Source organism: Equus przewalskii, chromosome 15 (genome assembly GCF_037783145.1).
Source record: "Equus przewalskii isolate Varuska chromosome 15, EquPr2, whole genome shotgun sequence".
Classification (NCBI taxonomy): Eukaryota; Metazoa; Chordata; class Mammalia; order Perissodactyla; family Equidae; genus Equus; species Equus przewalskii.
The window spans coordinates 46602394-46745483 of NC_091845.1; the positions used below are offsets into that span (position 1 = coordinate 46602394).

The 143090-nt window shown below is 42.8% G+C and overlaps 5 protein-coding genes, 2 long non-coding RNA genes and 1 pseudogene across 28 annotated transcripts; 2 read left to right on the forward strand and 6 right to left on the reverse strand.

The window, feature by feature from the left end:
• Positions 1–1750: 1750 nt before the first annotated feature.
• LOC103541683 (transmembrane protein 134-like) lies at positions 1751–2690 on the reverse strand (annotated as a pseudogene).
• A 13747-nt stretch (positions 2691–16437) lies between these two features.
• On the reverse strand, positions 16438–33519 carry ZNF621 (zinc finger protein 621). 4 transcript variants are annotated; one of them, XM_008522808.2, is made up of 5 exons: positions 33358–33519; positions 32588–32669; positions 26679–26805; positions 25992–26096; positions 16438–24715 (listed from the first exon to the last, which is right to left on the reverse strand). In XM_008522808.2, exons 2-5 carry the CDS (start codon positions 32609–32611, stop codon positions 23658–23660), a joined length of 1314 nt encoding a protein of 437 aa, XP_008521030.1. In that variant the 5' UTR covers positions 32612–32669; positions 33358–33519; the 3' UTR covers positions 16438–23657. The 4 variants fall into 4 exon arrangements, with proteins under 4 accessions (XP_008521030.1, XP_070431907.1, XP_008521028.1 ...); XM_070575806.1 differs by having other exon boundaries at positions 33126–33463; XM_008522806.2 differs by having other exon boundaries at positions 21691–24715; positions 26679–26832.
• Positions 33520–38905: 5386 nt separating this feature from the next.
• ZNF620 (zinc finger protein 620) lies at positions 38906–54174 on the reverse strand. Of its 12 annotated transcripts, none has more exons than XM_070575809.1 (7): positions 53308–53824; positions 52400–52585; positions 47702–47795; positions 46541–46614; positions 44560–44686; positions 43951–44064; positions 38906–41673 (listed from the first exon to the last, which is right to left on the reverse strand). In XM_070575809.1, exons 4-7 carry the CDS (start codon positions 46562–46564, stop codon positions 40667–40669), a joined length of 1272 nt encoding a protein of 423 aa, XP_070431910.1. In that variant the 5' UTR covers positions 46565–46614; positions 47702–47795; positions 52400–52585; positions 53308–53824; the 3' UTR covers positions 38906–40666. The 12 variants fall into 12 exon arrangements, with proteins under 12 accessions (XP_070431910.1, XP_070431913.1, XP_070431909.1 ...); XM_070575812.1 differs by having other exon boundaries at positions 53567–53821; XM_070575808.1 differs by lacking the exon at positions 52400–52585 and having other exon boundaries at positions 47702–51254; positions 53308–53906.
• LOC139075968 (uncharacterized) lies at positions 53965–56895 on the forward strand. Its single transcript, XR_011527062.1, has 2 exons — positions 53965–54273; positions 54721–56895. It is a non-coding gene; the product is annotated as an uncharacterized lncRNA (long non-coding RNA).
• On the reverse strand, positions 56825–68164 carry ZNF619 (zinc finger protein 619). 4 transcript variants are annotated; one of them, XM_008522818.2, is made up of 5 exons: positions 67925–68158; positions 67296–67380; positions 63584–63710; positions 62626–62739; positions 56825–59519 (listed from the first exon to the last, which is right to left on the reverse strand). In XM_008522818.2, exons 2-5 carry the CDS (start codon positions 67338–67340, stop codon positions 58084–58086), a joined length of 1722 nt encoding a protein of 573 aa, XP_008521040.1. In that variant the 5' UTR covers positions 67341–67380; positions 67925–68158; the 3' UTR covers positions 56825–58083. The 4 variants fall into 4 exon arrangements, with proteins under 4 accessions (XP_008521040.1, XP_008521039.1, XP_008521041.1 ...); XM_008522817.2 differs by having other exon boundaries at positions 62626–62742; XM_008522819.2 differs by lacking the exon at positions 67296–67380 and having other exon boundaries at positions 62626–62742; positions 67925–68164.
• Positions 68165–71852: 3688 nt separating this feature from the next.
• On the reverse strand, positions 71853–77657 carry RPL14 (ribosomal protein L14). The gene is made up of 6 exons (XM_008522804.2): positions 74725–77657; positions 74080–74181; positions 73796–73890; positions 72615–72714; positions 72457–72510; positions 71853–72193 (listed from the first exon to the last, which is right to left on the reverse strand). Exons 1-6 carry the CDS (start codon positions 74878–74880, stop codon positions 71900–71902), a joined length of 801 nt encoding a protein of 266 aa, XP_008521026.2. The 5' UTR covers positions 74881–77657; the 3' UTR covers positions 71853–71899.
• Positions 77658–77712: 55 nt separating this feature from the next.
• On the forward strand, positions 77713–78567 carry LOC139076173 (uncharacterized). Its single transcript, XR_011527492.1, has 2 exons — positions 77713–77835; positions 78489–78567. It is a non-coding gene; the product is annotated as an uncharacterized lncRNA (long non-coding RNA).
• Positions 78568–107605: 29038 nt separating this feature from the next.
• On the reverse strand, positions 107606–143044 carry ENTPD3 (ectonucleoside triphosphate diphosphohydrolase 3). 5 transcript variants are annotated; one of them, XM_070577174.1, is made up of 11 exons: positions 142594–143044; positions 141806–141857; positions 137747–137874; positions 130555–130672; positions 122881–123031; positions 120586–120745; positions 119382–119615; positions 112050–112322; positions 111795–111905; positions 111231–111368; positions 107606–108964 (listed from the first exon to the last, which is right to left on the reverse strand). In XM_070577174.1, the coding sequence occupies exons 2-11, from the start codon at positions 141843–141845 to the stop codon at positions 108728–108730; spliced, it is 1590 nt and encodes a 529-aa protein (XP_070433275.1). In that variant the 5' UTR covers positions 141846–141857; positions 142594–143044; the 3' UTR covers positions 107606–108727. The 5 variants fall into 5 exon arrangements, with proteins under 5 accessions (XP_070433275.1, XP_070433277.1, XP_070433278.1 ...); XM_070577176.1 differs by having other exon boundaries at positions 142647–142961; XM_070577177.1 differs by having other exon boundaries at positions 141806–141898; positions 142594–142961.
• Between the last annotated feature and the right edge of the window lie 46 nt (positions 143045–143090).

Sequence of the window (143090 nt, forward strand, 5' to 3'; positions counted from 1 at the left end):
AAAGTTATAAACAATGCCTAATTTTGACCCCTTCCCCACTAATAAGGAAAAACTAAACTTGCTGTTTCTCACTTTGTTCACTTCCCTTTTGCTAATGACAAACATTTATCTACCAATATATATTTGCTTAATGTTTTAAGATCAATTTTGCTTCATGTCCTTAAGGTAATCCTATACTTATGAGAATAGTTTCTTCAATTTATAAATAAACTAGGATCTTTAGATATTGTTTGTCTATATTTTAACATGTAGTAAGGCCTCTTTTACAATTTATAGCTCATGAATCTCTATATATTTACTGCTTAGCCTTCCAGTGACATCAAGCTATAGCTTGAATTATGATGAAGGCAATAACTATTTATACAAAGATGCTTTAGTAATTTATTTATTCAAAAAGCACTTATTGAAAGCCTTCTACATGTCAGATACTCTGTCAGTTATTTGGAAATCAAATAGCTGTATGAATTAGACATGTCAGTCAGTCATAGATTATTTATTCTTTTCTTATACTAAAAAAAAACCCATGATGGCTACAAGTTCAAATGAGAACCAAGAACTGACGCCTCTTGATCACCATCTTTTAGCACCAAGATCACAGAGTTCTATCTTGTCATTCAGTTTGGGTTTCCACATGAAGAGAGAGTTAGAAAGCCAGATAAAAGTCCAACAGCCCCACACCCATGAACTAGAATAAATGTATCAAATCCTAGCCTTGGACAATCCATGTTCAAGACAACACGAGACATCTAGTTCCCAGCTCTTGGTTTCTAAATATCATTCCCCACCCCAAGGCTCCTTGGAGAAATTATTGATTCCTGGGCTGAGGCTGGGAACTATCAGCTAAGCATGGATGTCACATGGTGCCAGAAAACACAAAAATGCTCAAAGACTAATGGGGACATGGCCAAAGGACACAGAAGCCATATTGAAAGGGCTCTCAATAGCCCAAATTGGGACAATTTAAGAATGATAAGAATAATGACTGAAATTGATTATAACACATCGAATAATAATTTTTTTAAAAAAAACATGAGTCCACAATGACACTCAAAGTGGAAGGGGATAAAATGATCGTATTTGCAGAAGAATACTAGCTAATAAATGTAGAAGAAATGATAGAATTGGAAGTGCGCTCTCTTGCAATCTCCAATGATCAATTAAGGCAAAAATCATTAGGCGATGCTAAAACTATTAAACAAAAGGTTGCTGGGGAATCAGAAATGAGCATGATGCTACACCATACCACACCATAAACTACACAGCAATTTCAAGGAGAAAAATGTAACTTACAGTGGAAAGACCTAGCAGTCACCACCTTAACCAAGTGATAACTTGGCATCATCAATAGCAGGACACCCTGGCATTAAGTGCCTCTGAAATGCAGCAGGAAAGATACAACATCATGAAGTGTTATTGCCAGAAACATTTACCAGAATCTAATCAAACCTCTAGACAAACTTCCAGGATACGGGAAATACAGAGAAAAGAGGAACAAGTTAAACTACACCCAGAGGACGTAACCAAACAAATCAGGATTGAGGGACATTTTACAAGACAACTCTTTTCTTTTTCTTTTTGGAATTAACTGTCTTTTTACTAGTACAAAACACCACAGCCCAGCAGCCCAAGAATAAGTTAAAGCACAGAGCCAGTGAGGGGTGACTTTCCCAGCCCCACATAGTGGGCCTGGGGCCTGCACATCCCAAACCTCCTAAGCAAACTCCTGAGGAGGCTGGGGGTTCGAGGGTCCTGGAGGGGTTTTTCCTTTGGGATGAGGGAAATGGAGAGGGGCATGGGTCCAAGGAGTGCTCCTTTTGGATGTATGGAGGCTGCACAGGGCCTCTCAGAGCCAACACTGGATCCTGGCCGGTGCCCACACCCAGACTTCTGACCAATGGCTCATTTCACAAAGTAGGGCAGGTAGAAGAACTAGAAGCCCCAGTGGTCCTTGGTGGCACAGTAGATGATGATTACATGGTACACTCCTGGGACCAACAACAGGAAGCCTAGCCTGAAGAAGATGGTCCTGGAGACACCTTGAGAGGGGCCACTTCCAGTCCCACCCTGATCAGGATCAGCACTCTCATTTGCTGTGTGACCTGTGTAAGGCAGGTAAAATAAACCTGCCCTGCACCTGGATCAAAGCAGACTCAGAGTAAATGCTAGCTGTTACTCTTCTGTTCCCCAGCTGCAGCAGCAGGAGCAGGAAGGAGGCCAGCACTGGCAGTTCTTCTGCATCAAAGGGTGTTGAATCCAGCTGCAGCAGGCATTGTAGGAGCACTGGGTACTCTTGCTGATAGTGCCAAATAACTATTGACAGATGCAGATGCATGTTGGGCTGGAATGTTGGGTTGAATGGCCCCATCTGATTCCAGAGAGGCCTGGGATCTACTCTCATCATTCTCCAGGTTCTCGTAACACAGCCAGGACTGCTTGTCCTCATCGGCCATCTCAAATTAGGCCTGCGCTAGAAGTGCAGTGGCCAGAAGAGGGCAACCCCATTGAACCCAGGGCCCACATTCTCCAGGGACAGCTCAAAAGCGTCATCAGTGCTGAACTGGGGCCAGGTGGAGTTTATGGTCCTGACCCACTCAGGTGCCCTATGCATCACCATCTGCACCTACCTGCTTCGAGTCACTGTGGCCACACTCCACACTAAGACAACTTTTTACAAAGTCAATATAAGCAAGACTTTCAGAATGATTGAGTGAGTACATAAAACATAAAAACAATGAAAAAAGTGACAAAATTATCAAAATCAATTTTTTCAGAATTCTGGAAAATAACCAAAGGCTTATGACAACCAGAAGAGCATTTATTCAAAAAACCCCACTGAAACTCAGTAACAACAGTGGTATTTGTGGTGTTTTAGCTTGGCCTACTCCCATCCCCTTCTCCCCAGCTTCATTGTAGCTTTCAAAACCAGCAGCCTTGCAGCCATTGGAGGGGACAGACCAGGTCCGGAGCTCTTCAAAAGGTCCCATCCCCAGAACATTGTCACTATTTTACCTGTCTCACAGCGCCCTGGAAAAGCTCCATTCACAAGCTATTGTCATTATTTGATCTGACTCAGAACTTACTCCACAGGAAAAGCCCACAGGGCATTTGGCAAGAACATTCAGTGGCAATTTTTAACATCACAGTTACCTAAGGCTGCAATACCAGTTGGGGAAAACAAGAATGCAACCAAAAATTTAACAGGAAGATCTGAGAAACGAGATGCCCACAGGGGCTTTAAGAAGTTCTAATATATTTCTAGAGACCTGTAAGGCTGTGAACACATGCCACACTGGGTGCATGCCTAGGAAAGATCTGAGAGGGCTACAACGACTCACCTCTGACTGACCTTGAGGCCCTGTGCAAGCAAGAAGAACAGGCTAAGGCAGACTTGTAAACTGCCTGAGCAATGGAGGCATGATCCAACACACACAGAGCACCCTCAGCGAAGGATGGAATACTTGCTAGCTCAGGCATTTAAGGAAATCTTTGGCCAATCATCTGTTGACCACTAGCTTACTGACCAGAGACTTTAGTGACGGCATACTACAGAGACTACAGACTTTATAGAATTAGCCCAGGAAAGTCACTAAACAAACAGTCAGCAAAAACAATAAACCATTGGGTGGAGGGAATCTAATTTCTAGAGTTGACTAACTACATTATCTAAAATGTCCAATTTTCAACAACAAAAAAATGAGACATGCTAAGAAACAGGAAAGAATGACCCATACACAGAGGGAAAAGCAGTCAATACAATCAACCCCTGATTGGTCCCAGATGTTGGACTTACTAGACAAAGATTTTACATTGGCTATCATAAATAGGTTTAAAAAGCTGAGCAAAATGTGTCTAAAGAATTAAGGGAAAGTATGACAATAATATCAAACCAAATGGAGAATACCAATAAAGAGAGAAATAATAAAGAATAATCAAATAAAAATTCTGGAGTTGAAAATTGCAATAACTGAAATGAAAATTTCAGTAGAGGCTCCACAACATATTTGAGCTGAGAGATGACAGAATCAGTGAATTTGGACTGAGATTATACAGTCTGAGGAAGAGAAAGACCAAAAAATGAAGAAAAATGAACAGAGCCTCAGAGAGCTGTAGGATACCATCAAGCATCTCAACATATGTAAAAATGGGAGCCGCAGAAGGAGAGAATAGAGAGAAAAGGAGAGGTGAAAATATGAAGAAATAACAGCCGAAAACTTCCAAAATTTGATAGAAAGCCTTAATCTACACATCTAAAAAAGCTCAATGAACTCCACAAAAGACAAACCCAAAGATATCCACCTCTAGCCATATCACAGTCAAACTTGAAAAGTCAAAGACTTTTCAAAGTCAAACTTCAAAAGTCGAGAGAATCTTGAAAGAAGAGGAAAAACAACTCATCATGTACAAGAGATCCTCAATAAGATTAACAGTTGACTTCTCACTAGAAACCATGGAGGCTAGAAGGAAGGATGACATATTAAAGTACTATTGTCTAACAAGAATTCTATATCCAGCAAACAATCCATCAAAAAAGGAGAAATGAAGACACTCCTAGATATATAAGAGCAGAAATCATTTGTTGCTAGCAGATATGTCCTACAGGAAATACCAAAGAAGTCTTTCAGGTTGAAAAGAATGGACACGAGAAGACAACTCAAAGCCCCAACAGGAAATTAAGGGTACTGTTAAGGTAAATACATGGGTAAATAAAAAAGACAGCATAAAAGCATTTTTGCAACTCTTTTCTTCTCCTATATGATTTAAAAGACAATTGCATAAAATAATAAGTATAAAACTCTGTTAATAGGATTATCATGTCTAATTAAAATGTAATTTGCATGATAATAGCACAAAGGATGGGAGAGGGAATGGAGCAACATCAGAGCAAATTTTATTTATACTATTGAAATTAATCTAAACTTAATCTGAAGTAGACTAGTATAGGGAAGCACCACTTTATCCTAGAATAGGTCTGTCTCTAACAAACAGTTATCATTTTACATTCATGTCTGCTGATGTTTCCTGGAGGTCTCTGCCAGCCTGTTTCTATCTCCATAATGGACCTAGGTTTGGGGGTAGGTAAAAAACCAAACAGAATGAGTATGCAGCCATTTAGGTAGGAAATATGTTGTAAAGGGCATGATAAATCAGTAAAGGACAAAGCAGAAAACATCAAAGCAAAGGCTCATTGGACAGGTTTTAGCAGAGCTTACTGCAGCATCTGGTGTATCGTAGACGTGGCAGGGTGATTAAGAAAGTCGTCTGTGATTTGTTTTCCTGGTTTTGCTGCTGTCAATCATCAAGAAGTGAACATTATTTTTTTTAACCTCTCCCAGGAGAGTAGCCAAATATCTTAGACACTAAAATCTGGAATTTTCTCTCCCTTTGGGGGCAGTTAATAAGTGTTTGTGCTTCTTAAAAAAAGAAGAAGAAGAAGAAGAAACTGCAAATTGGAGCCTACTGACATGAAAACAATCCCTAAAAACCGGCATTTTCTGTTAAAAGTATAAGTTTGTTGAGGGAATTAACTAGACGGGAGAGAAGATGCATTGCAGGCTTTGTGCTTTTCTGGTTGGGGAGGGGAATCTAGAACAAGATACTTGTTCCTCCAGGATTGGGAAGAAAAGCAAGAGGGATGGGGACACAAGTCACGCATATTCAGAGAGTCTGAGGTGGCAGGATTCCAGACGAGTTTTCCACTAGTACTTAGGAAGACACAGCTGTAATCCCTACAGTGTGACAATCTCTGGGGGGATGGCACCTAGTAATCTGTTTGCGAAGTCCTCCAGATAATTCTTAAGCACTAGTCTATAATATGATCCCATTTGGGTTTTAAAAAACTGTATGTGTGTGAATGTGTATACACATACATACGTACATATATAAAAAATAATATATACATACACACATACATATAAACATAAGCAAAAAACCAGAATAATGTACACTCTATTCACAGCAAAGTGTGGATGAAGGATTCGGAAGGCTAAGAGTACAATTTTTTTTTTCTCTTTTTACTTACATTATTTTATGTTGATTTTATCTTTTAAAGATATTTCCAAAAGAAAATATAAGGTGTAATGTGATCAGACCTCAACTTCTCTGCATCTTTCTGGGCTCTGCCCTCTGCCATCTTATCTGGCTCCCTCAGGTTCACAAGATGGCTGCAGGAGCTCTGAATACCACATCCAGACATGACAATGCCTTTGGTAAGAGTGAAAAATTTATTCCTTGAAGCCCTCCTTTGTGTGTCATTGGCCACAATTGCAGCACATTGCCATGCCCTAGCTTGTAAGAAAGGGCTATGAGTCTAGCATGATTGACTTGGACCAAGTAGTGTTTACCCCTGGGAGATGCCCTCTGCTATACATGGCCAATGGAGGGAGAGAATGCTGAACAAAACCTAGGTAGAAGGAAGAAAGACATTGGATGTTTTGTAGGCAACCAACTGTAGCTGCCACATATGCTTATACTGCTTTTCATAGAGTTATTAATTTTAGATAGAATCTGTTGAGTTCTGGTTGTAATTGTTGAGGATATAGCTTTTTTACATCTCACTGCACTCCATCATTCTCCTGATATAATATCACAAGTTTTGGTTATAAAAATGAAGTGTTTACATTATCATGACTATAAATATTCTTACTTGATAAGCCAACTTATGTTTTGTAATTATGTTCCCTTTCTTATTCAACTTTTTGCTTTTCCTGTACTTTGTAGTTGCCTGATTTTTTTTTAATTTCCTTTGTTTTTTATGACCCCTTACTAATTTCTTCCAAATATTCTCCCACAGATCTGTGAAACAATTAATAATACTTCTCCCAAACACTCAACTATTTCAAGTAATCTATCAGGGGTTTTTTTCCCCAAGAGATCTCTCTCCCACAACCCTTTATCCTTCTCTCCAATCTGGACTGGTTGCTCTCTTACCCCAGAATGCTGTTGCCTTCTTGGCACTTCCTTTCTTTTTCTCCTCTGTGGGTTCCCAATTTCCTGGATCTTCCGTATTTTTTTTCTGGGTTACTTCCTCACTTTTCCAAGGCACACATATTCTTATAAAATGATGGTTAAATTGTTTAGTCCTCGAATGTTTGAAAATATTTTTATATTACTTTTGTATATTTTATGTGGAAATAATTTAAAATTTATAGAAGAGTTGTAAGAATAAGAATAGTACAGGAGGGCTGGCCCGGTGGCACATTGGTTAAGTTCACACATTCCACTTCAGCAGCCCGGGGTTTGCTGGTTCAGATCCCAGGTGCGGACGTGGCACCGCTTGGCAAGCCATGCTGCGGCAGGCGTCCCACATACAAAGTCGAGGAAGATAGGCACAGATGTTAGCTCAGGGCCAGTCTTCCTCAGCAAAAAGAGGAGGATTGGAGCAGATGTTAGCTCAGGGCTAATCTTCCTCAAACAAAAAGAAGTCAAAAACTTACCAAAAAAAAAAGAAAAAGAATAGTACAAGAAACCCTCATTACCTTTTACCCAGATTCATCTTTTATTAACATTTTCTTAGCACTTGGTTTTTCTTCCTTTCTCTCTCTCAGGTGGATGGATGGATGGATGATGGATAATCATTTTTTTCTGAAATATTTAAGAGTAAATTATATAAATCATGGCCCTTTATCCACAAATACTTCAGTATATATATTTCCTTAGAATAAAATATTCTCTTACTTAGTAACAATACTGTTATCAACTTTAGTAAATTTAATATTGAGCCAATAATTTAATAAATTGTCTGGATTTTAATATTGTAAATTGGCCCAATAATATCCCTTATAGCAGTTTATTTTTTCTCTATTAGAGGATCCAGTCAGATAAAGTATTATACATAGTCGTCATGTCTCTTTAGTCACCCTTAATCTGGAATATTTTCTCAGTCTTTTTTTATTACGACATTTATATTTTTACTTATTTTTTAATTTTTATTGAGTTAATGATAGGTTAAAATCTTGTGAAATTTCATTTGTACATTACTGTTTATCAGTCGTGTTGTAAGTGCACCCCTTCACCCTTTGTGCCCACCCCTCACCCCAGCTTTCCCCTGGTAGCCACTAATCTGTTCTCTATGTCTACATTTTTAAATTCCTCATATGAGTGGAGTCATACAGAGATTGTCCTTCTCTATCTGGCTTATTTCACTTAACATAATTCCCTCAAGGTCCATCCATGTTGTTGCAAATGGGACGATTTTGTTCTTTTTTACGGCTGAGTAGTATTCCATTGTGTATATATACCACATCTTCTTTATCCAATCATCAGTTGATGGACACTTAGGTTGCTTCCACATCTTGGCTATTGTAAATAATGCTGCAATGAACATTGGGGTGCATGGGACTTTTGGAATTGCTGATTTCAAGCTCTTTGGATAGATACCCAATAGTGGGATAGCTGGATCGTATGGTAGTTCTATTTTTAATGTTTTGAGGAATCTCCATACTGTTTTCCACAGTGGCTGCACCAGTTTGCACTCCCACCAACAGTGTATGAGGGTTCCTTTTTCTCCACAACCTCTCCAACACTTGTTACTATTAGTTTTAGATATTTTTGTCACTCTAATGGGTGTAAGGTGATATCTTAGTGTAGTTTTGATTTGCATTTCCCTGGTGATCAGCGATGATGAGCATCTTTTCATGTGCCTATTGGCCATCCGTATAGCTTCTTTGGAGAAATGTCTGTTCATGTCTCCAGCCCATTTTTTGATTGGTTTGTTTGATTTTTTGTTGTTGAGTTGTATGAGTTCTTTATATATTATGTATATTAAACCTTTGTTGGATGTATGACTTGCAAATATTTTTTTCCAGTTAGTGGGTTTTTTTGTTTCAATCCTATCTTCCTTTGCCTTGAAGAAGCTCTTTAGTCTGATGAAGTCCCATTTGTTTACTGTTTCTATTGTTTCCCTTGTCTGAGAAGACGTAGTGTCTGAAAAGGTCCTTTTAATACTGATGTCAAAGAGTCTACTGCCTATATTTTCTTCTAGAAGCCTTATGGTTTCAGGTCTTACCTTTAGGTCTTTGATCCATTTTGAGTTTATTTTGGTGAATGGTGAAAAAGAATGGTCAATTTTCATTCTTTTACATGTGGCTTTCCAGTTTTCCCAGCACCATTTGTTGAAAAGACTTTCTTTTCTCCATTGTATGCCCTCAGCTCCTTTGTCGAAGATTAGCTGTCCATAGAAGTGTGGTTTTATTTCTGGGCTTTCAATTCTGTTCCACTGACCTGTGCACCTGTTTTTGTACCAGTACCATGCTGTTTTGATTACTGTAGCTTTGTAGTATGTTTTGAAGTCAGGGATTGTGATGCCTCCAGCTTTGTTCTTTGTTCTCAGGATTGCTTTAGCAATTCAGGGTCTTTTGTTGCCCCATGTGAATTTTAGGATTCTTTGTTCTATTTCTGTAAAGAATGTCGTTGGGATTCTGATTGGGATTGCATTGAATCTGTAGATTGCTTTAGGTAGAATGGACATTTTAACTATGTTTATTCTTCCAATGCAAGTACATGGAATGTCTTTCCATTTCTCTATGTCATCATCTATTTCTTTTAGAAAAGCCTTGTAGTTTTCCCCATATAGGTCTTTCACTTCCTTAGTTAAATTCACCCCGAGGTATTTTATTCTTTTTGTTGCGATTGTGAATGATATTATGTTCTTCAGTTCTTTTTCTGTTAGTTCGTTATTAGAATATAGAAATGCTACTGATTTATGTAAATTGATCTTATACCCTGCAACTTTGCTGTAGTTGTTGATTATTTCTAAAAGTTTTCCAATGGATTCTTTGGGGTTTTCAAATATAGGATCATGTTGTCTGCAAAAAGCGAGAGTTTCACTTCTTCCCTCCCTATTTGGATTCCTTTTATTCCTTTCTCTTGCCTATTTGCTCTGGCCAACACCTCCAGTACTATGTTAAATAAGACTGGTGATATAGGGCATCCTTGTCTCATTCCTGTTTTCAGGGGCATGGCGCTCAGTTTTTGCCCATTGAGTATGATGTTGGCTGTGGGTTTGTCATATATGGCCTTTATTATATTGAGGTAATTCCCTTCTATCCCCATTTTTTTCAGAGTTTTTATCATAAATGGCTGTTGGATCTTGTCAAATGCTTTCTCTGCATCGATTGAGATGATCATGTGGTTTTTATTCCTCAATTTGTTGATGTGGTGTATCACATTGACTGATTTGCGGATGTTGAACCATCCCTGTGTCCCTGGTATGAATCCCACTTGATCATGATGTATGATCCTTTTGATGAATTGCTGAATTCGGGTTGCCAAAATTTTTTTGAGAATTTCTGCATCTATGTTCATCAGTGATATTGGACTGTAGTTCTCCTTTTTCATGCTGTCCTTGTCAGGCTTTCGTATCAGCATGATGTTGGCCTCGTAGAATGTGTTAGGAAGTGTTCCATCCTCCCTAATTTTTTGGAATAGCTTGAAAAGGATAGGTATTAAATCCTCTCTGAAAGTTTGGTAGAATTCCCCAGGAAAGCCATCTGGTCCTGGGGTTTTATTCCTTGGGATGTTTTTGATTGCTGTTTCAATCTCTTTCCTTGTGATTGGTCTGTTCAAATTGTCTGCTTCTTCTTGACTAAGCTTTGGGAGATTGTAGGAATCCAAGAATTTATCCATTTCCTCTAGGTTATCCATTTTGCTTTGTTATCCATCCAGTTTTTTGTAGTAGTCTCTTATAATCCATTGTATTTCTGCAGAGTCTGTTGTTATTTCTCCTCTTTCATTTCTGATTTTGTTTATTTGAGCTTTCTCTCTTTTTTTCTTTGTAAATCTGGATAAGGGTTCATCAATTTTATTTATCTTCTCAAAGAACCAGCTCTTTGTTTCATTGATCCTTTCTACTACCTTTCTTGTTTCAATAGCATTTATTTCTGCTCGGATTTTTATTATTTCCCTCCTTCTGTTGACTTTGCGCTTTGTTTGTTCTTCTTTCTCTGATTCAGTTAGGTGTAGTTTAAGATTGCTGATTTGGGATTTTTCTTGTTTGTTAAGATGTGCCTGTATTGTGATGAATTTCCCTCTTAATACAGCTTTTGCTGTATCCCATATGAGTTGGTATGGCATGTTATCATTTTCATTTGTTTCCAAGTATTTTTTTATTTCTTCTTTAATTTCTTCAATGATCCATTGCTTGTTCAATAGCATATTGTTTAGTCTCCACATCTTTGTGCCTTTCTCAGCTTTTTTCTTGTAGTTAATTTCTAGCTTTATAGCATTATGATCAGAGAAGATGCTTGTTATTATTTCAATTTCTTTTAATTTTTAGAGGCTTGCCTTACTTCCCAACATATCATCTATCCTTGAGAATGTCCCAAGTGTGCTCGAGAAGAATGTGTATTCTGCTGTTTTGGGGTGAAGTGTTCTATATACGTCTATTAAATCCAACTGTTTTAGCTTTTCATTTAGCTCCACTGTTTCCTTGTTGATTTTCTGTCTGGATGATCTGTCCATTGATATGAGTGGGGTGTTGAGGCCCTGACTATTACTGTGTTATTTTTGATATGTTCTTTTAGGTTTGTTAATAGTTGCTTTATGAACTTTGGTGCTCCTGTGTTGGGTGCATAGATATTTATAAGCGTTATTTCTTCTTGATGAAGTGTCCCTTTGATCATTATGTATTGGCCTTCTACGTCTCTTTTTTTTTCTCTTAAAGATTGGCACCTGAGCTAACAACTGTGGCCAATCTTTTTTTTTTTTTTTCCTGCTTTATCTCCCCAAATCCCCCCTGGTACATAGTTGTATATCTTAGTTGCAGGTCTTTCTAGTTGTGGCATATGGGATGCCACCTCAACGTGGCCTGACGAGCGGTGCCATGTCCGCACCCAGGATCCGAACCCTGGGCCGCCATGGCGGAGCACACAAACTTAACCACTCGGCCACGGGGCCGGCCCCTCTATGTCTCTCTTTACCTGCCTTATCTTGAAATCTGTTTTGTCTGATATAAGTATTGTGACACCTGCTTTTTTTTGTTTGCTATTAGCTTGGAGTATTGTCTTCCACCCCTTCACTCTGAGCCTGTGTTTGTCCTTGGAGCTGAGGTGTGTTTCCTGGAGGCAACAAATTGTTGGATCTTATTCTTTAATCCATCTTGCCACTCTGTGTCTTTTTATTGGAGAGTTCAATCCGTTTACATGGAGGGTAATTATTGATGCATGAGGGTTTAATGCTATCATTCTGTTGTTCATTTTCCAGTTTTCCTGTGTTTCCTTTGTTTCTTGTCCTATGTGTTTTAGCCTACCCATCGACTTCTGCAATTTCTTATGCTGGGTTTTTTAGCTTTTTCCTTATTTATGTTTTGTGTCCCTGTTCTGTTTTTTAGTTTAGTGGCTATCCTGCAGTTTGTATTGAGAACCTCATGCATAACATATTCCATTTTCTGGTGGCCTCTGACTTCCTTAACCTAAACTGATTCAATCCCTTTCCTCCTCCCCTCCTAAATTATTATTTTCATCTCTTATTCCAACTTGTGTTGTGAGTTTGTGGTAAGAGCAATAAGATTTTCTTCACTTTGGTGATTTCCTTCCATTTATCCTAATGCTATGGTTGAATATTTGCTATCCTATTCTGGTTCTATTTGTCTCCTTACTCTGTGTTTTGTGACCCCTTTCTCCCTTTTTTTCTTTTTTCAGGTCTGAGGGACTTCTTGAGGATTTCTTGTAGTGGAGGTCTTGTAGCTACAAAATCCCTTAGCTTTTGCTTGTCTGGAAAGGATTTAATTTCTCCCTCATATCTGAAGGATATTTTTGCTGGATAGAGTATTCTTGGCTGAAGATTTTTATCCTTTAAAGTTTTGAATATGTCATTCCAATCTCTCCTAGCTTGTAAGGTTTCTGTAGAGAAATCTGTTGAAAGTCTGATAGTGGTTCCTTTGTAGGTTATTTTCTTCTGCCTTGCTGCCCTGAGTATTATTTCTTTGTCATCCATTTTTGCCATTTTTACTACTATATGCCTTGGAGTAGGTCTTTTTACATTGACAAATCTAGGAGATCTGAAAGCTTCCTCCACACACACTTCTCGCTCAATCCCTAGATTAGGGAAGTTCTCTGCTATTATGTCATTGAGCACACTTTCTGCTCCATTTTCCTTTTCCATGCCCTCAGGAATTCCGATGATTCTTAAGTTGCATTTTCTCATTGAGTCAGCTATTTCTCTGAGATTTTCTTCAGTTTTTTTAATTCTTAGTTCTCTTTGTTCCTCTGTCTGGAGCCATTCAACCTGTCTATCTTCGATTATGTTAATTTGCTCCTCTATAGTGTCTACACAGGCATTCAGGGAGTCCGTATTCTGTTTTATCTGATCCATTGTATTTTTCATCTCTAGTATTTCTGATTGATTCTCCTTTATAGTTTCAATCTCTTTTGTGAAGTAACTCCAGAACTCATTGACATGTTTCTCTATATTTCCCTTTACCTCATTGAGTATTTTGATGATAGCTATTCTGAACTCATTTTCACTTAGTTTACCTATTTCCAAGTCCTCAGGACATAATCCTGGGTTTTTATTGTTTTCCTTTTGGACTGGCGATTTTATAAATTGCTGAATGGTAGAGGAGCGGCTTTTGCACATAATGCTGTTATTCGGTTGCAGTTACAGCCTATCACCACTAGATGGGGGTCGAGAGCCACCTGTTCTGAACCCTCTGCCTTCAGCTGCAACGGTAGCACACAGTGCAGGTTGGGGGAGGAGGGGCACTTTCTCTGGCACGCAGACCTGGATTCCAAACAGCTCTCGCTCTCTGGTTTCCTGGGGCCTTGGCTTGATGGGGTCCCACCCACGTGAAAGCTTTCCCCTGTTAGAGGGTTTCCACTGCACGGGCAGTGGGAGTCCTGGACGATCACACGGACGTGCGGCCCTTCCCCCGCTCCTTCCCTCACCTGCCGCAGCGATCCCAGTCTCTAGGGGAAGGAGCAAAGTTCTCTCTCACCCCATTCCAGTTCCTCCAGGGGCGGCTCCAGCCTCTCCACCCTCCGTCATTTGGCTGCTGTGGGTCTCTGACGATCTCTCTGTTATTAGGATTCTTTTGGTTGGAATTCAGTTGCTCCTTTTGGTTGTAATTTGGAGGGGAGAGAGTACCAGGCAAGCTCACTCCACCATGTCACTGACATCACTCTGACATTTATACTTTTTAGAATATAGAAACTCCTTTTTGAGTAGAATGTACTCCATTTGCGGTTTGTCTGGTGCTTCCTTGTGGTTAGATTCAGAATATTCATCCCTCACAAGAATACCTATTAGTGATGTGCCTTTCTGAGGTCATCACATATGGAGGACACAATTTCCATCTGCCCATCATTGGTGGTGCTAATTTTGATCATCCAGTCAAGGTCTTGTACAATTTGCAGATAGTTACTGTGCTTTCTCTTGCAACAAATAAGCTTTCTATGGATAGACATTTTAAGATTATACAAATATTCTGATCCTTGTTAAATTTCCTCATATATTGAGTATCCACTGGTGATTCTTACCTGAGCTGATCTTTATTATAATGATTGCAAAATGATTATCCAATTCAGCACTCCCAGTACATTTACCAGTTAGCACTTGCCATTCTACTGGCATTAATTTACTTTATTTTTTTTTCAGGAGGATTAGCCCTGAGCTAACATCCACCACCAATCCTCCTCTTTTTGCTGAGGAAGACTGGCCCTGAGCTAACATCCATGCCCATCTTTCTCTACTTTATATGTGGGACGCCTGCCACAGCATGGCTTGATAAGCAGTGCATAGGTCCGCTCCTGGGACCCGAACCAGTGAACCCCAGGCTGCCCAAGCAGAGCAGGCGAACTTAACCACTAGGCCACTGGGCTGGCCCCTGGCATTAATTTACTTTTGATGAATAGTTTGGCTAGGAATGGAATTCTAGATTGAAAATAATTTTCTTCAGAATTTTGAAGGCATTGCTCCACTATCTTGGAGCATCCCATGTTGCTATTGAGAAGTCTGGCATCATTCTGATTCCAGTTCCTTGATGTATGACCTGTTTCACACTCTCACTCACTCAGGAAGCTCTTAGGATCTTTCCTTTGTTCCTAGTATTGTGACATTTTATAATGATGTACCTAAAATTAGGATATATTGTCTTTTTTTTCTTGGAGACTTAACTCCCACTGTTTTCCATCATCCTACTCCAATTCAAACTGGTTGTTGCCTAGGACAGGTGTACAACTGTCTTCTCATCCCTTCACTATTCTGTGAAGAATTAGATCCCCCATTTCCTGGACTCCCAATCTTTCTCTTTTTTGGTTTACTCCCTCATTTTGCTGAATCAAATCCTCTGGTAATAGCTCTCAATTATAGCATTAAAGAAAAAAAACAATTATCAAGACAAAGATAACAAGCATTGGCAAGGATGTGGAGAAAAGGTAACCTTATGCACTGTTGGTGAGAATGTAAATTAGTACAATGACTATGGAGAACAGTATGGAAGTTCCTCAAAAAATTAAAAATAGAACTGCTATATGATCCAGCAATTCCACTTCTGGGTATTACCTGGAGAAAACAAAAACACTAACTTGGAAAGATATATGCACCCCTATGTTTACTGCAGCATTGTTTACAATAGCCAAGATAGGGAAACAACCTAAGTGTCGATCAATGGGTGAATGGATAAAGAAAACGTGGTACACATATACAATGGAATATTTTTCAGCCATAAAGAATGAGCCAAAAAGAATGAGATCTTGCCATTTGTGGCGAAGTGGATGGATGTTGAGGGCATTACGCTAAGCGAAATAAGTCAAATAGAGAAAGCCAAATACCACATGATCTCATTTATATATGGAATCTAAACAACAACAACAACAACAACAACAAAACCAAGCTCATAGATACAGAGAACAGATTGGCAGTTGCCAGAGGTGGGAGATGGGAAGTGGGCAAAATGGATGAAGGGAGTCAAAAGGTACAAAATTCCAGTTATAAAATAAATAAGTCCTGAGGAATATAATATACAGAATGACAACTATAGTTAATAATACTGTATTGCATATTTGAAAGTTGCTAAGAGAATGAAAAGAGTTCTCATTGCTAGAAAAAAGATTCTGTAACTACGTATGGTAACAGATTGTTAACTAGATTTATTGTGGTGATCATTTCTCAATATATACAAATATAAAAACATTATGTTGTACACTTGAAAGTAATATAATGTTGTATGTCAATTATACCACAATAAAAAATTAATTACATAAAACTTTTCTTTTAAAAAAAAAGAAAGTTGCTAAATAACAAGAGACTGACCAATAACTCACAGAGACTAACAGAGAATCACCATACTTGGTTGCACTCGGCATAACCATCTCCAGCATCCCTGGGACAATAGCACCTATGTCGACTTTTCTAAATGTGTAAAACGATATCATTTATTATTTATGGATTAACTCTGGAAAAATTTTGAAAGAGGGAAATAAGAAGAACAAAAGGGACCCCTGCTTTATCAGAAATAGTCTTTTATTTTCAAAAAAATCTATAGAAATAAACTTAAAAAAATAAGAAATCATGACCATCTCTATCATATATATACCAGGTGTTCATCAAAGTATTTCAGAGAGATTCAAAATGGAAATACCCTACATGTTTGATAACAGACTAGTAATGTAAAGAATATAAATCCATGCAATGTAATATTATGCAGCTATTAAACATGATATTATACATTACTTGTTGACTAGGACATGTGCATGATATTCTGCTAACTGAAAAAAGGAGTCTGTGATAGAATATGCATATTATGCTTTGTGTGTGCATGCATGTGTGTAAGGATGTGTGTGATTGTGAGTATGTTTGTGAGTACACCAAAGTATTAAAAGTGGTGAAATTCAGCCCTAGACACTTTTCTAGGTAAAGTTTTTGCTCTACACATGTATTTCTTTTATAATTAGAAAAACAAATTTTAAATTTAATTTAAAAGCCACTTTCTATAGCCAAAAGGTTAAAAGTGGACAATCTATGCAAATTATGTAGACAGCGCAATTATTCATAAAACAATTAAGCATCTTGTTTATGGTAAATGAGAGACCTGAGATTACAAGAAAATTGCCCTGTTACCAGCACACAGTGGCTGTAAAGAGAACCTCCCTTCTCAGGAACAGGTACAATTTACCTTCAGATTTCTGCCGCCTATACATTTGAGACATTATTCATACTTTTACAATCAAATGGACATCACTCCTTCCATAATTCATGAACTTGCTAGCTGTCAATAAAGAACAAAGTACAACTAAACTGCTAAGATTGCCTGCAAAACAACCATAAGAAAAAGAACTACCCATGTAAGTAGTCACTTGATACATTGAAAATGCCTGCTATAGTTGACACCGTTTTTCTTAGAAAGTTACCCGCAGAGCTGAAAGTGGACGTCAAAATACTTCAGTTCTGTCTCCAATCACTGTGACCTTGAGCAAGGTCATTTACCATCTCTGGAGTTTTATTTCTTTTTATACAAACCTGAGATAGAAAATCTAACTTGCAATGCCTTGTGCTTAAATATTAAATGGTAAATAGTACCAGGAAAGTATATATTTTTATTATTATTAAAATCCAAGGTGTCCTTGTGGAGGTAGCAAAGAGGAGTACATCGAAACTGTTTGACCAATTGAAATTTCCTGTAACACCACAAATCCATTGTAACTAGTAACTGGATGGGTAGAAATGAAATGATAACACTGATTACTGATTCACTTAAGAGAAAGATTTGAGCTAGCCTTACAATTTGGCTTCATGTAATAAAAGTTAACATTTTCTTTAAGCAAGATATTTAATCATCTGGCTTTTAAAACATATGGTTTTTAGATTAAAGCAAGTTACATAACTTCTTCCTGAACAGCCATGAAATAAGATATTACTTATAGGGGTGTTAAGAGACCATATTTTGTCAAGTACTTTGAGAATCATTAATTCAAGATATTTGAGAAACAAAGCATCTGACTACTATTGTTTGTTTTCAGAGCAGAAATAGGTGGCAAAGGTGGAGGGTGTTGGATAATTGGTGGGCAGCATTTGTGATTGGGTTCCTGGCATTTGGAAAAGAAAGCGAGAAGTAATAAGAGAAGAAAGGAGGTAGGAGAGGGAGAAAAATATCATTTATATTTTCTCAGCCCATGCCACTGATGCATGAACGCCCCATAGTTCATTTCTCTATAATTTTGTATTTTATATGCATATAATTTTGTATAAAATGTATATATTTCTAAATAGTATATTTAGATTTTTTTTAACTTATACAAATCATTTTACAGTGGACCTATTTTTTTATAACTTAGGTTTTTTGGTTTTTACTTCGTTTTGTTCTGTTTTTGATCATCATTATATTTACTATCTGGTAGCACAAAATCTCCCACCTTGTTCTTCAAAATTGTCTGAGCTACTCTGTTTTTCTATACAAATTTTAGAATCAGTTGTTCAGGTCAAACACACACAAACCCCTTTGGAATTTTGACTGGAATTGCTTTTAATTTATAAATTCATTTGGCAAAAATTGAAATCTTGAGGATATTGATCTTTCCTCCCCATGAATATAGTGCACCCTTCAGTCATTTAGGTCATCTTTCATGCCTATAATGGATAACTGATATTTTACAGCTGCCCAAAATATTTTGAAAATCCTTTCCCCATTTCAGGACTTCTCCACATTATAAATCTCACTTTCTCAGGTAGAATCCAATTTCCCGAAAGTTCTTGCTACTTAGAGGTACACATAAAACCTACTTCCACCTTGCAGAAGACAGAAGTAAAGATCATGAGACCCTACAGTCTTCTACCAAAATGGTTGTGGGGGTATTTGCTTTTTCTCCAGAATATGTAGCAAACCTCCTACTGGTCCAGTCCCTCTCCTCAGTGGGGGCAGCAGTCCATTAGCAGGCACCAGCAGCTGCTGGGTTTCCACTGGAATGACTTGGTATTGTCATTGGTCATTTTTCTTGGCTTCTGCCTACATGGCACCCCAACTTATGGAAATTTTGTAAGCTAACAGTATGTAGCAAATCCCTTTCTGCTTAAACTAGTTAAAGTGCGTTCTGCTGTCTGCAACTGAACACTGGCTGACACAGAATTAGGAAGCAGAAGTGTGTTACTAAGTGTGACAGAATCTTAAGAAGGTAGAACTGACTTAGTTGAAGTGATTGAGAATATGGTGGTGGAAGATCTGATATTGCAAGCTGAAAAGTAGATGGGCAAGACGAGGCGGCACAGCAATTCTGGGCCCAACACAGCTCCTTATGTCTTCTCCTTCCGGCACCGGAGCTGAAAGCACAGCTGCTCTTAAGAGCTTACTGTTCTGCCAGCAGGGGACAGAAACAACCATCAGCAAAGCATAAGTACTGAGGTGGTGCTATTAGAAGCTCAAGAAGAGTTTCAAGAAGGTATAGAGTAGTAGTCTAGGAAAGTGGGGAGAGTGAAGTGGACCCCAGAGATGTAGTAGCACTGTCAGGAACCATTAAGGGCCTACCTGAAGTCACTGGTCATGAATTTAGTCAGACGATTCAGCATGGCAGTGTTTTACCCTGATCACTTGCAGTAGCACAGGTGCAGGCACAGAGAAGGCAAAGAATTGCATTTAGTCAGAGTTGGGGGTTTGCCATGTGAGTATGACAAAGCCAAGAGAAGGGCAAGGAAGCTAAGGGAGACTGTAACGGAATTGTTATAACTGACCATGGAGTTTAAGCTGGGTAAATAAGAAAGGACAGGCATGGAGGTAAAGGACAGGGAAGCGAAGGACAGTGAAAAAGGAGGAAGAAAGAAAATTGAAGGATTGTTAGCATCAGGATTCTAAAGGGAATAAATTGGAAAGATAAGAAATATAGCAAGATATTTAAAGTGCTGAGATTACAGAGGGGGTGAAGTTTTTGGTAATAACAAGGTCTAGGATATGATCAAAGGAGTGATTGACATAAAATAGAGGACAAGAAAGGAAATAAGAGGGTGAGATATTGGAAGGATTATCTATTGAAATTACCAAGAATTAAGAAAAATGTTGATGAGAATGACAGTAGGGTAGGAGCTGAAATCTTCAAGGATTGGGGGCGTGTGACCCAGAGGTCCAGTAGTATACTGCCTGGTGACATGAAATTCAAAGGCGGAGGTTTTTAGGAAAGGGGTGGGGTGAAGAATGATCTGGAACTGGCAGGGAAACAAAGAGGATTCAGGACATCTGATACTGGGAACGTGAAAGAAAAATAGCCACCACTTTGGACGGTGCTGAGGAAGCAGTATCCTCAAAGGATTAGCAGGTTTTGATTAGAGCAAGAAGGTAAGGTAATGGTCAAAGATGTTCAGCACACAGGGAACTTCGCTACCAACGGATTGTTAGCTTCAGAGGGCAGAAGGAAGTTTTCGGAGTTGGAGAGAGCTAACGGATGAAGACAATGCAATGTGCAGAGATGTAAAGGACTAAACTTGCAGGAGGTGAGGGTTATCCTGGGAGTTCAGGGCTCCTCATGGTGACTGAAATAAGCATAAAGCGCACACTGAGAATGCTCTGATAGTCTCAGGACTGCTAACGGTAGGAAGGCTGAGACTGGAGGATGGCAGGAAGGGGTTCGGGTCTGGAGTCCCTCTCTTCTTTCCTGCCAGTAGAGGTGTGGAGGGCTGAGGGCGGGGCATGCTTGGGGCTTCCTCAACACGCGCTGATGAAGGCGTGGAGCCCTAGGCTTCAAGTCTGGGAAATCTCCCTGAACTATTTAGGATTTCTTTCTCTCCAATTTCTCTGTTCCTCTCTCTCTAATGCCTATTTAACTGTTAGGTCACCTATACGAGACCTCTTTTTGCTACTCTCACCTCTTTTTTGTCAAACTTTCTGGGTGATTCCCTTGACTTTATCTTCCAGTGCTTACACTGAGCATCTCATTTCCAACTTTTAGTTTTCAAGAGTTTTTTCTTTTTCTCTGAATTTTCCTTTCTTATATCAATCTATTGTTTCACGGATGCAAACATCTTCCCTAACCTTAGGATAAGTTTTCTTTTCCCTGCATAGTCTGCTTCAACTAGGCTTCCCTGTTTCCTTGCTTCAGCCTTTTTCATATCCTCGGCTATTTGGTTATATTTAAGAGTGGAGCATTAAAAAGCTGGCTCGGAGCTCTGTGTACAGAGTTGGAAGTTCTCTGTGGAGCCATTTCATTGAGGAATCTGAGATGCCAGTATCACTGGTCTTCTCTCTTGAATTGATCAGAGTTTCCAAAGAAAGTTCTTCTGATTTCCAGCCTAGAAGGTACCCAAGTTTAGTTAGCAGCATTGTGGATCAAAGTAGGGGTAGAAGACTAGAGTGAGAGGGAGAAGGACCTCACATTCAGGGTGGTACACTGACCTCCAAAATCCCGGTTTTACTGCTCCAGGACAGAGGGGATAGGGGAGGTGACCTGAGAATCTAAGTGCTTCTTACAGACTTTTAGCCTGTTCTCTTGTTCTTAGCCCCACCAGCATCCCTGATACCTGGAGTTTCACTTCCTAAGCCCTTTTGGGAACTCTGCCATATAGGATGGCTGGTTGCTCAGCTTCCCCCAATATGGTTTAGGATTCACCTTTCTCGGGTCTGCTAAAAGTTACAGCTCTTTCACCTGTTTTCAAACTCTCAAAATGTTATCATCATCTTATTTTCATTGTCCTCATGAGTTTATGCCTTTTAATTTTTAATCTCTTTCACTGTTTCAGTGGGGTTTCAGGAGGGCATGAATTAACATTTCAAACACCACCTTTACCAAAAACTCTGTTGAACATTTTATTTCTGCTAAATTCATTTGAGGGTTTTTTGGTCTGTTCACTTGTTTTGGCTTTAATTTTTTTTGTTTCCCTCGACCAAACACCATCCCCAGCTTTCTGAATTGCAAGCCTTCAAACTCATTTTCTAAAGAATGCATCCAAGACTGTAAATATTGCTCTGAGTACCACCTTTTGCCACATCCCACAGACCCTGTTGTGTCTTGTTCTGTTGTTCAGCTCTAAATTATCTGTAGCATCATTTTGTGTTCTCTTTAACTCAAGAGCTATTTTGAAGTGTATTAACTTTAAAATAAGAAAAAAAAATTTCCTCGTTACTTCAGCCAAAAAGCAAATAAATAGCAAAAGGTAGGCAACGTCAACCCCCCAAACCTTCTGGGAGTGGAGACTTCAAGAACTCTTCATAGGCAACATCAGATCTCTTTGCCTCTTTCTTTTTTTCCCTACAGGCCATATTTCACTTGCTTTGCTCTCTTCTAAACTGACACCACCTGAACCACTCTTAGAGGTCTCTCTCCTGAAGATCCACTGTGAAATAAAGCAGTCTCACCCAAACCCTTTATCAACGTATGCCTCCAAACAGTCCACGGGCATTTTCTGTTAAAAGCATCTCTCTCAAAGTATGGTCCACACTAAAGGTCTGCGCACCACCACAGATCTCCAAAATCAGAATTTCTGGGAGTTAGGACAGAAAACTACTCTTTTTACACCAGGTTATTCAGACACATGGTAAAATTTAAGAGCCACTAGTTTAAAGGTTTTCTGTTAATTGCTTTAGAGAAACATCTAGATAGCAAAGACAACTTAAAAGAAAAATACATATAGCCCCTTCCATCAGTGTTTAAGGATTTACTTTACATTAATGCTGATAACGCATAACTTGAGTTCTTTTTCCAGGAATTACTTGACACAGCACTTTGCATAGTTGTAAAAGATCCTCATCAAGGTCAAAAGCAGGAATGACCCAAAATTCCACTTCGTTCACCTACCACATACGTTTAGCCACTGACCCATTACACAGCCCCCTTTACGCCTAAAAAACAATTTTTAAGGCTTATTCAGATTTCCCCCAAGTTGGCTTTACACTATTGTTCACATTTCTCTATTAATTCACCAAATTCATATTTACAACTCAAGCTATCTGGAGAAAATAAAATGTAGAAGCCAGTGCTTGCAAACAGAAAACCAGAATGCCCACAAAGAAAAATTTAGACAATAGATGGGACAGCGATGAACGCCTTGGTGTATATTTACTTAGGAAACCAAAGTTAAAAAGAAACATCTAGATATCAAAAGCAAAACTAAAGGAAAAAAAAAACTTCCTTTTTAAAGACGATTCAATCAATTGTGTAAATAATTGCTATCACTGTATACATACCATTTTTTACTGGATATTTCACATGATCTTTTGCACAGACATATGAGATCCTCAATGATCCATGGCCAAGGGCAATGCAACTTCAATGGCATCAATACACACCTTAGCCTGCTAAATAATCTGCATTAATTTCTAAAGTCCATTATTGGAAGCTTATTCCAATTCTCAACTTCCACAGTTCTTGCACGCCTCCTCCGTTTCTCTCAGGCTGCTTCTTGCTAATCACAATGGCCTAATACAGGGATGGCCTCTCTCCTGAACTTCTCTAACACACCAAACTGTCCTGCCAGCACTCCTAACACCAGCACCCCACAATGCAGACACAGCCATTGTTGTTCAAGCCTGAAAAGGACCAATGCAAAGGTCAAGTATTTCCATTTTCTACCCAGAAAATAAGAGAATATATTATACAAACATAGTCTTTAAATATATATATAGGTTATAATGGAGTTTATACGGAAACAGTTGTAACATATGTAAGGGAAGAAAAAACATAAATGAAACTCAAATTATGTTGGAGATTTGCTAGGCTAGATTTGCTAGCCATAGGCATGGCAGATAAAGCTCATGAGGGGTGAGAAGGAGTCACAATAACTGGGGAAGGCTTCACAGTGGGAGTAAGGCCCTGGAAGACTCGTATTATTTGGACAGGTGAAGAAGGTATTACAGATGTGGGCAGCAGCATGAACAAAGGCCCAGAGGTAGGAATGAGCACAGCATGTGGAAAGGTCAGTGAAGGCACGGCCACAGCTGGAGCAGAGCATGGACTCTGGAGAGGAACTGGAGATAAGGTTGAAGAGGGGCAGTGGGGACTCATCAGGGATGGCCCAAGAGCCTTGACAGGCTTCTTCTCCACCGGGTGCAGTTTCTGATGCTGAACGAAACTGCCGTACCATTTGAAGGCCTTGCCACACACCTTACATTCATAAGGCTTCTCTCCAGTGTGAACTCGTTGATGCTGAATGGAGGCTATCTTCTGAGTGAAGGCCTTGCCACACTCCTTACATTGGTAGGGTTTCTCCCCAGTATGAATTCTCTGATGGACAATAAAAAGTGACCTACAACCAAAAGCTTTCCAACATTCCTTACATTTATAGAGTTTCTCCCCAGTGTGTAGTCTCTGATGCTGAAGATATGCTGCACTCCTACGGAAAGCCTTTCCACACTCCTTACATTCGTAGGGTTTCTCTCCAGTGTGGATCCTTTGATGTTGAGTCAAGGCTGTATTGGAACTCAAACCTTTGCCACACTCCTTACATTCATAAGGCCCTTCTCCAATGTGATTTTTCTCGTGGACAATACAGTCATAGCTGGACTTGAAAGCTTTGCCGCATTCCTTACACTTGAAGGGCTTTTCTCCGGTATGACTCATCTGATGCCGAATAAGCTTTGAGTTATATCTGAAGATTTTCCCGCATTCTTTACATTCATAGAACTTCATTCCACCTCGAAGTATCAGATTCGGATTCAGACTGAAAGTCTGCCATGCTGCCTTGCTTTTAAAATCAAAGTGCTGAGAAACGTTTCTGAGGAGTCCTCCTACCGGCGATCTGTGTAGCTCTGCTTCTTCAGAGGCCTCCTGCTTTACAGCCGGCTCTTCATTCTTGATCCAGGATGCAACACCTGACCAAAGAAACCACATGTGTTCCTAGTTACTGAAATGGAAGGAAAACAGGATCCAATGGTCCTAATTTTCTCTTGTAGGCTGTGATTTTTAAAAATATACCCATGAAATGGCTACAAGCACCCATAAAGGAGGATGAGAGAGAAAAGGAAAAATAACAACATGCAAGTGGAGAAGTGATGACCTGGAAAAAGACCAGGAAGTGCCTCCTATAAGAAAGGCTGGGAAATGAACTAATAAGGCAGGTGATATGGTCAGAGTGAGAACTCCATGAATGGGGAGGAAAGAAGGCATGAGGGGAAAAAAAAAGAATGGAAGAGATAAGAGAGATCAGCAAGAAATGGTAAAATGTTTTAAAGGGAGAGAGACCCAGAAGAGGAAAAAGACATCCACGAGACTAGGGAGTGCAGATGACAGCTCCAGCACTATGAGGGGTCCAGCAGGGAGAGACTGAGAAACAACGAACCCCAGTGTCCCCAGGAACCCACTCAGAATTCTGAATTCTAAACAATGGCCTAGTAATTCTATTTTTAAATATTCCAAATAATGTTCTGGGATAAAGACGATCTCCTATAGAAAGCCAGGTAGAAAACAAGTTGATTGAAGAGCTGTAGGCCACTGTGGTATTAATGCTAAAGGAACCACTATTTACAAAATCACAGTATGTGTGAGAAGTGAGGCCTGGAAACTTTCTTCCAAAGGAAAGAAAACTCAAGTAATCAAAAGCTCCCAGGACTGGCAAGCAGTCTCAGGGGAATTTTAGGGTGAGTGTGTGGGTGTTGGGTGCAGGTGGTGTGGTGGGACAGTCCTTGCCCTTTCCTCTACAGCCCCACATAAGACAAACACAATGCAGACCTAAAGGTTATGGCATATGGAATTTTTAGGTGATTTAAATACTAAAAAGGCAAATTAAAAGCATCTTTTTCATTGCTAAAGGCCTAAAAATAAAATTCATAGCTGTGGCACAAAACAATCAGTCGGGCATAAAACTAAATATTTCCACTGGTAAGTGAGAAAAGAAGCGGTGTAGGAGCTAGTGGGTCACAGCTTTTCTGTGGGAGGACAGCCACACGAACATGCAGACAGCATGCAGCCAGCATGCAGCCACGTATTCCTGGGGACTGGTTTTTCCAGGCTCGGGGCTGGAACTCGGCAGAGGTCGAGAGTGCACTGAGTACGCTATAAACAACAGGGAGCTTTGTTCTTTGCTGCAGAAGAAACACTTCTAGTAAAATGGAAAGGCAAAATCAGAAACTGCTAAGTTCTCCTACTCACCTGGACGGACACCTCTCAAAACCTCTGCTTCCCAGGGATCTGGGCCCCATGGTGCTTCCCCTCTCTCCAGCTGGGAGATCAGAACAGGTTTGGGGAATGGAAATGCTACTCCACCAAGAAAAAAAGACAGACAAGTTGAAGGGAGACATCCAGAGCTGTTCCTGAGATCCCTCTCGGCCCATCCCATAACAGGCTAGTTGGGAAGAGAAATGGAACACCCAGGAGACCAAATGAGCTACCCAGGAGTTCTGAAGAAGGGCTCCAAACCGTGCTCCAGGGTAAGGCCAGGGAGACAGCGATTCTCCTCAGGAAGAAACTGCAACCTTGCCCTGACTCAGAAGAAGGGAAATCCCCTCGGGAAGAATGTATGTACTGACATCCTGGGAGACTCCTCCACAAAGGGAGGGCCCACATCCCCAGAAAACTAGAAAGATGGAGGAACAAAGGGCTCACTCAGGGCACCAGGAAGAGTCCTTGCCCTCAGGGCCCAGAACCACGCATCCCTGGGATACAAGGGAGTCCAATTTCAAAACCAAAGGGAACCAAGGATTTCCCCACAAGCATCTCTAGAGGCTGGTGACTACAGAAGTGCCTTCTGGAGTTATGAAACCTAAGGGCTACTAGAATCCCCCGGACATCTGAGGAAGACATCAGACTATCACAAAAGACCACTGAGAGAGGCCTTACCCAGAGAAGCCATGTTTGCATAATTCTCCAGCATCACCTCCCCATACAGGGCCCTCTGCGCAGGGTCCAGGCTGGCCCACTGATTCTGGGTGAAATACACAGCCACGTCCTCAAAGGTCACTGACTCCTGAAACAACAGGGTCCTGTTCAAGCCCTGAGTGAGAGGCGGAAAGGGGCAGCCTGAGCTGCAGGTAGGAGGTAGACCTGCCACGTTCTGCAATTCTGAGCCCTGTGGAAGGTCTGCTCTAGCGAGAAGAGCACCCAGCACCCCAGCCAGCAGCAGCCCTCAGCCAGTGTTCCCACTTCTACTCAGAACCCCAACACTCTCCCATCTGCTTAGCTCTGAGGTCCCAAACTATCATCCCAACCTCACAGCCCGGCATCTGGGGCTCTCTGCTTGGTAAGTGCATCAACCTCTATGGTCCTGGCTCTTCAGGTCTGTCTCTGGCATCTCCTACCTTCATGTACTCCATGATCCTGTTGCTTTAGTTTCTTTACACCAGCCACTGCAGGCACTGCCACTCACCCTGTCTCCACCCACCTGAAGTACACCCAAACAGCCCCATTTGTTCCCTGCACTTAGCTCCCCCTTAGTCTTCCCCAACATCTTCAAACTACATGCAGAGCCACTCCTCAGGAGAAGTCTCAGCATATTTTGTTTTCCTGAGGAAGATCAGCCCTGAGCTAACATCTGTGACAATCTTCCTCCACTTTATACATGGGTCCCTGCCACAGCATGGCTGACAAATGGTGTAGGTCCACATCCGGGATCCAAACCTGTGAACCTGGGCCACCAGAGCAGAGCACACAGAACTTAACCAGTATGCCATGGGGCCGGCCCTGAAGCCTCAGCATTTTACAAATTTCTTTTCATACCTTCTTACTTTATCAGAAAGCTGGCTCTCTTGAAGAAAACCTGCAGCCTGCCTGTTCTGGCCTCTTCTCGGAACCATGTGTCTTCAAAGAAGGCTGGCAGTGTCCTGTCTCTGAGTACATCTCCAACTCCCAGTCTTGAGCTCCATTCTACCTGCCAAGGTGTGCCCCTCTCTGCCTCCCCCTGGGGCCACCTCCATCTTCCCAAAAGTGCAGGGAACTAATACTTGTTGATTAGCCCCTGGGCATCAGGCTTTTAGGTGGGTACTTTTAAATCCTGTATTTCACATATTTGCAGAAACTATTACTCTCATTTTTCAAATAAGGACACTAAGGATCAGAAAGATTAATTGCTTTGCCCAAGATCACACAACCAGGCAGTGGCAGAGCTGGGACTTCAACCCAGACCTGTCAAACAGCAAACCTGGGCTCTTCCCACACACAAAGCTGCTCCCGCACTGGGTTCACAAACTTCTCCAAAACGTGGCGAACCCCTGAACCTCATCATAACCTGGTGTTGCCCATCTTTGGAGAATAGCTTCTCAAACTCCCAATCCCCAACACCACCTGTCAATCCCTCTTTACCATGCTCCTTCCAGGCACATGGGGTTCCTCCCCCAATCCAGACTGAGGGATCAGCTATTTCAAAACTACCCTGGGAGCCAGAGCCTCTGAATCTTGCATGAGGCCCAAGAACAGACCCGAATGGTGTCTAGTGGCTGCCTTCTCTGCTTCTATAGTCAGCATGGCGCAGACCACAGACACTAGGCTCTCACCTTGGAGGAGGTTTCATGACTTCTGGGCCTTCTCGCCTCGATGAACCCACAGATAATTCCATCTCCTAGGAGATCTCACTATCCTATGCAGTAAGCCTTGTTCTTTTCAGCCATTGAAAATGAAAACACCTACCAACAGGGTTTCAGCTAAGCCCCGAACTCTCGAGTGTCACATTCTCTTCCAGCAGCCCCTAAAGCAGCCTGTGCCCTGGAGTCAGCACAGGGGACAGGGAGAAGGGAATGAAACAGCAACTGCTCCTGGAGGAAGCAGGGAAGAAACACACCCCAAACTGCTCCCAGCAGCTCTAGTGACTCGACACTCAGGTCCTTATGAGGGGGTCCTTTCAAAACAAGAACTATCAGGGAACTCAGTTCAAAAGGAAACACTGAAAGAAAAAGAACAAATTTGGACAAGGGAGCTCTCTCAAAGGGAGAGCTGGCCTTTAAACTGGACAATGACGAGGTCCAAAGGGCCCCCCACAATAGTCTGAGCCACAAATCCAAACACCAGACAGAACCATGATGTCCTGTAACTCACAGCTCCAACAACAAGGTTCTAAGGCCTTCTGAGGACAGGCGCACAGGACAACCAAGGTTCACTGCCACTTAGAGCAAGTCAAACCCCACTCCTGAACTTCTCCCGAGCCGCTTTCACAACCTTCTCCTCCCAGCCTGCCACCATCAATCTCTTCCTCCCTAAACTGTTCTTCCCACCTGCTGTCAAATATCCCCGGGTTTCAGAATTAAAAAAAAATGCCTACTATTAAAGAGAAACTTACTGTTTTAAAGTAGTTGGGTTGTGGATATACTTTTTTGCCTCCTGTGGATGGTCCCTATGTACCTCATTTTATTTATCTCCACAGTATTTTTCATCATCTGACAATTTATATTGTTTATTGTCTATCTCCCCCCACCAGTATGTAAATCTATGAGGCAAAGATTCTTTTTTGTTTGTAACTCGTTTACTAGCCCACAGTGCAGTACCTGGAAGATACCAGATGCTTAATATAAATCTGCTGAAAGAAGTAATTTCAAAAATGGTTCAAACACAAATGAAATTTTTTAAACTTATTAAGAGGATCAGAAAACAACAGCAAACCCCCCATTAAGAGTGAAATGCCAGGGCATATCCACTGAAGTGGATGGCTGATATATTACTATGAGCTGAAGTTCTACTCTCTGTGAAAGACTGGAAAAGGAAAAGGAGTATAAATATAGAAGGAATAAACATAAATATCTTTGCTTGCAGATAGAATAGCTATCTGCCTAAAAGTATCCAAGAGTCAAAAGAATAAATGGAAAACATTTACAACTGACAAAATAATTCATTAAGTTGGTTAGATATAGGATAAGTAAACCAAAATCATTAGCTTTCCTAAATACCATCATAAACAATTAGAAGATAAAATGGGAGAAAATAACATATCATTCATATGAAAATAGCTAAGAATGTATCTAACAAAATGTGTAAAACCAAGATGAAGAAAACTAAGTGTTTATTAAAATAAATAAAAGAACCGAATAAACTGGAACATGCAGTGTTTCTGAGTGGGAATAATCAAATTTGTAAACAAGTCAATTATCTTCAGTTTTGCCTATGAATCCAATAAAATCCACTCGTCCACCAAAAAAATCAATGAGATTTGTGCAGGGGTAGGGGGACATTTAAAGTCATCTGACAAAGTAAGTGTGAAAGACCAGACGAAAATGTTTTGTTTTGTTTTGTTTTGTTTAAAAGATTTTATTTTTTTTCCTTTTCTTTTTTCTCCCCAAAGCCCCCAGGTACATAGTTGTATATTCTTAGCTGTGGGTCCTTCCAGTTGTGGTATGTGGGACGCCACCTCAGTGTGGCTCGATGAGCGGTGCCATGTCCGCACCCAGGATCCAAACCGATGAAATCCTGGGCCATCTGCAGCAGAGCGAGCGAACTTAACCACTCAGCCACGTGGCTGGGCCCGAAAATGTTTTAAAGGAAAAAATTCTTTGAAAGAAAAGATGAGGGGGAATTAAACCCTACCTTAAAAGGACAACAGTGAGAGAAAATGAGAAGACAAGCCACAGATAAAGGGATCTTATAAAGGACCGTTATCCAAAGTATACACAGAACTCTTAAAATTCAACAATAAGAAAACGAACAACCCAATTAAAAATTGGCAAAAGACCTCACCAAAGAAGATATATACACGGCAAATTGGTATATAAAAAGATGCTCCACATTACATGTCATCAGGGAAATGCAAATTAAAATGATGAGATACCACTACACCCCTATCAGAATGGCCAAAATCCAGAACACTGACAACACCAAACACTGGTGAGGATGTGGAGCAACAGGAACTCTCATTCATCGCTGGTAGGAATGCAAAATGGTACAGCCACTGTGGAAGACAGTTTGGCGGTTTCTTACAACACTAAACATACTCTTACCATCAATCCAGCAATCATGCTCCTTGGTATCTTCCCAAATGAGCTGAAAACTCACTTTCACACAAAAACCTGCACACAGATGTTTATAGCAACTTTATTCATAATGCCAAAACTTAGAAGCAACCAAGATGCCCCTCAGTAGGTGAATAGATACACAAACTTTGGTACCTCCAGACAACAGAATATTATTCAGTGCTAAAAGGAAATAAGCTACCAAGCCACGAAAAATCAGAGAGGAATCTTAAATGCTCATTACTAAGTGAAAGGAGCCAATCTGAAAAGGCTACACACTATATGATTCCAAATATATGACATTCTGGAAAAGGCAAAACTATGGAGACAGTAAAAAAGATTAATGGTTGTCAGGGCAAGAGGGATGAACAGATGAAGCACAGAGGATTTTTAGGGCTGTGAAAATACTCTGTACTATACTACAAGAATACTCTGTGATACTATAACAACGGATACATGTCATTATACATTTGTAACCCACACAACGTACAACACCAAGGGTGAACTCTAATGCAAACTATTAACTCTGGGTTACAGTAATGTGTCAGTATAGGTTCATCAATTGTAACTACTGTACCCCTCTGGTGGGGGAAGCTGATAATGGAGGAGGCTATGCACGTGTGGCAGCAGGAAGCATATGGGAACTCTCTGTGCTTTCTGCTCAATTTTGCTATGAATCTAAAATTTCCCTAAAAAATAGAGTCGATTTAAAAAAAAAAAAAAGACAATACTTAATCTCTTACCTGGACTGCAATATGTTCCTAACTGACTCACATCCTTCTACAACCAACTCACCCCTAAAGGCTGGAAAACCTTTTTAATATATAAATCCAACCATGTCACCTCCCCTGCTTAAAATCCTTTAATGCCTTTCCACTTAACCCAGAACAGAAAGCAACGTCTTTACAGTGACCTAAAAAATGTGCCTATTTCTCTCACCTCACATTTAACTACTTTCTCCAACCTCTCCCTGTTTCTGGAGAACACACAGCTTTCTCCCCTACCTCAAGGGCTTTGCATTTGCTGTCCCGTCTGGAAAGCTCTTCTTTAGCTCTCTCTTCAGTAGTTCCCAAAACTGTTTCTATCTCATCCTTGAGGTCTCAACCTCATGTTATCACCTCCATGAAGGCTTCCCTGACCATTACCTTCAAAGGTAGCTTCGCTAGGGCTTCTCCAATTTGAGAAGCTGCATAAGAATCACCTGGAGAGCTTGTTAAAACAAGCCTCCTCCCCAGTCTGATTCTGGGTCTAGGGTGGGGTCCAAGAATTTGCAATTCTAATGACTCCCAGGTGATGCTGATGCTGCCTACCTGTGCAAGACGCTTCTGAGAAGCGCTGTACCTTAGCAACATGTAATCATGATTATTAACTTACTTATTTGTTTACAGACTATTTTGCTAAAAGTACCTTCTGTGAGAAAAGGGAACTTGTCCGCATTATTCAGTACTATGCACCTAGCATTGGAAAGAACAACGCTGGTCTCTCTGGAATACATCTACAATTTATGGGGCAATCTCTTGAATGAAAAATTTCTCTGATCCCAGCAGGCAATTTTTATTTGTAGAACATGACCTGAATTACCACATTCAGGGAGAATTTCTTGCCTTGGGTCCCCCTTTTTCCACTTAAACTTACACATCCAAACTCATCACTCTCTATACACAACACTCTTATTTCCTTCACCATGTATTTATGGCCATAGCCCTGGGGATAGACTTAAGGGGGGAACCACGGCCTGACCAAGCTAGGCCGCCTTAGTCCTTTCCTGGTTACCTGATAACTAATGCGATTTTTAAAAGACTGAAAGGAAGCTCAGCTCACCTGAGGCCAAGATGTTTGGAGCATGGCTGATGTCCCCTGGCTCCGTGCACTGTCTTCTGGGTTTCGAAAAGAACCTTAGAAGCTAAGAGAAGAAGAGCCATGAGCGCAATGGACTCTGTCCTGCATCACCCGCAGCCGCCTACAGCCTTCCCAGCCTCATATCCAGCGCTGGCAGGAGACTCCATCAGGCCCCCTGCCGGCTGATCATCCCAACCTCCTCATGAAATGCTGTGCCTGGTCCTCAGGACAATCCTCCATCTGCCTGCTCAATCCGAGAGCATTGCTGAGCCCATTCACACGGAGCGACTGAGGGATCCAAGACGAACCCTGTCCCTCCTGTGTTGGGTCTGAACAGATCTAAAAACCCAAAAAAGCGCTTATAGGGACCATGTCATTGACCCAAAAAAGCTGCCTATGGAGGGACGAAGGGACTGGGATTACGAGTAAAATAGTGTCCAGTAGATGATGTTGACTGGGGACCCAAACGGGATCTCCATCCAGGGAAGCAGGAGACCCCAAACACTAGAAATGTCAGTACCGGGCAGAGGAAGCCATTGGGCCAAGTTCTTCAGGACAGAAAAAGAGGATCACGCCTCGGTGGGCAAGGGGCTGGACCAGGGCTCTAGAAGGCCGCGCAGCCACCTCGGGCGGCTTCTGAAGCCCAGACGCCGGAGCTCCGGCTGAGGGAAGAGCCGCCACTGGGACCGCGTTCACGGGAGGGAGTGCTGACGAGTCGCCAGGGGAAACGAGGAAGCCGGCACCGGGCGGACCTGGCAGGGAGAACTCGCTGGAACCAACGCTCTTCCTCTCCGTACACCGAAAAGCTGGCAGCTCAAAACCGACGCGGAAGCCAGCGCGCGCGCCAAGCGCCCCTCTAGGCCTCCGGAGGCGGCCGAGCTCTGTGGTCCCCGCGGCAGGCCCCCACGTGACTTGGCCCCCTGCGGAAGAGGTGGGGTTGCGGGCCGGCGCCCGCCTGTGCCGTCACTGGCGTGCGCCGAGCTAGTACTTTTGCAGCCGAGGCTTCGGCGTGCTGCAGCCGTGGAACCGTCTCGGGAGTGTAGTGTAGTGGGACTTGTGCGGCCTCGCCCTACACAGACTTCGGCCTCTAGGCCCAGGTGGGGACCCGGTTAACAGACTGCCACGTTAGCTGTCGGCCGCCTTTACCCTGGGTCACGTGGGCTGTGCAGGTGTGGGGAGATTGGCTCCTGTTGTGTCACCTCTTAGAGACCACGCCAGGGATCCTGCTTGGGTCCTAGACTGGGCAGCCCTTAGGAAAATCATGGTTTCCACCTGCCTTTTATGTATTTATTTATTTGGCACCTGAGCTAACAACTGTTGCCAATCTTTTTTTTTTTTTTTTCCTGCTTTTTCTCCCCAAATCCCCCCAGTACATAGTTGTTTATGTTATAGTTGTGGGTCCTTCTAGTTTCCACCTGCCTTTTAAAAGCCCTCTCCCTTCCTAGGACCCGGACTGCGTGAGAGCTTTTAGAGCAGATTCATTTAACAACCAAAATAATGGCGACTAAGGTTGCCAGGTCTCCAGTATATACAGAACTTGTCCTATATTAAATGATTTTGTCCTTAGTGACTTTGGCAGAATGTTGTAAATGTCCTATGTTTAGCTTTTTACAATAAAATTATGAAAATTCTGTAGCTTAGAGCTATTTTTCTGTCCAGTAACTAGCAGTTAAATAACTTAAATGTCAACCCTGACCAAAAACAATCATACTTCCACAAATAAAGATCTGGATAATCCCTTCTTGCGGGAGAGACTGTTACTGGCTCTTAGTTAATATCAGCCCCAATATTGGTTCCCCTACAGGGAAGCAAGCACATGTGGGGTTAAAACCGAAAGCACACATTCCCAGTTCCCTGCTTCTTTTGTTAGACTAATGTAAATGTTCCTTTAACCTCTGACTCCCTGAGTCTTACAACCAATTAGAAGTTACAAATTGCCACTAAATTTGTACATTTGTAGAAATGGCCACTAAAGCTGTGGCTAAGCACAGGACCTTGAAGTTCTTTTGCAGAGAAACTAATGTCCAGAGAATATCAAGAAAGTGAAGCTTCCCAGGCCCAACTCCTCGGCTTCCTGATGTCAGAGTCTACCTTCCATCTTGGAGATAAACAGCCAAGGGCACTCATCTGAGAAATCCTTTGTCTCCTCTGCTGGAAGCAGCCCTGAACAAAGGCCGATGGGAAAATGCTGACCAAGAATGCCATTGCCCTCTCCCCTACCTAAAGCCCTAAATAAAAAACCCTATCGGTTTCATTTTTATTTTTTTATTTTTATTTTTTTGAGGAAGATTATCCCTAAGCTAACATCTGCCACCAATCCTCTTTTTTTGCTGAGGAAGACTGGCCCTAAGCTAACATCCTTGCCCAGCTTCCTCTACTTTATATATGGGACACCTACCACAGCATGGCTTGACAAGTAGTACATAGGTCCACACCCTGGATCCAAACTGGTGAGCCCTGGACCGCTGAAGTGGAATGTGCAAACTTAATCACTGCACCACCGGGCCAGACCCACTACCCGTTTCTTATCAGGGAGCTAGCAATTCTTGAGGCCCTTGCTTTGCTCCCTCTGCCTGGCAAAGTAAAGCCTTCCCTTTTTCACTCAAGACTCTGTTCTCATTATTTGGATTGGCATTGGGATCAGAGGCAGAACTTTCAGTAAGTTTGGCTGAGGGAAGAAAAGAAAAGAAAAAAGACTGAGAATTAAAACATTAAAAGTACTTGTTTTTCATATTCAAGAAAAGAGAAGACTGTTCTTTTACCAAAATCCCAAGTCAGGAACAAGTAACTGCCTTAAATTTACATAACTTCAGGTCAATACACATGCTCTGAAAATCAGCCAATAAGTGACAGCCTCACTTTAGTCACCCCCAGTAACTATGCTTCTGAAAGTTAGCAGATCATTTGCAGGACCAAGCTTCTGAACATGAGCCAATTGGTGACAAACACCCTTGAAAGTCAGCCAATCAGTGACAGCCCTACTTACTGGACAACAGCCAATTAGCAAGCGCCTCACTACAGTGACTACGCTTCTGGAAATCACTGGGTCAACAGTAGCCCTACTCTAGTGACCACTTCTTGCCAATGTGGTTGCCAACATGAAATGAATTTTACCTTGACCACTCGGATGTTTCTTTGAATATAGTTCCAGATATATGGCTCCTATTCACCAAACACTTCAGAGCTATAAAGGGAAATTGATCTCTCACTGCTAGAATATAGAATGATCCTGGCTATCTGGATGTATAGCTCTAACACAGGAGTTTGTTATTCCTTTCATAGGAATTAGATTTGGTTTCTGACCAACTATAGCATATAAAAAAGCCCTATCATGGAGAGTACATTAGGTATCTACTGCTGCATAACAAATCACCCCAAAACTTTGTGGCTGAAAACAATATACATTTATTACCTCTCAAAGTTTCTGTGGATCAGGAATTGAGGAGTGGCTTGGCTAGCTGGACTGGCTTGGGATCTCTCATGAGGTTCCAGTCAGGTGTCACCTGGGGCTGCACTCATCTGAAAGCTTGACTGAGGCTGGAGGATCTGCCTCCAAGGTAGTTCATTCATACGCCTGGCAAGTTGGTACTGGTTATTGATGTGAAACCTCAGTCCCTTCCCACATGAGTAGCTGCATATGGCTAAGTGTCTTCACAACGTGGCAACAGACTTCTACCCAAGGCAAGCAATCCAAAAGACCAAGGCTAGCTGCAATGTCATTTATGACATAGCTTTGGCAGTTACACCATCATTACCTCAATATACTGTCATCACAGGCCACTCATGATTAAGTGTCAGATGAGATGCATTAGGGCATGAATGCCAGAATGAGAATCCCTGGAGACCATGGTGGAGGTTGCCTAACATACAGATTTTACCTACCACAGAAAAAGTCCATTTTATAAAATCTATGGTATTTTTATTGCAAAGTTTATGCAAAGCAATTTTTAAATAGAAGAATTAGATTTCCAGGAAACAATATGCATGATGAGGACTTATATTTGCATGCTGCCCCCTCTCTAAACCTATCCAAATGAACATCTACCATGAATCTAGAGAGATGGGCACACATATATGGGTGCACATACACACATGTACACCACAAACTCTAAAGAGTATCAACCAGTTATTACAATTAGGACCAACTTGAAGGGGAACAAAATTGGACATGCAATTCATCTGTTTGGTATTATGGTGCAAGGCGAAGAAATTAGAAAGCTTTGGTAGGCCCAAATAAAAACCCCCAAATTGGGAGGATAACTGGAATTATGGGCAGTCAGAGAAAAAAATTGGGAGCATGCTACAAGAGGCTTATTCTTTCCCAGAAGAGCCTCACGAGAGGGACAGAGTACAGGCAGTGCTGACCTAGAGGCAGCTAGATGGCAAGGTGAGCCAGGAGAGATGGGAAACTTTGGCCTTTGTAGCTGTCAGAGTCCGTTCATGTATTAGCAAAATTAATGCCTGGAGCTGGATGTTCCTCACCTGGCCAATGCCAGAGAGACTGGCTCTCCCTAAAAACACACTATCCCCAGCCACTAGCCAGTGCAATAACACAACGAAAAGAAAGAAAATGAATCCAGAAGTGGAAATGAAGAAGCAAAATGATTGTTATTTGTGTACATGATTTTCAATGTTAGAAAAGCCTATGGAATCCACAAAATGTTACTAGAACTAATAAGTGAGTTGTGCAAGGTTGCAGTACAAGGTCAAAATACAAAAATCAATTATATTTCTATATACCATCAATGAAAATTGGAAATTTTCTATTTACAATAACATCAAAAATATGAAATATTTACACATAAATCTGAGAAAAGGTGTAAAAGACCAGTACAGTAAAAATTATAAAACATTCCTGAAATTAATAAAGATCTAAATAAATGGAGAGATTTACCATGTTCATGAGTCAAAAGACTACAGAGTTAAGATATCAATTATCCCAAAATTTATCTATAGATTCAATATAATCTCAATCAAAAGCCCAGGATGTTTTTGGTAGAAATTGACAGATTGATTCTAACATTCATATGGAAATGCAAAGGACCTAGAATGGCCAAAACAACTGGCAAAAAACAAAGTAGGAGGACTAACACTATACAACTTCAACACTTAGAAAAACTACGGTAATAAAGGCAGTGTGTTAATGGAATTAAGACAGATCAATGGAACAAAACAGAATCTAGAACTAGACCCACACATATATGGACAGCTGATTTGAAACAATGGTGCAAAGGCAATTCAGTGGAAAAGGAATTTATATTTTCAAAAAATGGTGCTATACTAGGTTACCCATTAAAAAAAAAGAAGGGAGGGAGGGAGAGAGGAAGGAAGGAACTTAGATCCATACCTCACACCCTATACAAAATTTAACTCAAAATAGATGACAGAGCTAAGTGTAAAATCTAAAACTATAAATCTTCTAGAAGGAAAAATAGGAAAAATTCTTTGTAAACTTGAGTAAGGCAAAGATTTCTTAAATATGACACTAAAAGCACAATCCCTAAAAGAACAAGCTGATAAATTGGACCTCATAAATATTAACATCTCCTGCTCTTCAAAAGATACTGTCAAGAGAATAAAAAGACAAATCACAGGCTGGGAGAAAATATTTGGAAATCACATATATAAAAAAGGACTTGTATCCATAATATATAAAGACCTCTCAAAGATCAGTAAGAAGAAAACCCAATAAAAACATAGGCAAAAGACATGAACAGACACTTTACCAAAGAAGACATAATGGAAGGCACATAAGTACCTGAAAATGTGTTCAACATCATTAGTCATTAGGGAAATGTAAATTAAAACCTCAACCAGATAGCATTATGCACCTATTAGAACAGCTAAAATTTAAGACTGACAATATTGAGTGTAGGCAAAGATGTATTAGAAGTGGAACTCTCATACAATTCTGATGGGAATGTAAAATGGCACAACGTCTTTGCAGAACAGTTTTGAAGATTCTTTTTTTTTTTTTAAAGATTTTTTTATGTTTTTCCTTTTTCTCCCCAAAGCCCCCCGGTACATAGTTGTATATTCTTCGCTGTGGGTCCTTCTAGTTGTGGCACGTGGGACGCTGCCTCAGTGTGGTTTGATGAGCAGTGCCATGTCCACGCCCAGGATTCGAACCAACGAAAACACTGGGCCGCCTGCAGCAGAGCTCGCAAACTTAACCACTCAGCCACAGGGCCAGCCCCTTGAAGATTCTTAAAAAGTTAAATATATACCTACCTTATGATCTAGTTATTCCACTCCTGGTATTTACCCAAGAGAAATAAAAGCGTACATCCTTACAAAGACTTGGACACAAACGTTCATAGCAGCTTTATTTGTAACAGCCAAAAACTGGAAACAACCCAAATGACCATCAAGAGGTGAGTGGACAAACTCTGGTATATCCATAGTGGAATACTCCTCAACAATAAAAAAGAATGAACCATTGATACATGCGACATGGGTGAATCTCAAAATAATTATGCTGAGTGAAAGACACCAGACCAAAAAGAAGAGTACATACGGTGTAATAAGATTTATCCAAAATCCTAGAAAAGGAAAACTAATCCAAAGTGACAGAAAGTAGATCAGTGGTTGCCTGTGGAGAGCCAGGAAGAAGAGATTACAAAGGGGCGTAAGCAGAGTTTTGGGGGTTATGGCTGTGTTTATTCTCTTGGTTGTGGTGACTGTTTCACTGGTGCATACATAAATCAAAACTTATCAATGGCATTATAATAATAAATAACACTTTTGTTTATTATGCTCCAGTCACTGGTCTAAGCACTTCTACATATATTACTGCAGTTAATCCTCAACACAAACCTGTGAGGTAGATTGTCATCCCTATTTTACAGATAAGGAAATTAGTACAGAGTTTCTGCAACTTAACCAAGGTCACACCAAGGAATGCCTGGGTCCATACCAAAGTCTGCCTGGCTCTGTATTACTAAGCACTACCCTCTGCTCCCTGCAGTGGGCAAAGTCAAGCTGTCTGCAGAAGTGGATGCTAAAACAGAACACATTTACATGTTCCTTCGGTTCCATAGGTAACAGAAAACAATGGTAGCTTCTTCCATGATTATAACAAATAACTAGATGAAGTTACAAGGAAATGTTTCCTGCTATGAGGTCACTTGGAACAGCAATGAGATGGATCATTTAAGACAAATAGCGCCTTGCATCTGACTCAAAGGGTACATATACCCCAACTTTTGCAAAGGCACAGACTACAACTGCAGAGTAAGAAGTAGTGTGGGTGGGCACTGCACCCAAGGTAGGTCTCTGAAAGTTTGCACTCTATTAGGAATGTCCTCCAAGATGCAGATGGCTCCACATGGACAAGACCCCTCTCTTTTTTATTTTAGAGACTCCTAATATACAGATGGTAATAGGGTAACCACATATCTGTCTTTTTCTTTCCTGGTTTACCCTTTCTTTAGTGTTGCATATCTGAGAAAGAATACATGGGAGATGAAGTTTTAAGATCTAAAGGGTCTGAAATGCCTTTATTCTATACTCACACTTGAGGGTATAAAATTCTGGGTGAAAATCGTTTTCCTTTTCCCATTTTGAAGGCTTACACCATTGTCCTCTCACTTTCAAGGCTGCTGTTGAGAAATCTGAGGCCATCTTATTCCTGATCTTTTGTTTTCTCTCTGTAGAAACTTTTAGGATCTCCTCCTGTTTTGATTATTCACAGTGATGTTCTTTGATGTAGGTTTCCCCCGGTCCATCTTGCTGGGCACTCCGCATATCCTTTCAATCTGGAAACTTATATTTCCTTTTATGTTTGTAAGTTTGGGGTTTGTTTCTTGTCTTTTCTAACTGTAAAGAGAATTTTTGTTGAAGAAACAAGGGCTCACAGAATTTGAGGAAGGTTTCATGATGGAAGCTGAGAGTCTGAATTAAACATCTTACTGGGACATTCCAGTTATGCAGAGCTGCAGGAACAGACATACACGGTTAAGAATTAGCACAGTCCAGGAAGGACAGTGATGACACTCATAAAAAGCATGAAAAAGGAGAGAAACAAGAGGCACAGTGAGCCTAGCTGTGGATAATCCAGGGCTACTCTTGGACAGATGTCTTCTGCATGTGTAGTTTCTGATGCAGAATGAATCTTCCACACCAGCCAAAGGTTTTCCCGCACACCTTACACTCATAAGGTTTCTCGCCAGTGTGAACTCGTTCATGCTGAACCAGGGTTATTTTCTGATTGAATGCCTTCCCACACTCCTTACATTCAAAAGGTTTCTCCCCGGTGTGAATTCGCTGATGCTGAGTCAAGGCTGTGTTGGAGCTTAATCGTTTCCCGCACTCTTTACATTCATAGGGTTTCTCCCCAGTGTGCATTCGCTGATGGACAATAAAACTGGAGCTACAACTGAAAGTTTTCCAACATTCGTTACATTCATAGAGTTTCTCCCCAGTGTGGAACCTCTGGTGCTGGAGGAAGACGGAGCTGCTACTGAAGGCCTTACCACACTCCTTACACTCATAGGGTTTTTCTCCAGTGTGGATTCTCTGATGCTGAATCAAGGCTGTATCTGAACTTAAACCTTTCCCACATTCTTTACATTTAAATGGTTTCTTTCCAGTGTGAATTATCTGATGCCGAATAAGTAATGAGTTATATCTGAAGTCTTTTCCACATTCTTTGCATTCAAAAGACTTTTCACCAGTGTGATGTCTCTGATGTCGGTGGAAGTCTGCCATTCGACTGAAATATCTGTCACATTTTCTACATTCATAAGATATCTGACCACTAGGACCTGTCTGATTTGTACTGAGTTTTGTGCTGACACTAACATTTTTTCCTAATTTCTCACACTTCTCCCCACTCTCGACAGCACAGGCCTCATGATGCCTGGTTGACCCATCTGTGAAATCTCTCCTCTTTGAGTCTGTTTTCTTGACTATCCAGTGACCATGCGGCTGCTCGAGGTTGCTTCCAAGGTCAAGGTGCTGGAGAACATCCCCTGGCAGCCCTCCTAATGTCAGTCTGTGGGCCTCCGTTTCTTTGGAAATATGTTCCTTTGGAGCTGATTCTCCCTTCTCGGTTCTGGTCTCACGCCCTGATGTCACAAAAGAAAGAAAATACAAGTGTTAGCCCCTGATATGACAAAAAGAAAATACCTGCACTGAAGGTGGAATGGGATGAATTGGTTCTAATCTGCCCGAGTACATGGTTATTTTCCCAATATGTCCAAAAAATGGCTACCAAGGATCACCACACAACAGAGCCCCACAAAAGAAATGAAGACCCTATGAGAGAAAGCTAAGCAAGGCCAGGAGACACTCCCATAAAGAGTGACTGGAAAACAGCACACTGTTAGCTAGCACAGAAAGAGCAAGAGAAAGTGAATTGGATGGATAAAAGGGCAGACATAGAGAAGTGAGGAACAGAGACCCCGAGGTGAGAGAAAGACCACTGGGACTGGAGAAGGGGCAGGTCAAACAGCTCAGGAACTACAATGGGTCCCACAGGCAGAAATTCCTTAAGAGCTGCTTATTTTAAAACATTATCCCTGGGGCCAGCCCCGTGGCTGAGTGGTTAAATTCCCGCACTCCGCTTTGGCGGCCCAGGGTTTCACCGGTTCAGATCCTGGGTGCAGACATGGCACTGCTCAAGAAGCCATGCTGAGGTGGCATCCCACACAGCACAACTAGAAGGACATGCAACTAGAGTTTACAACTATGTACCGGGGGGCTTTGGGGAGAAGAAGAAAAAGAAAAAGACTGGCAACAGAGGTTAGCTCAGGTGCCAATCTTTAAAAAAAAAAAAAAATTACCCCTGTTAAAATCTTTGAAAAGAGCAGTGATCTCTGTCATCAACTTGGCTCTAGCAAAGCAGCAGGCTCCTACGGTGTGGCTGAGGGGCCCATGCAGGGCAAACTCCACAGCATCCAGAAGGGAAAGGGAAGATGTGGAGGCTTGCCTCTGAAATAAAAGGGGACTGAACGCGTGAAGAGCCCTTCCAGGAATGGACATAAGTCCCAGAGAGGACTTACGATTTTTGCCCTTTTCCTAAAACACCACACAGGATGTGTATACAGTTTAAGACAACAGGGTGGAATATGAAATCCTAAACTAACACACTAAAAACGAAAAAGCCAAGGCTATTTTCCCTCTGCTTTTGAGACCTTCTGCAGGCTGATATAATCTTCAGCACTGGCTAGGGCAAAACCTCATGTGTTTTCAAGCAAATTGCTTAGCAAATATTTTTTACCCAGAGAGCCTGAAGTCCTGGGGTCATATCCAGAAAGGCACCATGACACGAGCCTGGGGCAAGGCGGGAGGGATCATTAATGGGCCTTCTCTGCAAAGAGGAAATTTTAACAGGCATAGAAGGGGTGAAGTAAAATAAGAAAGGCAAAAAGATTCACTATGTTGTTATTTTTAATTCCCATATCAACACCTTTCAAAATAAGGAAAGCCATTCACCTTTTATTTACAGCAAGTTTTGCTTCAAAAGTTCATCTTAAAAAATTTTTTCAAGTGTCTGTGGGGGAAAAACAAAACAAGAATGGCCGAACATTGGTGACTGTTGAGGTGAGAGATACCTGGGGTGTGTTTGGCTGGTATCTGCATATGTTTCAAAATTTAAATTATAGGGGCTGGCCCCGTGGCCGAGTGGTTAAGTTCTCGCGCTCGCTGCGGTGGCCCAGAGTTCCGCCAGTTCGGATCCTGGGCACGCACACGGCACGGCTCATCAGGCCATGCTGAGACGGCATCCCACATGCCACAACTAGAAGGACCCACAACTAAAAATATACAACTATGTACCGGGGGGCTTTGGGGAGAAAAAGGAAAAGTAAAATCTTTAAAAAAAAAATTTTAATTATAAAAATGAAGTTGTTTTATTTGTTAAGTCAGAGTTAGGGAACCCATAATTCAATTTTCCATAGAAATGATGTACTCTACAAATACATAGATGGCGAGACAGGCCCCCAGAAGCCTATTTTCCTCATAAGGTGGTTGATGTCCTCATTTTTGCAAAAACAAACTGGTGGAAAAATAAAATGTTTCCACATGACAGAGATGAAAGAGCTGCTTTAAGAGCTGCTCATTTAGTCTCCCTTGGCAGGTGGTGAGGTGGAGAGGCAAAGACGAACATGCAAAGAAATCTTGCAGCCACGCCTTTCCAGGAAGAGACTGGCCCTTCCTCATTTGAGGGAGGCTGTCACCGTGAACTCAAAGTCATATGTAATGATTCCACTGTAACGATTCCAATCCATGTAATGGTCTAATGAGAACAGTTTCACAAGAGAAGACACACTTCTTACACATTGAAAAGTGAAAACAAGAAAGCAGGCTAAGCAAAAAAGGCAGCTGGCAGTCCTTGTGCTCACCTGGACAGATGCCTCTGAGGGCCTCCGGGCTTGCACGTTCCCAGGGGTCAAGGCCTGGTGGCAGTTCCCCTCGCTCCAGCTGGGAGACCAGAACAGGTCTGGTGAATGAAAAAGCTGCCCAGAGAGAAAGAAACAGGAACACAAAGGCCAAGGGAATCATGAAGCAGGGTCCCCTTGCAGCCCTCTTTATCTTTCCCCACTGAGCCAGGTAGGGAGAAATGAAGAGAAGTCAGCCTGTGCCATCTTAGAGGACAGGACATTCCCACAAAAGGGGGCTGAGTCCTGGAATACGTCCCCACTGACATGAGGGAGTCCCAAATCTTCTTCAGAGAACTTGGAAGACAGAGGCACAAAGGGTTCTGCTGAGGTCCCAAGAGCTCTTCATTTCCCTCCACGCTTGGGGCAGAGTCCCACCCCAGGGTTGCAGGGACAGCTGATTTCAAAACCTGGGAACCCAGGGTTCTTCCCACCCAGTAGCCGCTAGGGAGCTCAGCCTTCAGAAGAACTGCCCATGAGGGTTATTAGAGAGCCCACAAAGTCTAAGGACGAAGGAAGCCAGGATGCTCAAAGGGCAGAGGCAGACAACAGCAAGGAGAAGAGATGTCTTACCTAGGGAAGCCACATTTGCATAATTCTCCAGCATCACCTCCCTGTACAGGGCCCTCTGTGCTGGGTCCAGGATGACCCATTCATTCTGGGTGAAGTACACAGCCACGTCCTCAAAGGTCACTGGCTCCTGAAACAACAGGTTTCTGCTCAAGCCCTGTGTGAGGGCAGAGGAGCCTAAGTATTGGGGCAGATACCTACTGGGTCTGATGGTATTCCAAGGACAGCTACCCAGTGCCCCCTGCAGGGGCAAGCCCTCAGCCACCATTGCTCCCATCAACCAGGGTGCCCAAGATCCACTGCACGCCTTTATGGTCATCCCCAGCAAACAGCCCTTCCTTCACCTGCTGATCTGGGCCTCAACTCCACCATACCCTGCTCTGTGGAACTGTCAGTCCCTCTGGCTTTTTTCTCCTCCCTGGGTTTTGTGTGTAAATGCACGGGGGACATCTATATAAACAGCCCACATGACTTTTGTACTGATCTTCACTCCCTTTCTGATCCCACTAAAGTGACAGTAACACAATGGCCCAAGAGGAGAAGAATCAGAGCGGACTAGAAGTGTTAACAGAATTTTAGAAGGCAGAAAAAGGATGAAAGGTAACTAAACTAGGAGAGCAGAAAAAGCTGCATCATAACTGCTGGTGGAAGAGGAAGCAAACCAAAAGGAGGCCAGTTCACACCACAGAACCAAGGATGAGCTTGGATTGTTTAAGGGTGACTGCTTTTTATAACTTGGTAAAATATTCTGTCTGTTTAAAAGCACCAGGGAGGAGGGAGGACTGACAAAGTACTTAGGGCAATGCACGAAAAATACCCACAAAAAGGCCCATCACTGAGAAGTCTCAGAAAAACGAGAACATAAAAAAGACCCTAACGGCTGTCAGAAAAGGAAAAACAGGACACACATGAAGACTGAGGAGTCAAGAGGGCAACAGACTACAAAGAAAAAGTAAAAGGGAAAATGTTTGCTAAAATGCTGAAGGAAAACTTCCACTTCTCATATACAGGCAGTCACAGGGATAAGATTCATCCTCCTGCCTGAACCAAAATAAGACAGATTACATAAAACAAGGGTTTGCAAGACATTGGCTGTGAGGCAATAAAGGACAACAATCCCTGAGAGATGGGAAAGAAAGAGGTGAGCCCCAGGATTCCCGAAACTTACTAACGTGGAAGTTTCCAGGCTGTAATACAGGCAGGGTGAAGTGAGGCAGATTCCCTGGCAGAGTCTGAGACTAAGACAACTGTAGTTTATAGAACAGCATGCAAGAGAGTGCTGCACAGAGAAAAAAGTCGGGTTATCTGCAGAGGGTCCCCCTAGAAAATTTAACAGAGTACTAATCAGGATGTGGGTGTACGGAAACTACCTAAAGCCAGAGAAAGGAAATACAGTGAGACAGTGAATGCTTTTGCCCTAAAATCAGAAAGAAGACAAGGATATCTGCTCTCACTTCTACTTGACACTGAAATGGTGTTCTAGCCAGCGCAATTAGGCAAGAAGAAGAACTGAAAGGCGTCCAGACTAGAAAGAAGTAAAACTGTCTTTATTCGTAGACGGCACGTCTGTGTAGAAAAGCCAAGGGGATATACAGAAAAATTACTAGAATGGCTTTATCCAAGGAAAGACTTCTCCAATCTTGTGCACAGGAATGAAAGGAGTCTTCATTGTATGCAGTGATGCAGATTCCACTTTTCAGTTAATTTCCACTTTTCAGACCCACTTGCCAAATCGATCCCAATCAATTCCACCACGCTTGTTTTTTTCCATCTTGATTATCTTAGTTTGGGCATTCTCATCTCTCTACCCTCCTCACTTCCTCCCCTTCCCCAAACACACCCAACAGTGACAGATGCACAATGGAAGCCACAGGCCTGTACAACTCAGGATCTGGATGCAGAGCTGACACCTGTTTTCTCTTGACATCAAAAGGGTGGGAAGGTCGGGGACGGGGCAACAGAGGCTGAAAGGATGCTGGCTCACCTGGCGCCAAGTGGCCTGGAGCATAGCTGGCGTTCCCGCTTCACACACGGCCCTTGGTGTCCTGAGAAATGAGACTGAAGAGAAAATAAAGAGGCTTCGGTAAGACTGATGCTGCCTCGCACCCAGCAAAAGCCCTCTGTCCGCCCCGGGCTCCTCTCCGTCCCGCCACGCCCTCACCACAAAAGGCAGAGGAGCTGGAGAACCTGGTACTACGCCCGGGGTAAGTGAATCTATTATCACTCCGACCCCTGGGAACCCGGATTCCGGGCGACCGCTAACCCAGCAAGGCACAAGCGCAGAGAAAGCGTGGGAACGCGGCCAGCCGCCGGCTCCTGGGGAAGCTCTGGACCGGCTCAGCCGGAAGTACGTACGTCGTTCACCTCTTCTCTAGGAGCCTGGGAAGTTGTCTGGCTCTGTGGTTTCCTATCCCAGAAGCAAGCGCCCCTGTCCGTACTTTCGGAGACCCTACCGGCCAGAGTTGCCGGCCGCCCCTCCCCGTAGCTCCTCTGGAGGATGTCGGTCGGCCGGCCAGCTCAGGCCACAGAATGCATACAATCCTGGGAATCACCCAGGGTTCCCTGGCATTTGCCAATTCCGGCTGCCCTTCCAGGGGGCAGGACCGTTGCTGCATATGTGCAAAAGCTGCCTGGGTTCCCGTCCCGCCGCAATGGGAGGATTGGAGTGGGAAGAGTGGAGCCCATCGCTTCAACGTCCGAATGTGTATCGGTGGAGAGCATCGACTACCTAGGTCCAGAAACCTGGCTCGACTACTTATTAGCTGTATGACCAGCAAGTTTCTTTGCCTGTTTCCTTGTCTGTTAAATGGGTATGATGCTGGTACCAACCTCAAAGGGCTGTAGAGGGTTAGTAATTAAATGAGTTAATGGATTGGCAAAGTATTTACAGTAGTGCTAGCGCGTAAGTGCTTGCGAGTTTGTTTTGTTTTCTAATTGTGTTATTTGGTTTGAAGATACAAGTGATGCTGGGGCTCCACTATGTGGCACAGTTTAGGGACAGAGCAATTAACATTTACCCTTATAACACTTTCTAACCCTATACCCTATACCAGGATGTGTCTGCCTGGAGACAGATTTTAGTTAATGGCACAGCAGCCTGTCCTGTGAATACAGGGTCCTTGATGTTAAGTTCAATGTTTCATACCTTGGGGTGAGATTCTCTAGACTCCTCTGCTGCCATTCTTCAGAACCACTCCATTCTCAAAGACTTGACAGGGCACCCCACTGCATAGCTAGACCTGCCAATGGGACAGCCACCATGATTTGCCTTCATTACATATTCACAATCCAAGCAAATGTCTGCACCCTAGCATTTCTTGGAGGTTGCCAACATGGGAAGACTTCGTTTCACCTCAAGGGCTCTAATACTCCTGAGAGCAGCTTCAGAGACACGGCTTCTACTTGCCAAGCACTGCTGTGCTGTGTGGAAGAACTGTCCTCTCTCTTCTCCAAGATTAGGAAGAGTGGTTTGAGGATTCCAGAAGCTTGGCAGTGAAAGGAGCCTAGGGATTCAGTATGCCTTTTTGACAATCCCAGTTTTCAAGGACTGGGTACCTCACGCCTGTCCTTCAGCTTTGCATGGTGTCCCTAAGAGAAGAACATCTATTGTTCACCAGCTCAAGAAACTGCACTTCCAGACTTCTGCCTGGGTGGAAGGCAAGTCCCTTGGCTACATGGAATCAGGAAAAGGATTTAGGGATAAGGCTGCTTTTATTTTTTTGCGGGGAGGCGGGTGAGGAAGATTGGCCCTGAGCTAACATCTGTTGCCAGTCTTCCTCTTTTTGTTTGAGGAAGATTGTCGCTGAACTAACATCTGTGCTAACTTCCTCTATTTTGTACGTGGGACGCAGCCACAGCATGGCTTGATGAGCGGTGTACACAGGTCTGTCCCTGGGAGCCCAAACCACAAACCCCAGGCTGCCGAAGTGGAGCACTTGAACTTAACCACTATGCCACCGGGCCTGCCCCAAGGCTGCTCCTTTTAAGGGCTTTTAAACAATAACATCTTCCCCATCTTATGAGAGTAGCATATTTAAAAACAAAAAACCTTATGGCCAATTATTGTAACTCAAACTATTATACCCTTAATTTCCCTGGGAAAGATTTTATGCTTTGCTAAGCTCCAAAATTACAAATTATGCCAGCACACAAATTTCATTAAGACAAACACAGTTGTTTCAACATTTGACAATAATTATAACACAAGTTCATTTCTTTCATTAACTACTCTACAATATGGTTGTGTAATCATCTTCATTTAGTGTTTTCTTAGGAAGATGTTATATACAATACACTTAAGACCCTACAGAGAATACATATAATATTTAACATCCATTTACCTGAACCTTTATGCAAAAAGAGTAAAGACAAAAGAAATATGCAAAGAATGTAAAATTATCACTGCTATAAATGACAAACAACCAGAGAAAACTTAATTCAACCCTTACATATGGTTAGGTAAGATTTAATTAGAGAAGTTTTACAAAATCTTATTGGCATTGAGGCAACCACAGAAAGCATGAGCAGATGCAGTGCGTCTCAGCAGAAATTCACTTGGTGCCAGTACACCCCTGACGGCTGCTGCTCATGTTGGCCATGGAGGATGCTGGAGTGGGTCCTTCCATATTGGAGAAGCTCATCTTTTGTGAGCCGTGCTTTTATACTTATGGTAAGTTAATAAGAAGAATTTACACATACACAGAAATGTATGCACTTCTGTATCAAGGAATGTTTATAAATTCTGGGCCCTTTTGGCCCCTGAAATAAACCCAGAATCAGTTAGGTAACAATAATCATCATTGTGGTGGGTGCCAGAGGAAGGAGAGTCCACCACCCAGATGTCTCTCAACAATATCGCTACCTCCAGTTTTTCAGACAACCCAAAAAGACCCTTTCCCTATACCATGTGAACACTGCTCACTACAGACCCAAATGGTATACTAAGATACATTTCCTGTATTGTACAACTTAAAAAATTCCTAGTTGCCTTTCTATTTTCCACTACTTGACTTCATGATATCCTAAAACTTTCACAAACTCTCCTTGGTATGAGGACAGCAGATTCCAACCCTGCTTCACAACCATCATCCTGAGTCTTCACTATTTTCCCACAATAAACTCATGCTTTTCTGGACACAATGTCTTCCACATTCTTCCTTCCTTCACTGGAGCACACCCTCAAACAGTGAAGATGTTTAGTCATATCTTCAGGGCCAATTACATATAGGAATATCCTACTCCATTTTATAACTTCCTGGCCCGGCTTTTACGGACTCAAGCTTTCTTCTATGGAAATTCCTTTCCTCCTGCTCAATTAGCCTGTCTTCTTTCATCTTGCTACCATTTACCCAATGTTCCTGTTCTGACTATAAACCTAAAACCTATTTTTAAAACTAATTCCCTTAGTCCTTGAGTGTCGGGAAAACCTTATTAAGTTTTGAAGAAGCAGTCTTTTATATTTTGTTTCTTGGCTGTATGGTTTGTAAGTTTCTCTCACTTAAAGATGTTATATTTCCTATATTGCATATAAGGCATTATTCTGTATGGGCTCTTATTCTCTTTTGTCTTTGATAAAAAGCCACGAATCACTGTGGAATGGACCTCTGAAATCTATCGCTATGATCAAGGTCTTTCTAAATAAACTATCTACCTACCAAGGACTAGGACAAACAATTCAAGGCATAAAGGTCTCAGCCTTCCCAGTGTTCTGTCCCCATAGGATGGGCCATGAGCAGGACAAACTCCTGTCCATGAAACAGGACCACAGAGATGCCACGTTCTCCTCTCCTGCTCTAAACTGCTAGTGTACAGTGGTTTTCCAGAGGTTCCTCTCTCCTGTAGGCTATCTGTGAACAAAGCTGGTGTGTCTCCAGCTTGCCTAGACCCCTACTTGCTGCACAAAAGTTTTCTTCTTGATCACTAGTGGAAAACATAGTCAATAAATATATAATTTCCAGAAATCAAAATCATTGTTTTTTCCCTACAATTTAACTGTTCTTTTTAGAGATGTTCTGGGAGTGACTCTGGGATAAATGCCCTTTGTAGACTGATCCAGATGCTCAAACTGCATCTGGATGCACTAAGCTTGCATTTTGGTTTTTCTCCTGAGCCCTACCTGTTGCATACCAGTTATGAAAGAATAAATAGAAGGAAAAGCTCCCTGAATCCCACAATCTAAACACTAAACATTTTCATTTTGCTTATTCTGTTCCAAGACTCCTTCACACGCAGACAGGAATTTTAAGGAATTGAGAGAGTGAATATGTCATTTTATAGTCTTTTTTTCTCACTAATCAGAAAGTACACATTTTTCTTGTTACATTCACAAAATAGTGATTAACAGAATGTACTCAAACTAAGGATAGGGTCTATAAATATTCAAGAGGATGTGAAACATGTCTAAATTAGTGACAACTGTACAAAATCAGACAGTAGCAGGCTTGTCATTTTCATCACTATTAAAAAAGTGATCAGGGCCAGCCCAGTGGTGCAGTGGTTAAGTTCGCATGTTCCGCTTCAGTGGCCCGGGGTTCGCCAGTTTGGATCCCGGGTGCAGACACGGCACTGCTTGGCAAGCCATGCTGTGGTAGGCATCCCACATATAGAGTAGAGGAAGATGGGCACGGATGTTAGCTCAGGGCCAGTCTTCCTTAGCAAAAAGAGGAGGATTGGCAGTGGATGTTAGCTCAGGGCTAATCCTGCTCAAAAAAAAAGAAAAAGAAAAGCGATCAATGTAGAATTACTTTTAATATATTTGTGGGAAATTTAGTGCTTCTACCAAGAAAGGTTTTAATTACAAGGAATCCTCAGGTAGCCCAACTACATGAGAGAGGGCCTGGGGTTTAAATGAACCATGAACAGCCTCTATTCTGAGGCACAGGTGCTGTGGTAATCAGGGACTTTTCCCTCTGCTGTCTCAAATGCCCAACAATAGGGGGCCTTTCACACACACTCTAATCAGTCTCCTGCACTCAGACATCTGCTGCACATTGCTCCAGCCCAGCTCCCTTTTGTACCTACACATATAAATATTTATTGAAACTAAACAGAAACATCTAGATAGCAACAGCAGTCCAAAAGCAAAAGCTAACATGTTTAAAGATATATTACTTCGTTGCTATCAATTGGTATTCATTAATTAAGATTCCCTTTGCTAGTCACTTAAATGGTCTTCATATAATAGCTAAGATTTATGCGTGTTTAATGTGTGCTAGAAACGGTGCTAAGGCTGTATAGGCATCATCTCTTTTCCTCTTCACTGCTGAGGTAGGTACTATTACCGTCCTCATTGCAACTGAGGAAACTGATGCCAAAGAGGTTTAGAAGTCATCTGAGGACACGCAGCAAGAAAAAACCATTAACCAATACCTTGTACAGTTTCTCCTGTGAGTTGGAAAGCTTAAACACCATGGAAACGTTACAGAGAATTGCACGGCTCCATACACCACAGCCTCTGCTGCACCACTCAGTCCACCTTTATTACTCCAACAATTGTCTGAACCGCCTAGTGCCATGGGTGCTGCAGTCCTCCTGTCCCTCCTGGATTCCCTCTCTACTAACCTAGTATCCCCAAGTTATCATCCAAAGTCTTCTAAGTTCCATGGCCTGAAAGCACACGTGGAACTACTGGCACAGGCCTGCCTGTTGGTAGACTCCTTCTGTAAAGAGTGATGTGGATTTCTAGTTTCCGGAAGATTTTACTGGCAGGTGCTTCCACCTCACACAATTAAACGGGTCATCTGAAAATCATGTCCCCTCTCTAACCAAAGACATCTCCTGGTCTGGATAACCTCAACCCACTTTCCCCAGACGCACCCTCATGTGCACAGACACACAAACACACCTGCCATAACTGCCTGGCCAAGGGGAAGCCAGATCATGCCTGAGTCCTGTACTGACTTTTCTGAGAGCTGATCTAAGACAGGCTGTCAGGAAGCCAGATCACCTGGGACCACATTGTCTGGAGCATGGCTGCTGTCCTCTGGCTCCTGCACCGCTCTCTGATTTTGGAAAAGGAAGAGCCTCAGATCTAAGCAAGGAGAAAAGAGCTCCGAATGAGACTGCCCCTCTCTTGTAGCCCATATGTCTATCACTCCCCCTCCCATCTCTCAACACCATCCCGGGACTCTGTTAACTTTCAGAACAATGACTGTCCTACCATTCCAGGGCAGCCTGGCCCCTACCCTCACCGAGAGTTAGAACTGCTCCTCCAACTTATTTCTCCATCCACTTGCCAACAAAGCACAAGGCTTCTCAAAATATACCGCTGCACTCCATCGCCCTGAACAGAGTCTCAGCCAGAGGAGAATCCTGGCCTCAATGACTGCTTGGGTTGGAGTAGAAAATAATTTTACTGAATGTGTCCAGTGACCCTGACCACTAACAAAGATTCTTTGACCAAACACTAGCCAGGCTCCTCTGAGCCCTTTCTCAACTAGGCCTCAACCTTGACCTATAAAAACAAAACATTAACAGTCTCTAACAACTCAAGGCCACATTCCTATGATGACCCTAGCCCCTCTTAGAGGGTCTGCCTGAGACAATCCAAGACTGCCAAAAGAATTTACTGTTTGTTCCAGCCAACCACCTGAAAATAGGGCCCCTGTCTCGCAGTCTCTGTGGGAAGGAGGAGCCTAGCTTCCAGAAGCACCAGTTAGCAAACCCAGGTGGGTTTCCTGTGACTCCCCTGAGCCTCTGTTCACCCCCCTCCCTACCGCCTCATTCTTCCTTTAAAACGCCCGGTCACGTCACCTCTATACAAGTCGAAGCTGAGTTCAGCTTCCCCGGACTCTTTTCCCTTCTGCAATACGTGGTTACTACTGATTAAAACCTGTCTGGCTTGGTTGATCTTTGACACCGTGACCGAGAGAGGCCTCCTCTGGAGAGACAGAGGGCAGAGGGCGGCGGGGCCGAGAACGGCTACAGGACAAAACGCAGGTGGAGGCTTGGCCACCGGTCAAGCAGGAAAAGAGATGCTCAAGTGCCCGGGTGGGTGACGCTGGGCGCAGACCCGAGCGGGACAACGGGAAGCCGGCGACGCCACCATCTTTAGTCGCATCCAGGAAGGCGAGCAGAGGCCGGGGCCGAGAGCCCTTCGGCGGAGGACGACCGAACCCGCCCCGGCGGCAGGGACGAGAGCTGTAAGGCCCCAGGTCACCGGGTCTCCTTAACCAGCCACTTCCAGGTCAAGGCCCTCGAGCCAGCCCAGACCACGGATGAGCCGAGCGCCTCGCCTCGCGGGCGGCTCCTCGCCCGGGTCCGGAACATCAGGACACAGACTTCCTCTCCCGAGGGAGCGCCGGGGCTCCACCAACCAACACCGAGCCGGAAGCGCAGCGGGAGCCCACCGTACCCTCTAGGAAGCCGGGAGGTTTCCCTCTCCGTGGTGCGTTGGACCGGTAAACTCACGTGCCCTGGCTACATAGCCCCGCCTACTGGCTGCAGTTCGAGTTGGAGATCCCCGCTGGCGGTAGCGATCCTCTTGTAATCCCGCCTGCCCAGACCTTCAGTGGCAGGCTACAGATGGAGCCACAGCAAGGCCAGCAACGACGCAAATGTTTGGGGGTTCTGCCTGTACTCCTGGCTGCCCCACGCGCAGCTGTGATCGAAAAGCCGAACTTCTTGGCCTCCAGGGCGCAGCATAATATAGGGAAACAGCTGTTTGCGTCTCGTTTTAAGCCCTCACTATTCCTGGAACTCAGTCCAGGGGCTGGACTGGTAAGATTAACAGTCTGGAGTCTGTGGTCAATCACTCTTTCCTCTAAGCTCTGAGGTCCTGTTAACAGGGCAAGATCTCACATACTGAGTGCTAACTTTTCCCCAGGAGAAGGCTAGAAACCACAGAATTCGCCCGATTTCACACTGTAAACGCTGAAGACTATCAGCCGAGCACATTGCAATTTAGACTGAACTGTAGGAGGAGGCCAAGGTGGGCCCCACAGTTTGCCTAATCTCTGTTATGGGGAAGGGTACATGGAGTATACAGAATGAGCGCTCTCTGCAGGTGCTACTTAGAAATTTCAGTTTGGGGGATGAGGGCTGTGGGCAGGGACGGTAAAGGCAGATGCAGTCAGTAGTACCCTGCGGGAGGCCTAGGCATTCTGGAAGCACAGCAGTGGTAGCAAGATTAAAGGAGAAATCATGCAGCCACATTGTTTTTCTTAGCACCAACCCAGCTTCCATGTTGGAGTGCCTGTGAAAAGACAGGGAAAACCAGGGAGAACGACAACCAGAAACCAACCAGATGAAAAGCTGTAACCAGAGAGACAGCCGTGCTGCTGCTGAGTCGGCTCACACACATACCTCAAAGAGAAAGGCCCAAGAGCCATATTCACCCTCACTCAACCTGTGGCCATAGGTGCCTGTGTACCCCAAACAGAACACAGAGGAAATCAAAGGGGACCATATCCCCACTTCCCATAACCCCGCGAACTCTTCCACCCCAACACTGGCCAGTCACAAGCCATCAACAAAAGAAGATCTGAACGCACAGACTGAGAGAGCTCACTCTGAACCAAGATGCATTAATGGAGGATGATCAACACCAAGGTAAATGACTGTCAAAGATAAATTTTTAAAAGCTTCCAGGCAGTAGGGACAAAAACATCCTGAAGGTTCTCCTCAGTTGTCTTAGTCACCAGGAGATGTGGAGCAATAGAAATGAGGGAAAACGTTGTGCTCTAAGAAGACAGCAACAGATAACCTTTTGGGTGTCTGCTGAGCCCAGCCACGGGATGGGGCCCCAGCAGCCCCCTTTACCCTTTACAACCTAGAGTCATCGTCCCCCTGTCCCCCTACTGAGTAGACCAGAAGTGAACATCTGAACTGAGCAAATCAGATTCTCTCTCCTGGAATTTGGGATTATGTCTGGGAGATTCTCAGTTTGGGCTGGTCCCTCGAATGGATCGGTAAACGGGGGACCTATGGCAACTTCTGCCATGTGCTTAGGGATAGAGAAAGCAGGAAAACAAAGAGGGGAGAAGGGATCAGAAGTGAGGAGACAGCTGAGCCTGAGTGCGCTGCCTGTGCTTCCTGACTGCTTGGGTTTCCAGGCTCCAGACCTCCTGGCTACATTTTTGCCCTTGGGTGTCAGGATACAATAAATTACTTAATTGATAAATTAAGTGTATTTGAGTTAATTCAAGTAGGTTTCTGCTATTTTTAAACAGAGACCTAACAACATACTTAGCCAAGTCACTAGTAAAGGAAGGAGTCTCAAACCTAAACAATTCAGGTAATATGACACCCATATACCTTCCTGAAGGAAATGGGCAGTCCTCATGCTAAATTAGTAAGTGTGTGTTGGGGGCAGGGAGACTCAGTAAGTTTAGATATAGTCATTTCACTTTCAGTGAAAATAAACTCCTGAGGGAACACTAGGTTGGAATGTATGTGATGCGTGAGTTTATTTTTACACATCTGTCCTTTCTGTGAGCTACACGTGGCCCTCGTCAAAAAACACCTGAGTGTCTACTAAGTGCCAGACACCTGGCAGTGCTGGTCCCTGCATTAAAGAGTGGCACATCCTTCATCTCCCACATGTAGTAAGTGCTGGGGAGGCTGTGTAATACCATTTGTGTAACAATGGGGAAAAACCCTAAAGGCCTGTTGAATTAATGAATAAAGGAAGAAATAAATGAGAACATAAAAGTTACCAAAGTCAGAAACTCATACATCTCCTGGCCATGAGGACTCAAAAGCCATTTTTTAGCCCAGAGCAGGTCCACTTATTTTTCCCTACAGTCCTTGCTTTTTTCTTGTTATATAATCTGCCACCCTCCAAACTCTATTTAGAAGTTCCTCTTTTTTGGAGTCCTGCTAGTTTAGGAGTCTCTCACTCCCATCCTTCCTTTATAATCCTCCCAGAAGCCCAGAGGCGCTTTCTGTTTAAGGGTGTTTGGGGGAAATAAATAGGACAAAATTTTTATATGTGTGTCCGTTTCAGAAATATGACAAAGAAACCATACTCATTGTCATTTTTCCTATATTTTGACAGTTTTTCTTAGCAGTGATTCTGGGTGAGGGATCTTTGCATATTCTGGAAGCTCTGACTACACCTGGGGAAATAAGTTTGGTTTTTGCCTTTTCTTCTCCTGAATCCTATGTATTGTACAAACCTTAACAAGGAATAAAAAGAAAAAACAATCGCCAACATCCCACAAACCATTTAAATTTCTCCCTGGTGCTGAGGGAACTTTTTGGGGTGACTGAAATTTTCTATATCTTGGTTATACAACTGTATTCATTTGTCAAAATTCACCACACTGTATACTTTTAAAGGATGGATTTTACTGTCTGTAAAGTGTATCTTAGTAAAACCGACCCAAACCAAAACCAAAACCAAATGTCTCTCTCTGCCCTCCCTTGCAGACATAATTTTATGGTGTTATAATAACAGTGTACATAGCGTTTTCTTAGTACTGTATTCCTGCTTGATTATTTAAAGTCCCTTTCCATGTTGCTACACGGTCCTGAAGCAGTGATTCTGAGAAGGGTCAGAGCCTCTAACCACTGGACGGAAAGTATGGCCAAACCAGTGAGATCACAACATCCGGTAAGACCAGCATCCTTAAAATACTTCTTGGTGTTAGCAAAGTAGTTCATTATAATATTAAAAGTACCACCACTCACAAATTCAGATTTAATCATAGGGGAGCTGGAGCAGGTGTGAGAATGTGTGTGAGTGTGCACATGGTTACTGATCACAAATGGACTCTCTTCTACATTAAGTCATGGTCGAATTTCTCTTCTCCTTCCTTCCAGTGCGCACAGGTGTGACGCTAACAAGTCCACTCCATGTATAATCTAGAGATTACTACACCCAGGCACCTGTCCTAAATTGCACAAGCCTAGGTCACTTATTGTACCTACATATTTGAGTGGGCACTGAAATTAAACAAAGATATGCATAGGAATAGAAAAGGGATCCAAACAGAAAAACCACATCCCCTTCCAATCAAATTTAAAGACATAATTTTACATTATTGCTATCAATGCCAACTCATCACTTTTCAGTGATTCTTTTCAGTGATTATCTCCTTGGTATACTGCTTAGTTACACAGGATCCTATAATGGTCATTATCAAGGTAATAAAAAATCCAAGGTTCATATCCCCACAGTGAGCCCTGCTCCTGGCCCACCAAACGGCCCTCCTTAAATCCTGAAAGCAATCACTGGGTACTTTCTTTGATTATCTCCTCCCACCAGCTTTGCAATTCCCCTATTTCTTGAATTATGATGGCCCATCTCATTTTAATGCCATACCCCAATACCCAAAATGTTCTGCAAACTTGTCCAACTCCAGTAGAGAAGGCAGGTGCAGACTGGTGGTAGAGGCCAAAACTGGACACCACAAAGGACAGACAGAACCATTTCCTACCTAGGGGAGAGAGGATAGTAATCAAACATGGTCCTTAAGTGTGAGAACTGACTGACACAAGACCAGAAGTGTATCGACAAAGACATGATCAGGAGCCAGTGGAAACTGACAACTCCAGGTACACTGGGAGTTGAGAACTTGAGGGAGTTCATGGGGAGGGAGACAAAGGGTTCAGGCTACAACGGGATGTCCTCCCAGGAGAAGCAAGATCCTGAAAGAAATGCACTATTTGGACAGGTGAAGAACTGGCCATTTCACATGAGGGGAGCAGCACAAAGAGAGGCACAGCGGGTGGAAGCAGCACTGCATGTGGAGAAGACGGGGGAGATCCTGGCATGGCTGGAGCACAGCACGCATGTTGGGGAGGCAGAGGGGAGAGGACTGATGGGGGACACTGGGGCTTAACTGTGGATGGCCCTGTAATGTGGGCAGGTTTCTTTCTAGCATGCAACTTCTGATGCTGAATGAAACTGGCACTCCATTTGAAGGCTTTCCCACACACCTTACATTCATAAGGTTTCTCCCCAGTATGAACTCGCTGATGCTGAACCAGGGTGATTTTCTGATTGAACGCTTTCTGACACTCCTGGCATTTGTAAGGTTTCTCCCCAGTGTGGATTCTCTGATGTACAATAAAGCGTGAGCTACAACTGAAAGTTTTCCAACATTCGTTACATTTATAGAGTTTTTCCCCAGTGTGGAACCTCTGGTGCTGAAGAAATACCGAACTCCGGCGAAAGGCCTTGCCGCACTCTCTACATTCATAAGGTTTCTCCCCAGTGTGGATTCTCTGATGCTGAATCAGGACTGAATTCGAACTGAAACTTTTCCCACATTCCTTACATTCGTAGGGCTTCTCCCCAGTGTGAATTCGCTCGTGGATGATGCAGTCATAGCTACACCTGAAGGCCTTCCCACATTCCTTACACTTAAAGGGTTTCTCCCCAGTGTGGATTCGCTGATGCCGAATAAGTTTTGAGTTGTAGCTGAAGGTTTTCCCACAGTCCTTACATTCATAGGGCTTCTCTCCACCATGGAGTTTCTGATGCTGAAGGAGGTGGGAATTTTGACTGAAGGCTTGTCCACATTCCTGACACGAGTAAGGTTTCTCCCCAGTGTGGATTTTCTGGTGCCGTGAGAGTTTTGATTTATATCTGAAGCCTTTCCCACATTCTTTGCATTTGTAGGGCTTCTCATCAGTGTGAATTCTCTGATGCTGGCGAAGGTCTGTATGTTGGTTGAAATATCTGCCACACTCACCACATTTATAAAACACCTGTTCTCTAGGGAGGCCGTGCTTTGTAATGAGATGTGTGCTGACACCACTGCTGCCTTCCAATTTCCTGGCTCTTTCAACAGTGGAGGATTTATGAGCCTGGACTGTTAAGTCTGTGAAACCTCCTCTCTTTGAGTTTGCTTTCTTCCCTGTGCCACACGGCTGCAGCTTCTTCAAGCTGTCCTTACCATGAGGGTGCTGGGGAGCATCCATCAGCAGCGCCCCCACCATCAGCCTGTGGGAATCTGCTTCTGTAGAAGTGTTCAGCTCTGGAGTTTGCTCCACATTCTTAGTCTTAGTTTTACCATCTAGTGTGATCAAAAGAAAACGTAAGAGTCACTTATTTATAATGCTAGAAGGGGAAAGGGATTAAGTAGTATTAGCTTGCCCCAGACATATGTATTTTTTGGAGAGAAACAGAGCCACTGGATGGTGCCCTAAAGGGAAAGTAAAAATACTGGAAGTGGGGAAGGCAGCAATGCCATTACATCAACAAAACTGTGCTGACAGCAGAAGCTGTTAATTGAGACAAATTGATAATGAAAAATGCAAATGGGGTAGACAAGTCGCCAGAAGGGGAAGTGATGAAGAAAAGCAGAGGGAGCCAACGGTGAGGAAGAGAGCTCTAAACTAGAGAAGAGACAGCTGGGTAAGCAGCTCTAGTGCCACCCAGTGTCCAGACGGCTGGGAGATGCTGTCTGCAACAGTAGATCCCGAGGCCCAGTCAAGGCATGAAACCTGCCCAAATACTTTACAGTATTCTATCATCTTTAAAAAGATGTTCCCTGGGGCCAGCCTGGTGGCACAGTGGTTAAGTCTGCACGTTCTCCTTCGGCGGCCCGAGGTTCGCCAGTTCAGATCCCGGGTGCAGACATGGCAACGCTTGGCATACCGTGCTGTGGTAGGCATCCCACATATAAAGTAGAGGAAGATGGGCACGGATGTTAGCTCAGGGCCAGTCTTCCTTAGCAAAAAGAGGAAGATTGGCAGCAGTTAGCTCAGGGCTAATCTTCCTCAAAATAAAAAAAAAAAAGATGTTCTCTATCACAAGCCTGACTGGGGAGAAAACAATTTGTAACTCTGCCGGGTATGAAGGGTTCATGTAAGGACCACTGTTTCAAACCCATGTACTGTACTCTAGGAGGGAGACTTACCTCGGAAAGGAGAAAAGACATGCCTGGTTAAGACCCTTCCAGGACTGGAGATGGCAATTGAGGGGAAGGGGGCTTGCACTCTCACTGGTGGCGCTACAACATATAAACCTTTGTTTGCCTTTCCAAGCACCAAATATCTGACAAATGAAACTTCTGGCTTAGTGTTTCTTGAGATTTTTGGACCATGACTCACACTTTAGATCCTGACGCAGTATACACATGGTTACACACACACACATATACACTCATACACACAAAACTGAAACAAGTTTCACAAAACAATATCCTTAATAAGTGTGATACATTTATGATAGGGTTTTTTTTTTTTTTTTGGTGAGGAAGATTGGCCCTGAGCTGGCATCTGTCACCAATTTTCCTCTTTTTGCTTGAGGAAGATTATTGCTGAGCTGACATCTGTGCCAATCTTCCTCTATTTTGTATGTGTGATGCTGCCACAGCATGGCTTAATGAAAGGTGTGTAGGTTCACACCTGGGATCTGAACCCACAAACCCTGGGCTGCCAAAGCAGAATGTACGAACTTAACCACTATGCCACCAGGCCAGCTCCTACGATAGATTTTATACTACAGTCATGCATTGCTTAACAACAGGGATGCATTCTGAGAAATGCATCACTAGGTGATTCCATTATTATGTGAACATCACAGAGTGCACTTACACAAACCTAGATGGTACAGCCTCCTACACACCTAGGCTATACGGTACTAATCTTATGGGACCACTATTGTTATGTGGTGCATATTTTTGTGACTGTTTTTGGTCAGTTTTATTTAAGTCTAGTACAGTCTAGTTTAATTTTTAAATGCTGAGCACAACTCATTGAGGAGTTGCAATCCAGAGTTTAAAAAACACAATTCAAAACTCTCAAGAACAGCAGTCCTCAAAGTGTGGTCCCCAGACCATCATCACCTGGGAACCTGTTAGAAATGCAAATTCTCAGGCCTCATCCCAGTCATATGGAATGAGAATCTCTGGAGGTGGCATCCAGCAATCTGTGTTTCAACAAGCCCTGCAAGTCATTCTGATGAACACTAGACTTTGAAACCCACTGAAACTGAAAAAAGCAGTTGGAAGCTATTCTTTTGTTTAGTGCTTCACTGTCTGATAAGGTGGCTACCAGCCACATGTGGCTACAGTTATGTGCTGCATAACGACATGTCAGTCAATGACAGACCACATAATGACAGTGGTCCCATAAGATTAGTACCATATAGCCTAGGTGTGTAGTAAGCTATACCATCTAGTTTTGTGTAAGTGCACTCGATGATGTTCACACAACAATGTAATTGCCTAATGATCCATGTCCCAGAATGTGTCTTCATCATTAAATGATGTATGACTGTATTTAAATTTAAATTAATTAAAATGGAACAAAATTAAAAATTCAGTTCCTCACTTGCGTTAGCCACATTTCAAGTGCTCATGCGGCTAACGGCTGCCATATTGGATAGTGCAGATATATAACATTTCCATCACTGTAGAAAGTTCTATTGGATGATGCTAGTTTAAAGCCTTTGGCAGGCTAAATAGACAAGCGCAGCTGTGGCAAAGAGAAACACTGACAACTGCAGGCAGACTGCCGGGGAAGGTTCCTCATCAAGATGACCTGGCATGCTGGAATCAACCTAAAGGCACCGATTAAGACAGAGTAGGAGAGAATCAGGAAGGAGCATCTGGTTGACAGAGGCTCTGAACAGCATCAGGGACAACAGTATGAGAAGAGGGCCAACAAGAGAGACAGACTGTATGCCCAATTTCTGGATGGTTCTTTACAGTTACCTCAATTCAGTAACTTTGAAAAAGGAAACCATTCATTCTCAATAAATAAACAGGCTTTCTTTCAAAAACTAATTTATAATTTAGTGTTTAGGAATTCATAAAAATCCAATTCTCATATAGCGTTTCATAAACATACACACATATACACAAAATGTTCTTATAGAAACAAGTTCTTACTACCTTGTGTTTATATTTGTAAACTGACCAACAGAAGCCTATCTCCCCTATAAAGTGTTTGCAATCCTTTAGCTTTACAAAGAAAAATGACAGAAAAGGAAATGTTTGGGCTGATCTTTTTCAGTTTGGGGCTGAAGCTCTAGCAGGGGATACTTTTCTGAACAAGAATGACCATTTTCATCCACACAACAGTCATGACAGAAGAAACCCTTTTTCATGTTAAATCATTAAAAGAGAGGCAGAGGCAAAGTTGGAGAGGAAGATGGTAGGTTCTCATGCTTACCTGTGCAGACACATCTCAGGGCCTCTCCCACCACAGGGGTCCAGGGATCCAGGCCCCATGGTGCTTCCCCTTGCTCCAGCTGGAGTATCAGATGTGGTTTGGGGAATGGAAATGCTACTGAAGGAGAAAGAAAAGGAAAAAGAAGCTGGGGAGAGTCCCTCCTGGCCCCTCTCAATCTACTCGCTGCTTTGCCAGGTAAAAAAAGAAGTAGAGGGGCTGGCCCGGTGGTGCAGTGGTTAAGTTCACACATTCTGCTTCAGCGGCCCAGGGTTTGCTGCTTGGGATCCCGGGTGTGGACGTATATAACAACTGTCAAGTCATGCTGTGGCAGGTGTCCCACATATAAAATAGAGGAAGATGGGCACGGATGTTAGCTCAGGGCAAGTCTTCCTCAGTAAAAAGAGGGGGATTGGCGGCAGATGTTAGCTCAGGGCTAACCTTCCTCATAAAAAAAAAAAGGAATTGGATATCCCAGGAGACTAAGGGAGGTCAGTGCGGAGAGAATGTGGGGATCTGAGTAAGGCTCAAATTGTTTTGCTGAGGAGGAAACTTATTCCAGCTCTATCTGGAGGACAGAAAACTCCCAGCATCGTTGTAGGTGTGGACATGGGGGTCCTGAGAGACTCTCACACAGAGGAGATGGGGCCAAGGTCTTCTCCAGGGAACTGGAAGAGCGGAGGAATGAAGGCAGACCAACAGGAACCTTCTCAGCTCTCTGTGCTCAGAGCAAAGCCCCTCTCAGGAGAGTCCCCACCAGGGAACAAGGAAGAGAGAAGTCTTGTTTAAAACCCAAGTGAACCCAGATCTTTCTCCATCAGCTACTCCTCCAACTGAGGATTAGGGAACTCAGCTCATGGAGCATCAATCCTGGTGGTCTTAGAGATTCCAGACCTACTAAGGAGGAAGCTAGAAGGCCCCAAGGGCTGAAACTGAGCTTCAGAGAGGAAGGAGGACTTACCCAAGGAAGTTACATTTGCATAATTCTCCAGCATCACCTCCCTGTACAAGGCCCTCTGCACAGGGTCCAGGCTGGCCCACTGATTCTCGGTGAAGTACACAGCCACATCCTCAAAGGTCACTGACTCCTGAAACAACAGGTTCCTGCTCAAACCCTGCAAGAGGGCAGAGGGAGGGGTCTGAACTCCAGGAAAGGGATAAATCTAGTGGAGTCCATGGCTCTGAGCCCCATGCAAGGTTTGTACTGGCAAGAAGAGCCAGCAGCAAGACAGCATTCCCATTTTCAATGGGCACACCTCTGGGGCCCCAACAGCGTCATCCGCAGCACACAGTGTAGTACCTCCTGTTGTCTGTCTGTGATTACATCACGACACATCTGCTTCCCCGAGCTGAGTCTATCTTTCTGGCAAGTTTTCTAAAATGACCACAGCACGTATCTTTCACCTGCCTCCATCCTTCCTGAAGCCCCCATCAGTGCCCTCCACTCAGCTCCTCTCTGGTCTTCCCCCTCCACATCTTTTCTACAGACAGAGGGGGGAATCCATGGGCACAGAGTTCCTTTCACTCTTGACAGGCCTCCCTCTTTCTGACATCTTGCCTTATCAGAAAGCTGGCTGTCCCTTGAAGGTAATGTGCAGTGTCACCCCCTCCTTTCCTAACACACGTCACTCCAGGGACAGAATGGCAGTCACTGTCCTTGAGCATGGACCTGCCCCCTGATCACCTAAGCTCTGTCCGACCTGCATATGCTGCCCTCTTCACCAGGTGTGTCTCTTTCTGCCTCCCGCTGGGGCCACTTCCGCCTTTTCGAGGGAGAAGAAAACCATCACAGGTTCTTTAGGCCTTTGTGCTTTGTCCTGTGTCAGTTACTTTCACATCAACTCGCTCAATCATTAGAACACATCTGTGATGTAAGAATTATTACTCCCATTTTCAGATGATGGGAATCGGCGATATTAAGCACTTCCAAAAAGACAAAACAGGAGTCCTCTTTCTCTGAATGTCTATCACAAGGCTGTATAAGGAAGCAAACATTTCAAAATGAACTGACCACTTATATAAATTATTCCCACTATAACATCTGTCCCTGACCCACACTGTACCCTATCCCAGCCTGATATGTCAACAACCCTCTCTTTGTGCTTAGTCTCTTAGAGGTGGAAGAAACAATGATAAAAGTACTAGAGGACTGCAGCCATCATTTAAAGATTCGTCCTAACAAGAATCATCAATGGATGGTAAATCTAGGAGGAAATTTTGATGAGGAGCAGGATACTTGCTTGATTCCCCACAGATTTATTATGAGTTGTAAGGGGAAAGCGGTAACCATACAGTGAAGAAATCAGGTAACATCTTGACCGTGAAGTTTAAGTGTTGCTAGTGTGACTGAGGAATTGCATTTCTAATTTTAGTTAATTTTAATTTAAATAGGCACATGTAGTTAGTGGCTACCTCATTGCGCAGTGGAGAATAGACACTTCACTGACCCCAAATGTTAACATTCTGTCTCGACTTCCTTAGAGTCAACAGCTGGGAATACGGACCTGACCTTCTTTCCTCACATTACGGCTTCTACCCCTCCACACCTCTGAGACACCTCTCGAATCATCAGTGCATTCTTTGTTCCTTGTTTTCTGCAACGTTCAGTTCCTCAACATCCTGTGCCAACTCTGATCCCTCTGCTTCTGTCTTTTGCTGGCACTTTCTGCTTCTCCACTATCAAGCAGGGCTGTTGATTCCACTATATGGGAAGTAGGTTACAGAGGCAGCACAGGATAATGGCAAACAGCACAGACTTCAGAGCTGTGTGTCTTAATGGGGTGCAATTTTGCCCACCAGGGGATATGTGGCAATGTCTGGAGATGTTTTTGGTTGTCACAACCACGGGCTGGTGGTAGTGCTACTGGTGCCTAGTGGGTAGAGGCCACGGATGTTGCTTAACACCCTGCAATGCACAGAACAATCCCCAACAACAAAGAATTACCTGGCCCAAATATCAACGGTGCCAAGGCTGACAAACCCTGCTCTAGAGCCAGACTCCCTGGTTCAAATCCCATCCCTGAGAACCATTAGCTGTCTGACCTTGGATGAGACACTTAACTGTTTTGTGCCTCAGTTTCTTCATCTGGAAAACTGGGATGATAATAGTACCTATCTCACAGGGCTCTTATGAGGATGGAATGAGTAAGCACTAAAACATCACCTGGCACATGGTATTGTATAAATCTCAGCACTTATTACAACCATAGATAAGACCAGGAGAACTTCCTAGAAGGTTCCAGATAACAAATGTTTCTCATAGAAATTGCAGCAAAGACCGACAGTTGCCTAAATATATATGTGTAGGTATATATATTTTACCCCCTCCCTTTCTTTCTTAGTAATGGAATTCTAATTTCTGTCAGGACTTCCGGGAAGGCTTCTAAAAGAGAGCAAACTCAGCTGAGAGGTTTGCCTTTTTTGGCATCTCCTCTTTTAGCTGGAATGCCCATCATAGCTGGAGATCGAGCAGCCACCTTGGACCATGAAGTGGCCTTGAGCATGACAGCCAGTGCTAGGATGGAGAAACAGAAAGACAGAAAGAGCCTGGGGTGCGTGATAACAGCAGAGCTGCCACGCTAGCCCTGGACTGCCTCTCCCAGACTTCTTTTGCAGGAGAGAGGCCACTATCTTGTTTCCGCCACTGTCACTTGGGGTTTTCTTAGTGGAACATAATCCTGAGTTACTATTATACTCCAGGCAAAGCACTGAAGAAAAGAGACTGAATGAATGCCCATTCACAGATGATGAAACATTTCCTAACTTAGAACTAATTCTGGCTTAAGTGCTAAAACAGAAGTGGATGGTCCAATGTCCACAAAAAGGAGTCACATACACATTGCTCTTAAGTCTCTGGGATAGAGCTTTCTCATTACACAATATATCCATTGCATGATAACACCCAGCTTTCTCATTACATGATCTAGGACACTGGAGAAAAAATCAGTGAGATCATCCTCTACTGCCAAGAAAACTCTGGAGGAACATCTGCTTGCAAGGCTGCATGAATTTGTGCCAAGAAAGGATGCAGACTCTTACAGACGTTAAGCTGCAGTCTTTGCACTGGGCTAGAGGCACTAGCTTCAGCTCCAAACTCAGCATTCCCCCACGAATCCACCTCCCTTATCAATCCACACCCTCTGAATGTTCCCAGTTTTGGCTCCACTGTACCCTAACCTCAGGTCTGCAGGGCAAACTCCTCCTGTGGGTGTGCCTGTTTAATCTCAGGAGGTGGCCTTCTTCTGTGTATTGTGATGCAGATTCACAATATTTGAGGCCTCCTCAATTTTTAACTTGACCATTAATTCCCCAGATATTGTATAAATGTAAATTCTAATTCAAGAGATCCAGGGTGGGGCCTGAGATTATGCCCTTCCAACAAATGCCCCGGTGAGACTGAAGCTGCTCATCTGTGGACCACACTTTCAGTTTGCACGGCTATTCATTCTCACTTTCTAGGAGAATTTCTTACCTAGTGCTTCCCTCTTTCCCAACGAACCTGATGCTCCCAAGTTTACCTACTCTCCCTCATCAACTCCCCTAACATATTCCTCTGCCATACTCTATTGATGGAGGCTAAGCAAGCACGGGACTGGCCAAGTCAGGCTACTGGTCCTGTAATGATCTTTCATACCTGTTCTGAATATGGAAAGCTGGAAGAAAGCTCAGCTCACCTGGGACCACACTGTCTGGTGCATGGCTGATGACCCTGGCTTCATGCACTGCCCTCTCTGTTTGGAAAAGCAAGAACCTGCAGAGCTAAGAGGAGAGAGAACCACAATGAGACTGACCCTGTCTTGTTTTCCATACTTGCCACCTCTTCCTCCCTCAGTCTCTTGGCCACTCTCATTGGAAACAGATATCCTTAGGACACTCTGGATGTTCTCAATGCACCTTCTCAAGTGGTGCTGCAACGGCTCCCTTTGTACATTCTACAAATCTGCCTGGTGAAGCTGGAAATTCCTAGAAAGAATACCTGTGAAGTGGGAGTCAAGAACCGCTGTGGATTCGTGGTTTTTAAGAAAATCCCTGGCCCACTATAAATGCATTACTAAGTAGTTTGCACTGAATGCTTCCAGTGACCACGTCAAAGACCCAAAACGAGCTTCAGGAGAGAAAGTAGGGTAACAGGGGCCCCTGGACCAACCACAGGTTGTAGGACAACATGATCTGGCCCCGAGGGGAAAGGTTAAGGCGTTCAACATCCCAGTGGGAGATGCTGACCGGAGACCCCACTGGGATGCGGACGCTGCACCCTGGGAAGCAGGAGACCCCAAACGTCACAGGCCCCCACCCTGAGTACCGCGAGCCAGAGGACGTCAGGCCAGCTCTCCAGGCAGGAAGGTCGATCGTGCCTCTGCCGGCAGGGCCCTGGACCCTGGCTTGGGGCGGCGCCCGCGAGGCCCACACGCCAGAGCTGCGGGACGGGGCGGGCCAGGACACCCTCGGGGAGTTGGATCGCCGAATTCCCGGCTGCTCATAGGGGTCGCGGGCAACACTGCCAAAGGTAGCCCAGGCGGAAGCGCGAGCAGCCCACGCTCCTAGCGCCTCTCTAGGAAGCCGGGAGGCTGGCCCTTCTCCATGGTTCCCGCACATGCTAGACCCTCAACGATTGCTCCCGGACCGGCTCTTCTCAGTCATTTCCTCTATCGCTGAACACCCTTCAAGATCAGTTCCTCAAGGACGGAGATTCACATTATACTTCTTGTGATGCTTTGAATTCTGGCCCTAACGCTTACTAGCGGTAACTTAACCGGCTAACAAATTTATAGCCCCTGTCTTGCACTTAATGGATGATTTTCTGGACTGTGATCTAAGATCTTAAAGTCTAGGGTCTGATTATCTGGGTTCAAATCCTGGTTCCACCATTTATTCACAGTACTATGGTCTTGCGCAAGCTACGTAAACTCTGTGCCTCAATTTCCCAATTGAGAATGGTAATAGTTTCAAACATAAAGTCAGTGGATTAACTGAGTCAATTCATGCAAAGCACTTTAAACAATTTCTGGTTTTGTACCATAAATAATTCAAAATAAGTGCTAGCTCTGTTGTTCCTAACATTACTATTCCTGTGTATCGTTACCACTCTCCTATAACACACTCCCACATCTTTCTCCAGTCCAGATACCATCGTGGCAATAGCGCTTCCAATTGGCCAGGCATTGTGCAGATAGCTTTAAGCTAGAGACCCGCGTATCAACCTGTCCACTGTTTTATTTCTACTTGGCTAACCCACAAGCGCCTAAAACTCAAAACGTTCCACGCTAGTCTCATCCTTCCCCCACCTTCCTGTTCCTCTTCCAGAGTTCCCCCATATCAGTTAAAACACGCCACTCTCCATCCAGCCAACGGAGTCAGTCATTCACCTGGGAGTCATCGCTGACTCCTTCCTCCGAATTTCCGCTCACCTGCATTACTGCAGCAGCCTCCTCACTGTTCTCCCGGTCTCCAGCCTGGCCCCCTCCAATCCTTTCTTTCTACACTGCAGCCAGGATGATCCAAGATACAAATCTGGTCATGACACTGTTTGAGAGGCTCCTGAAAACCAAATTGCCCAATTTCCTAATTTTGCCTTTAAGGCCAATTTAGCTCAACACAATTCAACTCAAATTACTGAGTACCTAATGTATGAGAAGACCTGTTAGTCGTCGGGAATATGGACCTTGTTCTAAGTTTACATCATTTGATCCTTGCCACAATTTTGCCTAAGACAGGTATCCGGGTCCCTGTTTTTTAAGATGAGGTTTATCTAGGGTACAAGAATGAGCTCAGGCTTAATGACAGGCTTTAAACCTGGGGCTGACTCTGCAGTCAGTGTTCTTCCCCTACACGATCCCCCTCTCTAATGAGAACTGGACAAGTGCGCAGTTTTCTATAACCAGAGTGGACTATTATGTGCCCGCATATTTTAATAACTTCCTGATCTCTTCTTCCATCCCTAACCCAATCCAGATTATGCTGCCAGACAGATTTTCTTGAAGATTACTCCCTAGCTCAAGATCTTTATTGTCTGGTCCCATCTTACTTCTTCTCCTTCCTACTCCCTTTCAGGTGCCTTATGCCTCACCTCAGTCACTTTCTTGCAGGTCCCTTAGATTGGAATTCCCAATTTCCACTGTTATTGCACTATTTTCTGGGTGCAGCTTGAATGCTGCTTCCACCCTGAAGCTTTCCCATCCTCTCAGCCTTAAATTCTCTTCTTCAGAGCCCCATGTCATGGACTGGAGCTAAAGGGCCTTCAAAGTCAACAGCAATCTGACAGAAGCACTCTCCCCTTTCCTCAACAAGCAGTTTCGAACCTACATTCTCTGCAAATCTACATCTCCTCATTCCCCCCTTTCTCGGTGTGACTTTGCTTTCTAACTCAAGAAATTCAGAGATCACAGTGAGACAATATCAATTTCCTGACAGTAAACCTACATATTTAGCATCTAAACCAACTTTTTCTTCCTTTTCCTCTTCATGCAAAGCCCCTCTGTCCTGTAAAGGTATTCAGTTCCTCTTCTCTAGGCTCCATTCTGTCTTGTTTCTTCAAGAACCAAACTCCTATCCTCCAATTAGCTGCTTTTCCAGAAGCATTCAAACATGCTAGTCACTCCAACTTTACAAAATTACAACCTCCAAACTCCACCTAACACTTCTCCTTCACTTACTGCCCTCTCCCCCTCACCTTGACAATCTCAACCAACATTCTTTCTGTGGCTTCCTTATCTCCCTCCTACTTTCCTACCTCTGACCACTCCTTCAAAATCTCTTGCTGATTCTTGTCCTCTCTAATCCTGGGCAATCTTAGAATGACCATTTACATACCACAAATCCCCAATCTGTCCTTGAGACTTCTCCGTGTCATAACCATGACAGCTATCACCACGAGCCAAACACTGGGCTGTACAATCATGATTTCCCTACTCCATGAAGCATACTACATAGAGGAAAAGCAGACTTTGAGGATTAAGGGACATGCCTAAATCACAACAGCTTCTAAGTGGCAGAGCCAGGATCTGAATATAGGTTGTCAGCATCCTTGCCTATCTGCCCCGACAGTCTGTATCATGTCTTAAAACTCATCTCGTTTTCTTCCACAGCCAGAGCCAGTAGTAAAAGCCAGAAACCCTTACCACATTTGGTTTCCTGACTTTCCCTTCCAGCCCAATCCATGATCAAGCCCTAAACTGTGGCATCACTACTACTTACTTGGTTTGGACCACTGTCAAGGTGAGGAATACTATCAAGCTTCATACCATTTCTGACCTTCCCAGTCCTGACCCCTTAAAATTCAGTCTAATAGCATAATGATCTACATCTGAGGTTATCACTCCATTTAAAACCACTTGGGCCAGCCCGGTGGTGCAGCAGTTAAGTTCACACGTTCCGCTTTGGCGGCCCGGGGTTTGCTGGTTTGGATCCCAGGTGCAGACATGGCACCGCTTGGCAAAAGCCACGCTGTGGTAGGCGTCCCACGTATAAAGTAGAGGAAGATGGGCACGGCTGTTAGCTCAGGGCCAGGCTTCCTCAGCAAAAAGAGGAGGACTGGCAGTAGTTAGCTCAGGGCTAACCTTCCTCAAAACAAACAAAAATCCACTCAATGGCTTCCTACAGTGCCCCCCACCCTCCTTGTTCTGTGCTCTCTAGCCAGTGCTCTACATTCCCACCCTTCCTCTTACACCCTCTTTCTTCCAAGTCATAGCTGAAGATTCCAGTTTCTCTAGACAACTCCCTACCCTTCAGGCTAGGACATAGAATCCAAAATTGCCACTATTCCCTCTATCACAGAAGCTATTAAACTTTCTCTAGCCTATTAATACAACCAAGCAAAAATGAGTTTTGCCCCATTATCCCAGTGAAGCTGAGAAGCCAGCTGTTGGTTAGAAATGATAGGTTAACTAGAAACTAACAGACCATAACGCATTTTAGTTAATCTTGCTTTTCTACAGTGTATTTTTATAAAATTTACTAAATTTTCAAGCATCAAAAGCTGCTGGGATTTTACATATTTATGAAGAACATATCTGTACGAGGAAAAAAAAGATCACCTGGTGTCCTAATTATCAGAATTTCCCATGAGAACATTAACCAGTTACGTATGACCGTGTGTGACGACTTTATACTGGCCAAGTCTGGGCAGAGTGGGACAAAGTAACTGATTCTCTAAGGATGACATCAACAATTCTACCATCAATCTGTGTCACAATCCCAGCCCTAGCAAGACTTTAATCCATAGATCAAACAGATTTGCTAGCACGTCAAAAAGAATCTTTATTATTTCTATAACAGCCCCTTATGCTTTCTTGCCAGACGCCTTTGGAGCAGGTGCTTTCTGGGCTGGAGTTTTCTGACCCGGAGCTTTCTGACCCTTCTGAGCTTTCGGAGGCGCTGCCTTCTGGCCTGCAGCTTTCTGGGCTGGAGCCTTCTGGGCTGGAGCCTTCTTGCCCGCAGTGGTCGTCTTTTTTGATGGAACCTTTGCGGCAGCTGTTGCAGCTGCACCCTTAGCAGCAGGTGCCTTTTTGGGAGAAGCTTTCAGGAGAGCTGCCTTCTGAAGCTTCCTAACTTCAAGCTTGATTATTCTGTTCCTCTGAAAAATTTCAATATAAATATTTATCATACATGCATGCAAAAAATGTATAATTATGACATATGAATGCACATATTTTGTCAATCTTATCTCTACATCTACATAGGTTGCCAGCATATATAGCATATATGCGTATAAAAGACAACCCTTAAATCTAAGACTTTTATGAAGTCAATTTTGGCGTACCAAGCTTGGGTAAGCAGAATTACCAATCAAGTTTAGGGTTAGAATACAACAATCCTGAATAATTTTTCAAAACTTACCATTTTCTTTGCCTTCATGACTTTATAACGATCAAAATCTGTCATCTTGGCTTTCTGTAAAAAAAAAAAAAAACACAAAACACACAAAGATATTACCCCTCTCATACCAACCCTCCAGAAAAGAAAAGGTCAGAATTCAAATGATCTTAAGTCATTACCCTTTCCCTGGCTTCAATCTTCTTGGCCCATCTTGTGGCTGCCCATTTTGTATTGATATCTGCCTTCTGCCAGGCTTGTCGAACATACTTCTGGCGGGCACTATAAAAGAAGCAACACCATAGATTAAGGAATTAGCTTTGAAGCCACGCCAATCCAAGGACAGGTTTGTGTCCTCTGAAAAGCACAATTTATACCTCAAATTAAAAAGTGTACGCAAAACAATGCCAAAATTATCCTTCTCTTTTTTTATACTTCCAGATCTAGTTGTCTCCACTGCCATTTACTTATTTGAATGGAGTTCACTAAGCCAGGATGCCTTATAATGTCAAACACACAACTTTAATAAAAAAGGCAAACCAGACCATTTTCTGGATTTAAAAATCACCTCTTATGTATACTACCACTCCAGGATAGTGGATGTGTACAAAATGATTTCCTTTTCATAGAGAATGAGGTGAAGTTAATCCTTAGGCCTACTGTTTTATTCTGTATAAAATGTTTAAAGATTTGTGGTCAATCATCATAAAATCCAACTATAATCATTCTGAATTTCTTTCAAATATTTCAAGTATCAAAACTCAGTATACTTAAAAAATAAAGTAACAGTACACGTTCCATTGCACCGTCGCTGCAGCTCTCTAACGACACACCACGGTGTTTTAACTTCCATAATCTACAACGTGCGAAGAAAGACTCACCACTGACTGTCTCAATTCCTTTCAAGCAGCTGGTAGAACATGCTTAGCAGCTGCCATATTGAGATGATGTATGTTAAATACTAACTGACACACAGTAAAAGCTGAACTAATGATAGCTAGTTTTAGAAAAGAAATCAGTATCTTTGTTTGGAAGCAAAACTAACTAATATTTTCCAAGAAAAAAGAATTCCGTAGGGAGGTCTTTGCTGTGTAAATCCTGAAAGGGGAACAAGAAAGAGGATGGCAAATCTGGATAAAGGGAAAGCCAGAGAACTACCAGATCACGAGACATTTAAAAAGTAAATAATACCTGTCTACATCTACACTGTAAATCCCCCTTCTAAATTGCTTTCTCTCCTCAACATTGTCTACTATATTTTCAGGGGAAAAACGAAATAGCAAAAACATTTTTTAATTCAACTAAGCAAACTTTTACTGGTATAAACAAATCTGGGGAGGGATGAAGGCTGGTGGATAATTACCTGTGTGGGAACTTGAGGATGAAGTCAGTGAGCTGCATGCATTTGAAAGGCATAGCCTGTCTCCTTACCTGAGTGCAAGGTCCATCAACCAAAGCCTAGAATACATAAGATCAAGGATCTCAGTGCAATACGTAACAGTAAGCAAAATGGATAAATACTCTTAAAGCTACCACCTAGAGCACTCCTACCTTAGAGGACCATTGGAATAAGCACCGTTACCACGTATACTACATACCATTCACTGCCACGTGAACTAAACTTGTGACACTTTTCCTTACACTTACCCTGTTCTGATCAATAACATCTACAATCGCGACCAGCTTCCCGGCATGAGGTCCAAAGGAGACGTAGGCCACCCGGCCAACCTCCACGAAGCGCCTGAACACCTAAAATGGGGGGTTGGGGGGGAGAAGAGCGACGCTGACTAAAAATACTCGCTAGTTTATAAGGCTCTGCAGCTTAAAGACAACGTGGCTAAGTACCGCGGAAAAGAACGTCGGGGGGGAACACGGCCAAGTGTCATGGCTCGACCTGGACGGACAAAATCCGCAGAGCCGGCGGCGGCAAAAGCCGAGTTCCCTCGGGCCTCCAGGCCTATGGGGCCTGAACTCCCCAGCCCACCAGCCCCCCAGCCCCAGCCCAGCTCGGCCTCGGCTGCCCCACCAGGTCACCCGCCGCCCCAGCAGTCGGGATCCGCCGGGGGCATTGCGCACGCGTGGCCCAAGGCGCGCCGGGTCGGCCAGGCCCTCCACGAGCTCGCCTGCCACACGTCCGGGAAATCCCCAAACTCCGTGCTCCGCCAGCCCCGGGACCCTCACCACGGGCTACCTAAGAGCCGCTGGGCACCGTTCCGCGCCTCCGCTTCCCTGCAGAGGCAGCGGCAGAGCTGCACGGCGGTGAGAATTGGAGCCCAGAACGGCAATACTCACCATGTTGGCGGCGTTCGGCGAGAAGAGACAGGGCCCGCCCAGCCGTACGCATGTGTAGAAGGCCGCCCCGCCCTGTGGCGGGGGAGACGCCGACGTGTGCACCGATTGGTTTGGATTGGAGCGTGCGTGCGTGCGTGCGTGCGAACGCACACGCATGCGCACTGGGAAAACATGGCGGAGCCGGCCACAGTTGGCGTGTTTTTTCCCGGACGTGAGTCGAGGGATTGGTTTCGGTGATCTTGCGGGTGACGTGCAGAAAGGTCATCTCTTAGAATTTTAGGGTGAAGAAGAGCACAGAAGCTATGACGTCCAATGTAATTCTGTCCGCATTCCATTTGACTTAGTTTTTTGACATTCTTGCATCTTTCCTTCTATTAGTCAGTTCTCTGTTTTTGTCTAAATGTTGTTGCTCGTGGCTTAGTATTGTTTTTTCCCTCTCCCTAAGTGACCCTAGTAATTTTTTTAACCTTTCATTTTAAAGTAATTCAGATTTAGAGAAAAGTTACAAAACTACTACAAATAATTCCCATAAACTCTTCCTTAGATTCCCCAAACATTAACATTTTATGTTTACTTTATCGTTCTATCGGTTATTTTAGGAACCATTTGAGAGGAAATTGCAGACACTTTCCTTTATCTCTACATATTTAAATGTGTTATTTCCTAAAAACAAGGACATTATCTTACGTATTCAGAACAAAGATCAAAATCAGGAAATTAATAACGGTATATAGACTATTATTTAATTTGCAGTCCTTATTCAAATATTATCAGTTGTCCCACTTATGTCCTTCAAAGCAAATGAAAAAAATTTTTTTCCTGGCCCATGATCTAATGGAGGATTACAAGTTGCATTTAGTTATCATGTCTAGTTTTTAAAAACTTCGTAGTGGTTCTTTCGCTTTTCCTTGTCTTTCATAGTGCTGACGTTTTTTAAATACAGCCTAGTTATTTTGTAGAATGTCTGTCAATATGGATTTATTGTAGTTTTCCTCATGATTAGATTGAGATTATGCATTTTTGGTAGAAGTGTGGTGCCCTTGATCCACCACATCAGAACACATGCAGGATATCTCTTTGTTGCCTTTCATCACTTGATTATGGTAGTGATCATTGTGCTGACAATTCCCAGATGTATTCAGTCCTTTTCTTTAAGCTCTGTGCCCAGCATATCTTCCCAGGGCTGTTCAAACAGCCTTCTAAGTGACCTGCTTTCTCTGTTGCTCCCTTTAATCCTGTTCTCTGCTCATCAGTCAGAGGGATCTTTTTAAAAAATAAATCAGATCACATCACTTCCTGTTTAAAACACTTCAGTGGCTTTCTACAGTATTTAGAATAAAATCTAAACTCCTTACTCAGGGCTACAAGGCCCTGCATCATATGCTCCTGTATCCGAACACACCTTATGCTAGCCCCGTTCCCCTTCATTGTGCTTCAGCCACACTGGTCTTGAACAGGCTAAGCTGTCTCCTGCTCTGTGACTTTTGCACCTGGTGTCTCCCCTGAGGAATGCTCTTCCCTCTGTTTGTACTTATCTCATGGCAGTGCCAACCCATCTCTTGTATTTTTTTCTAGTAGCTCTTCTGAGAGACTTAGCCGGACTACCACATAAAAGAAATAGGTCATTTCCCTTCCTGCTTTTCTAGCTCAGCCTTTTGTCCCTCAGAGCTATTACCACAATTGCAATTGTTTGACTTACTTTTCTTTTCACTTAAGTTCTAGTTTTGTGCCAAATGGAATAAGTTCCATGAGGGCAGGACCTTGGCCATCTTCTTTTCTTAGCATAATGCCTGATAAGGGGCTCAATAAGTGGGTGTGAATGAATTAGTCTTTAGGCCTTGGTATCTTGCTTTATAATTTACAAAGCAAAAGACATGAATAAAAACATTCATAACAACACTTTTGTGGTAGTAGCCCCAAACTGGAAACTATCCAAGGCCCATAAACAAGAGAATGGATAAACTGTGGAAGTCTGTAGCAGTGGAGTCAACAGCAACTACACAGAACAATTTGGATGAATTTATACATAGCTGAAATAAATCAGACACAAAGAGTTTATGCTGTGACTTCATTTATATAAAGTTCAAATCAGGCAAACTAATCTATGGTTGTTAGAAGTAATGATTGTGTTTACCCTTGTCGCAGGCAGCAGTGGCTGGAGGGGAAGAGGGGCTTCTGAACTGCTGGTGGTGTTTCTTCATCTGGATATTTGTTACATGAGTGTGTTCAGCTTGTGAAAATTCAGAGCTCTACCCTTATGATTTGTGCATTTCTTTTCCCCAATTATATGTTAACTTAAATGTTTTTTAATGGAGTTTCCTAGGTCTACAAGCAGAGAATATGATATGCAGGTGTGGAGAGAGTCCAGAACCTGCATTTAAAAACAAGCTCCCCTACTGGTTCACTGAACACACTTTGGGAAACATTTTTGGATACTCCACACAGGAACAGAATTATTTTTCTAAAGTTAATTATCTGATTATGTCATCTCTGTCTGAAATCCTCCTAATGTTCATTTTTATTCCCTAGTCTATAGGATAAAGCCCAAACTCCCTAGCCTGGCATTCAAGGCCCTCCACAAGCTTACCCCAACACCTTGCTAGGTTTTCCTCTCTGGGCATTCTGTGTCCCTCATCCCTAATCCCGCTATAGCTACAATTCTGGCGACTTTTCCTGCAGCTGGGCCCCCTCTTCCTAGAATGTGCTCCCAACTTTTTCTTCCTAGAGAACGACAGCGTGTCCTTGAAGAAGCATCTCAAGATCCCCTCCCGAGCAGCCCCAGGCAGTTTTCAGGTTTCTTCGAAGCTCTAAGAAAGCCTTGTCTACCTCGTGAGGTCGCAGGAGTCCAGGAATGAACAAGACAATCATTAGCAACTACAGACCTCAGAAACCAGATAACCAGACCAGCACATGCAGAGCTCCGGTTGGCGGGCTACGCCCCTTCCGGGAGAACCAACTGGCTCGTCCAATCACCGGCAGGAAGGGCAACTCGTGGGTGATGCCAGGATTCAACATGGCGTCTTGGTGCCGCTCGGTGGTCTATTCGGGCCTCCCCCTGCAGACCTACGCCGTAGCTGCTCGTCCAATCGCCGAGAGGGAGGTCGAGCCTAGGTGCGCCCTTGCAACAAAGCTGGCGGCCAGAGGCGCTCACGTTTAAGGGATTCCGCTGGTCCTTCGTGCGAGCTGCCTTGGAGGTTGTGTGCCCCTGAACCGCGCCTCACTGCTCTTGCTGTGGCAAGAGACAGATGTGAGGGGCAAGGTGTACTCTCCGCTTCGGGTTCCTGCCCCGAGGCGCCGAGCAGAGGGGTTGCACAGGTCCCGGGTCCCAGCTGGAGGACGTGGGGAAGAGCAGCAGCACGCCCACTTCCCTGCAGTGTTTGTAGAGTACCTGCGCGTGTCACCGTGGCCAGAACCGTCCACTTGTAACCAGCTGGACCCCAGTATTCCTGTCAGCTGCAGCTGAGTAGATGTGTCTCGTTTTTTTCTCACTCATGAGGGATGGTGGCATTAGTTTATCAGACAAAATGTCTGGGGCCCCAAAGAGAAAGAAAATTGAGCCTGTTCAAGACGTGAACCAAAAGCTACCCCCAAATCTGACTTCCTTTCTTGTTCCTGTAAACTTTCAGATGTGTGAACCAATCCCAGTTATGACAAATTGGCATAGTAGTTCTATGCATGCCTACCTGGCATGGTGGACAGGTGCATGTATATTTAGGAGTGAAAAAAATGCGTTGTTACATCTGTTTTAAAAATTTGCATTTTAGGAGACCTGAAGCTGAGCAATACAGTGTCCAACCCCGGTCAACCTGAAATCACCCGAAATAAACCTGTAGCCCAGCAAAAGTAGGTGTATTGATTCATTGCAGTAAGGGGCGCTGCACACCAGAAACACCATGGGGCATTTAACCAAATGAAGGAAAAGATACAGTTACAGGATTGTGGAATGGAATTTAAACAATTCCATTGTTTAGATGGAGCTTAAATGAAACACTGTTTAGAAAGGCTGAAAGCAAAGCAGGACTGTGTAAAGGGGTCAACATCAGGCCTAGACAGCAAAATGGACCCATGAAAATGTTGTCCAAAAACCCTTTTCTGAAGCTTTGCACCTGGGTTGTAAATTGAAACTGCTTTTCTATGTTAAAGTGACTTAGATCTTCCAGGCAAGAGTGAGATGTTTCATTTTTACTGATAAAATTTCAAAGACCAAAGTTTCTGAGAGTTTGATTTTAGAGAACAAAGTTTCTCAATGAGTAAAGCAGTGGTGACTCAAGAGTAGGGTTATTAAGACACTTTTCAGATGTTGCATGACATTGGCAGAAATATTGTTTCCTGTTAACTTTACAGCTTTTTTTATGTTTTTCCTACCTGATAAGTAGCCATGTAGATTTTACTTTCTCAGTCAGAGCTAGTTTTTACTTAACAAGAATGCTGATGGTATAGCAGGAAGGTATTCTGAGGGTTAAGTCAATGGGCAAGTTTTAGATCTTTTCTGTTGCAAAGCAGGAGGTAAACTCACAAACTACAGGTGACAACATGTCCTGGGATGAGAAAGATGTCCGTAATGAGGAGGACATTGGCCTATTAAATCACAGGAGCCTGAGTGAGAGGCAAATGAAGGTCATTTTAGCAATCCAGTGGTTGCTCACCTCCAACTTCTTGTTCCCAAAGAGGCTGATGGACTCAGGAATGGGTCAGGACTCCTGCAGTGCCATGCCCCGCTCCTTCAGTAATAGAAGCATTGGACAGTACTCTAAATGCTAGAGTGGGGTTTTTGTGATCTGTCTTTCGTGTTTAATAACCAAGGAGGTAGCGTTGGTTTCTATGCCTTTGAAAGATTGGTCCAGTGTCAAGAAAATACTTGAGAAACATAGCAGATCTAAGGGACATGGAAAGGCCACAGCAAATATGGAGGCTTTTGTTGCCTTTGAGTGTAAGAAACTTTTAACAGAAGTTGTGATGCCTTAAAATAGATCATTATACTCCTTATTGTCTGTAGAAAACACATTATTCCATTACATGAATGGCTCACTAACACCAAGAATGTATATGCATTCTCTCATTATATCACAGAAGTGGACTCAGTGGTAAAGAAGAATGTTAGCTAGGTACCACATGGTACTCTGGAAACAGCTGAACAAATGTAGAATGAACTGATCAAGCTAATAGGCCTCCAAATGGAGAATGAGCTCTAGGAGCAGCTAAAAGCAACCAGATTCTTTAGTGTGATCCTTGAGGGGAGCACTGGTATCTCCTCCAAAGAAAATCTCTCCTTCTCTGTATGCTCCGTTCACTGCAGTGAAGAAGGTAAGGTGGAGCTGTGTAAGATCCGATCACTTTTGTCGAGGCCATTGGCATGATTGAGAATCTCCTGATGGAACTCTTCCTGCAGAGAATATCAGTCTGGGGTTTAGCAAAGGAAATTCTGTGGGGTTTCAGTTACCGGAGCATAATTCCATGAATGGTCAGCTGGCAAGGATTTGCAACATCTTTCCCAAGAACTTGCTCTTGGCCTCTAAGATGGAGGGGCTGAACCCAACTATTATTTGGTCCTGTGCATTGGAGCCCATCACCAGACTTCTGGTGGGCAAAGTCATGGTACTGCCAAAGGCGTTCTCAGAGCACTTCCCAGCTCAGCTGGGGTTGCTGCAGGCATTCCTGATGAGTAGGGTGCAAAGCAGGAGGAAGATGAGGAGGAAGAAAGAAGCATCAGAGAAAATGCCAGATGGAGCAGACTTTCAGTGTCTGAGCCTTTTAATGGCCCACTGTACAATCCTCCTCAAGGTTTTTCAGGAAATAGGTACCCACAGGGAGGCTTAAAGATCTTTTTTATTCCATCACCAAGTTTGACTTCTTGGTAATGAAGGTATGGGCTGAGTGCATCCTTTCATATACTAAGTCCTTGCCTCAGGACGTGTAGCAGTCTAACTGACCTCATCCGCTTGTCATCTGGGGGTTCCTGAAAATGAAGGTCGATGGGACCCAGGCTTTGTGTCCTTGTACAATGAAGTAAAGCATGGGAATAGAAGAATCTCCCGCTTTCCCCATGTTGTGTGGTCAACAAGTTCTCCAAAATGTCTTCATGGCCACAGACCTCCAAGAGAGCCACAGAAAGGCCTTGTTTATTCACCTTCTGAACCATGTCATTTTTGAAGTGCAGGAGCAGCTGTTAAAGTGCTTGCTGTGATTTGTTGCTCAGTACCTCTTCGCAAGCAATCTGCATTTTCTGAAGAATCACGAGCCTGAGATGGCACTATATGAGGCATTCAAGGGAGATATTCTCTACCTGGACAGGTATAGAGCAGAGCTGCAGAGGTAGCCAGCTGAGTGGATGGATGTTCCCAGGCAAGAGCAGCCAAATCATATCCTTGCTTCTCTGCAACACTTGAACCTCATCTGCTACCCCAGCATTAATACAGCCCTCTCTGTTCTGGCCACTATCCTGGCCACTATTCCTGTCCATGTCCCACCTGGAAAGTGAGAGAGTCACTCTGACAGAGGCACTCTCGAAGGGAGCAAGGGCTTGTCTGGGCTGGCCCTGACATGTATTCCTCAGGACATCTGATGTACATCAGGTCTCGGATGACTTTGACCCATACACACACTGACAGAGTGGCTGGAATGCTTCCTGAATTGCTGAGCTTATATACTGGTACTTGGAATTTGCCCCAGGACAAGTGAGTCTGCTGAACATATTTTTAGGTTTTGCTATCTATTTTATATGGTTGTTTTAAAAAGGCTTTCCAGTATAAATGGAGCTTGTACTTCTAATGAGGGAAGTGGATCTTGTGACCCTTTGATGCAGTGATGTTAGGGGACAATAGGATAAGAGGCAGCCAGAGGTGCTCAGTACGTTTAAAATCCAATCACTGTGGTTCAGTAAAGAAGAGTTGTGTATGGAGCTCTTAAATGCAAGTGGTATTTTAAGTTCTCTTTCCCTGCTATTATTAGAACTTAAAACTTTGCAGAGAAACCTTGGGTAGAACCCAAGCATGCTTTTTAAAAAAGTAACAATATGTAGTATAGAATCATTAGAATAGTCAAGGAATCCTTTTATGGGACTGGGGTAGGGAAAGGAAGGAAAAAGGGGAGCTTTAGAGAGAAGGGAAGAGAGAGAGAAAAGAAAGACATGCCCATGGTGAGGAGTGGGCACATAAATTCAGCCATTGCCTCTGGTTCTCTGGCAGAGAAGCAGTATGGTTTGCTGGGAGAAATACAAGCTGTTGAGGCAGCCCTGAGTTCACATCTTCCCTCTGTCCCTCTCTTGCTGTGTGATATTGGTTGAGTTACTTAACCTTTTCATCTCCTTTTGTCTGTTTAAAAGCTCTCTGTATTTCCCTAAACATTGTTGGAAGGGTAAATTGAGATAGGGTATGTGGAAAATACTGTGTAAATTATAAGATTGTGTATGTGGTTAACTACCTTGGTGCTGAGAGATTTGTAGTAAGACCGTAACTCATTGATTCAACTGTTTAGCAAACTCTTAAGTACACATAATGATCATAGCTTTCATTTGTTGGTCACATTTTTTGTGCCAAGCCCTGTGCTAAGTGGGCCCTATGGTCCATAATACAGCCCCTGCCCTCAAAGAACTCTGGCCTGGGACAGCTCTTCTCTCATCAGACATGCCCTCTGGCAGCTCAGTGCTGCAGCCCAAGATGAATTCACCTGACAAGACTGGGCTTCACAGCCTGGGGCAGCCTTTCCCTCAAGGGACTGGATCTGGATTGTTCTTACCTCTGTGCTGATTTGCAACTGGGAATGAGGGCTTTTAGTGGAGGTGAGCTGGCAGGACTTGGGAAGAGTGAGACAAGGTCGCCCTCTTTGATGGCTGTGTTGAACCCACTGATATTCCTTATTCACTTGTAGAATGAGTTTACCTCAGAAAGGTTGAGCCTGTCTGCTGGGGGAAAGGGTGGCAGAGATGCTGAGAGGTTTGTGGGGAGGTGTGCAAGGTTGGTTGGGATCCCAGGGCAAGGTTGGTGCTCCTGCACCAGTGGACAGGGTCAACTTCCGAAAAAGTAAAGTGACAGAAACACATAGGATGGCCTTTAACTCCAAGGAAGGTACACGTGATAATCTTGGCTGGCTTGATACTTCCTTGGAATTCTTTGACCTACTGTATCTTTTCATTGATTCTTTACAAGAGTCCCATGAGGTGGGGAAATGACTGTGATAGGAGACCATATGATATTGTCAAAAGACAGTTTGATGATGTTCTCAATCCTTTCTGTGACCCTGGGCAATTTACTTGCTGTCTCTAAACCTCAGCTTCCTCTGTGGCAAAATAAGGATGACAAATGTCAACCTCAAGGCTAAATGGAAGGATCTATTTCAGAGATCCACAAACTTTTCTTGTAAAGGACCTGGTAGTAAATATTTTAGACTTTGATAGCCACACAGTCTCGACCACAACTGTTCAATTCTGCCATTTTTATTGCAAAAGCAGCCATAGATAATATAAAAATGAATGGGCGTGGTTGTGTTCCAATAAACGTTATTTATAAACAAGCAGTTGGGCTAAAATTGACCCATGGGCCATGGTTTGCCAACCCCCGGTCTAGACAAAGTCCTTAACCTGTCAGAATTTGTCCTCAATTAGTCTCTGTAAAATGAGTGCTAAGATATTGAATATTTAAGTGTGTGCCGGGTGGATGTTCTAAGTGCTTTGGGCTTCATTGTCTTCAGGTAAAAGAGAAGCCAGATTCTGGCTGGGAGCTTGCTGGCAAGATTGGCTTACTGGTAGGAACTCTTCCTTGATTTCTTGAACTGAATTCTTCCTTGACTTTTGTGGGTACCATTATTCAGGTAACCTAATTTCCCATGTTCCTGAGACAAATCTTTAAGGCATGCATATCTACTTGTCTGGGACAAATATATTGGAAGGAAAAGATGGAAAATAATACCTTATGTTTGGGAGAGTTTCATGGACTATCTAAGCTAAAGAGAAGAAGGATAAACAAGGTCTAGAAACTGGGTGAAGAGAAAAAGTGTCCATGGGCCACACTAAAGCCCTTGGAACTTGAACAAATTGCTCTTGGGCCACAGAGCCATGAAGATTTCCCCCGTTCTTCACTGGGGTTTTGTCCTCCAGGCTTCCAGGCCGCAGGCGACTGCTGAGGTTGGTGGGAGCCTGGGAGATTAATTGCAAGTGAGTTGCTGTTATGATGGCCATTCCAGACTGCCCAGCTGGGTCCCTGCTACTGCTAAGACTGGGTGACCACAGGCTGGGTTCAAACAGAGTAGAGAGGTGCACAGCTCTCCCAAGGCCAGAGGTACATGCTCTCCTTCTAGTTCTGTGAGATTGAGACACCACGGTATCTTTCCAATGATTGTTATTTGGAGAATTAAGCTAGTTTGAAGTGAATTTTTATTACTTAAAACCAAAAGAGTGTGTGTATATTTCTATATATGAGATATTTTTTATTGTGTATTTGTATATTGATTGATTAGCCTCCCTCTTTTCCAAAAGGGGGTAAGTTCCCTGGGGGTATGAGGCTTATCTGTTTTTAGCACTTCTCTGTCCCCAGGGACTGACACTGTGTTCAGCACATACACAGGCTCTCAATTGTTGTTGCATGTTATTGGGTGCTCCCGAGCACTCAGTGGTGTGGGGTGAGTCTTAAGCAGAAATTAGGGGGCAAGGAGTGAAGGAGGATATTGTAAAGAGGGGACTGAATGCTTGCTGGTTTGGATTGAGAAAAGTTACTGTGCACTCCTTTTGCAAGGTTTTCACTTAGCTTCTGGGTGAATGTTAGGCAGGTACACATAAATGATTATATCTTCCCTTGGTCCTAATTGATTCCTTTGGAAAGATAAGCTTTAGCAACTACACTTTTCACCCTAGGAGGAATAACTCCATTTATTCCTCATTGTGCACTATGTCAGGGGCAAAGAATGCTGGATAACTTTTTCCCATTGTTATATTCAGAAATGTATTAGCACTCCATTTTGGCAAGTACATCATGCCTGACTTCTTGCTCTTTCTCTTACAGGTACAATTTTGTTCCCTTATAAAGGTTTTCTATTCCCTTATAAAGTGTTTTCTATTATGGGCTCTTATTAATTCTGCCCTTTATTTGTTAGAAGAGTTGTGTTTTAGGGCCCTGGCTCTAGGGATGTTCCCCAGGCTATGATGGATCAATGGAAAACAGTCTGATGGAAAATGACACATATTTAGAATTAAAACACAAAAACTTGCACACAGATGTTCATAGCAGCATTATTCATATAGGTAAATAATGGAAACAACCCAACTATCCATTGACTGATGAATGGATAAATAAAATGTGGTACATTCATGAAATGGACTATTATATGGCAATAAAAACCAACAAAGTACTGATAAATGCTACAGAATGGATGAACCTTGAAAACATTACACTAAGTGAAAGAAGTTGGTCACAAAAGACCACATATTGTGTAATTGCATTTATATGAAATGTGCAGAATAGGCAAATCTATAGAGATAGAAAGTAGATTAGTGATTGCCAGGGGCTGGGGAGAGGTGGATGGGGGGATGGGGTGTGACAGCTAATGGGTATGGAGTTTCTTTCTGAGTTGGTGAAATACTCTAAAATGAGTATGCTGGCACAACTCTGTGAGTATATTAAAAACCACTGAATTAAATGAGTGAATTATATCATATGTGAATTGTAGCTTGATAAATCGGTTAAAATTTTTTTTAAATGTACACAGCTCTGACCTTTTGAGATTTGGTGTGAATGTCTGAAAAATAGTGAATGAGTCTATGCATGAGCAGCAGTGGTGTTGGAGAGTAGGAACGTCTGCTCTGTGTGTTTATGTGTAGTCAGGGCGTCTGGGTGGTATGGAAGTATCAGGGTATGGTGGAGGGGCAGGGTATCTGTATGATGTGTAAGAGGGGCACAGGTGTGTGTGGTATGAGTGGGTAATAGCCAGGACACTGTGGTGGGTGTGTGGGGAATGGGCGTGGCTTTGTAAGTGAGTGCATGCATGAGGGGGACAGACGTCTCTGTGGTGGGAGACATCAGTGTGTCTCTCTGTGGTGTGTGTAGTGTTCTGAAGTGAACCCAACTGAGTGAGAGTTGCCATGTCTTTTCCTCTCCTGAGTGCAAGGACAGTTATCCAAAATTCATTCTTTCTAAGGATTATAGCCTCTAGAACTATTGGTTTGTTATGTAACCATGATCCTGAGCGCTTTTTTCCCCCCAATAAGCAGAGGAAATGTTGTGGTTTTTGCTGTACGTATTTTTCTTGATGGGCTGTGAGTCCAGGAGCCAAGATAAGCAAGCAAAATCGAGATCTTTGACACTCTTCACAACATCGACAATAGGCTGAATAATTTATGATAGAACCAGGAAACCAGAGGGGAGTCACTGGTGTATTCCAGGGGCCTAAAAGAGTGCCTAGAAGAGAATAGGCCTGCCACAAATATTTTTAAGTGAATTAATGAATAGCCAAAGCCTTGGAGTATACTACATGTCCATAAAAGGGGTCTGCTTCGATAAACTAGCCTACACAGCTGCTGAAAATCACACACAAATCACTTGGACTGCTTAGCTACCTATGCTGAGGGAGACTACTCTCCAGGGTAGGAATGGAAGTTCCACACGTGTTAGAGTCTTAACAGCACCAGAAATAGAACTTTGCTGCAAAGAGCTTTCCGAGAGGCTTGCTAAGTAGGTGAAAAACTCTTGCATCACTATGGAAACCTCCCCACAAAATGAACGACATTACAACAAGAAGGATGCTAAATAATGCAATATAGAGAATATGGCAGTCTGATCCCCTATCATCTCCTTTTCCTCATGTCCTATTGCTCTCCCTCTAGCTCATTCTTTCTCCAGCCACATTGGCCTCCTTCTGTTTTCAGGTATGGCAAGCAAGTTCCTGCTTTGGAACCTGGGCACTGGCTGTCCCCTCTCCAAAACCTTCTTCCCCCAGACATTTGCCTGGCTCACTCCCTCGTCTCCTTCAAGTCTTTGCTCAGATTCATTTTCTCAGTGTGGCCTATCCTGGCCATCCTATTTAAGGTCTAACACAAAATAATTTACTCCATTATCACATTATTGTTTTATTGTCTGTCCCCTCTCTGTCCCTACTAAAATTTAATCTCTGAGAAAGCAAAATAAATTTGTTTTGTTCTTTGATGTGACCTAGGTGCCTCAAACATCACCTCCTTCAATTGAATGCCCTCAATAAATATTTGTTGAATAAATAAATAACTTATTAATTGTGAAACTGAATCCTCTCTGAAAGGTTTGTGGCACCTTGTTTAAACAGCAAACAGAAAGTTCTGTGTTTTAAGTTGTGGCTGAGGTACCATCATCCATGATATATTTGGAGCTGGATCCTGTGATCTGGTCTCAAATAGCTGCTCTGTGGGTAATTGTTGCTATCCTAGACCTTTGACCCATTCATCTCAGCCGACCTGTGTTCTAGCTATAATCCTAGAATTGGGCAAAAGATTCTACAATCCAAGGAAGATATATAGCCATGATTAAGCAAATCAAACACATAATTATAACACTTTGTGTTAAATGTAGCCAATCTCTGAGTATTTGTTATTAAAGTATCTCTAATATTAAGAGACACTAACAGATTCATCATGTAAATTCAAATGAAAACGTGTGATTGATTTTCAACTTTGGATTTTATGTTGAAAGGCTTGTGAGAATTTGATTAAGTATGTAGACAACTTTGAGATGTTTAAGAGAACTTGATTTACTACATTATACACTTGATTTTTTTTTGGATTTATATGACTTTCTTTAGTGCTTATGAAGGTTTGTTAGGTTTGTAGGTCTGCCCTGTCAGGCATATGAAGTGCTTGAAAAATTCAAATATATGACATTTATGAAATAAATTTAAGAATTTCAGAAAGTTTAATTAGTAACAGTTTTAAGTGGTGCCAGTGTTGTTGGAAATTTAATCTCTTAGACGAGACTTAGTTGAAGATTTATCACAGAGCAAGCTAAAGTTATTGTTTCTAATTTATAGAAAAATTACTAGATGTAAAGTCAAATATAAACAAGATTTATAAGTTGAAATCAAAGGTTTAAGAAAATTTAGGTGTTTAGACTTTAGACTTTAAAAAAAGTAACATTATATTAATGGCAAGAAACTGTCAGTCCATCCTCTGCACATAACCCTTCTTAGACATTTGAAAGGAAAAGTCTCTACTGACCACTTTGAAATAATGGGTTGAAGATAAATCCACAAACGAGCTTGAGAAGGGTCAGGACATTGAGAGCCCAGGAAACCTGAACAAAGACATAGGGCCACATCTGAATGAGAAGATGACCACATTTAATTCTGGTCACCTGGCCCCTGAGAGGTGGCATCAGACCCAGGAAAGGCATCGGGGGAAAACAATGACTGCAGCGGGGACTTAGTTTGCACCAAGTTCAGCTGTGAGTTACAGGGACTGTCAATAACTGTGGCTTAAAGTCATTAGACATTTATTTCCCTCTCTTGTGGGCAGCCCTGGGCTGGCCTAGTGCCTTGGCTCAGGGACACAGCTTACTCCTCCGCCACCCCTAATGTCCTGAGGTGGCCTTCTTCTCACTACCCCCGGCCTACAGATTCTGCCTTACACCCATGCAGCAGGATAGAGGAAGAAGGCAAAGGGGTCTGCCCACTGTCATCTCGGGAAGAGTCTGGCCTGCCACATCAGGACACTTCTGCTTCCTTCCCATTGATCAGAACTCAGCCTCATCATCGCATTCACGCCTCCCTGCAAACGATGCTGGAAATGGAGTCTGTGTCTGGGTGGCTGTGAGCCCTGCTAAACCCAGACAGTCTAGTATTAGTACTGTGGAGAAAGGCAAAAACAAATTTCAGGAAGCAGATACCTAATACCCTACACCTGTGATGTGGGCAGCAGCAAGCCTCGGAAGGTGAAATTGGGTATCTTAAGACTTTCATCTGGAATGGCAGAGTTGAGAGGGGGTGGAAGTGACAGCCTTACTCACTGAAACGTGTACAGCGTGAACGTAGGCTTGCTCCCTAAACGTCACAGAACTATAGCTGGGGCTTATGTTTAAAACCGAAGAAAGGTCATTTAGGGCAAATAAGAAATGTTCTTTTAGATGTAGCATTTAAAAAACAAAACAAAAACTGAGGAATGAGTTAGCCTAACAGACAGTATGAGAGGAAAATATAAATTTGGGTCCAGAACTTTTTCATAATTTTACCAATGACACGTTCTTAGAGGTTATTAAGAAGAGGAACCATATAAGGTTGAAAGAAACTGCTTTGCTTACAGAAAAAACAGCCTTTTGTGTACAAAATCTAGGCCTGGAAAGTCTAGTCCACATGTTACTCTTCTATTTTTTTTTTTTTTAATTGAGGAAACCTATTCCTTTCCTCTTTCTCTCTTTTTAATTAAGGTATGACTTACCTGCAGTAAAATACAGAGATCTTAAATATATGGTTAATGGGTTTTAACAAATGTTTCTGTCCTTATAACCACTATCCAGACCAAGATACAGAACATTTCTGTCACCCCATTAAGTTCTCTCTTGCTTCTTCACTCCATCCCATGTGGAGGGTGGTCTGCCCTCCCAATAGTGGTCAAACACTCTTCTGCCTTCATCACCACAGATTTATTTGGCCAATTTTTAAAGTTTTTGTAAATAGAATCATACAGTATTTATTCTTTTGGGTCTGGCTTCTTCAGCTCAATATTATGTCTGTGAGATTCATCCATGTTGTTCTAGGTATCAGGAGTTCAGTACTCTTTATTGCTGAGTAGTATTCGACTGCATGAATATATCACAATTTGTTTACAATCCCCCCCAAATTTTCCTGTTGATAGACATTTGGGCTTTTCCAGTTTGGGGCTGTAACAAATATAGCTGCTATGAACATTCTTGTACAAGTCTTTGTCCAAGTGGATATAGCCCCAACTTTGTTGTTCTTTTTCAAAAATTTTTGGCTAGTCTAGGTCCTTTGCTTTTCTATACAAAGTTTAGAATCAACTTAACTTCTATGAAAAAAGGATTTTGCATAGGGATTTTGACAGGGATTGCATGGAATCTATAGATCAATTTGGAGAGTGTGTTAGGTTAGAGTCTCTGTGAAACAGACTCTAAGAAAAAGAATTATGTGCAGGAGGTTCTCTGGGAAGTGCTTTCAGGATCTACACCTATAAGGAAGCGAAGAAGCAGAATTGAGTAGAGGAAGAAGTTGAAGGCAGTGGAGTTACAACAGCATTCTCAGCCAACTGCTCAAGGAGCTCTGGAGCTGGGATGGCCCTTCAGAATGGTCCTTTTGTACCCCTCCCCCCACATAGACCAATCATTAACTGCAAGCTTCTCTTGGGTAGGAGGTGTAACTTTGGGCCAGGCAGCTCTCCTTAACCTGGGGACAAGGAGAGGGACTCTGATGGGAGCCAGCAGCAGCCAACACTCTCAGGAGCTGGGGCAGAACACCACAGCACCCACTACTGGGAGAATAGTAGTGACATCTTAACAGTACTGGCTCTTCCAATCCATTAACAAATGATCTGTCTCAATTTTAAATAGATCTTTAATTTTAGTCAATCCATTCAGTATCATAAATAACACCTTTTATTTATTTCTTTTAAAAAAGGATTTTCAGAGAAAAGCATATTCTACATCCCACAACTTACAGATTTCTAGGCCAATATGGTATTTTCTTTTTTAAATCAAAGGTGTACATTCACATAAAGAATCCAACAGTTTGTTACAGAAAACAGTAGTTTCCCCACTCCGTTCTTCCCAGACCATTCCAGAGAGGCAATCATTTCACTTCTTGTAGTTGATTATATTTCTTACATGCTTTTAAACAACAGATTTGTATGGCTACTTCTTGAGTTTTCAGTTTTAAGCCCTATCTATTGATTCCCCACTGTGGAAGGTGAATATTTCTCTCTCTTTTCTCACTCTGTTTCTATCACATGTGCTCATATATGTTAGTGCAATGTTAAGTATTTACATTAAAGTGACCATCTAAAGTTATACTGCACAACTTTCCATTTCCCCATCATTAAAAATTTTTTTGTTTTCATTTGCTTTCTATCTGTGGTCTTCTTAATAATTTAATCTCAAACTCTTCTTCAATTATCTAAATCTCTTCTCAGGATATTAGTTTACATCAGATGTAAAATTCTATTTCATCTTTTTGTTGCTGAGGAAGATTGTTCTTGAGCTAACATCTCTGCCAATCTTCCTCTATTTTGTATGTGGGTTACCACCACAGCATGGCTGCCAATGAGTGGTGTAGGTCTGCACCTGGGAACTGAACCCAAGCCACCAAAGCAGAGTGTGCCAAACTTAACCACTAGGCCACAGGGCTGACCCCTGTTTCATCTTCTTGAAGATATTTCTATCAGAGTCATCTGACTTGCTTCATTCTGGGCAGGTTCCCTCTGTACCTTCATCATTGTCCTGGAGATTTCTTTCCTCTCTTCTCTCATATTATGTCTTCTCTTTCCTAGAGCCCATGCCTGCCTTTTTCTTGGTTTACGTCCTTGTTTCAGTGGAACACATTCTCCAGTTAGTTTCCTGTGAAAGGACACTGTCTGAAAATATCTATTCTGTTCTCACACTTAATTGATGGTTTGGCTAAATATAGAACTCAGTTTGAAAATAATTTTTCTTCGGAATTTTGAAGGCATTGTTCCTTTGTCTTCTTGCTTCCAGAGTTAGTGTAGAGAAATCTAAGCTATTCTCATCTTGAGCCTTTGTATGTGAGCTGTTTTTTGCTTTTTTCTCTCTGAAAGCTTGTTAGATCTATTTTTTTTATCTGAAATTTTCTGAAATTTTACAGTTTTGTGCCTATAGTTTTCATCCTTTGGCCTGGGTCTTTTCAATCATGTCCTTCTGTTCAGGGTAAAATTTTCTTTTTATTTCATGAGTAACTTCCTCTTTTCTATTTTTTCTTTTTGGAACTTGTGTTATCCAGATGGGGACCTTTGAGGACTGGTTTTGAAATTCTCTAGTCTTTTCACTCCTTTTTCCTATTCCTCTGTCTTTTTTCTCTACTTTCTGAGGGTTTGCCTCAATGTTAACTTCCAAACATTCTAGCGAGTTTTCTTTCTTTTTTGGAGGAAGATTAGCCCTGAGCTAACTACTGCCAATCCTCCTCTTTTTGCTGAGGATGATTGGCCCTGAGCTAACATCCGTGCTCATCTTCCTCTACTTTATACATGGGACACCTACCACAGCATGGCTTTTGCCAAGCAGTGCCATGTCTGCACCTGGGATCTGAACCGGTGAACCCCAGGCCGCCAAGAAGCAGAACATGTGAACTTAACTGCTGCGCCACCAGGCTGGCCCCCCTTCTAGTAAGTTTTCAATGTCTGCTGTCATGTTTTTAATTTTCAAGAGCTGTTTCTTCCTTCTGAATCCCACCTGCCCTTTAAAAAAATTTGTTTCTATTTAATAAATGCAATATCTTCTTTTATCTCTCTGAGGTATTAATCATAGTTTCCTCTTTTGTTTAAAGTTTTCTTTTCCATGCATGGTTTCTATTTCTTCCAATTCACTTTTTCTTGTTAGTTTGTTTTGTTCTTTATCCATATATTCCAGCTAATAGATGTTGATTGATAGGTTATTAAGTATATAAATCTGGAGTTAAGGGGAGAGGGTCAGAGGATAAAAATTTTATCTACCTCATATAGCTGTTGTAAATATTAAATGATATAATGCATATAATTTACTTATCACAGAGCTTGGAATATCATTCAAATGTTAGATATTACTTTTATTTTATTATTTAATGACTGCATACAGCCCATAGACGAACATAATTAACTTAACAATTCCTCTACTGTTATTGAGCACTGGGCTTCCCCCGCCCCCTTTTTACTGTTATATAAACAGGAATGTATGTCTTTGTGAAAACAGCTTTATTCACATATTTTTAAACTGATATTGTGGAAAATTTCAATCCTATACAAAAGTAGGGAAAATAGTATAATGAACTCCCGTGTGCCCGTCACTTAGTTTCAGTAGTTACCCATTTATTGCCAATCATCCAAACATGTTCATGTGTAATGAGAAATTTTGTTTTATGTGAGTATATATAGATTCTATACCAGTCCTGTCCGATAGAAACATAATGTAAACCACAAATGCAAGCCATATTTATAACTAAAAATGTAAGTTAAATGTGACTTAAAATTTTCTAGTAGCTACATTTGAAAAAGATGAAAGAAATAGGTGAAACAATTTTAATATATTTTATTTTACCTCATATATCCAAAATGTTATTTCAATATATAACCAATATGCAAGTTATTAATGACATTTTACTTTTTCTTTTTGGTACTAAGTCATTGAAATCCAGTGTGTATTATATAGTTACAGGACATTTCAAATGGACTAGCTCAATAGCCACATGTGCCTAGTGACTCTCATATGAGAAAATGTAAATATACTCCACCAAACACAATTATTTTGAAGCAAAATAATTTTATTTTGCCTCAGACATTGTATCAATGTATCCATAAATATCTCAGTATGTATCTCTAATAAGAATGTCCATATTAAAAAAAAAAATCCTTAGAATAAATTCCTAGAAATAAGATTGTAGAGTTGAGGGATATGCTCATTTAAAACCTTGCAGGATATTACCAAATAGTTTTCCAGAAAGTTGACACCAATTTACACTCCAATCAGGAGTGTGTGATGGAGCCCACGGCATCCATAGAGTGTATTTTTATCCCTGGCCATGGTTCTGAAATCCAGAGAAAAGCAACGAGACTTTCCCCTTGCTAAGAGGTCAAGTTCTAAGATGATTCAGAGGTGAGTTTTAGGCAGACAAGAGCAAAGGAACAAAATGAGGGGCCTCTTAGAGCACTACTTTTTTTTGTTTTTTAGGAAAGAAGAGGGCAAATGAGAAAAGGCAGAGGAGAGATAAGAATAACAACATATAGAAAGACCTGGGTAAAGATGGCTGATAGAACACAAATGTCCAATTGCATTCCTACCTGACACTCCACTAAAACTGTAATGAGGCTTTCCTTAGATACTTGGCAATCTTGTTGATCTTCTCATATTTAAGCGGGGGAGGGATAAAAAGCTGATGGAAGTTCTGAGCTGTTGACTTAAGCTTCAGTATAGGATGATCTGACTGGGGAACTCCAAGTGCCAGCACATTTTGTCCTTCCTCCTGGACTGCTTGGATTCCCCATAAAAGAAGACTCTTCTGACGTCCTGCCTGGAAGACAAAGTTAGCCTAGAACCTGGGTGTTAATGGGGTTAGAGGGCTTGGAGTCAAAACACTGAATATGAGCTCGTTCCCTAATCCTACTGTTTTGGGTGTGATACCTCTACCTGCAACTGTGACTTGTGCCTTCTGGTTCCTCTGGCTGAGCTGGGGAGAGGTAATCGCTCATCAGCGAAGAGTGGGAGAAAAGATTAGGGAGCTACTACTACTTAAACAGCTTTAAACGAATCATGTTTATTTTATGCCCACCAACCCAACTTTCAGCTGTACCTGATGCCAGGAATTCCTGAGCTTTTTGATGATGCTACTGTTTAAATTGGTTGATTCTTAATTTCCTCGTTGATTTAGGATTAAGCTTTCTTGGGTCTGCTAAGTCAATTAGCCTTAGTCCATCAGCTTTTCAGGCGCCAAAATGTTGTTGCTGTTTTCTTTTCTCCTATTCTCCCATGCTTTGGATCTGTGCTCATGCTAATAGTCTTTTTTGAAAGCAGTCTGGATTCTAACCTTCTTCCTACTAAACCCTCTCCCTCTGCTGTATTCACATCTCAGTTAATGGCAACCCCATATTTTCAGTTGCTCAGATAAAATTTTTGGAATAATTCTTGACTCCTCCTTCTCTCTCTCACTCCACATACATACATCAGCATTGTGGGCTCTATTTTCAAATATATGCAGGATCTGACCATTGCTCACAGGCTCCACTGCTACCACCCTGATCCAACCTACCAGCATCTCTCATCCAGATGATTTTTTTTTTTTTTTTTGAGGAAGATTAGCCCTGAGCTAACTGCCACCAATCCTCCTCTTTTTGCTGAGGAAGACTGGCCCTGAGCTAACATCGTGCCCATCTTCCTCTACTTTATATGTGGGACGCCTACCACAGCATAGCTTTTGCCAAGCAGTGCCATGTCTGCACCCGGAATCTGAACCAGCAAACCCCGGGCCACCGAGAAGCAGAATGTGCGAACTTAACCGCTGTGCCACAGGGCCAGCCCCGCATCTGGATGATTCTAATTGCCTACCAATTGGTTTCCCTGATTCTGCCCTTGCCCTCTTCACTTCATTCTTCTCACTGCGGCTAGAGAGTCAACCCTTAAAACTAGAAGCCAAATGTCCTTCCTCTGTTCAAAACCCTCCAATGGCTCCCTTTTGCACAGTCTACTTCCTGTTAACTCTCTAACCTCATTTCCTACATCTTCTAGTTGTTGTTTCTGCTCCAATCACACTGCCCTCCTCTCTACATCTTGAATGTGCTCCTACCTCAGGGCCGTTGCATATGCTGCTTCCTTTACTGAAAATGCCTTTCCACCAGATATTCAGATGGCTGACTCCATTTTCTTCAAATTTTTGTTCAAATGTCCCCTTATCAGAAAAGACTTTCCTGACCTGTTTGTCTGAAGTAGCAATCCCCATCCCCTGCTCCTGGCACTCCCCATCCCCCTTACTCTGCTTTTATTTCCTCTGGATTAGTTACAACCCCTTGTAGAGTAGGTATTTGGTTTCTTAGTATCTATTTCTACCACTAGAATGTCAACTCGGTCAAGGCAGAGACTTTATCTATTTTGTTCACTGGTGTAGCCACAGCACCTAGAACAGGATCTGGCTCAGAGGACACACTCAATCGATATTACTTGAATAAATAAATGAATGAATTGAACGACTATGGAAACTGAGGCATAGAGAGCCCAAGAAGTTCACGCCCAGGTCACCTGACAATGAACAGCAGAACTGGGATTTGAACCAGGTTTGTGTGATGTCAGGGCCTGAGTTCTTAATCATTTTGTTTGATATTTGGGAAGAATTTTTAACGAGGTGTGAAAGTGCCAGTGGTATAATGCTATGAAAGAAGTAAGATATAAAACTGTTGACTCCAGCATGATCTTAACTATGTAAAAATGTATAGAGAAAAAGGTCCAGAAAGAAAAATATGAACTATAAAGCAGTGAGTTTCTGAGGGTTTTTTAAATTATACTTTAAAACCCTTTTACTGTAGAAAATTGTGAAGAACACAAAGCAGACAGAATAGTATAATGAACCCCCTTGTACCCGTCACCCCAGCCTCAAGGACCATCAAACCATGGGCCACCCCTGTCCCATCCACATCCTCCTTTCCATGTTATTTTGAATCAATTCACAGATGTGATGGTCAGTTTTATGTGTCAGCTTGGTTAGGCTACAATCCTCAGTTATTCATTAATTAGGTGTTGCTGTGAAGGTATTTTGTAGATGTGATTAAAACCCATAATCAGTTGTATTTAAGTAAGGGAAATTAGCCTAGGTAATCTGGGTAAGCCTGAGTAAATCAGGTGAAAGACCTTAAGAGCAGAGCCAAGTCTTCCCTGAGAAAGCAGAAATTCCCCCTGGGGAGAGCCGCAGTAGCTCAAAGCCTAGACCTCCAGCCTGCCCTTCCTGATGGCCTGGCCTCAGGGTTCGGATTTGCCTGGTCGACCCCCACAATCACATAAGCCAATTTCTTGCAAATCTCTTAAGTATGTCTTATACTTTAAACACTGACCACTATACCTGACATGTCATCTCATTTGGAAATAGTTTAGGAACTATCTAAATGGTAAAGATTCTTGAAAAAAAAAATACACAATGTCATATCTCACCTGAACAAAAAGTAACAGCAATTCCTTGATATCATCAAATGTTCAGATGTCCAGTTGTCTCATTATTTTATAAAATTAAAAATATTTTCGGAGATCTCGTCAAGATGGCAGCATAAGCAGACTCTGAACTCATCTCCTCCCATGAACACAACCAGGTTGCAACTATTTTTTGGAAAAATTACCCTGGAGAGAAAACTGTAAACTGGATAAAAAGAACCCCCACAAGGGACAATCCTGACTAAGGCAGAAGAGGCAGGAATTCCTGCTGGAGAGGAAAAAAACCACCTTTGGGAGCAGCAGAGCTTCTCAGCTGGCCAGGCGGGAGCCACGCTAAGGTACGCAGGCCTCCATGGAGGAGTGAGGTCCGGAGTCGGGGCAATACTGCTATAAGCATCCTTCAGACTCAGCCCAACTGAGATGGGGGTCTTACCATCTGGCTTTGCTGGCTATTAACTGCAGTGAGGATATCCCCAGAAAAGCTATCCACCAAAAGCTGAAAAGACCTGGGTCTTAAAGGGCACATGCACAAACTCACTCATTGCAGCAACCTAAAATCACCAGAGAGAAGGCTGACAGTCCTTTGGTGAAATGGGACTCACTTGGTGGGTTCTGGGGAATCTTGGTGAGAGGAGGGACCTCTCTGGAGACTGAGACATTGGTGGGGGCCATTGTTCTGAACTGGTCCAGGAGTGCTGACACAGACCCTGGTGGGTGCCATTGAGGTTCATCCCTTGGCCTGTTAGCCCAGGGGTCTGCCACGCCCACTAGAGCACAGATTTAATCCAGTTCAGCCAGGGCAGACAACCCCCCCCTAGGGACTGGCCCCACCTAACGGCAAACCCTCAGGCTACTTTTCAGCCTGCATTGACTGGGTGCCTTGATCCTCTACAGGCAGGCAAGGGTGTCTGCCTCTGTGGGGCAGGGCCTGTGTGAGGATCAGGTGAACTGTGGGGGGCATTGGTGGAGAGGTGGGGGCCTCTGCAGTGCGGCATTGGGGTACGCTCCAGGGGATTGAGAAGTGTGCACCAACCAGGACTGTGTTGACAGTGTGTGTGGTCCTGGGGGTGGGGGGGGTATGAGGCTTATCAAGGCAGAAGACCTGTGCTTCACAAATAGCCATAAAAAGGATCAGTCCCACCTTCCAAAGCCTGAAACAATTGAGTGCTCCCGTGCCTAGGGCCAGCTGCACTCAACTGCACTCCTAAGAGAACTGACAACAGCCTTGTAGGCCTGAGGCCTATCACAAATGTAAGCCCCTGAGCCTAGCAACCAGCTACACTGGGCACCAATGCAATTAAGAGGAAAACTGCAGTAGGAGTGTGCTGATAGACTTTGTAGCCAACAGTGCTGAGGCTCCCCAAATGGGATTTACAAACAGGTGGCCAGGGAAGGAAAGACTAGACTCCCTGGGTTCCTGCAGTGGGAGCAACCCTGCCACAGCAGAAGGACACAAGTAGCCCACAAAGGGGTCACTCCTGGATCTTCTGGACTGGTGATGAGAGGGAAGCACACTGTTGGGCCTCATAAGGCATCTCATACATAAGGCCACTTCTCCAAGATCAGGAGACATAGCCGACTCACCTAATACATAGAAATAAGCACACAGAAAGAGGCATAATGAGGAGACAAAGGAATACTTTCCAAGCAAGGAAACAGGACAAAACCCCAGAAAAAAGACTAAATGAAACAGAAACAAGTGACCTACTTGACAAAGAGTTCAAACAAAATATCATGAGGATGCTCGCAGATATGGAGAGAAGACTGGATGAACACAGTGAACACATCAGCAAAGAACTGGAAGATATTAAAAAAAATCAGAAATGAAGAATACAATACTGGAAATGAGAAATTCACCAGAGGGACTCAATAACAGAGTAGAGGCTGCAGAAGAACTGATCAGCGAGCTAGATGAAAGACTAGAGGAAATCACCCAAGCAGAACAGAAAAAGAAAAAAGAATTAGACAGAATGAGAACAGTCTAAGGGAACTCTGGGACAATATCAAGCATGCTAACATTCCGATCATAGGTGCCCCAGAAGGAGAAGAGAGAGACAAAGGGGTAGAAAATTTATTTGAAGAAATAATAGATGAAAATTTTCCTATCTGAGGAAGGAAACAGACATCCAAGTTCAGGAAGCACAGAGAGCTCCAAACAAGATAAACCCAAAGAGACCCACACCAAGACATACTATAATTAAAATGTCCAAAATTAAAGATAAACAGAGAATCCTAAAAGCAGCAAGAGAAGTGCCACAAGTGACATATAAAGGGAAGCCCATCAAGCTATCAGCAGACTTCTCAGCCAAGACCCTACAGGCGAGAAGAGAATGGCACGATGTATTTAAAGTGCTAAAAGGAAGAAACCTACAGCCAAGAATACTCTATCCATCAAGGTTGTCATTCAGATTGGAAGGAGAGATAAAGAGGTTCCCAGACAAGCAAAAATTAAAGGAGTTTATCACCAAGAAACCAGTTCTGCAAGAAATGCTGAAGGGACTTATTTAAGTGGGAAAGCAATGACCACAAATAGAGATAAAAAAAATTATTATCAAAAAAACAAAACAACAACAACAACAAAACAGGCAACAAAATCACTTGTAAAGGTAAAAATATAGTAAAGGTAGCAGATCAACTACCTGTGAAGATAATATGAAGGTTAAAAGACAAATGTACTAAAATCACCTATTTCAATGATAAGAGGGTAATGGATACACACACACTAAACAAGAGACTATATATGATTTGAAAAACATAAAATGTGGGAGGAGGGGAGTGAAAAAGTAGAGCTTTTAGAAAGAGGTCAAGGCAAAGAGTCTGTCAACTCGATATAGACTATTATATACATGGAATATTAAATAGGATCCTCATGGTAATCACAAATCAGAAACCTATAATAAGCAAGAAAGAAAGTAAGACAAAAGAAATTCAACATATTACTAAAGATAGCCATCAAACCACAAGGAAAGAGAGCAAGAGAAAAAGATAGGAACAGAGAAGAACTACTAAAACACCCAGAAAAAACAGTAACAAAATGGCAATAAATACATATTTATCAATAGCTACTTTAAACATCAATGGACTAAATGCTCCAATCAAATGCCATAGGGTGGCCAATTGGATAAAAAACCAAGACACATGTATATGCTGCATACAAGAGACACACTTCAGACCTAAAGACATTCACAAACTGAAAGTGAAAGGATGGAAAAAGATTCCATGCAAATGGCAAAGAAAAGAAAGCGGGGCTAGCAAAACTTATATAAGATAAAATAGACTTTAAAACAAAAACTGTAATAAGAGACAAAGACAGGCACTACATAATGATAAAGGGAACAATCCAACAAGAAAATATAACACTTGTAAATATCTATACACATTCTTTTCAAATGCACATGGAACATTCTCCAGGATTGATCACATATTGGGCCACAAAACAAGTCTCAATAAATTTAAGAAGATCGAAATAATACCATACTTCTTTTCTGACCACAAAGGTATGAAACTAGAAATCAACTATGGGAAGAAAACCAGAAAAGCCACAAAAATGTGGAGATTACAGAAAATGTGACTGAACAACAATTGGGTCAATGAAGAAATCAAAGGAGAAATCAAAAAATTACTGGAGACAAATGGAAATGAAAACATGACATGCCAAAATCTGTGGGATACAGCAAAAGCGGTTGTAAGAGGGAAGTTTATAGCAATTCAGGCGTACCTCAACAAAGAAGAAAAATCCCAAATAGATAATCTAAAAGCGCATCTAAAGGTACTAGAAAAAGAACAACAAACAAAGCCCAAATCAGCACAAGGAAGGAAATAATAAAGATCAGAGCAGAAATAAATGAAATAGAGACAATAGAAAAAATTAGTGAAACGAAGAGCTGGTTCTCTGGAAGATAAACAAAATTGACAAACCCTTAGCTAGACTCACCAAGAAAAAGAGAGAGAAGGCTCAAATAAATAAAATCAGAAATGAAAGAGGAGAGATTACAATGGACACCTCAGAAATACAAAAGATAATAAGAGAATACTATGAAAAGCTATACGCCAACAAATTGGATAATCCAGAAGAAATGGATAAATTCTTAGAAACATACAACCATCCAAAACTGGACCAAAAAGAAGTAGAAAATTTGAATAGACCGATCACCAGTAAGGAGATCAAAACAGCAATCAAAAACCTCCCAAAAAATAAAAGTCCAGGACCAGATGGCTTCCCTGGTGAATTCTACCAAACATTCAAAGAAGACTTAATACCTATCGTTCTCAAACTCTTCCAAAAAATTGAAGAGGAGGGGAGGCTTCCTAACTCATTCTACGAAGCCAACATTATCCTGATACCAAAGCAGACAAGGACAACACAAAAAAAGAAAATTACAGGCCAATATCACTCATCAACATTGATGCAAAAATCCTCAACAAAATACTAGCAAATTGAATACAACAATACATTAAAAAGATCATACATCATGATCAAGTGGGTTTCACTCCAGGGATGCAGGGATGGTTCAACACATCTGCAAATCTATCAACGTGATACACCACATTAACAAAATGAAGAATAAGAATCACATGATCATCTCAATAGATGCAGAGAAAGCATTTGACAAGATACAGCATCCATTTATGAAAAAACTCTAAATAAAATGGGTATAGAAGGAAAATATCTCAACATAATAAAGGCCATATATAACAAACCCACTGCAAATATCATTCTCAATGGAGAAAAAGTGAAAGCTATCCCTTTAAGAACAGGAACCAGACAAGGATGCCCACTGTCACCACTCTTATTTAACATAGTATTGGAAGTCCTAGCCAGAGCAATCAGGCAAAAAAAAAAAAAAAAAAAAAAAGAAACAAAAGGGATCCACACTGGAAAAGAAGTGAAACTGTCACTCTTTGCAGATGACATGATTTTATATCTAGAAAACCCTAAGGAATCCACTAAAAAACTTTTAGAAACAAGAAAGGAATACAGTCAAATCGCGGGATACGAAATCAACGTACAAAAATTGGCTGCGTTTCCATACATTAACAACGAAGTCACAGAAAGAGAAATTAAGAATACAACCCCATTTACAATTGCAACAAAAAGAATAAAATATCTAGGAATAAACTTAACCAAAGAGGTGAAAGATCTGTACACCGAAAACTATAAAACATTGTTGAAAGAAATCGAAGAAGACACAAAGAAATGGAAAGCTATTCCATGCTCTTGGATTGGAAGAATTAACATTGTTAAAATGTCCATACTTCCTAAAGCAATCTATAGATTCAACGCAATCCCTATCAAAGTTCCAACAACATTTTTCACAGAAATAGAGCAAAGAATCCTAAAATTTATATGGAACAACAAAAGACCCCAAATAGCCAGAGGATTCCTGAGAAAAAAGAACAAAGCTGGAGGTATCACACTCCCTGATTCAAAATATACTACAAAGCCATAGTAACCAAAACAGCATGGTACTGGCACAAAAACAGACATCCAGATCAATGGAACAGAATCGAGAGCCCAGAAATAAACCCACACATTTATGGACAGCTAATATTTGACAAGGGAGCCAAGAGCATACGATGGAGAAAGGAGAGTCTCTTCAATAAATGGTGTCGGGAAAACTGGACAGCCACATGCAAAAGAATGAAAGTAGACCATTCCCTTACACCATGCACAAAAATCAACTCAAAATGGATTAAAGACTCGAATGTAAGACCCAAGACCATGAAACTCCTAGAAGAAAACATAGGCAGTACACTCTTTGACATCAGTCTTAGCAGCACATTTTCAAGTACCATGTCTGACCGGGCAAGGGAAACAAAAGAAAAAATGAACAAATGGGACTACATCAAACTAAAAAGCTTCTGCACAGCAAAGGAAATCATCAACAAAGCGAAAAGACAACCTAACAATTGGGAGAAGATATTTGCAAACCATATATCAGATAAGGGGTTAATATCCAAAATATACAAAGAACTCATACAGCTCAACAACAAAAAAACCAACAACCCAATTAAAAAGTGGGCAAAAGATCTGAACAGAGATTACTCCAAAGAAGATATACGGATGGCCAACAGGCATATGAAAAGATGCTCAACATCATTAGCTATCAGGGAGATGCAAATCAAAACTACAATGAGGTATCACCTCACTCCGGTCAGAATGGATATAATTAACAAGACAGGAAACAACAAATGTTGGAGAGGATGCGGAGAGATGGGAACGCTTGTACACTGCTGGTGGGAGTGCAAACTGGCGCAGCCACTAGGGAAAGCAGTATGGAGTATCCTCAGAAAATTAAGAATAGATCTACCATATGATCCAGCTATCCCACTGCTGGGTATTTATCCAAAGAACTTGAAAACACAAAGGCATAAAGATACCTGCATCCCTATGTTCATTGCAGCTTTATTCACAATAGCCAAGACTTGGAAGCAACCTAGGTGCCCATGAAGAGATGAGTGGATAAGGAAGATGTGGTATTTATTCACAATGGAATACTACTCAGCCATAAGAAATGATGAAATCCGGCCATTTGTGACAACGTGGATGAAACTTGAGGGCATTATGCTGAGTGAAATAAGTCAGAGGGAGAAAGTCAAATACCGTATGATCTCACTCATAAGTAGAAGATAAAAACGACAAACAAACACATACCAACGGAGAATGGATTGGTGGTTACCATGGGGGATGGAGGGGGAGGGCAAAAGGAGTGATTCGGCTCACATGTGAGGGGATGGACTATAATTAGTTTTTGGGTGGTGAACATGATGTAATCTACACAGAATTCGAAATATATTATGATGTACACCCAAAAGCTATATAATGTTATAACCCAATGTTACTTCAATTAAAAATAAATAAATAAAAATAAAAGTGTCAATATGAAAGAAATATTTTCGAACTGATGACTTTTTTCAGTGTCTTTAATTAGGGAGGAAAAAAACGAAAAGTGCAACCAGGGCAGGATTTTCTCCTGGCTCCAGCAGAGGGCCTTCAGGTCTCACGTGTTCAAGAGGAAAGAACTTTGTCTCATTTCTCCTACAGCCTGGATCACTCAGCCCAGTGCTCAGCACATGGAACTTTTGGTAAATATATATGATGAGTAACTGAAGGAATAAGTAAATAGGCAAAAGAAATACATTTAAAACCTTTATTCATTGGCCATACTCTTTGCCAGGCACTGGCAAAGTGCTAAATTTTCTCTTAACTATCCCAGGAGATGGGTATTATCCCCACTTTATATATGAGGAAATCAAGGCTGAAAGAGATCGAAAGACTTTATGAAGATCACAGAGGTAGCAAATCTTTGAGTTAACCCAGATATATAATTTTATTTTTTTAAAGGTCATATAAGACATATAGAAAGTGTATAAACGGTTGAAATATGGTAACACCTGTGAATACTATCCTATTATAGAACATCACTATCACCCCACAAGTCCTGTTGTTACGGACCACATGTTTGTGTCCCCCCAATATTCATATTTGGAGCCCTAACCCCCAGTGTAATGGTAATTGGAGATGGGGCCTTTGGGAGGTACTGAAAGTTAGGTGAGGTCATAAGGTTGGGGTCTTCATGATGAGATTAGTTCCTTATAAACAGATACACCGAAGAGCTCACACCCCCCTCTCCCCACCAGTAAGCACAGAGGGAAGGCCGTGTGGGGCCTCAGCGAGAAGGCGGCTGTCTGCAAACCAGAAGGAGGGCTCTCACCAGGAACTGGATTGGCTGGCACCTGGGTCTTGGACTTCTCAGCCTCTAGAACTGTGAGAAATAAATTTCTACTGTTTAAGCCACCATCTGTGGTATTTTGTTATGGTGGCCCTAGCAGACTAAGACACTCATTTATCCCTTTCCAAATACAACCTCCATCCTCCCCCAAATTGAAGAGTAATAATTTCCTTGCTTTTGTTTAGAGTTTACTTTCTGTGTTTAGTTTTGCCTGTTTTTGAACTGTATATAAATGGAATTATACTACATATATATTTTTTGTGACTTGCTTTTTACCCTTAAATTTACCTTCTTAAGATCCATCCATATTGAACATATATTTGTAGTTCTTTTGTTTTCATGCTGTATGGTATTTTCTAGTACAGATATTTCATTATTCCTTCTTCCATTTTATGAGATGCACATCTTGGTTGCTGGTAAGGACATTCTTAGGCATGTATCCTGGTGTACATTAGAACACATATGTCTAAGGTAGTATAAACTTTGGACTGGAATTTCTGGGTCATTTGTATGTAACTCTTCAACTTTATTAGACAATACCACAGTTTCCCAGAGAGGTTGCATTGATTGACATTCCCACCAGCAGTGTATGAGAGTTCCCATTGTTCTACACTCTCATTGACACTTGGTATTGTCAGATATTTAAATTTTTGCCTAACTAATGGATATATTCTGTTATCACATTGTAGTTTTAATTTGCATTGACCCAATCTATGAATGAGATTGAGCACCTTTCATATTTATTGGACATTTAGATTTCTCTTTTTGTGAAGTGTCTTTTTGAGCCTTTTGCTCATTTAGAAAAATTGGATCATCTGCCTTTTTCTTTCTTTTTTTTTTTTGAGGAAGATTATCCTGAGCTAACTAATGCCAGTCCTCCTCTTTTTTGCTGTGGAAGACTGGCCCTGAGCTAACATCGTGCCCATCTTCCTCTACTTTATATGTGGGACCCCTACCACAGCCTGGAGTGCCAAGCGGTGCCATGTCCATGCCCAGGATCCGAACCGGCGAACCCCGGGCCGCTGAGACGCAGAGCGTGTGAACTTAACGGCTGCACCACCAGGCCAGCCCATCATCTGCCTTTTTCTCACTGATTTACAGGAGTTCTTCATATACTTTGGAAACTAGTCCTTTATCAGTTATATATGTTGCAAATACCTTCTTCCCCTCTGTGGCTTGTCTTTTCACTCTTTTAATGGTGTTTTTTGATCAACAGAAGTTCTTAATTTTAATGTAATCAAATATATCAAGTATTTTTTATGTTAATGCTTTTTTGTGTACAGTTTAAGAAACCTTTCCTTTATTCAAGATCTCAAAAATTTTCTCCTACATTCTATTCTAAAATCTTTATAGGTGTATCTTTCACACTTAGGTCTTTACCTACCTGGAAATGATTTTTGAAAATGGTATAAGGAAGGGGTCAGATTCTCTTTTTTCTCCATATGGAAACCCAATAGTCCCACATCTTTTCCCGCTGCTCTAACATGACATCTTTGTCATAAATAAAGAGTCTGTCTGTGAATGGGTATGTTGGATGATAAAATTCTAAAGCCAAACTCTTAACTGCTACATGATACTGTCTTTCTTTGTAAAAGGAAATGTGATGGACATAATGGGCTTTAGACTCAACCAGGCTGGAATCTCAACTCACAGTCTCCACCTCCTGAAATGCTGCTGGCTGAGTGATGTTGGCACATGATTTTACCACTGAGCCCATTCCTCTCTCACATGGCTCTTGGAAGGAATGGGCACAATTGGCGACACCGCATCACTTTTATCTTCACCACATATTTCAAATGTAAGCACTTGCTTTGGTTGGAGCCTTGGGGCTTGGGTTCTGTAGTTGTATTAATTTTCTATTGCTGTGTAACAAACTGACACAAACTTAGTGGCCTAAAACCAACTTCAGGTTCTGTAGGTCAGAAGTCTGGGTGGGCTCAACTGGGTTCCCTGCTGAGCCTCAAAAGGCTGAAATCAATGTGTCAGTGGGGTTGAGCTCTTATCTGGAGGCTCTGGGGAAATACGCTTCCAAGTTCATTCAGTTGTTGGCTGAACCCAGTTCCTTGCAGTTTCAGGACTGAAGCCCCTGTTTTCTTGCTGGCTGTCAGCCAGGGGTTGCTCTTGGCTCCTAGAGGCTGCTCTCAGGCCCTTTCCACCTGGCCTCCTCCATCTTCAGGTTAACAACAGATGTCAAATCCTTCTCATGCTTTGAAACTGACTTCCTCTGGAAAAAATACTCTACCTTTAAAGAGCTCATGTGAAGAGATTAGGCCTACATGGGTAATCTCTCCATTTTAAGGTCACCTGATTAGTAATTTCATCTGCAAATCTCTTTTACCATGCAACATCATCATCTCGGGAGTAACACCAGAGGGCGATGGTGCTGGGGACAATTTTAGACTTCTGCCTACCATAGTAATACTACATATGTTACTTGGACTGCAGATTTCATGATGGCCCATCTCATAAGAATTCTTTGATATATGTCAGAAAACCCAAAATACTTCATCAGCTTATTCCAAGTTCCCAAATGAGCTAGAAACGTTGACTACAACTTGCCTTCCTGGAACCTTGGCCCTGTTTCCTGCACAGACATATCCTTTTTTTCTTGCAAACTCTTGGTATTCGGATGCTATTTTTGTCTGATATCTCTACAGTTTATTGTCCACCCCTCATTTATGTCATTTATGGAAATAACATCAGTCAACAAATATGCCAAGTATACACTATATTCATAGCACTTATCCAAATCCAAGATCACACCTGGCGAGGTGTTAGGCCGATAGTAGTTGTTTTTTGGATGTCTGATGAATGAATGAGTGAGTAATGAATGATAGGCATTGCGCTTAAGTAGCCTACTGTCTACTTTCGAAATAAGCCATATGCACATATACAAATAAATAATAATATAAGAAATTACACAGTTTTTTAAATGTAGTCAAAGAGATAGATCATAGTGTGTGTGTGTGCGCGCGCACACGTGTGTGCGCGTGCAAGGAAAACTTTGTGGAAGAAGTAGAGCTAGCATGGGGCCTTGAGAAACAAGCATTATTTGGACTGGTGGGAGGATGACCCACAGTCTGATAGGGAGAACTGTGTGAGCAAAGGTGCATCTTGGAATGGGTGCAGCCATTCTTGGTGGGAATCAAGATCTGAATGGCAGGTTGTGGCCTTACAGAAGCTTTGAATGTCAAATAAGGTAAAGAAATGTTCGCCTCACTTATCTCAAGGAGCCAAAGGTTTATTAAAGTGAAGCACTTTGAACTCTCTGGAATAAAGGGGATATTAATGCATGATTTTCTTAACTCACTAGGAAAGTTTTCTTAAGAAAATTTTCAAAACTTCCTTTGGTAAATACTACCATTGCAAGTCAAAATCAGAGTCCTTTATTCTGTATTCAGCCAACAAACAACAATCTGAAATAATGTTGATTTTTAGTTTGCAGCCATTGGAGTTGCTCGAGTTCTTTCCCATCCCACTTTGGAATTAACTGTCCCTGCAGCTTCCTTTCTTTCCACAAAGTCAAGAAGTATGGCTACTATACAGAGAGGGCTATGATCTAGGAAAGTAATTGGTAACAAAATCATAGAATAGGATGTCTCGGCATCAGGTACGCCTGTGGGAATGGTGGGCAAAATGTACAAACCCAGCTAACGATGAAAAGACAGCTCTAAGGAAAAGCCTAGCAAATGCAAAAAGATTTGGAACACAATAGCCCCTCTAGGAGTGCATGTTTTACAGGAGAACACAGCAATATGAACGGGAGGGAAGGCCGATGATTTACAGGCTGCAAGCTAATGACCAGAGCACTGAGTGGGAATCTCACTTTGGGAATGGCCTGCAGTTTTCTGGGAGACTGTCTGTGTGTCTGTCCTTCAGGTCCTGCCTGCATGACAGAAGTCTGGCTATGGCCACTGTCATCGGGGGGAAAGGAGTCTTCCCCTCCAGATACTATATTCTGCCAGTCTGAGGGAGCTCAATGTTTATGGGATCGCTAAAGGAAAGTCTTAGTTAAGGATCAATGGGAGGAAGCCATAAAATGAGATATCTTACTGGGCCAAATGCTTAATGGGGGCCTGCCAGTTTCCAAACTTGCCTGGAGGAATATGGCATTTCTGAGGGAGGAAAAATAGAAACTGAGCCTTGAGGTCAATTCTTCAACATTAAACTGTCATATTCTCAACTTACTCTTCCTCTGGGGCACTTGGAATAAAGAGCCTACCCTTGATGGTCTGTCTGTCCTCTGTTCCCTTAGTAGGTCAGCAAGTAGGTCAACATTACTCCCCTAGGTGGGTCACTGGGGGACCAATGTGCACAGAACAGTTGAGGGACTCCCCAAGAGGTGCTTTGGCATAAATCAGTATCAGAGAGGCACATGACCTAGGTATTTCACTTTAGTGGTGTTTCCTGAAGAGGGACACTTTGTTTGCATTGTCTGGTGCTACCCACGCTGGTTCTTAGGCTCCAGGAGCTGCTTTTTGAGGCTCATGCAGAATCCACTGCATGAGTGAAGGCCTGCTGGGCACGCCTCTGATTCCTGGATGACACACACAGGTACACAAGGAACGCCAGACACAGCAAGGTCACTACGGAGAAGAAGGCGACGGTGCACCTAAAGGCAGATGGCTTCAAGGGCAGGCGGATCAGGGGGCTTTCTGCTGGGATCTGGTTGGTCAGGCTGAGCATGTAGCCGAGAGACCAGGCTATGCTGCTATTTCCCACCTGTGGAGTAGAGGAGATGGCTCAGTTCTCAGGGCAGGGCTCAAGGTGGGAATTACATACCTGGGGCACCCCACTGTCACCCTCATGAAACACCCACAGGAAACTATGGCCTAAGGAGGCCAGAGGACTTGCCCACGTTCAGGCACTGCAGAGACTAGGCGAGAACCCAGGTCCCCATGATCACAAAGTCTCGAGGCCCTACCTCCAACACTGCAGAGAAAACAGTCAGAAGAACAAATCCTCACAAACTCGCCACAGCCAAGTGTGAAGAGGGTTCAGTTAACAACAGTGAAAGTTTTCCTGTTGTTGGGTACACAAGTGTCTGTGGCTCAAGAAAGAGGGTAACGAGTGATTCACTGAACCCAATTCCAGTTTCTAAGAACACAAGGTCAGTGTAAATGGGAAATAGATCTTGTCAATTTCTTCTGGTAGTTCTATCAATTTTTGTTTACATGCTTTTCGGCTGTTTTATTAGATATATAAATGTTTCGAACTTGCAATCTTCGTAATGAATTGAACTTTTTATTGTTATGTTGTAATCCTCTCTATCTCAATTGATGCTCTTTATCTGAAAGACTTATTTTGTCAGATATTAAACAGTTACACCAGTTTTCTTTTGGGTAGTGTTTGTTTGATAACTAAACATTTTTTTTTAACTTTCAATCTTTCCGTATCCTGAGGCTTAAAGCCTAAGTGTTTCTCTTAGAAACAACATATACTTGATTTTTAAAAATTCAATCTGACAATGTCTGTCTTTTAATCAGTAGGTTTACTCCATTTATAATTATTGTGATTGTGATATATTTGGACTTCCTTCTAATATCTTAGTTTCAAATTTTTAATTAGTGCTATTTTCCTATATTTATTTTTTCCTTGCTTGCCTTAAAAATGATATATATATGTTCCTCTATACCAGATGAGCATCTTTGGCCACTTTTATGTTCTTGTATCCTATGACGCCCCCACCCCACCCCCAATCACAGTAGATATTAGCCATACTTGAATTCTGGGTTGTTATGAGTGGATTCTTCTCCTTTACTTTTCTTTGGTGTTAGTTTCCTTTCTTAATATAAATTTTAAGCCACATCATTTATTCTTACTTCCTATATTTTTATAACATCTCCTGGATTTATTTTTCTTATTTAATTACTTCCTCCAAAAATATTTTCAGCATAAGTCTTTGTGTGGCAAATCTTCTGACATCTTTTTATGCCCTCACATTTTGAATACTAATTTGACTAGATACAAAACCCTTTATGAATAAAGGAAAGGAACTCGAAGCCTAGAATTCTGTATCCATCCAAATTGGTATTCAATGGAAAGTCATTCTCTGTTTTCCTAATGTACTCTGCTGGTAATTAGATTCACCAGAAGCAAAGCTTAGAGGGCACATGCTACCGACAGGCCTTATATGTCTCAGACATCCTGACTCTTTCTGGATGACTCAATTTTATTTATGTAAAAGTAGACAAGCACAGGCCTAATACCAGATATTGATTGGTTTGATCTAATTATTGCCGAAGCTAATACTGAACAGACTTACTCCAGACATACCTCAGGCTTTCTGTCAGCTATTCCTGACATGAGAAAACCCTCCCAGAACCTAGGGAACATATTGCTGGATGAACTTATTAGCAAAGCTGAGTCTTGCACAGAAACAAGGTCCAGAGGGTTCCTGAGACCAGTCACCTGTGACAGGTGTGATTCCAGCTTCAGACCATTCTGGACACTTGAGAGGAAATACAGTGACCTCAATCTCATTCCAAGGGAAAATTCTCATTTAATGCTGTAATCCTTCATGCTCTATCTTATTCTGGCATCTGCGTAAAATCTGTGAGCAATTAGTTACTATCCTTGTAAAAAAAAGCTGTTATATTTGAAGCTTCTTTTCAGGATGAGAAGTCTCAAGTCCTTAACATATGTGTTTATTCACTCAACAAGCATTTACTAAGCATCTTCTAGGTTCTCGCCCTGTGCTGAATGCCAGGAATACGAGGATGATAAAATAAGTCCTGGCCTCACGGAACTGAGTCCACAGGCTCTTGGCCTCCAATCCTTTACTCAAGTGGGAGGGTCTCCAGTGAACGCCTCCTGTGAATTCGCTATCATCTCTTCTGAGAAGCTCCAACTGATCATAACCCCATCGGCTCTGTTCAGCAAGTTTAAATCACCAATACCCTTCTACCTTAGGCATTTCTTTCACACACGTACACACAAACTGCTATCTTGAGAGGAAGAGGAGAAAACAACTTGTGCTTTGACTTACTTCTTTTTTAAAATGTATTTGGGGCCAAGTCTCTTTGGTGAATTTGTATCCATTTACCAGCAAGTGATAGATATAGTGGGCTGAGAAGCAGTAGGAGCGGGCGTACACCTCATCAAACATGGGGAGCAGCTGCGGGAGCTGAAAGGAAGTTCAAAGCAGGTAAGTGGAAGGCCAGGCAGGCATGTTTTAAAAGGCACCTTTCAGAACACCTTAGGTCAACAGTCCTATTTTAAAGAATCTTATCACCCAGAGTCTCATAATAAAAATTACTATAAAATAATACAATTATATAATATAATGAAAATATCACGTAAGAATAATCTCTAAGTTTACAAGTGCTTATTATTTGCCAAACACTGTTCCAACCATCATGCCTGCGGTTAGCACTTTAATCCACAATGCAGGTATGATGTGGGTTTCCTTATGATCCCCATTTTATAGATGTGGTGAAAACAGGACAGCATAAAGGTCACATTCAGAACGTTCACACACGTGCACACGGATGGAATACACTCTGCTCTACTGCTTTGTACCGATATTGATTCTTTCTCTTTAAATACTGACCTGACTCCAACTCTGTGAGCAGAAATCCCAGGTGCTTGAGTTGAAGGTGTTCAGGGAAAAACTACCTGAAAGATTCATAGCTCTGGCTGTGTAGTAGAATCCCGCAAAAGCCTGCAAGGAAGTAGTACAGCAGGAAATTAGTTCTCAGAATGGGAATAAGAAAGTGGGAAACAAGTCAGCAGAAGAGAAAGAGAAAGATGAGAAACAAGTATTCAATGGGGGAAAAAGGAATCTTTCCATGGATTTTGTTCTTACCACAAACGGCCCCTTAACTTTTGGCTGATAAACTCCATCAAAGGAACAGACTTCCTGGTCATGGCAAGCATCGAAGTCAAACAGAGAAGCCACCTTTTCCCTACACAGGGATGGGTCCCCGGTTCCTTCAAAAGTGATGATGGCACTGGGCTTGTAACTTCCAGGCCTCAGGTCCGCTGTGCAGAAGCTGCCAAATATGTGGTCCCCAGTGAAAGTGGTGGTATAATTCCGAGGGTAACAGGGGTTGATGAGATGGGTTTTCATGGGAGAATTCTGCAGGTACAAGAGTGAGGTGTTAGAAATCACTCTTTTATGGAGACCAAGTCCTTCCCTTTTGCAAATTCTCACTATTGCTACGCTCCAACGCCAATAGAGAAATGGAAAAAATGCCATTCTGTGTCAGTGTGTACTTGCAGGCGATGCCCACGTTGTCTAGATAACTGAGGTGGAAGTGCAGGGACAGTGACTCTGAAGCAGGCACAATGCTAGGCTGTTGCTCACATTATCTGCTCCAGCCCTCATGATAGCCCTGTGAGGCAGGTTTTAGGAACTCCATTTTGATGAGAAAACAAGATCTGTTTTGATTAACTGACAATTTTGAATCGAATATTATCTCTCTACCTAATAAAATTAATCCAAAAAGTTCAAATAATTATGAAAATTGTCTCCTTCCCACCCACTTCCAACCACCAGCTCCCCTCCCCGGAAGTAACCACTATTGCCAGTTTTCCTATATTCTACCAGACATTTTGTGCATACTTCTTGTATGCATAGGCAAATACATTTTCTTTTCCCCCCTCTTTCTTTCTTCTTTAAATCATAAATGGTAGTACTCTATACATACTGTTTTCCTACTTAAAAATACATCACACTCACAATTAGAATATACAACTATGTACTGGGGGGCTTTGGGGAGAAGAAGAAGAAAAAAATAAAAAAGATTGGCAACAGATGTCAGCTCAGGTGCCAATCTTTAAAAAAATATATCTATCTATCTATATATCTTTGAGATCTTTTCATTCATTGTACATGTAGAGGGGCCTCTCCCTTTAGAAGCTGCATAGCACTCCACTGTACAAATAAACTATAATTTATTTAAGGACTTCCCTCTAGATGGAAATTTGGTGGTTTCAATCATTTTACCATGACAAAACAATTCTGCAATATTCTTGTTACATGTAAACCTTTGATCCTTTCATAATTTATTTGTATAAAGATTGTGGTAGGGACCCACAATTGTATCCCCTACAGTAAAATCTTGACCCAGACAACATTCAGGCCAACTCATGCATTTTACTGATGAGGAACTGAGGTACACTTCAAAATAATGTAATCATTTAACAAAGGTCAGTGATAGGATTCTGCACAGAAGTCCAACACTCATGCAATATAACTCACATGATCATCCTCCAGAAAGACCTTAATATAACTCTGTGGAGGCAGCAAATTGGCCCCTTTCTGCCTCAATAGTGTGAAATAAATCTATTATTTTCAAAAATTGTCGTGTCTAATTTGTAACATATCACTCCTATGTCACCCTGTGGCTGAAATATTGGTTGAAAGAAAAAAAATTAAGTCAACCAACTGGTTTTTAGTTTCCCCCTCAAATTTTACTCATATATATATATATATATTTTTTTTTGGCGAAGAAGATTTACTCTAAGCTAACGTCTGTTGCCAATCTTCCTCTTTTTTTTCACTTGAGGAAGATCAGCCCTGAGCTAACATCTGTGCCAGTCTTCCTCTATCTTGTATGTGGGTCACTGCCACAGCATGGCTTGACAAGTGGTGTAGGTCTGCACCCAAGATCCAAACCTGGGAACCCAAGCTGCTGAAGTGGAGTGTGCTGGATTTAACCACTACACCATGGGGCCAGCCTCTAATTATACTTTTTTAATAATTAAAATAATTTCTGTCTTAACCTGGGGAAGAAGCAAGACAATATAAATTATTTCTGGTTTGGAACATAGAAGAAGCTCAGTAAAGATTATTTCTATTCTCTTTCTGGAGTTTGAATTATTTGTTATGGCACTCTGTAAATATAATTTGCCAATGTGCCACATTGCTCAGGCCCTCGACATTCAATAAGGCTTCCCTGAACTTAGTGTTTGCAGGCACTGGCATGAAAGTGTCAACCAGTGGGTGTGAGAGAAAAAAGGCCACTAGAAAACCAGAACACAATCTGATCTTACAGTAAAACCTCTTATAAATAGAAACAATAGTGATCAAAACTATTAAAAAAAACTTACAAGGAAACTACCTTTAAAAGAAACATATAGGACCAATGACAAAAACTCTTAAGTTTTACTGAAGGATACAAACTAAGAAGTAAATAAATGGAAGGACATTTTATAATTCTGGATAGGAATTCTTATCATTAAGGCAATTTTTACCAAATTAATATATGAATCAATGCAATTCCAATCATAATCTCAATACAAATTTTTCTTTTTGTTACTACCTAAAATGATTTTGAAGTTCAAAATAAATGTCTGAGAGTAGAAAAGCAAACTACTGCAACCAGAACAACATGATACTGACTCAAGAATGGACAAATGGATGAATAGAATAGAACAGAAAATCCAGAAATAGATCCTCATCATCCAAAAACTTATCATTGGAATGTCTTGGAATCCCTGAAATTATAAGATTGCAAAAAGTCATCACAACATTGTTGGTAGGAATCTGAATGGTTTTAATTTTGTTGGAAGATTGCCTATTTATCCATTTAAGCAAAAAATATACCTATCCTTTGACCCTATCCTACAGAAGTAATATCACTAGTTCAAACGTTCTACGTACAAGAAGGTTTATAATATTATTGTTGTAGCAGTCAAACAAGACATAGCCTAGTGTCTAACAGGAGAGGAATGGTTGATAAATTTTGGAATATTAAATAGTAAAGAAAATAAGTTATATATTGACCTGGAAAGCATAGAACAACAACATTCAAGCTGTGATCAGTGAGGACGTCCAGTGAATAGGATTGGAGGGAGGTTTTTAAAATTTTTACTTTAACATCTTTTTGTACAGTTTGACATTTTTATAACAAAAATGTACTTTCTTTTATAATCAAATGACGAATATAATTTTTCTTTTTAAATAATGGTACTTGGAATATTATGCACCCATAAAACTAACAATTTCAAAGGACATTTAATAACCCAGGAAATTCCTCATGATATATTGTTAGGTGAAACAAAAAGCTGTCTATAAAACTATATATACCATATGACACCAAATTTGTAAATACACATATTCATGCATTAAAAAAAACTAGAAGAAAATACAACAATATGTTGATAGTGGTTAATTCTGGGGTTTTTTGCTTGTTTATTACTTATATTTTTGTGTGTCTGAATTTTCTAAATTTTTTTCCCTAAACATGTATTACTTTAAAAACAAAAGAGAAAGTCTAGCTTAAAGAGGAAAAGAAAGAAAAGGAATGCATGTCTCGAATGTCTAACATGTCAGAGTGAGACTTGAGCCCTGGGGGGCCTAGAGACTTGGTAACAAGAAACTAATTTGCAAACTACATATCTAGGTATCATTCTCACCACACTACTAGCCCCTTAATATTACAGACAAGGAAATGAGACCCAGACTGCTGGAATTTACTCAGCCAGTGTCCAGGATGCAATAATCTGCATGAACCTTCTAAGTCGGGGTTGGCAACATGTATTTTGGTGCATGAAAGTATTGGTCAGGCAGGTCCAGACATGCGTTTGTGGGTGATCCTCATCACACCCGGATCCTTCCTCTCACCTGAGTCAGAAGGCTTAGAAGGCAGAGCCACCCTCTCAGGCATCCAGAGGTTGCCAGGCAAGGTGGAGAGACACCCCTGTCTCTGTGAGCTAACCGTCCACAGCAAGGGGCTGGGGTTTCCCACCTCTGCCCACAGTCCTCGGCTCACACGTTAGACCTGTGTTCTCAAACCCAAAGGAGACCTCAGACAGGAGGAGTATTCACTTCTCCACTGTAGACTGTTGGCTACATAGATAATCGTTCTTTAATAAACATTTAATAAACACATGTACACACACACACACCTATTCCTCAGGGCCAGCCAAATTTAAGAGGTTAGCTTCTCTGAACTCCACTCACCCTGGGAAAAGGATGATTTACCTGCCCCCTTCTCCTGTGGGAAGCTCAGAGGAGCCCCCCACAACTCCATCTCTGCCAGGGCCAGAGCTGGAGGAAGGGGCATTAAGCACTGCTAGAAACAAAAGGAGATGCAGAAAAGAGAATTTTCCAGAGCTTTCCTCCTGGAAAGAGGCATGTTGGATGAAATCCTTTAATGAGCGAGTGGAGATGAATGGTGGTTATGGAGACCTTGCTTGGGAGGGTTGATTGAGTCCCTAGTGGGGTTTGATTTGGCTGAGTCGGGGGTGTGTGAGAATCTGGGGTGGGCACTGAGTCTCTTGAGGCCTGGAAGAGTAGCTGAGGGCTGCCCGCAGGGGTCCCCCTCTCTGTCTTTCCCAGACAGTGCTCAGCCTCTCCCGACAATACATGTCACATCATGTGCACTGGAGCTCCAGTCTTTTCTGTAAGGCTGAAAGAGAAGTTTTGAGGAGCAGCCTAGAACTGGAGGGCGAATTCTCACAATCCACCCTGCACGTGTGTTATGTGCCATCAAGTTGGCTCCAACTCCTGGCGACCTATGAATGAGTGATGTCCACAATGTGCTGTCCTCAACAACCCTTCTCAGCTCCTGTAGACTCATGCCTATGGCTGCCTTTATGGAGTTAATTCATCTTATATTTGGTCTTCCTGCTGCCTTCTACTTTTCGCAGCATTATTGTCTTTTCCAAAGAATCCTGCCTTCTCATGATGTGTCCAAAGTAGGACAGCCTCGGCTTTATCATTTTTGCCTCCAGCAATAGTTTGGGCTTAATTTGCTCTAGGACCCACTTGTTCATCTTTCTGGCTGTCCAGGCTATCCCCAGAGCTCTCCTCCAACACTGCATTTCAAATCAATCAGTTTTGTTCCTGTCAGCCTTCTTCACTGTCCAGCTTTCACACCCACACGTAGTAATTGCGAATATGAGGATGCGGATAATCTTGGCCTTAGTCTCTAAGTGTCTTCCTTACACTTGATGATGCTTCCTAATTCTTTCACTGCTGCCGTTCCGAGTCTCAGTCTCCTTTGATTTCTTGGCTGCAGTCTCTATTTAAATTGATGACTGGACCAAGGTAAACAAAACCTTTAACAATTTCAATGCCTTCATTGTCTATGTTAAAGTTGTGTAGCTCTCCTGTTGTCATGATTTTTGTCTTCTTGATGTTCACAAGCCATCCTGCTTTGACACTTTCTTCTTTTACTTTTGCCAGAAGTTGTTTCAGATCATTGCTGTTTCTGCCGGTAAGATGGCATCATCTTCATATCTTAGATTGTTGATATTTTTCCCACCAATTTCAATCCTCCTTCATCTAAGTCTAGCCCAGTTTTTCATATGATATGTTCTGTGTACAGATTAAACAGACAGGGAGATAAATTGCACCCTTGTCTAAGCCCTTTGCCTAGAGGAAACCATTCTGTCTCTCCATGTTCTGTCCTGCCAGTGGCTTCTTGTCCACAATACAGGTTATGCATCAGAACAATCAAGAGCTGAGGTACGCCCATTTCTTTCAGAGATGCCCAGAGCTTTTCATGATCCAGCAGACAAAGGCTTTATTGTAGTCTATAAAACATAGACTAACCTTCTTTTGGAATTCTTTGGAGCACTCCAGTAACCAACAAATAAATAATCACAATTAGAATTTGTGTGCCTCTCCCTTTTTGAAATCCAGTGTAGACACCGGGCATTTCTTGCTCCATATAAGGTAAAAGCCTCTGTTGCAGCACCTTGAGCATCTTTACTTGCATGGAAAATTAGAGCCACAGTCCTATGGTTACTGTATTCCTTGGCATCTCCTTTCTTGGGGATTGGGATATATATTGAGCATTTCCAGTCTATCAACCATTGTTTTGTTTTCCATATTTGTTGGCATAATCTTGCTAGGATTTGGACAGATTCAGTCTCCGTGGCTTGAAATAATTCTATCAATAGCCCATCTACCTCTGGTGACTTACTTCTTCCCAGTACTTTCAGTGCAGCTTTCATTTCACTTTCTAGAACTACGGGCTCGGCAATGACTACTTGGTATATACAGGGGTCTGAAGGTGTGAGTTTTGCAGGTGACACTTTCATGAGCCAGCCCAGTTTTTCTGCAGGCTAGTGGATGGGGAATACTACTTCCTTTTCCAGTTACCAAAGTAGGCTGAAGGGGTGGTGGTTAACCTACTGATGCTGTGCTCACTATGTTCACTAGCTGACCCAGCCCTTGTCCCCTGCCCCTGGGTCCCATCAGAAGCCACAATCTGTGGCCTCTGGTTGGCTTTCTGCCCCTTTAGGTGGTCAAGGCCCCTTCCCTTCATCTTCATCTTCCCTTCTCAGCCATAGCTGAGACTGATGCTTCCTGAGCCCTAGAGTTTGGGGTCCGGGGTGTCATGCATGGAGCTAGTGCTCACTGAAACACACTTTGCTAATGTCAAGTTTATATTAGTGACAGCCTTCCAGCTGATGCCTGAAGCAGCCATTTGTGCCATGGAACAGTTACCATATGAATTACTGACTGATGTGAGAATTCTGTTGCTCTAAAATTCCAATATATAAAGGGCATCAAAGCTGCTTAATAGTGGCCAGCCCCGTGGCTGAGTGGTTTAGTTCGCACGCTCCGCTTTGGCGGCCCGGGGTTTCACCAGTTTGGATCCTGGGCATAGACACGGCACTGCTCATCAAGCCATGCTGAGGTGGTGTCCCACATGTCACAACTAGAAGGACCCACAGCTAAAAATACATAACTATGTGCTGGGGGGCTTTGGGGGAGAAAAAGGAAAAATAAAATCTTTTATAAAACCCCCCAAAACTGCCTAATATAGGCCCATCTTAAAAGAGACAGAGCCTGGGGAGGAATCTGCCCTCTCCCCATTAGCAAGCATTTCTCTTGTGACCACTTTTATTATTTTGTCTGCACTCAGGGGAATTTCAAAATTCTCAGGCTTATTTAGCTACTGATTTAAAACAGTTTGTGTCCATAAATGGAGCCCAGGTCTTGAATCACTTACAAGACATCTGGAGCTGTGGAATTTCCCTGGACTTCTGACTCAAATATACTGGAAGTGGTCAATACAACAGACAGACAGCGAGAGAGACAGCACTTGGCCCTTGGAAAATGCTGTTGTTTCTATCTATCTTCTAACTGTAGAGGAAAGGAGGAACCCTGGAAGGCAAGGCACCCTCCCCTCAGCTAAGACCCCCAAGGGATCACCTGCTGCCCCAGCTCAGGTACCTGAAGGAGTATCGCCAGAAATCTCTTCTCAGCCTCGTTCCGGCCGTAGCACTGGAAGCTATGTGTGTAGACCGTGTACACATAGCCGTACAGGGACACCTTCATGATGTCGCTGGTGTTCAGCCCCACCTTCTCTCCAGTGGAAAAGGATATTTGGGTGGAGGCACCACCTAAATCCAGGGCACCTGTGGTTTCCACTCCATTCGGATGCACCCACATATGCCACAGGTTCTTCTGCACAGTGGGAAAAGGAAGCAAGAAAAAAGGCCAAAAGCACTGTCTCTGTTTTCCTAGGATTCTCCACTCTGGACCCAAGACCCATTTCTTATTGCCAAGAAGTATGACATGGGGAACATTCAGGACCAAATCTCTTCATTACTTTGGGCATAGTGAACTCAAATGCTTACAGAGGCTGGACAGGTAACATAAATGAGTGAATTAGATTGGGGTATACAACAGGGAATGGTGGGGAGTGTGGCAAACTGGGGAGTGCATGAGCTACACTCTGTTTCAGTCAGTTTTGCCATGCAGGAATGTGAGTCTACTGTGAGCAGCTCTTCCAACTTTTGGGGAGTGAGGGGGTCAGGAGAAACTAGAAAGCTAGACTTTTATGTGAAATTTATAAAACATTAACTGTTGGCAATTAATTAAAACTTTTAAAATACATTTGAAGGGGAACAAATTAGATCTTGGGCTGGATATGGTGTGAGTGCCTTCAGTTTATGCCCTCTGTAACATGGTGACTGTCTCTTGGAGTCAGCTTTCCTCACCAAAGGAGCAGGAAGTGTGGGGAATGGACTGTAAGGAGGCCTGGGGACGCAGAATGAGTCGGGAAGCAGACTGCCTGAGGGCTCTGTAAATTCCAGAAGGCTATGGAACTTCTTGGAAGAGTCACTCTCCAGCTGCCCTTCAAAGGACCCATTGCCCAGGGTTTGATTTAGATCCCTCCAATTTCTTACCAGAAAAATATCATCACTTATTAGTAAAGTGATGATATTCCCTCTCCCCAGTTTGGTCCTGCTCATGATCCAAGCTATACATGTCTTTTCTTAGCTGTTATCTCACACGTATTTCCCTAATGCACTACACAATGGAAATGACACAGGACAGATGCCCCTGTTGGCATGCACCTCTGCTTACGCTACCCCCCACAGGGGACGGAACAAACAGCAAGATTAAAACCCATGCATTTGTTTTCACACACCTCCAGGAAATTTCCCATTAAATAGTTGGCTGTAATCCATCCATATATCCCTTCCTCTTGCCCAGAAATGATTTGAGCATCCCTAAAGTCAAAGGGCTGGGACTTGAAGTAGTTTTGGATGCTTGCAAGGACTTCATTAGCTGCTGTTTCGTTTTGCAACCTGTGCAAGGCACAGAACACAAAAGGCTGAGTGTCCAGACAACACAGTCTTCAAATAATCTCGCTCAGGTGAAAATGTAGGCTTGCCCACCCCTGCGGGCAGGGATGATTTTCCAGATGTGTGCGAGACATGGCAACCCCTCTTGCAAGTTGAAGCCTCCCAGGCAACCATGTGAAGGCAGGATGCACTTGTTAGCAGTCAAACTGCCAAGCAGGAAAACAGCCTACAGTAAAAATACCACTTGTTCTCTCCCCTTATCAGTTCCTGTCCCACTCTCTAGCAACCAGCTAATCAAAAGAGCCTCCTGCTTAATCACCATTGCTCTGTCTCAGATCAGCAGAGGAAAGGAAATTGCTGAAGTCATGGGAGTGGTGTAAACAATCTCTTGGGGGCACCAAATAAAGAAGCCCTCATCAGCCCAGAAGAAAGGGGCACTTAGGAGGAAGAAGGGAAGGAAGAAGATTGAGTTTTCAGCTATCACTGCTTCAATCTTTGGGAAAGCTCCATCATGAGAGGATACCATGGCCATAATGGCTGTCACTGGATTAAAATCCATCAGTGTGCTGACCCATGGAACAGTGGCAACATAGCATTACTATATCACCCATGACATAGCGTTACTATTTCATTCATCTCCTGCCATTTCAGCCTACAGCAGAAAGCTCATTAGGGAGATTAGTTTCCTTTTTATCAGTGAGTTAAGAAAGCCAGGGGCATATGGCTTAAGTGCAATGCTACAAGCGGAAGTACATTCCAGTTCAGTGGCAAAATACCACTGCTTGGAAATGAAATCCAAGTTTTCCCAGTTTGATCAGTTCCCATCCCAGCTGATTCTCATTAACTGTTTTTTTATATTTGACTTTTGTAGCAATTAAAATGTCCGCTAGTTCCTCAGAAGAAATGGATCACCATCAGAGACATTTTAACAAAGAGGAGTTAATATTTAACTTATTCAAATGGGACATTCACTTTTTTTCCCCAAGTGGTGAACTTTCTATTCCACGGTTTGTGTCACAAACTATAAACGACAGAGCCTTTTAATTATTTCTTACTGAGAGGACTGGGAGAAAAAAGCAACCAAGAAAAAGTCAGGTTCTTAAGAACTGTTTCCATAAGATAGAACACTCAGACGGAGGAATTTCTACATCATTTCTGTTTCAGGTAAAGAATAAATTTCAAACACAATGCAGACTCCAAAACTGAGCAAAGAAAGTGGACTTCCTTCCCCATTCTATGGTCAACCAGGACACAGGAATAGAAATAAAGATAGGAAAACTATAAGGGAAAGGCCCAATCCAACTGCAAGTGCTCCCAGATTTCTTTTGATGATCGTGTTTGCTCGTTCCTTTATATTTTCCGCATGCCCACACATATGATTTTACATCACTGGAATCAGACACAAAGCAGCTTAGAAGCAGAATGAGTGTCATCTTTTGGGGATGAAACCTTGTTTTCAAAGTCTGGAGCAGCCTCTACCCTGTAGAGATTTAGGTTTGCTGTTTTTTTGTGGTGTTTCTTTTTTTGCCGAACTATTTTTCTTTTATTTCAAAGTCAAGGAAATACTATAGTGGAGAAAAAAATGAAGAGAAAGGACATTCACAAACAGCGCGCCTGGGCTAAAAGTCATGGTTGCAAATTTAGAAGGTAATTGAATGAAATGAGATGTTTGTTTCATAATAACTCCAAAGGCTTTGACTGGCATGAGGTGCAAAAATTTCATTATTTTAAAGCAGATCTCAGCGACATTTCGTACATGGGAAGAAGCTCCATGGCTATGGGTCGCACTTAGTGAAGCTGGTTGTGTACAGGTGTAAAAATACCAGGTGTCAAAAACAGTTTCTACTTTTCCAAAAAATTAGAGGCATACCCCACGAGCAGATTTCATGTTACCTTCCTTCTTTCCGAGTCCTCAGTAAAATCACCAAGGGAAAGGGAATCAATTTTAGAACTGTTTCTTTCTGGGTATTAAAATAAAGCTAAGAGTTTCCCAACTTTAATAGCCTAAATTTATGGCAGAATATGGGTTTCTTTCCTTCAGATATGTTCCAAGAAACAGAATTCCATTCTTGGCAAGATTCAACACATTCTTGGCTATTTTGGTCAAATGGGCTCCTTTGTGCCATTTCGGGCCTTACCTCAGCAAGCGCATCCCAGCTGTGGCCCCCAAGTAAATGCGGGTAGACCCATGGAGGTGGGCTGGAATCTGCCCCTTGACTTTTTGCATGCAATCATTAAAGCCTTTGGGGGCATCTTGGGGGTTTCCCCCATAGCTGGAGATTCCGGGGCCTGCAAAGCAAGCAGTCAGCAATTGTTAGCATTCCCAGGAACCGACAAGAGCAATACAATTTTTAAATAGAAAACAAATCAGCTTTGGAAATTAGTGGGTTTTAGTAGAGGGTTGGAAACAGGTGGATGTGCTATGTTCCATGTGGTCACAATGATGAGTCAACTCACAAAATCTGGAAGAAAGAAATTACAAAGATGAAAACAAAGAGCCAGCATGTGCTTAAAAAACATTTCTCATTACGGAAATTACAAACATAAATAAAAGAGGAAGAACAGTATAATGAACCCCGTGCACCCACCTCACAGCTTCAACATCAATCAACTCCTGCTTCATCCGCACTCTCTCTCATTCTCTCCCCACAAAGCTAGCTGCAGACATGTTACCATTCCATTCCATAATCAGGACATTAGTATGTCATTAAAATACAAGAATTCTTTAAAGAAGCATAACCCAGTCCTATTATTATATCTATAAAAATTAAAAATAATTCCTTAATATAATAAAAAAAATCTAGTTAAGGTTCACATTTCCTCCAGATTCATATTTTTTCTCTCCCTTTCTCTCCCCCACCTCTCTCTTTCTATCTAGCTTGAAATAAATTCCATCCATTGCAATTGGTTGGTATGTCTCTTAAGTCTCTTTCAATCTATAGGTACTGCCCTCCCTTTCTATTTTTTTTTCCTTGTAATTAAAAAATTGTTTTCCTTGCCATTTTATTTGTCCTGCAGAGTTTCCCACAGCCTAGAATTTGGTGATTGTATCCCTGTGGCTCATTAACATGTTATTTGTTCCCGATTTTTCCTATATATTGAACGCACACATAACTGAATGCAGAGAATTAATCAGATTCAGGTTGGAACTTTTTCAGAGAGAACGATGTGTTGGGATTAATGTGCACGTCCAATAGGAGGCACATGTGTCCGGCTGTTTCTCTTTGTACCCTTAGCAGGCATCAATGATGATTGCTCAGATCCATTAGTCCATTAGGGTTTATGAAATGGTGATATTTTATTTCCATCATTCTTGTTTCACTTATTACCTAAAATGCTTTTATAAGAGGAAAACTTCCCCACCATTAACCATTTGGTTCCCCTACAGTACAATTTGTACAGGGAAGGCAGGAAAAGTGTGTGACTCTTTCCCTTTATTTATCAGCTTAAAAAATACAGATTTCAATTGCAATATCCTTCCAATTTAACCATGAGTAATGGTATTTCATGTCCAAAATTTCAAAGCTAGGGTGCCTACTGCAAGTCTTTTCAGAGGACAGACCTAGGGAAAACTTTATTTCAAGAGAAAACATATCGCTAATTCTTACTGGTACTTCTAATTCAAAATTACAGGTTTTACTTAACTTGTTGGATCTTATATCTTTACCTTTTTTGCTATGCTAAAAATCCTGTTTTCAAGCAACTTCAACTTAATAACTTACGCTTTATTTCACAATCCACACATAACAGTCTCAGTATAATAATACCAGCACTACCCACCAACTGTATGATTATTGAAAACAGTTTAAGATCTTTTCAAAGTTCTTTTTGTCCTTAGGCTATATCCCATTAGGCATGTGCAGTGTCCATAAATAAAGTTTTCCTGAAATAGACACATCCTAATCTGCCTGCATATTGTCTATGGGTACTTTCACACCACAGTGGCAGAGTTGAATAGGTACAACAGGGGCCATATGGCCAACAAGTAAAGAATATTTATCACCTAGCTCTTTACAGAAAAAGTTTGCTGTCCCCTAACTTAGATGATTTATAGGCATCTCCAACTTAATCCCTGTCATGCCCCCAATCAACTCCACTCCCAGTGTTCCCCACTCTCAGGAAATGGTCCCATCATGCACACAGTTACTCAGGTCAGCACTGACGCTCAGGCACCATCAGCTCACAATGAATCTATCATAAAATCTTGTTGGCTCTACTTTCAAAATAGCTCTCAAATCTGAGCACTTCTCACCCCCTTTCCCAGAACCATTCTAGATCAGAGTTTTTCAACCTCAGCACTACTGACATTTTGGGCTGGAGAATTCTTTGCTGTGGGGACTGTCCTGTGCAGTGTACAAGGTTTAGCAGCATGCCTGGCCTCTACCACTAGATGCCAGCAGCATCACCAATCAAAAATGTCCCCCCACACTGCCAAATGTTCCCAGAGGGGGCAAAATCGCCCCATGCTGAGAAGCAGTGGTGTAGGCCAGACCACTGCCACTTCATCTCCTACCTGGACTGCTCTCAGAGCCCTGGTCCCCGGGCTTCTAATCTTAGCCTCTGACCACGCGTTCTACATCAACCGCGTTATCCGTTAAAATTATAAGTCACATCATGTTAGTTCCCTGATCTGAATCTCCTCATGGCTTTCAAAAGACTCTGAAGAAAATTCATTCAAGTGAAAGTCAGATCCCTTCCTGCATCCCAAGGCCTCGGTCAGCCGGCTGGGCTACAGCTTTGTCTCATTTCTCACCTTTCCTCCCCTTCCTCATTCAGCTCCAGGCACACTGGCCACTTTGCTTTTCCTCAAAAATGCAGAGCAGCTTCCACCTTTGGCCTCTTCCCCTGCCATTCCCACTGCTTAGCACATTGTCCCCAGGACATTTGCCTGGTTACCCTCTCGTCTCATTTTGTCTCTGCTCAACTCTCACCTTCTTCGCCCTTCCCTGATGATCCTGTCCCAAATAGCATGATCCTGTCTCTGTCCACCTCCCTCACTTGATTTCTCTTCACAACATGTCTCCCTGACAGATTATATATCCACTTATTTACTATCTCCTTCATTAGACTCTAAGTTCTATAATAGCAGAGACTTCGTATATTTTGTTTATTTTAGAATTTCCAGTGTCAAGAACAGTTCCTGGCAAACAGCAGGCACCCAATCTGAATTTATTAAATACATGAATGAATCAATCAATCAATGAGATTTTCAAACCAGAATGCAACTCTACAGTAAGGGGATCATGCAGTCCAATCTGGAGCAAACAAAATACATTCTGCTAGAGCTGGTCTCTGGGTAGGGGCTGGTTAGGAGCAAGATAGAAGGTTGAAACTTGGGGTATCTGAGCATGTCACCTGAGGGTCTGTTTGCATAAGGTCCCTTAAGCCTCACAGATGGAAGAGGAGATTGGACTTACAGGTTCATGGACACTGAGATTCACCCTCTCCCCTCTACCCCCCAAAAAGAGTTAAAAGTGCCAATCTGGGGAGAATGGGTTGGACAGATAGCACAAAACTCACTCAAGGTGGGACAGAAGCAAAAGACATGTGCCTCAGCTTGGGCTCGGGCCAAGAATTGGCAAAGGATGCTTTTCAACATTGTAGTGGCCTGGTCCCTGAAGCAACTCTTTAAGGTATTTCAGTGGAGGAGATGGTTAAGTTTAGGCTTCAGTGGAGTTTGAAAACTTTTTACCCACTGGCTTAAAGAGAAAACATGAATGTACCTCGTAGGGGAAGGCAGCAGCAGGCATGAGCCCTGCACAGTGCAAAAGAGATGAGCGGCATGCAGGGAACCAGTCCCTCCTGGAGATGGCTTTACAACCAGCAGCCAGAGCTACAGACACCAGCACAGGACCAGCAGCAACAGCAGCACCCAGTGAACTCATGGAAAAGAGCAGCAACGGAGGACTAATACTCCCCAGGGACCCCCCGACAAAGAAATTTCTGAGAGCCTGGGCATCCAGGAAACACTGCTTGGTGAGCAAGCATTCACTACCTCCTCAGAATGACCTAGGCAAAAGAGTCCTGGGGAAATTTGCAACTGAGAAACCAGAAACCCAAATTATCCTTGGAGAAGCCACATGGCCCCAAGGGGATGACACTTGCCAAACTTCAACTCTGTAATTTGAGCTTTAGTTTGTGGTCATTTGGTCATTCAGAGTTTATATGGATCCTCAAGGCTACTGTGATCAAAGAGGGGAACATCCATTTATGGATGTGGTGTGGGTTCCATGACCCTGCCCCTCCCCTACACAACAGCTGGGGTGGGCCAAGGGGCCCTTCCCCTGAGAGAATGCCTATGTCTTCCCCATCAAAGTCCCACCTCTCCCTACAGTCAGAGGGCCATCAGGACTGAGTTGGCTGAATTGCTTTCCTGGGTCTAAAGACAGATCTTGTAACTATGGAACAGAGTAGCCATTTGGCAAGAATAACCACCAGGGGCCCGGCCCAGTGGCGCAGCAGTTAAGCGCCACTTTGGTGGCCCGGGGTTCGCCGGGTTGGATCCCAGGTGCAGACATGGCACCACTTGGCAAACGCCATGCTGTGGTACACATCCCACATATAAAGTAAAGGAAGATGGGCATGGATGTTAGCTCAGAGCCAGTGTTCCTCAGCAAAATGAGGAGGATTGGGAGTAGTTAGCTCAGGGCTAATCATCCTCAAGAAAAAAAAAAAGAATACCCACCAGAAACTCTAGAATGTGGTGCCCCATGAATAACAATGGCTAACACTTATTGAGCACTTACTGTATGCCAGGTATTTGCTACCTGCTTTACATATATTACATCACTTAATTTTCAAATCATTCCTATGGGGTAGGTATTATTATGATGATTCTTATCTTAAAAAAGATGAGGGGGTCAAGATTCAGAAAGGTTTGATAACTTTCCAGAGCTCACACAGGAGGGATGAGGTGGTCTTACTCACTACTCTACACCATACTCTCTTTTCTTGAAGAGGATGGTCTCTTTTTTCTACAGGAGCATCCTTCTGCCCTCTTTCATGCTTGGAGGTGGGGAAATGGCTCAGAAGTTAGGAGAACAGAGATGGGATCTCTGGCCGAGGCCAGAACAAGGCTATGCTGCCTGTGTCTTGTTGACAACAATGTAAGCAGCACTCAGACAACATCCAAGTCCCCCGTTGTGGTGAGTCCAGAGCAGTGCCATGCAGATACTCCTTCAAATAAAGACTACTGTCCCAGCTGTCAGCTCCTTCAGGGTTTACCTCAGCTACAGAGAGCTGCTTTGCTCAATGTCTTGCTCTTCCCAGGATGGCAACATCCGACGACTGATGGTGGCAGGGTATCACAGCCCAAGAATTTCAGGCCATTGCAACCCGATGTAGGGTAACTCTGATTGGCTGAAGCGTTGTCAGGCCTATGTTGCAGTGTGACTTCTCCTTCTGTCCAGTCCTGCTTCTTCTCCCTTCCTTCCACAGGCATGGATCTCTACCTTATATCCCAAATTCTCAGCATCTGCTTCTAGATAACCTAACTGTGAAATCTAGGCACCAGGGTAGGTAAGCTGCTGGCTGCCCTCCATGGAAGGGCAGATGGTCAAAACTCAACCCTGGCTATTCAAAGAAGGCTCTTGGTCTTCCTTTGGGAAAGGCTAATTCTGCTTCCAAACTTTTTCAATGCCATGACCCCCAGGAAATTATTATATTTGGATGGCTCATGGAGGGACATTTAGGAGGTTGCCTGGGGCTGGAAGGACTGGTCCAGAGTCTCTAATCTCTGGTCTTGTGGGCTGAGGGTGTATTCTGTAACCCATACAGGACACACTGGTTGGGAAGCTTAGGCCAACTCAAAGATCATAATACTCTAAAGAGGGTGGCTTTTAAAAAGGCACATGCACATGGGTGCTCACACACACACACACACACACACAGACATACACACTAACTGGGCTTCATTATATGGACTAAAGACTTCACTGTAAAGGGAAAAATTACAAAACTTTTGATAGAAGAATATCTTTATGACCTTGAGATAGGGAAGGATTTCTTAAATAAAACATAAAAAAGAGCCGACCACAAAGGAGAAGATTGATAGTTGTACCTACATAAAAATTAAGAACTTCTAGTCATCAAAAGACACCATGAAGAGACTAAAAAGACAACCAAAAACTGTGAGAGGATATTAGCAACAATACAATAATATTGTTCATATTCAGAATATACATATGAAGAATTCCAATGAATCAATAAGAAAAAGTCAAGCAATTCAGTAGGAAAATGAGCAAAAGACACGAGCTGACATTTCACAGAAAACAGAAACGGTCATAAACATATGAAAAGATATTAGTAACCTTATTAGTAACCACGGAAATACAAATGCCCATCAACAGGGAGAAATGAACAAGCTACTGCTGCTCATATCAACATAGACGAATCTTAAAAACCCAGTGTTAACGAACAAAACAAATCACAGAAGAATAAATGTTTAATTCCATTTTCAAAAACAGGAAAAACTAAATGCATAAGGACAAAACTATAAAGAAGAACAAGGAAACAGTCAACATAAAATTCAGGCTATGTTGTGGAGGAGAAAGGGAGTTTGCTGGAGGATCATTAAAGAAGCTGATAAGGTTCTATTTCAGGGTTGGCAGCTCACAGGCCAAATCCAGTTCACCACATTTTATATACAGCCTGAGAGCTAAGGTAGTTTTTACCTTTTTAAAAGGTGGGGAAAAATTATATGAATAATTTTTATTTTGAAGAAGATTAGCCTTGAGCTCACATCCACTGCCAATCCTCCTCTTTTTTTCTGAGGAAGACTGGCCCTGAGCTAACATCCATGCCCATCTTCCTGCACTTTATATCTGGGACACCTGCCACAGCATGGCTTGACAAGTGGTGCATAGGTCTGTACCCAGGATCTGAACCGGTGAACCCCGGGCTGCTGAAGTAGAATGTTTGAACTTAACCACTGCGCCACCAGGCCAACCCATATATGAATAATATTTTGTAACATTTGAGACTCAAATGAAATTCAAAATTTCCGGGTCTGTAAACAAAGCTTTACTGGAATAGAACCATGCCTGTTTGTTTACATATTGTCCATCTTCATCCCTCTCTCCACCCCATCCCCTCCCCCAATGACATACACAGTCAATTGGAATGCAATTCCCTATGGGAATACAATTTTCCACAAGTCTCTCATGTTTCTACATATCTTATGAGCAGAGGCACTGACTGCCTTTGTTCTAGATTATTTTAACAAGGATGTCTGCATAATGAACAGGCTCAGAAGACAGTGATAGTGTTTCCCCCCCGAGCAAAAGGCAAGTATGCTCAGTGCCCATAATACAAGTTTCACATTCCCTAATCTCAGGGTTCCTCTTCTGTTACACAATCCGCTGTATGCGCAGGTACTATCTAGCCCTCTTTACATCATCCTGTGCAAAGTGGGGCTCAGTGAACTAGTGCAAGAAAATGCTGATAGTCTGGCTACCGCTATTACTGTGAGTAATAAACAGTCCTTCATTTCCAACCCAGGAATCTTTTGTCTTCCATCAGCATCCATGCAAGTGTGGCATGGTAAAATCTCATACCATTCACAGTTCTTGACACGCCTTCTCCTCCATGTTTTACAGATGAGAAAACTGAGGCCCAGAGAAGGGAAGTGACCAGACCAAGGTCACTGCACCGATGAGTAACAGCCCAAGCACAAGATCTCCTATTTTCCTGGCACCCAGTTAGTGCTCATTCCCTGCCCCCAGGTAGCTTCTCAGGACCCCTCCAGCCTCTGGAGGACATTAGGACTCTCCCTTGCTTCCCTTTGGGCCTCCCAGACTCGCTCTGGGCCTTACCTTTCACCTTACATTCGAAGGTTTGATTGACCACTCCAGTATTATTCTCCTTCTCTGCTGGCCACTGATACACATAGAGTGTGGTTCTGGAAGACCCAGCATCGAACACGATTCCATACTGAACAAAAAGAGAAAGGGAGAGTTAGAAATGGGCCGAGCCCTTCTGAAGACTTCTTTTCCCATTGGGCCACTAAGAACCCCAAATATTCTCAAGGGCTTAATCCACACTGCCTCATTTAGGTAGGGGCTGACCAAGAAGAAAAAACTGTTTTCTCCAAACCAACTTTACCTCTTTGGATTGTGGGGGAAGATGACAGGATGAGGTGGGCCAGGTGTTCTAGGGCATGGTTCTCAGGCTTGGCCACACTTTGGAATCACTTGGGGAGCTTTTAAAACTCCTAATTAAACTCCATTAAATCAGAACCTCTGGGAGCGGGCCCAGGCAGCAACAGTTTTTAAAGCTCCCTTGGTGATTCCGATATGCAGCCAAGGTTGAAAATCAGTACTCCGAGGATCTTGTGTGCAAAGACAGGTCCCCTGATCCCTCCTCATCCAGACCACTGAGGTGGGGGACAGAAGCCACCTGGGTCTCAGGAGGGAAATGAACGGTCGGTCCCCTGGTGCCCTCTATTCTCCAAACTTCCAGGCCTACCAGTCTGGAAATAAACAACCAAAAGGACACTAGAGGTAAGAAGTTCTCACAAGGGAGAGACACATCAGTATCTGCATCAGCCTTCAGAATGAAAGTATTCACAATTAAGGAGGAAAAAACAAAAGACAAACTAATGTCGAAACATTGTCCCATTTTGCTAACGTGTGTACGAACAAAAGGATAGGAGGGTATTGCCAGAGCAGTGCCAGGGCTAGCCGTGCACCAGAGAGTAGGCTGGGATTCCTGGGCCATCTCACCCAGCTTGAGGCAGGCACCAAGGAGCTTCACCTGAAGGTGTGGGCCAGCCCAGGCCTGAACCAAGCCTGATCAGAAAAGAGCATGTGACAGTGGCCTATGGGGATTGGAATGAGTAATGCTGACCTAGGTCAGTATCTGGTTGAGCCTGGAGCCAGCCCAGGGCATCAGAGGCTCTGGGTGGCAGCTATTCCCCAATTCCACCGCTGTTGGGTTACCCTAGCTTATCCCAGGGAGGAAGATGGAGTTGGGTTGTGGTGGCAAGTCCACTCGGATGGATTCTCCCTTTTATGACCCTGGGTGAGAGGTCTAAGATCTCTGGGTTTCCTGATCTTGAGACAACTTACTTGCAGATGTCCATAGGAGACCATATGCCTGATGCTTAGTGGGTGCTCAATAAATACAGGCTATATAGAAAAATCAGTAAAGTAAAATAAACAAATAAAATTACAAACCAAGAAAAAGAGAATAAAAGTAAATAACACTCCTCAATCCAACTATTCTTTTCACACCTTGTTATCTATCTTTTCCAATGGTCATCTGTGCAAATAGCTACATATATAAATGTGTTTAGACACATTTTTAAATCAACACAGGACTGTACTGTACACAGTCTTTTCCAATGCTCTTTTCTTACTTAAAAAGTATAGGATGAACAACCCTCTCTGCCAGTAAAAATACTGATGTCATCATTTTTAACACATTCATCACATCCATTGTGAGATGCATAATTTATTGAACCAGTTCCCCAATTCCAGACATTTAGGAGGGTTCCGACTTTCTACTATCACAAATACTTGTTTCATTTGAAATGGGACCAAATAAAAAAATGTTGCTCCAGCTTCTCAATCACAGCTTCTTCATTATATTGCAGTAGAACATCCTGTATACATTGGTATTTGAACTTGGACAGCCTCTTAATCTCAGCCATTCAGTCTGATGAGTGTTGACTGGGATCCTGACATGACACCCCCCCATGGCGAACAAGGGAGGCATTGTTCATTATCTGTTCCAGGCAGAGGCTCCCGGTGAGATTAAAGCACAGGTCAAAACTGAAGGAAACCAGGCCCTCAAGAGGTCTGAGCCTGCATATCAGTCGGCTTTCTTTCCTCCCTCCTACTGCTGACCTGATCACCACCCCTTCAGTGCCCCTCCATGCCTGGTGCTGACAAGAGGAGAGAGAGAATAAGAGGACAACTACTCCAGAGGGTACCTGCCTTTCCCCAAATCTTTATTCCAGCCTTTCACAAAGAACGTGTTTTCCCTGTGTATGAAGCTCGGGGCTGCTGAGCCAAGATCAGAAAAAAGGAAGAACGTCTCTTCTCCTCTGTAACTCAGCTGGGATCCAGTTTGCACCCGGGTAGGGGGCAGCTACAGACTTCCCTCTGGGAGCCTGGAGAAATGGCTGCACCTCAGGCACTGCCGAGGTGCTGACAGGGGCCAACCTTGAGGCCCAACACTACTTCTGGCTAACACTGACCCACTCCCGTCATCGTTCACCGACATTTTCAACAGTGAAAAAACTGGTCTTTAACCTGTTTTCAGAGTTCATTTGCCTAGATCCGTGGAACTCAATGTGGTTCCTGGGAAGGAGGGGAGAGGAAGGAATGAACTTCATTCAGTTCAGCTAGGTGGGTGATGCTTGGATGAAAAGGGATAAGTAACCCTCTGCCTAATGCAGTGTCAGAAAAAACACAGCTAGAATGTGGAAGTGAAGACACACTCTGGGTTAACCAAAAGGAAACAGCCTTCCATATGAACCCTGTGGTCCAAAACTTAAGGACTGTGTGAACTTTTAACAAAAGCAAAAGCAAAGGTCAGAAGATCAGCGTTCTTAGATTTGTTTATTATTATTATCACTATTACCATTACTATAATAACAATAGCAGGAGTAATAAACATTTGTTGAGTACTTATAATATGCCAGGCCCTGCACAGAATGCTTCAGTGTTGCATTTCTAAGGCAGGTATTATCATTACCCCACGTGACAGATGAAGAAACTGAGGCTCACCAAGGTAAATAATTGCCCAAGGTCACAGACTTGGGATCAAGCCTCGGTCTAACTGACTTTCACACGTGTACGCATAGCCCCCATGCTTTCACTGAGCTCCAAGGAAACCAAGTCTAATGGGCTGACCGCTTAGTAACAAGGTGACTGGTATGTCAGACTTTCTTTGTTCAGACAAAAAGTCCCTCGAAGGCAAACTCTTTGTTAAGTGGAGTGCAAATCTGGCTGGAAAAGAGGTGGACCAATTGGAATAGGGAGCCAGGGCTTTCTGAAAAGGAAGAAACCAATTGTCCACCTCTTGCTCTCCAAGTGGTAAACCAGGGTGAGCCACCAGGCATGGATCCAGGCCAACAACTGAGAATGGATGAGGGTTAGAAGGGAACGGTTTTAATAGAGGCTGGCGCAGTGGCTGTGCTTTGCAGACTAATGGCTGAGCATGGGAGTGTGACCCAAGACGGGGATCTAATGTGACTTGAGCAGGTCATGGCAGAAAAGCTGCATCCCTCAAACCACGAGACCATGCAGGCCTCTTTTCAACAGTGACACTGTGTAGCTGCAAGAGGTAATAGTAATGGGGTCTTGACAATATTGGTCTGAGAAGCTCCAGGCTTCTGGACAACTGTGATTAGGGGTGAGGAGGGGGAAGCCTCAAGAGGAAGATATGGGACTTAATAATAATAAAGTGGGTGGGGGCCTGAGTGAAAAATAAAAGCGACGTTACCATGTTTCATCTTCAAGCTGGTAGAGCAGGTCAGACCAGTAACAATGAAAAAGAGAATGGGGACATTTCGAGCCTTAACTAAGTTTTAATAGTTCTGCTCTTAAACTCAGATAAACCAGGTTAGGGAAGCCACGGTTGGATTTAATAGCCAGATATCATGACCTTGCATGAGGGTCTTGAGGAACCTTCCAGGGCCCTCCAGATAGGCCACTGTGGAGCTGGCCCCTCATAACCAACTGCCAGCTGCACACAAAAGCAAAACAAGGTTCAGAGTATGAAAACATAAACCTAACAGTAAAGAAGCCCTTAGATCCATTCAGCTTCACCTCCACAATGGCCCTTTCTGTCCCTAGCATGTACTGCAGAACAAAGGGAAAGAGCGACCTCAGCACCTGAGCAAAGCCGCTCGTGGAATGCTCTCTTCCAAGCTGTCATTCTGCTCCTGGTCCAACTGGCCCAGAACATCTGTCTGTTCTCACATTGAATCCACTCAATTAAGCGGAGTGGGCTTTCTGAGCCAATATTCCAATGTTATACAACTTCCTGTGCCCTACAACTGTGACTGGGGCCTGATAACAAGAATCTGAAGAGATTAAAAATCCTCTCTTTGAACTGTCTGCTAATTGGTGAGGGTGAGTCTTCTACTCCTTCCAAACCCTTGCTCAAAGCCAAGGTTTGTGGTTCTCTTTTCTTCCTTCTATACCAGTTCTGCTACTTCCGATCTGGTTAACTATGGGAAGCTATTTGCCCTTTCTGTTCCTGTTTTCTCATATGCAAAATGGGGATAATAATAATCGTATCAGCATGGAACAGTCACTGAGGGTTCCCTGCTCACAATCCCTGTGACCTTGCCACTGCGATGTGCAACCATGCACTTGCCACCTGCCTGAAGTCTTTCTCTAGTGGCCTGAGCCTACCTGAGCACACAGTATGCCAAAAATACGAGAGTTAGCATAGCCCTCAGTGAGTAACAGAAGTTGGTGTGTATTTATGCCCTTGAGTGAGATAACTGTGAGGCAGGTGTCCTATATATCCCTTGGTAGAGGACAAGTCTGAGGTGAGCTCTACACTGGCTCCCAGAGATGCCCAGCAGGACGGAGAACCAGTTGTCCACAGTGATAAGCTGCCAGGTAACAGGCCCTCCACTGGCTGCCTTCCCTCTTGTCTCACTTCCCTATCCCGTACCCGTGCTTCTTGCGGACATTCCTGGGCGGCCTACTTACACTCACATCTTTCACTAGGGGAACCCATCTGACACAGCAGCATTAAATATGTGTGGTTCCTCCTTCAACAGTGCCCTTCATACTGCTCCGGAATCTACGTTTCTCCACTCAGTTTGCTCTTCCTGTCTTCTAAGTCCTCCATGTCCCTCAGTGTGAACAGAGGACTTACCTCTCACCTCCCAGAATAAGTGGAAGCCAGTAGCTGGCACTCCCTTAATCAGTCCATCCCTAACTTTCATAGGGCCTGAGGAAAAATTATACAAATAAAGGCTTTTGCTTTGCTCTCCCCGCCGCCCCGTCTTCCTCCCATCCTGGCAAATCCATGAAGTGCCTTGTGCACTTGCATGTTGACTGGAGAAAGTGGAAGCTCAGACCCCACATCCGTGCTCCGTCTATACTCCCTGCAAGCAGCTGCCCCCTTGCCACCCCTCAGACCAGTGGTGAGGTTGGCCCTCAGGAGGAGGCTCAAACAGACTCTGGATTCTGGGGTCCCAGGCACCACAGCATATTCTAGAAGGGAAAGCATGGCTCTGAGTGGGTACATTTCCTTTTCCCATGGAGAGAGATAAACCTACAGTGCAGCTAGAGTTGGTTTCTCTGAAATATGGGGTCTAAGAGTGGTTTCTGAGGTCTAAGAGTGGTATTAGCCTTCCCTTCAATTGGGAGGTACTTCTCTCCCCCAATTCAGCAACCTTCCTGCATTTACATCCATCCTCCCCACCTTCCCTCTCTACAAAGGAGGAAGTGCTCTCCTATCAGAGGTCAATACCTCCTCCTGGGTTCCCCATTCAGAACTTAGGATCAAGGAGAGCTGGGCGCTAAGTGAAGAGAGCCCTGGCCTTGGGAACAGGAGGGACCAAGTTTCAGTTCTGGTCCTGCCAACCACTGGCTAAACATATGTTTCCTCACTTGCAAAATGGTGGTGACAGTGCTTGCTCTGTCCACTTTCCATGGCTGACACAAGGTTTAAATGAGATAATTCAGGGGAAAAAGCTCACTAAACTGAGTAGTAATTTACAAAGTGTAAGGAGATGGTATTACTCCTAGTTTCAATCCTGACTTTATATAGTTCATAGAAGAAGGCAGTGCCTGGAACTTGGGAAAACAGCTTCCCTAGGCCTTAGCTAGTATCTTTGGACAACCAGATAATTTGTTTTCCTCTCACCACTGGATAGATGCATAAGGGTTTTTTTTTTCTTTTTCTTTTTTATTCATGGGAGGCTGAGATTCTTAAGTAAAATGTCCTATAAAAGAACCAAATGCCATTATCTAAAGGAGATTTTACTTTAATGCTTTAGAAAAGTGGCCTCAGAATGGTAGATCAAACCCACCCTCAGAGCCAAGGCAATATTAGTTTCTTTTTTATCTTCTAAAAACTTCTATTTCAGATATAGCTTTTAACAGTTGCTAACAGCAAGAAGATGGAGAAAGGACTCGTGAGGCCAAGGGTAAACGCCAAATTAGATTCAAATAAAACAGATGAATTACTTGGCCTCAGTGGCCCCCCAGCTAAGAAAGGTGTTTATTTTTAAAGAGTCATAAGAAGATAAAAACAAAAGATGTGCAACAGAAACTATAAATGGCCTCAAAGCCTAAAATATGTACTATTTGGCCCTTTACAGAAGAAGTTTGCTGACCTCTACCCAAAATGATTGACGGTCTCACCGACTTTCTTCACCTTTCACCTGACAGTCCCTCATGGGATCACCTCCTATCATCCTTACAGCCAAGACTGGGGTGATATATGAGTCTCAGCCTACCAGAGACCATCCGACAGGCCATTTGGGGATGGACTTATCAAGGGCTGAGAGAGGCCTCTGGAACTGAGCAGGAGGTCCCGAGTAATTTTTCAGGGGGTAGAGTCAGAGGGATCGTGGCACACTTCTAGATCTAAGAGATGTGGCACAAAAATGGCTCAAGGAGACTTTTCAAGTCCTTTATTTTTTGTTCACCAGACTAGGCCAAAAGAGGGGCCTGGGTTTCCTAGTCTCCACTCACAATCAGGGTTATGTGGTCTGGGGGAATGAACAAGCTGGTGAATCTTTCGTAGCCACCTGTAATTCTTGGCTACAAAGCCCAGCTTTGGTTCTAAGAGTCAGGAGTCAAAGCAAGACCACGCAGTCCTTGGAGAAGGTGTCACCATTATCAATCTGTAGCCTCAAACATCACAAACCACGTGTTTCCAGATGTTTTCCCCTGGGTCTTACACTACCTTCCCTTGGCTCCAGCTGGAGGCGAGGGAAAGGATTTTCTTCTCTTCTAATGCATGGCTTTAGAATTATTGATGTCACAGAACATTGCTTCCCTTCAATGCCAAACTCTTTACGCTCACCTTCAGACCTGGAGGGAGGACCTCTTTCTGGTGAATCTGGATGACCGTGATAGTCACAAGCACCACAACGCTCAAAAGCAAGAACACCAAGGCAACGATGGCTGGGGTTCGAGAGAGAGCCTTGAGGCCTAAAAATGGAAAGACTCAGAAGACACATAAAGAACAAGGTACTGGCCTTCTTCGTAGAATCCATGAACCGTGTGTATAAGTCACTTCCTCTAACTTTAGTGAGACCCACACTTTTAAGGAGGAGCAGCAACTGGACTCTAATACCCACTTACCTTCCCACCAAGGAGTAGACTAAAACAGTGCTTGCAGGGAGGGTATGCTTGGTTTAGTTTTCTGGTATTTCCCAGTGTGTTATGCATATTACTGGTCATCCCTGAGATAATTTACAATAACATTTGTTTTAACATAGATTAAAAAAATAGAAGTTTTCTATTAAAGCAGGTGATATAATTTATTTCATTTAAAAATAATCTCAGATAAATAAAAAGAAATTAATACTGTATTTCAGATATAATCAATGATTATAAAGGTGACTTTTGTTAAGCAAATGGTAACGTCTGAATTTCTAAAATATTTGAGTTCCCAATAAGAACTCAACCTCAGTCATTTTTCCTGTGTCTATAGTGAAGGCATTGGGTCTCAGCTACATCTTCACAAATGAAGAGCAACTAGACCTTATCCATGTGTTCTCTCCCAAAGGAGCCATGTAATATCTGGTATTTGTATTTTAATCAAAAGTCATAAATTATATCCAATCACTTAAAAGCAAAAAAAAAAAATGAAGCATACAAATAATCTTCAACTATATAGGCTCTGAATAATTATATTATTATATATGTATTGTATAATTATATATAGTGTTATAATAGACCAGTCTATTCATTAAATTTAAACTAATATTGCTTAACTGGATGATTATGAGCAGATATTTACTTGGGTCTTTTTCTTTTTTTTTTGAGGAAGATTAGCCATGAGCTAATATCCACTGCCAATCCTCCTCTTTTGCTGTGGAATTTTGGCCCTGAGCTAACATCCGTGCCCATCTTCCTCCACTTTATATGTGGGACGCCTGCCACAGCATGGCTAGGTAAGCTGTGCGTAGGTCAGCGCCCAGGATCCAAACTGGTGAACCCCAGGCCTCCAAAGCAGAGTGTTTGAACTTAACTGCTGCACCACTGGGCCGGTCCCTACTTGGATCTTAACAAACCAGTGTGGGCTAATAAAAATTTCGTAAATAGGGGCTGGCCCGGTGGCCGAGTGGTTAAGTTCGCGCGCTCCGCTGCAGGTGGCCCAGTGTTTCGTTGGTTCAAATCCTGGGCACGGACATGGCACTGCTCATCAAGCCACGCTGAGGCAGCGTCCCACATGCCACAACTAGAAGGACCCACAACGAAGAATGTACAACAATGTACTGGGGGGCTTTGGGGGAGAAAAAGGAAAAAAGTAAAATCTTTAAAAAAAAATTTCGTAAATAAAGTAGCGAATACATTAAAGAAAGAAACTACTACTGCGATACACTGAAATGATTCCATTTATGTGAAGTTCTAAAACAGGCAGGTGACAGAAATCAGAACAGTGATTGCCCCGGGGGTTTGGGACAGTCATTCACTGGGAAGGAACACATGGGTGCTTTCTGGGGGAACGGAAATGCTCTTTATCTTAATAGGATTGTGGGGCATATGGGTGTGAGTTTTTGTCAAAATTCACCAAACCTTTCAAAGCTTTTTGGGAAAAATCTGAAAATCAAGGTAAACTAGCTCCTTAAGCACAATTTCCCTTAAAAAAACAAAAAAGATCCTGATAAATTGCCCCTATCCTAAATACATCCTTTTGGAAAGCAAGAATACCCAACTTAGGGGCATAACTGAAGATCTACCTATTTCAGTGTATATAAGTTATACCTAATTTTTTTGAAAGATAAAAAGACATTCAATTACAATGTTGACTAAATAATAGTCTTGGTAGAAATATTATGGCATAAATATAAATGGTGACACCTAAATGGCTGAATAGGATAAATACTGGCATAACAGAAAGATCAGTGAATTTGGAGAATCCCAATATGTCTCTCACCAATTGGGCATTTAAATGTAAATTAATTAAAATTAAATATAAAAAATTCAGTTTCTCAATTTCACTAGCCACATTTCAAATGTTCAATAACCACATGTGGCTAACGGCTACCATTTGGACAGTGTAGTTACAGAACAATTCCATCATCACAGAAAGTTCTATTGAACAGCAATGGGCTAGACCCTGTCCTATTCCAGGACATTTATTTTTAGATCAACATAACCTATGCTTTACTCCTTCATTATTTCTAGGAGACATTTTCCCAGACGAAAAAAAAGATGTGTATACCAACATACAGAATTAGATTCAGCCTCAATATCCAGTCATATCATAACACTTATTACCTGGGGAGTCCAGTCATGCAGTGGGTCTCAATGGCTCAGAACAGCTACCTCTTTCTGCCCCATCTGATTCCCCTGCAGGACAGATGCTGCTACAGACACTTCCTGACATCAAAGGTCGGTCACTTAACACCTTGAGTCTCCCATCTTGTGACTGGGAGTGTAAATTAGCGCAGCACCAAGGGAGGGCAATTTGTCAATATTTATCAAAATTGCAAATGTGCACACCATCTGACTTGCAATCCCACTTCTGGGAATTTATCCCACAGAACTAGCCCCTCATGTGTAAAATGACTTATACAGAAGGTTACTCATTGCAGAATTGTTTGTGATAGCAACTGCAGGGAGGCCAACACTGTGGAGTTGACCTTGAGAGCCTCTGAAGGGATCCTAGATCATTTTCCTGTGATTCCGGATAACATTACATGAACCAGCCAGGAATCAGTTTATCCACAGAGGCAAATTTTTGCATCAACTTTTAAAGAATGCACATATTGATTTCAGTTATAGAGATTCAAGAAATTTGTTCCCCCCGAACAAGACACGGTAAAAGTTTTATCTGCCAAGTTAAACTTGTCCTCTGGAAGGAAGGTAACAAGTTAGCCTGTAAGTGTGTGTTACAGTATATGTGTTAAAATTTCAAAGTGTTTGGGGAAAACCTGGCAATCAAAGTAAACCAACCCCTTAGGTACAATTTCCTTTTACGAAAAAGAAGATTCTTTAAATTGCCCCTACTATCCTAAAATAATATCCTTTTGGAATACAAGAATACCCAATTTAGGGGCATGACCAAAAAACATGTGTCCACGGGGTGGGAGGGGGTGACATGTAAGCGGTCTCCTGACCACAGCCCCGTGGCTGGCCTCCTGCATCCTCTGTGCTGCAGCAGTTTTCAGGTACAAAGCTATGATTACCTTAAGCAAACACTTGCCCCAGTCGAAAAGCCTATCACAAAGCAAAATGGACCAGACGAGGTTTCTTTCATTTAGGGAATGCAGCCTAGAGCTGCACTGTCATTAGGGCTGGACAAACACTGTAATTACGAGGTGTCTACCTGAGAGTGGAGAGGCCAGACGCTTCTGGGCCTACACACGGGCAAATGCACAAAGTGCTCCAGAGGCGGGCAGGCGGGGCAAGCCTGAAAGTGTGTGTGTGTGTGTGTGAGTGTGTGTGTGTGAGAATTCTACACATGTGCCTGCAGTATCAGTGGTAACAACGCTGACCTATGGTGGGGGTGGGCAATGCTGGGGGTGCTGTGCCAGCACCAACACTTGGATGGAAACAGAGGAAAGATCCGAGTACTTTACAATTCATCACAAAATCAACAATATTCTAAAGCAAACCTTACACACAGTTGGGTAAGGGAAACCACAAGGGCCAAATTAATGGATTATGCAAACCGGAAAAACCTTTCAAATGAACCTGCATGTTAGTCCTTGTTCTCTGTGGCTTTGATGAAAAGCATTACTTTTATCTGAGGAATGCTGGCGGTGAGGGCCTGATGAGCAACTGAGTCTCAAACCAAAGAGGTGAGACAGTCATTTGCAGGGGACATGGATGAACAACTGGGGACCGAGGCTGGGATTCTCAGGACGTTTGACAAAATCACACTTGCTGACTGCTGAGAGATACTAACCTGCTTGCTCACAAGGTTGGCGAGTCAGCACAGTGAACATCCTTCCTCCCGGCTGCAGGTGAGAGAACACAGAACGCAGTGTGTCCACGGCCCCTGACATAAGAAGCTCAAAAAACTTGCACAATGTTAAAGCACAAACCCACTTCACTTTTTCCACCCCAAAACCTCATAGGGGACAGATGAACCTAGAACTTCGGAGATAGACCCAAAGTTGGGATTAAATTCTAGTGTCACCTCCCCAGATGCAAGGAAAGGAAGATGAACGGGTTAGTTGAAATTTTAAACTGAAAAAAAAAACTCAGAAAATAAGTCAATCTTTTCCTGCAGATTTTTCCGCTGAACACACCACCCCCTGCAGAACAAATCTTCCACTATTATTAACATTCGCAGGGCTGAGGCAGGGCTGTTCTTCAAAGCGCACCAGCAAGGGAGGTTTCTGCGCGTGTTCCCCATCCGCGAGCCTGGAGTCGCCCTTTCAAGACCCAGGAGGGGTACCTTGACCTGCTGGCTGACCAACTCCAAGGCGATGGCGAGTCCCCCGGAATCCAGCGCCCCAGGACCTGGGCAGCCCCACTCTGGACTGCGCCCCGACACAGTCAAGGCATCTATGCGCCTAGCACATCTCCGGACCCACAGAGGCGCCCGGTAAAAAAGTGTCCTCCTCTCAGGGCTTGGCAGGGACCACCTCCCCGCAGCCCGAGAATTTGGGGCTCGCGTCCTTCAGTCCCTCCCTCCCGCCCTCTGCGGAATCCGATTCCGTTTCCTTCCCTCCCCGCCCTCAGACTCACGAAGCTTCCCGCTCCTTCCTCGGCGGCTCGGGCGCGGGGTCCCCTGTCCTCACCTGCGCACGGACGACCCGTGGAAGGCGACCGGCGGGGCCGCAGTGGCAGCCGGCGGCCAGCGCGCAGGAGGCTTCGGGCAGAGGAGGCGGAGCGGGGCGGGGCGGGGGCGGCGCAGCGCGACCGGGGACCGCCCCCTGGGCTGGCTCGAGGCCGAGCACCTCTTCACCTTCCCTCTTCTAGTTCGCTCCACCATGGCCTGAACCCAAAGTGCGAGGGGCAGGGGCGAGGCCTCGGCCCTCCCCGACCATCCGGCCGGGCCTACCTGGAGAAGAGGGGTAGGCGTTCACTGCCTGCCTGCCTCTTCCTCCCATGTCAAGGCCAAGAACATTTTGCTCTCTCTTTTAGTTCCCTCCAGCAACACCCCAAGCCTAAATGGAGAGGAAGTTGGGGGAAGGGCGGGACGGAAACGGAGCACTCCGTGGCTGGACACAGATCGGCCAGGT

Coding starts and splice junctions, on each gene's coding strand:
- ZNF621 (XM_008522806.2), bottom strand. CDS start 32,611: ATGCTCCAAACATCTTGGCCTCAG. Junction 26,833..32,587: donor TCCAAACATCTTGGCCTCAG/GTGAGCTGAGCT, acceptor CCTCTCACTCAG/GGCTTGAACAGGACCCTGTT. Junction 26,097..26,678: donor TGCAAACATGGCTTCTCTGG/GTAAGGCCTCTC, acceptor TTGGTGGAGTAG/CATTTCCATTCCCCAAACCT.
- ZNF620 (XM_070575814.1), bottom strand. CDS start 46,564: ATGCTCCAGGCCACTTGGCGCCAG. Junction 44,687..46,540: donor TCCAGGCCACTTGGCGCCAG/GTGAGCCAGCAT, acceptor CTGTTGTTTCAG/GAGCCAGTGACCTTTGAGGA. Junction 44,065..44,559: donor TGCAAATGTGGCTTCCCTAG/GTAAGACATCTC, acceptor CTCTCTGGGCAG/CTTTTTCATTCACCAGACCT.
- ZNF619 (XM_008522817.2), bottom strand. CDS start 67,340: ATGAAGCCAGGGTCATCAGCCATGCACCAGACAGTGTGGTCCCAG. Junction 63,711..67,295: donor ACCAGACAGTGTGGTCCCAG/GTGAGCTGAGCT, acceptor CTGTTGTTTCAG/GAGTCAGTGACCTTTGAGGA. Junction 59,520..62,625: donor CCTGAGATGTGTCTGCACAG/GTAAGCATGAGA, acceptor TGATCACACTAG/ATGGTAAAACTAAGACTAAG.
- RPL14 (XM_008522804.2), bottom strand. CDS start 74,880: ATGCGTGTGCGTTCGCACGCACGCACGCACGCACGCTCCAATCCAAAC. Junction 73,891..74,079: donor ATGTTATTGATCAGAACAGG/GTAAGTGTAAGG, acceptor TATGTATTCTAG/GCTTTGGTTGATGGACCTTG. Junction 72,194..72,456: donor TCATGAAGGCAAAGAAAATG/GTAAGTTTTGAA, acceptor GAAATTTTTCAG/AGGAACAGAATAATCAAGCT.
- ENTPD3 (XM_008522803.2), bottom strand. CDS start 141,905: ATGTCAGGGGCCGTGGACACACTGCGTTCTGTGTTCTCTCACCTGCAG. Junction 137,875..141,805: donor CCAACCTTGTGAGCAAGCAG/GTTAGTATCTCT, acceptor TTCCATTTTTAG/GCCTCAAGGCTCTCTCTCGA. Junction 108,965..111,230: donor AAATACATTTTAAAAAAGAA/GTAAGTCAAAGC, acceptor TCTACTCCACAG/GTGGGAAATAGCAGCATAGC.